At 51.1% G+C, this 132,429-nt stretch overlaps 38 protein-coding genes across 38 annotated transcripts; 22 read left to right on the forward strand and 16 right to left on the reverse strand.

The window, feature by feature from the left end:
• Positions 1-5,854: 5,854 nt before the first annotated feature.
• On the reverse strand, positions 5,855-6,712 carry VC83_09039 (uncharacterized protein; the record flags this gene model as incomplete). Its single annotated transcript, XM_024472577.1, has 1 exon — positions 5,855-6,712. One exon carries the CDS (start codon positions 6,710-6,712, stop codon positions 5,855-5,857), a length of 858 nt encoding a protein of 285 aa, XP_024319896.1.
• A 175-nt stretch (positions 6,713-6,887) lies between these two features.
• On the forward strand, positions 6,888-8,457 carry VC83_09040 (uncharacterized protein; the record flags this gene model as incomplete). The annotated part of the gene is made up of 2 exons (XM_024472578.1): positions 6,888-7,253; positions 7,594-8,457. Exons 1-2 carry the CDS (start codon positions 7,125-7,127, stop codon positions 8,455-8,457), a joined length of 993 nt encoding a protein of 330 aa, XP_024319890.1. The 5' UTR covers positions 6,888-7,124.
• Positions 8,458-12,398: 3,941 nt separating this feature from the next.
• VC83_09041 (uncharacterized protein) lies at positions 12,399-15,136 on the forward strand (the record flags this gene model as incomplete). Its single annotated transcript, XM_024472579.1, has 2 exons — positions 12,399-13,998; positions 14,050-15,136. Exons 1-2 carry the CDS (start codon positions 12,878-12,880, stop codon positions 15,134-15,136), a joined length of 2,208 nt encoding a protein of 735 aa, XP_024319920.1. The 5' UTR covers positions 12,399-12,877.
• Positions 15,137-15,577: 441 nt separating this feature from the next.
• VC83_09042 (uncharacterized protein) lies at positions 15,578-17,627 on the forward strand. Its single transcript, XM_024472580.1, has one exon. The coding sequence runs from the start codon at positions 15,928-15,930 to the stop codon at positions 16,849-16,851; it is 924 nt and encodes a 307-aa protein (XP_024319888.1). The 5' UTR covers positions 15,578-15,927; the 3' UTR covers positions 16,852-17,627.
• A 135-nt stretch (positions 17,628-17,762) lies between these two features.
• Positions 17,763-18,134, forward strand: VC83_09043 (uncharacterized protein; the record flags this gene model as incomplete). The annotated part of the gene is made up of 2 exons (XM_024472581.1): positions 17,763-17,894; positions 18,006-18,134. 2 exons carry the CDS (start codon positions 17,763-17,765, stop codon positions 18,132-18,134), a joined length of 261 nt encoding a protein of 86 aa, XP_024319889.1.
• A 542-nt stretch (positions 18,135-18,676) lies between these two features.
• VC83_09044 (uncharacterized protein) lies at positions 18,677-21,684 on the reverse strand. Its single transcript, XM_024472582.1, has 3 exons — positions 21,332-21,684; positions 20,635-21,231; positions 18,677-20,577 (listed from the first exon to the last, which is right to left on the reverse strand). Exons 1-3 carry the CDS (start codon positions 21,677-21,679, stop codon positions 18,856-18,858), a joined length of 2,667 nt encoding a protein of 888 aa, XP_024319886.1. The 5' UTR covers positions 21,680-21,684; the 3' UTR covers positions 18,677-18,855.
• Positions 21,685-24,551: 2,867 nt separating this feature from the next.
• On the reverse strand, positions 24,552-26,014 carry MRL1 (Cation-independent mannose-6-phosphate receptor CI-MPR). The gene is made up of 3 exons (XM_024472583.1): positions 25,498-26,014; positions 24,904-25,444; positions 24,552-24,838 (listed from the first exon to the last, which is right to left on the reverse strand). The coding sequence occupies exons 1-3, from the start codon at positions 25,857-25,859 to the stop codon at positions 24,674-24,676; spliced, it is 1,068 nt and encodes a 355-aa protein (XP_024319887.1). The 5' UTR covers positions 25,860-26,014; the 3' UTR covers positions 24,552-24,673.
• A 626-nt stretch (positions 26,015-26,640) lies between these two features.
• ERG24 (erg24, C-14 sterol reductase) lies at positions 26,641-28,835 on the forward strand. The gene is made up of 3 exons (XM_024472584.1): positions 26,641-27,158; positions 27,214-27,512; positions 27,569-28,835. Exons 1-3 carry the CDS (start codon positions 27,088-27,090, stop codon positions 28,660-28,662), a joined length of 1,464 nt encoding a protein of 487 aa, XP_024319884.1. The 5' UTR covers positions 26,641-27,087; the 3' UTR covers positions 28,663-28,835.
• A 174-nt stretch (positions 28,836-29,009) lies between these two features.
• VC83_09047 (uncharacterized protein) lies at positions 29,010-32,546 on the reverse strand. The gene is made up of 2 exons (XM_024472585.1): positions 30,608-32,546; positions 29,010-30,553 (listed from the first exon to the last, which is right to left on the reverse strand). Exons 1-2 carry the CDS (start codon positions 32,212-32,214, stop codon positions 29,956-29,958), a joined length of 2,205 nt encoding a protein of 734 aa, XP_024319885.1. The 5' UTR covers positions 32,215-32,546; the 3' UTR covers positions 29,010-29,955.
• Positions 32,547-32,823: 277 nt separating this feature from the next.
• Positions 32,824-34,972, reverse strand: VC83_09049 (uncharacterized protein). Its single transcript, XM_024472587.1, has 3 exons — positions 34,702-34,972; positions 34,547-34,645; positions 32,824-34,485 (listed from the first exon to the last, which is right to left on the reverse strand). Exons 1-3 carry the CDS (start codon positions 34,946-34,948, stop codon positions 34,328-34,330), a joined length of 504 nt encoding a protein of 167 aa, XP_024319883.1. The 5' UTR covers positions 34,949-34,972; the 3' UTR covers positions 32,824-34,327.
• On the forward strand, positions 32,959-34,152 carry AIM18 (Altered inheritance of mitochondria protein 18 mitochondrial; the record flags this gene model as incomplete). Its single annotated transcript, XM_024472586.1, has 1 exon — positions 32,959-34,152. One exon carries the CDS (start codon positions 32,959-32,961, stop codon positions 34,150-34,152), a length of 1,194 nt encoding a protein of 397 aa, XP_024319882.1.
• A 1,268-nt stretch (positions 34,973-36,240) lies between the features above and the next one.
• RPL16B (ribosomal 60S subunit protein L16B) lies at positions 36,241-37,571 on the forward strand. Its single transcript, XM_024472588.1, has 4 exons — positions 36,241-36,449; positions 36,560-36,695; positions 36,815-37,127; positions 37,206-37,571. The coding sequence occupies exons 1-4, from the start codon at positions 36,429-36,431 to the stop codon at positions 37,342-37,344; spliced, it is 609 nt and encodes a 202-aa protein (XP_024319900.1). The 5' UTR covers positions 36,241-36,428; the 3' UTR covers positions 37,345-37,571.
• Positions 37,572-39,843, forward strand: VC83_09051 (uncharacterized protein). Its single transcript, XM_024472589.1, has one exon. It carries the CDS (start codon positions 37,947-37,949, stop codon positions 39,366-39,368), a length of 1,422 nt encoding a protein of 473 aa, XP_024319894.1. The 5' UTR covers positions 37,572-37,946; the 3' UTR covers positions 39,369-39,843.
• Positions 39,844-39,963: 120 nt separating this feature from the next.
• On the forward strand, positions 39,964-42,903 carry GRR1 (SCF ubiquitin ligase complex subunit). The gene is made up of 4 exons (XM_024472590.1): positions 39,964-41,085; positions 41,136-41,870; positions 41,919-42,030; positions 42,101-42,903. Exons 1-4 carry the CDS (start codon positions 40,312-40,314, stop codon positions 42,448-42,450), a joined length of 1,971 nt encoding a protein of 656 aa, XP_024319895.1. The 5' UTR covers positions 39,964-40,311; the 3' UTR covers positions 42,451-42,903.
• Positions 42,904-43,371: 468 nt separating this feature from the next.
• RDH54 (helicase) lies at positions 43,372-46,562 on the reverse strand (the record flags this gene model as incomplete). Its single annotated transcript, XM_024472591.1, has 2 exons — positions 46,077-46,562; positions 43,372-46,024 (listed from the first exon to the last, which is right to left on the reverse strand). The coding sequence occupies exons 1-2, from the start codon at positions 46,436-46,438 to the stop codon at positions 43,372-43,374; spliced, it is 3,015 nt and encodes a 1,004-aa protein (XP_024319901.1). The 5' UTR covers positions 46,439-46,562.
• Positions 46,563-51,055: 4,493 nt separating this feature from the next.
• On the forward strand, positions 51,056-53,027 carry VC83_09054 (uncharacterized protein; the record flags this gene model as incomplete). Its single annotated transcript, XM_024472592.1, has 4 exons — positions 51,056-51,396; positions 51,466-51,509; positions 51,577-52,571; positions 52,617-53,027. Exons 1-4 carry the CDS (start codon positions 51,329-51,331, stop codon positions 53,025-53,027), a joined length of 1,518 nt encoding a protein of 505 aa, XP_024319892.1. The 5' UTR covers positions 51,056-51,328.
• A 391-nt stretch (positions 53,028-53,418) lies between these two features.
• Positions 53,419-56,103, forward strand: VC83_09055 (uncharacterized protein). Its single transcript, XM_024472593.1, has one exon. It carries the CDS (start codon positions 53,657-53,659, stop codon positions 55,793-55,795), a length of 2,139 nt encoding a protein of 712 aa, XP_024319891.1. The 5' UTR covers positions 53,419-53,656; the 3' UTR covers positions 55,796-56,103.
• A 1,898-nt stretch (positions 56,104-58,001) lies between these two features.
• On the reverse strand, positions 58,002-58,520 carry VC83_09056 (uncharacterized protein; the record flags this gene model as incomplete). The annotated part of the gene is made up of 1 exon (XM_024472594.1): positions 58,002-58,520. One exon carries the CDS (start codon positions 58,518-58,520, stop codon positions 58,002-58,004), a length of 519 nt encoding a protein of 172 aa, XP_024319899.1.
• A 226-nt stretch (positions 58,521-58,746) lies between these two features.
• On the reverse strand, positions 58,747-59,052 carry VC83_09057 (uncharacterized protein; the record flags this gene model as incomplete). The annotated part of the gene is made up of 1 exon (XM_024472595.1): positions 58,747-59,052. The coding sequence occupies one exon, from the start codon at positions 59,050-59,052 to the stop codon at positions 58,747-58,749; it is 306 nt and encodes a 101-aa protein (XP_024319893.1).
• Positions 59,053-59,181: 129 nt separating this feature from the next.
• Positions 59,182-59,747, forward strand: VC83_09058 (uncharacterized protein; the record flags this gene model as incomplete). The annotated part of the gene is made up of 2 exons (XM_024472596.1): positions 59,182-59,660; positions 59,731-59,747. Exons 1-2 carry the CDS (start codon positions 59,507-59,509, stop codon positions 59,745-59,747), a joined length of 171 nt encoding a protein of 56 aa, XP_024319898.1. The 5' UTR covers positions 59,182-59,506.
• Positions 59,748-60,661: 914 nt separating this feature from the next.
• On the forward strand, positions 60,662-62,726 carry VC83_09059 (uncharacterized protein; the record flags this gene model as incomplete). Its single annotated transcript, XM_024472597.1, has 2 exons — positions 60,662-61,701; positions 62,510-62,726. The coding sequence occupies 2 exons, from the start codon at positions 60,662-60,664 to the stop codon at positions 62,724-62,726; spliced, it is 1,257 nt and encodes a 418-aa protein (XP_024319897.1).
• An 870-nt stretch (positions 62,727-63,596) lies between these two features.
• Positions 63,597-64,197, forward strand: VC83_09060 (uncharacterized protein; the record flags this gene model as incomplete). Its single annotated transcript, XM_024472598.1, has 2 exons — positions 63,597-63,797; positions 63,853-64,197. The coding sequence occupies 2 exons, from the start codon at positions 63,597-63,599 to the stop codon at positions 63,955-63,957; spliced, it is 306 nt and encodes a 101-aa protein (XP_024319902.1). The 3' UTR covers positions 63,958-64,197.
• Positions 64,198-64,229: 32 nt separating this feature from the next.
• On the reverse strand, positions 64,230-70,464 carry MOT1 (TATA-binding protein-associated factor mot1; the record flags this gene model as incomplete). The annotated part of the gene is made up of 5 exons (XM_024472599.1): positions 70,328-70,464; positions 70,088-70,247; positions 70,018-70,035; positions 64,599-69,950; positions 64,230-64,533 (listed from the first exon to the last, which is right to left on the reverse strand). The coding sequence occupies exons 2-5, from the start codon at positions 70,096-70,098 to the stop codon at positions 64,230-64,232; spliced, it is 5,685 nt and encodes a 1,894-aa protein (XP_024319903.1). The 5' UTR covers positions 70,099-70,247; positions 70,328-70,464.
• A 950-nt stretch (positions 70,465-71,414) lies between these two features.
• Positions 71,415-74,805, forward strand: VC83_09062 (uncharacterized protein; the record flags this gene model as incomplete). Its single annotated transcript, XM_024472600.1, has 3 exons — positions 71,415-72,547; positions 72,596-72,693; positions 72,739-74,805. Exons 1-3 carry the CDS (start codon positions 71,650-71,652, stop codon positions 74,803-74,805), a joined length of 3,063 nt encoding a protein of 1,020 aa, XP_024319904.1. The 5' UTR covers positions 71,415-71,649.
• On the reverse strand, positions 74,600-77,096 carry GAS1_2 (1,3-beta-glucanosyltransferase gas1). Its single transcript, XM_024472601.1, has 3 exons — positions 76,605-77,096; positions 76,432-76,540; positions 74,600-76,360 (listed from the first exon to the last, which is right to left on the reverse strand). Exons 1-3 carry the CDS (start codon positions 76,704-76,706, stop codon positions 74,949-74,951), a joined length of 1,623 nt encoding a protein of 540 aa, XP_024319913.1. The 5' UTR covers positions 76,707-77,096; the 3' UTR covers positions 74,600-74,948.
• Positions 77,097-77,294: 198 nt separating this feature from the next.
• Positions 77,295-78,837, forward strand: VC83_09064 (uncharacterized protein). The gene has a single exon (XM_024472602.1). It carries the CDS (start codon positions 77,384-77,386, stop codon positions 78,770-78,772), a length of 1,389 nt encoding a protein of 462 aa, XP_024319905.1. The 5' UTR covers positions 77,295-77,383; the 3' UTR covers positions 78,773-78,837.
• A 770-nt stretch (positions 78,838-79,607) lies between these two features.
• On the reverse strand, positions 79,608-81,026 carry VC83_09065 (uncharacterized protein). The gene is made up of 3 exons (XM_024472603.1): positions 80,606-81,026; positions 80,445-80,554; positions 79,608-80,395 (listed from the first exon to the last, which is right to left on the reverse strand). The coding sequence occupies exons 1-3, from the start codon at positions 80,932-80,934 to the stop codon at positions 80,343-80,345; spliced, it is 492 nt and encodes a 163-aa protein (XP_024319906.1). The 5' UTR covers positions 80,935-81,026; the 3' UTR covers positions 79,608-80,342.
• Positions 81,027-86,124: 5,098 nt separating this feature from the next.
• On the reverse strand, positions 86,125-86,798 carry VC83_09066 (uncharacterized protein). The gene is made up of 4 exons (XM_024472604.1): positions 86,722-86,798; positions 86,617-86,649; positions 86,385-86,500; positions 86,125-86,252 (listed from the first exon to the last, which is right to left on the reverse strand). The coding sequence occupies exons 1-4, from the start codon at positions 86,735-86,737 to the stop codon at positions 86,199-86,201; spliced, it is 219 nt and encodes a 72-aa protein (XP_024319907.1). The 5' UTR covers positions 86,738-86,798; the 3' UTR covers positions 86,125-86,198.
• VC83_09067 (uncharacterized protein) lies at positions 86,799-88,265 on the forward strand. The gene is made up of 3 exons (XM_024472605.1): positions 86,799-87,367; positions 87,425-87,810; positions 87,872-88,265. Exons 1-3 carry the CDS (start codon positions 87,294-87,296, stop codon positions 88,222-88,224), a joined length of 813 nt encoding a protein of 270 aa, XP_024319914.1. The 5' UTR covers positions 86,799-87,293; the 3' UTR covers positions 88,225-88,265.
• Positions 88,266-94,246, reverse strand: UTP10 (snoRNA-binding rRNA-processing protein utp10). The gene is made up of 3 exons (XM_024472606.1): positions 93,691-94,246; positions 89,512-93,628; positions 88,266-89,464 (listed from the first exon to the last, which is right to left on the reverse strand). Exons 1-3 carry the CDS (start codon positions 94,065-94,067, stop codon positions 88,565-88,567), a joined length of 5,394 nt encoding a protein of 1,797 aa, XP_024319915.1. The 5' UTR covers positions 94,068-94,246; the 3' UTR covers positions 88,266-88,564.
• A 648-nt stretch (positions 94,247-94,894) lies between these two features.
• On the forward strand, positions 94,895-96,227 carry VC83_09069 (uncharacterized protein; the record flags this gene model as incomplete). The annotated part of the gene is made up of 2 exons (XM_024472607.1): positions 94,895-95,376; positions 95,646-96,227. The coding sequence occupies exons 1-2, from the start codon at positions 95,068-95,070 to the stop codon at positions 96,225-96,227; spliced, it is 891 nt and encodes a 296-aa protein (XP_024319916.1). The 5' UTR covers positions 94,895-95,067.
• Positions 96,228-97,539: 1,312 nt separating this feature from the next.
• VC83_09070 (uncharacterized protein) lies at positions 97,540-97,834 on the forward strand (the record flags this gene model as incomplete). Its single annotated transcript, XM_024472608.1, has 2 exons — positions 97,540-97,563; positions 97,673-97,834. The coding sequence occupies 2 exons, from the start codon at positions 97,540-97,542 to the stop codon at positions 97,832-97,834; spliced, it is 186 nt and encodes a 61-aa protein (XP_024319911.1).
• A 211-nt stretch (positions 97,835-98,045) lies between these two features.
• On the reverse strand, positions 98,046-98,707 carry MXR1 (Peptide-methionine (S)-S-oxide reductase; the record flags this gene model as incomplete). Its single annotated transcript, XM_024472609.1, has 2 exons — positions 98,046-98,395; positions 98,449-98,707. The coding sequence occupies 2 exons, from the start codon at positions 98,705-98,707 to the stop codon at positions 98,046-98,048; spliced, it is 609 nt and encodes a 202-aa protein (XP_024319910.1).
• A 2,094-nt stretch (positions 98,708-100,801) lies between these two features.
• Positions 100,802-101,768, forward strand: VC83_09072 (uncharacterized protein; the record flags this gene model as incomplete). The annotated part of the gene is made up of 3 exons (XM_024472610.1): positions 100,802-100,983; positions 101,063-101,189; positions 101,241-101,768. The coding sequence occupies exons 1-3, from the start codon at positions 100,934-100,936 to the stop codon at positions 101,766-101,768; spliced, it is 705 nt and encodes a 234-aa protein (XP_024319880.1). The 5' UTR covers positions 100,802-100,933.
• A 306-nt stretch (positions 101,769-102,074) lies between these two features.
• Positions 102,075-102,853, reverse strand: VC83_09073 (uncharacterized protein; the record flags this gene model as incomplete). The annotated part of the gene is made up of 2 exons (XM_024472611.1): positions 102,075-102,783; positions 102,837-102,853. 2 exons carry the CDS (start codon positions 102,851-102,853, stop codon positions 102,075-102,077), a joined length of 726 nt encoding a protein of 241 aa, XP_024319909.1.
• Positions 102,854-103,922: 1,069 nt separating this feature from the next.
• On the forward strand, positions 103,923-105,376 carry SP3 (Subtilisin-like protease 3; the record flags this gene model as incomplete). Its single annotated transcript, XM_024472612.1, has 3 exons — positions 103,923-103,969; positions 104,406-104,600; positions 104,660-105,376. The coding sequence occupies exons 1-3, from the start codon at positions 103,961-103,963 to the stop codon at positions 105,374-105,376; spliced, it is 921 nt and encodes a 306-aa protein (XP_024319908.1). The 5' UTR covers positions 103,923-103,960.
• Positions 105,377-118,006: 12,630 nt separating this feature from the next.
• On the forward strand, positions 118,007-118,440 carry VC83_09075 (uncharacterized protein; the record flags this gene model as incomplete). Its single annotated transcript, XM_024472613.1, has 2 exons — positions 118,007-118,079; positions 118,151-118,440. 2 exons carry the CDS (start codon positions 118,007-118,009, stop codon positions 118,438-118,440), a joined length of 363 nt encoding a protein of 120 aa, XP_024319879.1.
• A 77-nt stretch (positions 118,441-118,517) lies between these two features.
• Positions 118,518-122,123, reverse strand: VC83_09076 (uncharacterized protein). The gene is made up of 3 exons (XM_024472614.1): positions 121,906-122,123; positions 119,454-121,839; positions 118,518-119,251 (listed from the first exon to the last, which is right to left on the reverse strand). The coding sequence occupies exons 2-3, from the start codon at positions 121,779-121,781 to the stop codon at positions 119,249-119,251; spliced, it is 2,331 nt and encodes a 776-aa protein (XP_024319878.1). The 5' UTR covers positions 121,782-121,839; positions 121,906-122,123; the 3' UTR covers positions 118,518-119,248.
• Positions 122,124-132,429: the final 10,306 nt, after the last annotated feature.

Consider the following 132,429-nt stretch of genomic DNA (forward strand, 5'->3'; position numbering starts at 1 on the left):
CAATCTACGCGTTCATCAGTCAGGTGTGAAGGGGTTCTTTGTCCCAGCGTTCGACATGAAGGCAGTGCTTGCCCCTACACTTGGCCCGCTTGTTTTACATAGCGAGCATGCCATGGAGCGGTATTCAAGAGCTTATACGTGTATTCGCTACCTACTTTATCATACTACAACGTCGAAGTTTGCTACGATCAAAGGCAAACTTACAAAGGGCACCTATTTCGAATCTGGAAGTGTACTTCAAGACAGGCTCCCATCTTGGATGGGCAGTGATACTGTGGTTGAGATTCCTGGAGCGACTTCCATCATTGGTCTTATGAACCAAGACAAGCACATCCCACTCCAGGTTACCCTCCAGTTTGTCCATGAGGAGGGAACAGATGATAATGAGGATCTTCTGCGTCATATGAATTCATACCTGAAGCGAAAGAAGATCCGATTGTTGAAGGACAGCGTTGACTACAAGCATGAGATTCGAGACTTCGAGATCGCACCCCAGTGGCGTGATCACCTACGCCATGAGCTTCTGCTCCCGCGGCTCAGATGCGACTTCAGCACCCTTACCTTGGTCTCAACTACTCTTCCTGATACAGACTGCGGCCCTGTACATGTTCCAGAGGAGGGCTCATGGATCATCTACGACAATGACAATCCTGATGTTGTTATACCATGGACTGATGTGCTCGACATCCTTCAATCTGGTACCTATTTCCGCATCGACTATTCCCTCAAAGTTGTTGATGCAGATGAGGATGGGCCGTATCCTTATGAGTTCGATGGGGGCCCTATCCAGGTTTGTAGCATCAACGAGAGCACAATAGCTACAGTCAATAACGCATCTACTGGAGAGACTACTACCGGAGAAGATTTTACAGCCGTTGTAGGCCCTTCGCCTCCACTCCCTCCCACTCAACATGACATAAAGGGGAAAGGCCCTGAGGTCCCAACAGGTCCACACACAGCGAAGATGATGCGCGATAAACCTGCACTATCATACTTGGAAGGGGTCCTTTCAGGATCAAACCATCACGGGATCCGTGGCATGGTAACTCCTACGAAATTGTTTGGTGATTGCAACTCTGCAGAATCGCAAGCATGGCACCTTGGTGTCGACGTATCAACCCCAGCTGGCATTGAGGCATTTATCCGAAAGGTTATCGGTACTCTACGTGTTGCTAATGTTGCGCCAAAGAAGGCCCTAAACTTGGCTGGCCTGCCTTCAATTGTTCAGCAAGAGATTCAGAGTGGAATGGCTGCTGCCACTTCTACAACTCTAAATGCAGACGTAAGCATCCAACTCTGTACATGTACAGAGACACCACTAACGCTAATTGCGATATAGCTTCCAGTAACAAGCGAGGATGCAACAAGTATGGAAGACTTTTATAAGATGCAAAAGCTCTTCACGGGGGATGAGTCCCAGACAGGCCCTCCTCTCGATGCCTGCCTTATAATCGCAGACGCTCATTTCGACACATGGCATGATAAGGAGCACACTCTTGCCAAATATGTTCTACGGTCACTCCCAACAGTACAAATCCGGCCTCTTGGCCACCAGGTTACCGGGTTCTTGTGGATGATCCTCAAAGCTTACGGTTATACACACGCTCCAACAAAGGAAGGGCAACTTCAAGCCGACGAACTTCAAACAGCTCGCACATATGGCGGGGTACTTGTCAATAATATGGGCTTGGGGAAAACCTACACCTCATGTTTGTATCTCGAGTGGGTCATCCAGTTCTTTACACCAGAGACGCCAGGTAATTACAGACCGCATTTGATATTGGCGCCAGCTGGGCCGGTGATAGAGCAATGGAGGCTCGACATAACAAAGAACTTCAAGGGAATCAACCTGATCCTTGCATACGGGGACTCGCCACCAGACGGAGCTTCCTCATTACGGTGGATTTCATCCAAGGCAATGCGAAGCCACCCCCATAGTCCGAAGAAGTTTCCGGCCGGTCTCCGTTTTATATTTGACCAAAACAACCGAATGGCTGCCAAGACAGTAATCCTTACGTCTTATGACACGCTTGCCGCTCGAACACTTCAGAAACCGCGTCGACAGCCTGGCGATACTACCCAGTTTAAGCCGTCAGAATGGATTGGAAGATGGAAGGGTGTCTTTCACACCGTTATTATGGATGAAGGCCACAAAGTGCGAAATCCTCTAACTAACATCCATGTGGCAGTTGCAAGGTTGAACGCGTGGCATCATTGGTTTATTACTGGTACACCAATTCAGAATCAGAGCTCTGTAAGTCAGACCACTCCTGTACATGTACAGAGCTAGGCTAATTGATAAAAGGATATTCTTGGACCTCTCAACATTCTATGGCCTCAGATATCAAAGTCCCTCTCTTCGACAGAGGAGAGATCTACATGGGTAGATTCACTCAACGGCAATTCCAAGGACTTCGAGCTCCTACTTCTGCCAGATGTACTGCACACGTCGTGGAAGAACCTCATCGCTACAGACCCTTATCGTGTCCGAACACTTATCAACAGTAAGGACAAGACAACTATAAACAAGTTGTACAGATGCTTGGAGCAATTGCTTCTCCTTCATCAGTCAACTGCAACATCAATCCCTACGGACTGCCACGGAGGACGTTTGTCGCTGAAGAATCTGATGCCGCCGTACGAAATTACCACTGTCCAGCTCCGAATGAACTCAGCTGAAGCTGCTGAGTACCAGATGTTTCATCAGTCCTTTGTAAAGGATTACGAAGAAGGTCTTGCGCTGTGGACAGAACAGAAACAGAGCCGTATTGATCCATCGTCAGAGATCAAGAGCTTTCCTTGTGTGACTGGCCCATTGAGGAAGATGACAGTTAATGCAGTTTCGACTATGCTAAGTCGATTTCACGACACCCTGGAGAATACAACGGTACGAAAGAAGCGACTCGATGATACAGTGGCAACCATCAATATACTTCGTACACAGGGCTTTACAGGTTTACAACTGGCGCACGCTACTCTGCGAGCTGGCGATCGGTTAATCAAGGACGCTACTGACCTTCTTCGCCACCTTACCTTTGGTAGTCCGAAGCTGCGCTGGATTTTGAAGGATGTGACAGATCATTGTCTCAAACAGAAACCAGACGGAGGACGGAGCAAACTGTTGTGTTCCGAGGGCATCCCAGTGTCAGCATGGTTTATCGAGACAGTTCTGAAGTCAGTATACATTCGGGCAGAGGTTCTGCATGCTGGCCTTACCGATGCCCAGCGCATTGCGCTTATTCAGGAGTTCAACAACCCCCACTCCAACCTTACGGTCTTGATTATGATGTACCAGGTCTCCTCGCAAGGCGCTAACCTGGATGGAGCATGTCATCGTGTGTGCTCGATTACCACAGCTATCAACCTGCCATCAGAGTTGCAGGTACACTATCGACCTATCAGAGTAAGTGCCCCCCTCTTACCTGGAACATGTACAGAGAAGAGGTCTAATCGTTATATAGGTGTCTCAAAAGGAAAAGGTTACAATTGTGAGGCTCTCGGTTGTGAATTCTCATGATGCCTGGCGCGAAACCAAACAGATCGACAAGAGCATTATAGATGTATTGACCAAGCTCCAATCACCTATGTCATTCCAGGCTATTGCAGACGCATTGATTAGCAGTCGGGATGAAGTGTTGGCTGCACACAATTCCAAAGAGGGCCGAAAGGCGTTGTGTGGCCGAAAGATCCTACCATTGAAGCTTCGCGCTTGGGGCGAGGTTTCTATTCCTAAGGATCCTAATTTGGTTTCACCAGAAGAGGAAGCCTTGCCAGCGGGTCGGAACATGCGAAAGCGGAAGCGTGTCCTACAAGAGCTTGAGAATACCGATGATGAAGTTGACGACCTATCTCATCAACTTGAATCTGCTGATCCAACCTATTCTCCTGCGAAATACGACACTGATAACGATTCCAACCACAGTAATGCGGTCTCTGACAACAGCGACGAGGGGGAGGGTATTACACCAGACGAATACATTTCGGACTTCAGGAAGGCCTGGGTAAAGTTGTCGCCAGAGGATAAAGCCCTTTATGATCAAGACGAACTTGACTTCCTTGTTCTCCTAAGCATGGATCCAGATCATCTATATACGGGTCAAGAGATTCAAGAGTCTCTTGACTCCGCCATCACTGAATGAGGCCTGCGACTCGTTATTGCCCACCGTTCTGGACAAACTAGGACTGGCATGAAGGTGTCACCCCACATCAAGTACAATGCTCTACTCAATCGCAACGAAGAGGATGACGGGCCGTTTTCTGCCCCAGTGTACTGCACTGCTACCGACAAGGATCGGAGTGCTGCACTCCGTCGGTTTGTAAGGGGCGAAGCTGCTACAGCAACTCCTATTACAGCGTTGGTAGAGGAGGTTGCTGCTGCAACCATTGGTGACCCTGCAGCCAGCTCTGAACATGTACAAGAGCTTGCTCTACCAGAACTGATTCTTCCGTTGGACCCTCCGGTTGTCCATACCGAAGGAAAAGTCAGTGGGGATACCATGGATATTGATACCCATCTTTCCTCTAACAGCCCTTTGAGCGCTTGCCAAACCCCTTCAGGGTCAGGATAAAGCAAACAGCAGCAGAGTACTATTGTTGTTTGGTATATGGCCATTAGTGGAGGATCAAACGGTTACGTCTGGAATTACTTCCGACAGTGTATATTAGAATACAGTAAATAGAGAAAATGGATCCGATTCTCTCCTAGAACCTCCCGAAACTGCTTCCACTGTAAACTCTATATTGTAATGATATTATAACCCTGTATTATAGCCCTAACATACGCTCATACACGCTTCTGACTATGACGAAACTATTGTGTTACAATGTCAGATCTATTTTGTTATTATATCCCCAAGTATACTGTAATTTGATTCGCTCATATATACCATTTGGTATATATGAGCTTATCTAAGATACCAATAATAGTGCTGGAATAGCTCATTGTGGAGAGGTTGTGTGGGGCAACTAGTCCTGGAATTGTGCAGGCTCTATCACTCGGCCCACATATGCCCCATACAAGATTTACTCAGCATCCTATTGGACTCTGCTAGCAGGGTCAAAAAAAAACCGGCGGAGGTGTTGTTCATAGGTATGAACAACACCTCCGTAATGATATAATGTTTAATCTGCTTCGGAGATGAATCCCTGTTGTCGTCCCAAGCTACGCCGTTTGCACCCAAAGTAATCTATTATCTGCAGCCAGTCTTCTTTCCCATAGTACATATCGCTATATTATAGTGACGCTTCTCGCAAGTTGTGCCACCGAGATTGAAGACAATGTCGACCAAGAGGGGAGGGGATCTTCCCCGCATGATGCCCTTTAAGAATAAAACAGGCCCGTCAGCATCGATGAGCCTCGCACCTGGCGTAGGGACCTGACTACGCAGTGCTGAGACATCATGTGGATTTCTAAGTCGTGGGCTGTTTCATTGTGTTGCTTGAGTAGCTGTGAGAATTGAGCCCCGCGATGCCTGGGGGGCGGGTCTTCAAAGCGGAGAATAGGAATACGAATCTCCACCCAAACCAGGGGATATATACCCCGAGATGGAGAAAATCACTGATTGTGGAAGAAATCGTCGAGTTGAGGCATTGAAGATTGACGGTAATCTCCATCGTCGCAGATCGTGTTTGAACTTCTCACTATGTGGTGGACGCCGGTAAGTGCTTGCAAAGGCTTCGTCTGTTTATGTTTGCTCTATCTCTATCGCCCGATCGTAAATGAATCGTAAATGAAACTCCGCTCGATATCGCCAATCGCACATAAGAAACCCAGAATTCGCCACCAGTCCTAACCGCATCGTCGTCGCTCAGTATCTACACTCGCAGGCACGGCAACATCTGCACCGAGTCTCCTTCACTGCTTTCCAAAACTCGACTTCCACGCGCTCTCCACGATGCCCCAATACCGCTTGCTATCCTTGGGCATATGGCTCACATGCTGGGTGCCCTCAAACAGCTCCCCGCACGCCTCATAACCCAGCGCCCTCGCCTTAGCCATATGGTCCTCTACATCCCCCCACTGCACCATATCGTCCTCGCGGCTGTAGATATACGCCCTTGGCACCTTCTTCGAGAAAAGCTCGTGGCGATTCATCATTTTGGAGTACGTTATGATCGGATTCTCTATTCCCTTCACCCACCATACAGCTTTGTACAAGACGTACGCCGCACCCAGCACGGCTGTCGCGAGAGTGCGGATGATGAAGTTCTTGGGCAGCCCGGCCGTGACGGCTCGGAGGTCTGGCCAGAAGCGCGGGTAGCCGGGGCCGCTGTCGAAGATCTGGGCTTGGATCGGGAGGGGGTCGCCGGTGCGTCGGTTGTATTCTTCTGTGGTGAGGGCGGTGTTTTTTAGGCCGCCGTTGGAGAAGCTGTGGAGGAGGATCCTGGTGTTTGATGGGAGGGCTTGTAGTTTAGCGGCGACGGGCGAATAAACTTTGGTCTCGCTGGCCTTGGAGCGCAAAACGACATCTTTGGCCCAGGCGGTGACGAGAATAATGCTGGCGTTGGGGAAGAGCGTCTTGTAGTATTCGGTGTATTTCGCGATGTGTTTGGGTTGGGCGTCGAGCCAAGACATGAACAGGATCACATCGGGGTGAGGAGGTGACACTTGGTCCCTCAAAGGGTCCCCAGATTTTGGAGCTTCGTAGATGTATGAATTTGGACCAAGAGACCTGAAGCCTTCAAGGGCCTTGGGGACAGGTGCTGGCGCCATCGAGAGATGTCTGGGCCGAGAGATAGTTTCGATTGGAGGGTTGCAAAGAGGAAGCAAGAATAAATGCGCAATGGAAAGAGATGTAGTCCTACCTAAATCAACATGCCTTGTTGAATAGTGCCGCTGATTCAAAGCTCATTCAGAGTTACCTTGATGAGTATTTACCAAATTATCCCACCGTCGGAGAATTTGTGGATGCCTCGGCCCCATCTGTCGCGTCGTCGCGTCGCGGTCATCCAGTACCTGGTTGGCTCAACGTAAGGCTATTTTTCAGCCTTGCAGGTTTAAGGGCCTCCATCAAAGTGACGTACGCGGGGCTCCAACATCAAACTCATGTAATGCCCAGCTTTGACTTACTTCAACGACATAATAACTCCAACTCAATCCTTTAAATTCATACTTTTAAGCCATTATGAGCTCCATTAAAATTCCAGATGGGTTACCCATTATTGTCGCAGCCAGGTTCCAAGAAGCCAAGGAATCGGGCGACCTTCTCGCCTTCGACAGCACAGCGGCAGTGTTGGATGTGAATGGCATTCCTGTAACTATCCCTCGTGTCTCGTTCTTTCCTATATAACCTCCATCGTTCTTTCCCTCATATTGTTTCTTGCCCCTTCCTATATTGTCCCTCGTTCCTTCCTTCATATTACCCTCGTTCCTTCCTATATTCCCCTCGTGCTTACAAATATATTCTCCCTCGTTCGTTCCTTCCTTTTATTCCTTCCTACATTCTCCCTCGCTCCTTCCTATGGCCATCTCTCATTCTTTCCGGTATCTCCCCTTCGTTCCTTCCTCCAACCCTCCCCTTTGCTCCTTCCCATATCCCCCATCGTTCCTTCCCCCAAAAAAACAAAGACCCCAGCTAACCTTTACCCCCCCAGTTCCAACTCCGCTACTGCCCAACACTAAAATCCAAACCCAAATCCAACAGCCCCACCACCTCCTCCTCCACCCCCTTCAACCCCTTCCTCAACCCCCCCGCCCCCCTCTTCATCACCCCCATCGGCCCCTCCCACCACCTCGTCCTCAACAAGTTCGCCCTAACCCCCAACCACACCATCCTCGCCACTTCGACCTTCGCCTCCCAAACCGACCCCCTCGCCGCTGACGATCTAGAAGCCGTCTACGCCCTCCTCTCTGCCTATCGCTCTGCAGGGCAGCGGCTCTTCGGGTTTTTCAATAGCGGACCTCACTCGGGGGCTAGCCAGCCGCATCGACATGTTCAGTTTTTGCCTGTGGATTCGATGAGGAAGGGGTTGGGAGAGGGGGAGTGGGAGTTACTCGCCGATAGATTAGGGGAGGCGCAAGCGAAGATCCCGTTTACGTATTTTGCTGCGCCGATAAAGGGAAGCCCCTCGCCGGAGAAGTTGCACGAGACGTATTTGGCCTTGCATAAGATGGCGAGGTATGCGATGGATACTTTTGAGAAGAGGGCAGGGAAGGAGGGGGGGGGGGAGATGAGTTATAACCTCGCCTTCACGGATTCGTCGATGGTGATTTTGCCGCGGAGGGCGGAGGGCATGGCGTTCCCTACTGGGCTAGAGGATCCGAAGGAAACGGGTGTGGTGGCGCTGAATGGCACGGTGCTGGGGGGTACGCTGCTGGTTAAGGATGAGTTAGAGTGGAAGGCGCTAAGGGAAGATGGAGGGAAGTTGAAGGAGGTGTTGGAGAGGATTGGGATTCCGTTTTCGGCGTTTGCGGGGGACATTTTGGGGTGGAAGGGGGCGCCGAGTGGTGCGTTATAGGATTTGCTAGTCAACGAGCACGTCTCTCAAGTTCCAGGTTTTGCGCATATTCGTCAAACAAGGAGTTGATTCTGCGCAAATCTGGCACAATCGCCCGAGGCGATTCGGGTGCTTTTGCGCATATTCATTAACAAGGGAATGGGTTTTGCGCAAATCTATCTCCTTCCTCACTTCTTCACCTTCCCCCCAACCTTCCCCCCAACCTTCTCCCCAACCTTCCCCCCAACCTTCCCCGGCAACCCCACCCCCATCAAAAACGCCACCCTCAAAGCAGCCGCCACATACACAAACCCCAAATTCCCCCAATCCATCGCATTCCACCGCGCCACATTCCAATACCCCTCCCACCCCACCGCCTCCCTCACACTCCACACATGCCCTACATCCGCTACCAACAAGCCAAATAGGAAGACGCGCCACACGGCGAGGTCGTTCGTGGTGCGCAGGAGCGTCGCTTCGGTGAGGGAGAGGAGGAGGTAGAGGTTTGCTAGCTGTTGGAGGACGATTGCGGTGGAGGGGGGGAGGAGAGCAGGAGGGGGGACGGAGGGGGTGGTGAGGGTGAGGTAGTGGTGGGGTTGGAAGTAGGCGAAGTAGGCGCCGAGGAGGGTGGAGAGGGGCTCGATTGTTAGGAAGAAGGTTGTGTAGAGGAGGGGGAGGCGGAAGGAGGTGGGGGTGGTGGGTTTGGGTGGCATCGTGGTGGTAGTGTGGTGGTGGTGTGAGGATCTGTGTTGAGGTTAGTCTTCGGGTGTGCGGGTGTAGTAGGTAGATGGGATTGATCTTACCGTGATAGTTTGCTCAATTGAGACGATGTGGACGATGAGGGACGGTGTAAGCCTTACAGCAGGGTTAGAAAATCAATTATAATCATGATTATTAGGTCGTAATCATAATCATGATTATTTACAAAGCGCAACGTACTTCACAAGCGAGCGCGCCACCCAAGTGAGCGCGCCACTTCCCGACGAGATGAGGCCTTCTTTCAGTGTACGCCTAATTACTCAACAACGGAACATGTCTTCACCTTCATATGAAGCAAGGGTCATTCTTGCTATCGAAGCCCTTAAAAGCAACCCAAATGCAAGCGTTAGGTCAATAGCACATGTATATAACGTGGACCGTAAGACGTTAACTCAGCGACGCGACCGACGGACTGCACGACGCGACACAAACCTAAATCACAGAAGCTTACAGTCCTAGAAGAGGAGGCCATTGTGAAGAGAGTCCTTGAGCTAGATGCGCGATCTTTTCCACCTAGGGTGTGTATAGTGCAAGATATGGCTAATCGACTACTCCACGCACGCAATATGCAACCTGTTGGATATTGATAATCGACAATAAGCGGAGCACCCCCCCGGTTCTGCTTATTGCTTTTACCCTCCTGGCGTAAAAGCAATAAGCAGAACCGGGGGGGTGCAGCACTCACTTAGGAGGTTGCACTCTGTATACTAATGTGCAAGATGGTATTGGCCTGCGAGGATGATAAATGGTAGGATTGCTTTCTGCGTCCCTATACCCTGTATAACTGTTGCCTACTCACGGTTACTGGGTTGAGATAGTGTCATACTGACATTTGTTGCACTCAGCTTGCTATCAAACTCAAGAGCAAACTTAGAAATCTCCTCCTCAAACCTACAAGTCACTATTTTGGCTTGTTGTAATGGTGGGTGCACCAGATGTGAGAATCTAGCCACCCAAGGAAGGGATGATTTTACTAAGACAACACACTGTCTTAGGAAAAAGAGCCAAAGGGTGTAGCTTAGACTATTCCACAATGCAGCAATCAGGTGTATGATGTAGTGGAGTGGTTTAGACAAGTTTGTAATGGTGGGTGCACCAGATGTGAGAATCTAGCCACCCAAGGAAGGGATGATTTTACTAAGACAACACACTGTCTTAGGAAACAGAGCCAAAGGGTTGTAGCTTAGACTATTCCACAACGCAGCAATCAGGTGTGTGATGTAGTGAAGTGGTTCAGACAAGTTGCAACAAATGTTGAGTCTGGGAACTCAGGGGTAAGTCAGAGGTTAACACCTCACTGACTTTTCAGAAACAAGGAGTAACAAGATCAATGCTTGGAAGCTTGTAAAAGACGTGGAAGTATGTGATAGTCGATTTACTGTATTGCCTGCTTGCCCTTTCTTAAGGAAAGGGCAATCCTGTAATGTTGGGTGCACCAGATATGAGAATCTAGCCACCCAAGGAAGGGATGAATTTACTAAGACAACACACTGTCTTAGGAAACAGAGCCAAAGGGTTGTAGCTTAGACTATTCCACAACGCAGCAATCAGGTGTATGATGTGGTGAAGTGGTTTAGACAAGTTGCAACAAATGTTGAGTCTGAGAACTCAGGGGTAAGTCAGAGGTTAGCACCTCACTGACTTTTCAAAAACAGAGAATAACAAGATCAATGCTTGGAAGCTTGGAAAAGACGTAGAAGTATGTGCTAGTCGATTTACTGTATTGCCTGCTTGCCCTTTCTTAAGGAAAGGGCAATCCTATTTATGCCAAAGGAGTGTAGTTCTCTCATTTTCCATGACTTTCCATGACTAACCAGGCTTGGTAAATGTATTAGAAATCAAGTGCAACCCACAACTAGCTTGCTAATCATGTAGTGAACGTAAGAGAATTCCATAGAACCATCTCTTGGGTTCCTAGCCTATAGGAAGTGAAAAGGAGGTCCAAGGTCAGAGTACCTATAGATAAATTATGTCATAACTTAACCAATCTTGTGGGTAACTAAGGAGCGATGACGTGTAATGAATCATAGAGGGTTGTAGAAGCTTCTAGAGCTATCGTTCATGTTCCTAGGCCTCTAGTTGGTAGAGATATGCCATGTGGTAGTATTGGCCCACCCCCTTAAGGAGGAGATTTTCTTAATAACTTGTTCAATGAGTGTCCAAATGATATGCCGTGATGTATGTAGCATAAACAGATGTAGTAGAAGAGTTTGCAGCAATCGTTGAGTAGTATTGCTTCTGTTGTTGGTGTGATAAGCCAAGATATGTATGGTGACTTGTAGGTTTGAGGAGGAGATTTCTAAGTTTGCTCTTGAGTTTGATAGCAAACTGAGTGCAACGAATGTCAGTATGACAGGTCAGAGTACCCACATAGACAAATTATGTCATAACTTAACCAATCTTGTGGGTAACTAAGGAGCGATGGCATGTAATGAATCATAGAGGGTTGTAGAAGCTTTTGGAGCTATTGTTCATTAGGCCTCTAGTTGATAGAGATATGTCATGTGTAGTAGTAGCTTATTTAAATGGCATTAGGGTTAGCAAAATTAGTTAACATATTCAAGAATATTTAGATATTCAAGAATTACGTAAGCTTTGAATATTCAAATTCATGAATTTAAATAGTAATTTTCTATAGTTCTCTAGAAACATTTCAGCTTTTCTAATAACGAAGCCTAATAAGGTATAGGGTTATAATTATGATTATAATCAATTTTCTCCGTAACGTCTTATGATGCATGTACTCCAGATGACGTGACCAACCCATCTACGAATTCTGGTACTGTACCTGGACCTGAGATCCAGATATTTCAAAAGATTTCCTCACTATCGATGTAAATGATATGTGAGATTTGATACATCTTCCAACTGTGTCCTGCGAATACCCCCCTGTGAACCAATCTATGTCGCCCGCCACCAGCCTCGTCGGCATCTCCTGTAAAGGACTTCTTGGCGAGTAGGGCAGTGGGAAGTCACGGGAAGGAATATACGTAGAATCCTGGTCTATTGATACGAAGACTGAACGCTGACCTCCCTCCGAAGGTCCGCGTTCCTACTATATAGTTCTACGTGTCCTGTCCGGACCGACATGCCTCCGTCTTGGCACTGAAGGGCACGTGAGTATTGCCCGCACGTGATTCGGTTCGTGACATCTCCCTAGATTGAAACGAAACTGCCAATCATCAGATTTAATTCCCGAGCCAACCAGGCGAATCACCTGCGAAAAAACTACGAAAATCCTTGGAAATTTAATTTTTTAGTCTCTCGCCATGAGAGAAATACTTGTATAAACAATTCCCATTTCTGACCGCCCCTACTTCTGAAGTCGTATCTATCCTCTACATGATAATATCACTCCGTGGCAAACTTTTGATGCCCAGTGTTTATTTACACTGTGATTCTTAGGCTCTACCTACTTTGTTATCTGTCGCTTCTATCTGTTATCCACAACTACTCCAAATAGACGACTGTCCTTAAAGCCAGCACTGGCCAGCGAGGGCCCATCTTCCCCATATTTCGTCAAAGAAGAAAGCAGAGCCTCGATCCCCTAATCTGCGACGGCGACTTTCGAACTTGCGCCCTGGAGAATCTTCGCGAGAGCGTCGACCGCGTCGCACCTTCCTCCTCCGTTCCTCCCCACGACCCACCCCCTGTGGATTCCCTCCGCGCGACATCACCAACAATGGAGAAGTCGCAATCCACCCTCTACGTCGATGACGTCGACCAGACCACAGCATCCTTCTACATCCCCTCCCATACCGACTCGGGTACCAGCGCGTGCCCTCATGCATACCCACCCGCCATCCGCCGCCAACGCCTGCGCTCCCTCCCCCTCGGCATCGGAGACGATGTAGCCGACCTCTTCCGCCGCTCCATGCACCTCGGCTCCTCCTCCCAAGACACCTTTATCGAGAGAGAGGACAAGGGCAAGTCCTCTTCCTCCTCCACCACCGTCGCCGCGTCAACCGCAACCCCCAAACTCCCAAAGCCAGAAACCCGCATACGTGGCCTCATCCGCCGCGCCTCCGTCTCACTTCTCAACCACGCGAAGCCGCGTCGCGCCTCACACTCGCACGCCGACATGCCGTTCGATCCCGCAGGCGCGCGCCCCACGACCTCCGCGGGCGCGGCGTGGCATAAGCTGAAGAGTGCGGCGAGCTTTAGGCATACGAGGGCGGAGACGGTGGGGTATGGGTATAGGGGACATCATGAGGCGCTGCGGGCGTTTGATGATGTCGATGAGCCTATTCCTGGGAAGGGGAATGCGCCGCCTATTATACCGAGGAGGGGCGGGGGGGAGGCGGCTAGGGCGACGGCGGCGGCGCAGAATGAGATGCTGAGACGCAGGCAGATTGAGAAGGAGGTGTATTTGGATTATGAGAGTGCGGTTGAGCTGGCGCTGCCGCAGTATAGTTTGGCGCAGCGCGATGAGAAGGAAGATGCTATTGTGCGGGTTGATTTCGTGAGCAGTCTGCCTGAGGAGCTGGCGGTGCACATTCTTTCGATGCTGGATCATAGGGTACTGGCTCAGGCGTCGGAGGTGTCGAAGAGATGGTATCAGGTGGCTAATACCAACTATGTGTGGAAGGAGTCATTCTATCGCGACAAATCGACTACGTTTGCTATGGGCCATCCAGTGAAACCTGGCACTGGCCTTGGACTCCCGCCGACACTGCCAGATAAGGAATGGAAGCAGGTGTACAAGGCGCGACAGCAGCTGGAACGAAACTGGCGCGAGGGCGAGGCCTTAGCTGTCTACCTCCACGGGCACATGGACAGCATCTACTGCGTCCAGTTCGACGAGTAAGTTTTCCCTACACTCATACATTTGCCCACAATCTAACGAATCCGCAGACACAAAATCATCACCGGCTCCCGCGACAAAACCTTCCGCGTCTGGGACATCCACACCTACAAATGCCTCCTCGTCGTCGGCCCCCCCTCCCTCATCTCCTCCCCCACCCTCCTCACCACCGCCACCGGCACCCCAACCCACTACGCCGAAGTCTCCGTCCCCCAACCCTCCACCGGCGTGCAAAGCCTCGAACCCGACATAACCGGCCACAGCACCCCCCCCACCCTCTCCTACGCCACCCACCACGATGCCTCAATCCTCTGCCTCCAATACGACGCCTTCACCCTCATCACCGGCTCCTCGGACGGGACTTGCATCATCCACTCCATCGCTGACTCCTACCGCCCCATCCGCCGCCTGCAGCACCACACTGCCGCGGTACTGAACTTGGCGTTCGATGATAAATACATCGTCACCTGCTCCAAGGACTGCACCATCGCCGTGTTCCACCGCGACACCGGGGCTCTGCATCGGCATCTGCACGGACACACGGGACCGGTTAATGCGGTGCAGTTGCGCGATAATGTGGTGGTGAGCTGTAGTGGCGATTTCAGCGTTAGGCTGTGGAATATTGAGACTGGACGCTGTATTCGCGAGTTTGCGGGTCATACGAAGGGGTTGGCGTGTTCCCAGCTTAGTGATGATGGGAGGCTCATCGCTTCAGCTGGTAATGACCAGGTCATCCGCATCTGGGACGCCCATACCGGCGACTGTGTCCGGACCATCGACGCGCATGAACTCCTCGTGCGATCCCTACACATCGACTCCGTCTCCGGCCGTCTGATAAGCGGGAGCTACGACCACGGTATCAAGGTATTTGATCTCGCGACGGGGGGGCTGCTGCTGGATTTCCAGAAGTGGCATGCGAGTTGGGTCCTAGGGGCGAGGGGGGATTATAGGAGGATTGTTAGTACGGGGCAGATTCCGAGGGTGTTGATTATGGATTTTGGGGGTGGTGTTGACGGTATCGACGCTTTGGAATCGGGACCACAGTTGGCGCCGCAGGAGGTGGGACGTGTGGAGGTGGATGCGTGGGTTAGGAGGGATAAGGTTGAGAGGGGGGGGTGGAGGGTGGCGTGTTCTTAAGACGTGCTGTGTTTTGTTCTCGGTGTGTTGAGTTGTGTGTTCTCGGTATGGTGTTGTTGGTGATTTTGGGAAGGGGGGGATGGGGGATAGGTGTGTCTTTTTTTGGGAGGGGGAGCAAGAGGCGTTTGGCGGGGTGATTTAGTATATGGGTGATCAGGTTAGCGGGCGTTTTTACTTTTATTTTTGTGTTCTTTCTTATCCTTTTTTTCTATCTACCCTCGAGACCTGATGGCCTGGTATTATGGCTCAGGGAGGGGGGTATCAAGATAGCGGTCTTGCATTGCGTGGCTTAGCATAAGAGCACAGAAAGACAGAAAGTCAGACAGACAGCATATAGCGCGAGGCGTGGGTTATAGACAAAACAGACACAAGACAGATACAGATAAACAGACAAAATAAAGAGACGGACAGAAAGACAGAGAGCCTAGACAATACAAAAGACACTGGCACTGTGACGTAAATTGTGCTCTTGTTAGTAATATCCAGGTGCATGAATTATCGTGATGTGCGGAGATCCCCTCCGAACCCCTTTCTATGGAAGTCCCAAAACCCGTTCCTATGATCTTAGACATATCTACCTCCCCTGTTCCCGGAAGCACTCGCATCCTCACGCATCTTCATCCCATCTCTGTAGCTCTGTCCGGATCATGCCGACTCTGCATCCCGGATCCTGAGACGCGGATCCACGCGCCATCGTCGCATGGACCAGTACTTTGTGATTCCGGCAGCTATGCATCCCCCAATTTTGAAACACCGCGCAACCCGGAGTCGTTCGAGGCTGAACGTGGAGGATGGGAAAGGTCGCCTACTACATTTCTGCATTATCATCGTTGGCGATCCGAGCGTTGTTGGATCTGAGACTCGATTGCGCTGTGTTGTCGTCACACCCGTGCTCTGCCAACCGTGACGCGGTCCCGGCGCCGCGAGGTATCACTTTCATGGGAGGCTCAATATGGGAATTTCACATTTGCGGATTGACGCATCGTGCGTCGGGTTTGAGCAAAGCTTTACCTTGGGCGAAATGTAAGGAGGTGGTCACCGGCTCAGTTCCAGGGGTATATAGGCTCTCCCTTGCTCGTCTCACAGCTCACTTCCTCAGACAAGAAAAAAATCGAGTTTTGCGCTTAACTCGATGCCACCTCCGCCGCCAGTACCCAAGCGCGCCCCTTTCCGGCCTCGCCAATTCTGCCGATCGCCAACCCAGCACCTCCAAAAACCAACGTCAACCGAACACCCTCAAAACCACCACCACGACACCACCCACGCCGCAACCCCCTCCAAAACAACCCCTCTCGCTCTTCCCCCACCCAGCTCCTCACCCACCCCTCGCAACGGCATCACTGGCCCCTTCCCACCCCGGCCCCCCACCCCGCGCGCCCGCCGGACCACCCTCGTGTCCGCCGCCCATCCCAGCCGTGGACGAACCCGCGCCTCCGCCCGCCTCGTGGCCCATCTCCCACTTCTCCTCCTCGCCGACCTCCCCCTTTAACCCACCACCAACGACCGCAAACCCGCGCCTCCCCGCGCCCTCCTCCCAGCCGCCCTACCCGACCCCCCCCCGGCGCCGCGCGCCGTCGCTGGTCCCTCTACAACGCTTTCGCGCCTGCGCTCCTGCCCCAGCTACCGGACCCGCGCACGCAGCGGCTTGCTCGAAGCGCAGCGGGCTACGCGGCTGTGGAATCCGAGTAATAGCACGCCGCGCATGCGTCGGCTGACGACGACGACCACTACAACGGAGAGAAGGGCGCGTGGGAGAGCGCGGTCAGGAGCGAGTGTTGCGCAGCCAGCGATTCCGCGCGGCATCCGCAGCTGACGAAGGGGGAGATTGAAGGAGAGATTCAGGGTGCGGGGGATATTGAGTTTATTGGCGGGAAGGATAAGGGTGGTGCTGGTGATTATCCGCTGCTGAGTTTGAGGGAGCAGAGGTTTAGTCGGGATTCGAGCGGACGGAGTAATCGCGTTAGTCTGCCGAGGAGCGTGACATGGATTGATATACGGCGCAGTTTTAGCCTTGTGGCTGAGGATTTTGCGGCAGGTGCGACGGTAGAGCACGGCGATAAGGGAAAGGGAAAAGATATCGAAGGAAACAGACGAGTATATATTAAGCGACGATCAACGGGCTACCGCAAACGGGGACAGTTAATTGCCTCGTTGCAAACACCCGTCGAGCTATCACCGACGTTTAAAGCAGGACATCGGACCACCTCTCGCGCACACCACAAGAAACTACACAATGGCCGATCTCGAAAGCGGTCCACCCCCCTCGCAATCCCAATCCCAAAACCCCTACCACGACCACGACACCACCGACAATCTCGCCTCCTTAACTTCCACACACACCTCCATCCACGGCTCCGACCGCCCCATCGCCCCCGGCGCCGACGACGCCTGGGATGCTTCCCTCACTTAAACCCCTACGTCCCCACCGACTCCGTCGCCTACGCAAACACGCGCATCATCCGCATCCCACGCGACTGGATGATCGCCGGCGACCTCGCTCCGACCTTCAGCGCCACATACCCCGAGCTACTCGGCGAGGCGGGACTAGGGGAGGCCGAGTTCCGTTAATACACGGCTCATCGAGGCGTTCAATCCGTTTGGTGTGCGTAATCTGGTGGATGCGGTGATGGGGCTTTGTACGGGGTGGTTCTGGGATGATGCGGGGCTGACGTATACGAAGAGGTGTTTGGCGGCGGCGGAGAAGGCGATTGGAGATGGGGAGCTCGCAGGCGAGGTTTATTTCTCTGAAGAAGAGCGCGTATATGAGTGTAAGTCGACTTCACCCCTTCCAAGTCCTATGATGTGATTTCTAGGTCGGTGGCTGACAGGTTCATAGCTTGATGTGGACATCAAGCTATGAACCTGTCAGATCCCGACACCACAGATCGGGTTTATCGAGTCCGAGATGGGCGAGGATGACGACGAAGTCTCAGATGCAGGTACGGAGCGACCGATTGGTGAGAGAGCGGAGACCCGAGACGGCGAGGTGGTGTACTAGTTACCTGGTGAGAGGAACAAAAGTGGCAGCTGTGTACAGCTTACTGGATATACCCCCCATTTCCCTTAACACAACTCCGGATGTGCATTCGCATATTCGGAATTCTCCTTATTCTTTTTTTTTGTCTCCCTGCCCGCGCGGCGTCTGGGTTTTGGGGGCATATTTCTCTACCAAGAGGCTGCGTTTATTTCGACTGTGGCTTTCTTTAGGATGGGATGGGGATGGATTCTGTTACGTGGGTTTAGAGAAGCGGTTTTTCTCTTTGTAATGAGTAGTGATTAATATTTTGGTGTTACGATTGGTACTGTCCGTTTGCGTGCGTATATGTTGTCGTTGCAAAGTTCAACATGCCCTCCACTGTTGACTTCACAAGCATCGTACAGTATCACGTCTAGACGTCATATTCTGGATTTATAAACCCCCTCACGGTTAGCACAAATAATCATAATAATCATGACTATTCGAATAGTCAAATATTACGTAAGCATGACTAGTCATAAAGTTAACGGGGCCAATTGTCGGAATCCGGCTCAATTTTCTGTGCGTGTAGATACAGCGTTGTAGATACAAGAACTATGTTATTATGAGCATACAGTGTCTCTTCCCTCCCATCCCATCCTATCCATTTCCCAGACTCCCTTCCTAAACTCCTCTTCCGAACTCCCCATTTCTTCACTTTTCATACACACCGCCAACGAACGATGGCGGCACCAGTTAGTCTTCACATCGCCATCCCCACCCTCCTCCCACCACCATGGTTCCCAGGAAAATCCTCAATCTCGAAAAACACCCTCTCCTCTACTACTCCATCTAATAGCGCCCCCAACGCCCCAACACCCAGCCCAACCGCCCTCACTCTCCCACCCTGTCGATGGGGTTCGGCGCGGGTAGTGCACTCAGGTGCTACATCCTCGTGCTCGTGCTCGTGGGCTGTGCTTCCGCTCCAGCGTCTTTCCATTTCTGGCCTAGAGTTGGAGGTGCTGGTGGAGGTGGAGATTTTGTAGTCTGAGAAATCGTAGGGTGTGTGAGACTGGGAGAGGGGGGAGGGGGGCGTAGTGTCTGAGAAATCGTAGGCGGAGAGGGAGCGTGAGAGTGGTGAGGGTGGTGTGGTGGGGTTCTCGGAGGAGGAGGAGGAGGGGGAGGAGTGGGAGCGGGAGTGGGAATGGGAGGGTCTGGAGGGAGAGGGAGTGATCTGGTTCAACTCGACTTGTTTCTTCCAGCACCCCATCTCCATCCCCCCATCCTCCTCATCATCCTCTTCATCTTCTTCTGCAGCGCTGGTGAAGCTATTTTCCATACTCGTCGACGGCGTCCGACTCGGTGCCGGCGCAGAACTCCTCCTCGGATTCCTCCCAATAACGCTGATGGCGCGACCGAGCGATGCGGCCGAGCTCAGCGAGCGCGCGAGGGTGGGAAGGGAGGCGCGGCGAGGGCGGGGTGATGGAGGGGAGGAGGAGGCGGGACGGGTTAGGAGGGTGTGGTCGATGTCTGGCTCGATTGGCGAGGCCGGGGTGTGTGGGGTTGTTGGGGAAGAGGGGATAGAGGAGGAGGAGAGGGAGAGGTGCAGGGTGTATGTGCTTGATGGCGTGAGACTCGTGCGCGGTGAGTTAGCCCAGGGCAAACGTGGTAAAGTGGCGCTGAGGTGATACGGCACAGTGAGTGGTGTGCGGACAGCGGGTAGGATATCCGTCGCTGAGCGGAGGGTTTGAAGGGTTGCGTAGATGAGAATCCAGCGGACTTTTCTGGCAGCTGCTGCGGAGACGCGGGTCCGTTTATCCTCCTTAGTAGACAGTATACACTCCGTCTCAAACTCCCTATACGCCTTCACCAGCGGCGCCTCCAGCAGCGCCGGTTTATGGTGATTACTCGCCTTCGCCACGATGGAGAGCGCAAGCAGCCTCGAATCCTTCTTCGGGGACGCCGGCCGGCTCCAGCTGAATGTGCGCGCCAGGGTGGGGGAGCGGAGGGAGTGCGTCCGCGAGTTCACCTGGCGCGAGGCGTCGGAGGGGGAGGTGGGGAGGAGGGGGAGGGGGTGCAGGAAACTTTCGTAGCCCAGGCGGGCGTCGAATGCTTGGACGGATTGGAGGACGCAGACGCCGCCTTGGGCGGCGGCCGGACTGCAGTCTGCGGCTGTGAAGGACTCGTCGACGAGGTAGGCGTAGAGGTCTTTGAACTCGGTGCGCAGACGCAGGAGGACCTGGTTGGAGAAGATGGGGCTGCTGTGGGAGGGCGGTGGGTAGGAGCCGAGGGCGGAGATCCAGTAGGTGGTGAGGAAGGAGCGGAAGCGGTCGAGGTGGGTGCGGGAGGCGGCGGTGAGGCCGAGGTGTGTGGGGGAGAGCTCGTCGGCGAGGAAGGTGGAGAGGCTGGCGCTGGTGCGGGTGAGGCGGGAGAGGAGCTCGGTGTGGGCGTGGGTAAGGATGGAGCGGGTGGTGTCGGAGATGGACTGGGTGGTGTTAGTATGTGTTTGTCTGATTTGGTTATGACTGTATGTGCTACGAACCTTGTATTCTGGGCTCTGGATGATCTCATCGTGCATCCCCACCGCATGGGCGAAGGCGTCGATGTAGAGATGCTCGAATTGGAAGTGCTCTGCGAAATGGAGGGTGGCGAGGGTATGGACTGGGCGGCCGCCGAAGTCTGCATACCCTCCCTCCTCCATGTAATCGAGGATATCCTCCACATTATCCACGTTCAGCCCTCGGTACTCACTCATGCTATTGAGTAGCCCCACCAATGCCTGTCCCAGACTCTCTCCAACAAGAGGCTTCCCGCATATCCACGCGAAGAAGTTCCGTGTAGCAGTACGGCACAGCAATTTCTGTTCTCCCTCCACCGTCGGCGGCGGCGGAATGTATAAATCATATCTCGCCGATGTATATTCCTTGCTTGGGCGCCCCTTGACAAACTGTCTGTTCGACGACGGGAGGTAAGAACCCGTGCGGCCAGCCAAAAAGCGTTCCAGCAAAGGAATGCAGTCTAAGCCGACTAGAAACTCGAGCGGAATGAGGAATGCCGGACCCCACATCGACGACGCCGTGGGGTCACGGGCATACAGATGGACGAGGCAGTTTCCGTCCGGGTACCACATCTCGGGATCCTGTGTTATGTTAGAATATTGAGCTTATCAACCGCGTGTCTCCGTCTCCCTTCCCATTCCACGCTCAATTGCAACCAAAAAAAAAGAGCAGTGGACGAACCATGCTTAATCCATCCCAGTTGGTCACCTCCTTGACGGTAGCCTCGAGCCTCTCCATGTTCCCCTTCGGGCCCGGCCCAGAAATCCTCACTCTCATAGCTGCGCGTCTTGATTTCCAGCGAGAAGGCCTGCTCGTGAAGCGGCTGTAAATAGGAAGCCCGGGGCGGTTTGCGGAGCGTGGGCTTGAAGCCGAATATAACTGCGGGCGGGCAGAAGAAGAGACGGGGCTACCCAGGGCGAGCTGAGGTTTTGTCCTCCCCGCCGACTCATGATCACCATCAGGCGGCGACGTAATTAGGGGTGCTTCTGCGAGAGGAACCCCGACCTTCCGGGGGAGGGGTAGTGTCATGGGGGAGGGGTGGGGAGGGGAGGTTGGAATGAATGCGGGCGGTGGATGGCTGCGGTGTAGCACACGCTGATGGCCGCGAGCGATTGATATGTCTTACAGGATGCGAATCAAAGCACAGGGCGGGCCATGCAATACGCAGGAGCAAAGAAAAAAGATTGAACGATTGACTTTGAAAGGAAAGCCGGGTAAGTAACAGGAAAAGAAGGATGAAGGAAGGGTCTGTTGACTTTGAAAGGAAGCCGGGTAAGTAACAGGAAAAGAAGGATGAAGGAAGGGTCTGTTGTTGTTCTCTTCAAGAAGATTGAAGGATAGAAAGAGCAATTGTGCATGAGGAGACTAAGTGTCGCTTGCTTGCTTCTCTCATGTTGTCACATCACACAGAGGAGCTTACATCATAGGTTTTTTTGGCCTGTGAAGCTATCACCAACCTTAAGTGGTACCTGAGTTGTCTCTATGTGGGACTCCCGATGTAATTTCCCCAGGGATTGCCAGATATGCCAGCGCAGTAGGGTGCAGATTGAAGATCGCGTGAGGTATCACGGTGGCATGCAAAAGGCGGTTCGTCATTGGAAGTAGAAAGCGAATATGAGTATACAAGAATTGTTGTAGCTGTGGGTTTCAGCTGTTGGCAGCGAGTTGTCTCTGTCGAACGCGGATATATGGCACTGCTAGCAGTCGTCGCCGGACGGTGGTTGGTTGATGTCCGGAGACGGCCACTGGAGACGGCCACCAGGAACCTGGCAGGTGGCGCTGTGTAGCGTAGAAACACACTGGTAGTAACTGGTTTTCTCATGGAGACGAATCGGGAGCGCGCCACGTCGATTTCCAGTATGTATCTAGTAAAGAAAGTAGTCGGGGTACAATGTATTAGATAAGTACTGTTATTGCCAGTATTGGGTAGAAATGGTATAGTAAAGTCGAGGGCAGGTAACCAAAATATGCCCCCTTATGGGCCAACGTATTTCCCAAACGAAGGGATCACGATCACGAAAACATCAAAATCCGACTATTACTACTATTACAAATGACATAATGCTTCTGTCGGCCCTTGGACCCTACCCGCCGACTACTCTTACTTTAACCTTAGCACTCCAAGGGATATCCTCTCCCTCTCGTACAGAGAGGGAGAGGCGTATAATGTAAGGGGGTACCCTTACATTATATACGCCTCTTACGCCTCCTTTCCCACCTCTTTTTCTGTACATTTACTACTTGTAGAGCCTTAACTTCTGCCTTGAGTAGAATAGCAGAATGCATTATAACCTAGGCTCCTTTAGCAAGCTAGCGTAGTACATCATTAATTAAGGTAGGAGAGCTATTCCAATGTCGTATGATATGTTTCTTAACGTGCTCTGTTTAAAAGTTAAGCTATCTTATAGTTTAAGGAGTCTTTAAAGTCTAATTGTTACTAACGTAAGTGACAGTGTAACGTAGTGGATTTACCCTACCAACTTTAGTAAATTGTAAATAACTTAACAATGGATATCGTGAATGCCTAGGTATTGCTGAACATGAAACTTTAATAGCCTAAGCAGTATTAGACGTCCAATCTGAAAGTACAAGAGCCCATATCACGCTAAGAAAGTGCTGGGGTTACCTAAGAGCTCTATGACACGTTAACTGACGGAGGTTTGACACGCTCTTAAGCCCGTTAGCAATAGCAGAGTTTGTTAGACGCACAAGAGACGATACTTCTGAAGTGGATTAAGAACCTAGCAATTAGTGGTTATTCTCTAGGGCATTAGTTGTTGAAGGAAATAGCTAAAGAAATATAGGGCTGCTACAAAATGGAGCAGCGTTACAGCAAATCTAAATTGCTCTATTACAGGGAGAGAAGACGACGTGGCAACGGTATGAGTGAGAGTTTTAAGATTTGATATGCAGCTTTTAGTTCTGACTGACTGACTGACTGGCTGTACAGTTGTAGGGCACACCCTAGTGCTTGCAGTATGGATGATTATCGACGACAACCTACCTACCTCTGCCTCTGTATGCTCCCCGTGACCTTCTCAGGCCTCAAAGACCGAGTACAGAAGAGTACAATCTCACAATGCAGAGAACAACAGGGAACAACAGAAAACAACAGAGTACACTGCGAGTACAACATCTCGTTGGTTGCCGGGTACACCGATGATTCAAGGTACCAACCACCTCACAAACTATCGACGGCGACAGTAAACGATGACGACAGTCCGGCCGTTCACACATCCCCCACCACAAAAATATTGGTGGCGATGTAACCAACACAGTTAGCATCCCCAAGCTACTCCAAGTCAATCCCACAAGTTACCACATTCAAACCCACGCGCTACACTACATCCCATCCCTCCTCCAACCTCGCCTTCACATGAACCATCCTCCTTCGAGAACCTACCTCCGTCCTCCCGCTTCGAGGCACCAACGCCGCCAGATAAGCTCACCGCCATGCATGCAAATCCTGTCCACGCACTGGAAATCTTGCTAGCCCATCCCTTGGTTGGGTAGGAATAGGTCTGGACGCGTTCAGTCGCGACCAGTGGCGGCATTGGTATGTATGATGGCACGATTTGAATGTGCTGGATGTGCTTCTGCTTTCGACAAATAAACGGATTCCAGCCCAGCCAGCCGGGCCGTGATGTGGTATCTAAAAATCTAACATAACATAACATGCTGGAGAACTAAAGCACACTGCTCGGCCACTGGCACGTAAACTGTGTCGGGCATCTTGACTCGGAGATATTGACTCGACTCCTAAAAGAAGGGTTAATCGCTCGAAAAGAAAGGTCTTGATATATATACATCCCCACATGAGAAAGATCCATGGGGAAATAGATAAAAGAAGATGTCCCATGCATGCCCCGCAATAGACAAGACAGCTTATGAGCACCCCCTCACATCCCCCCCCCCATCATTCAACGCCAAGATATTCAGAACATATCAAAACATATCCCCCGTGACTTCAACCGGCCCGCGATCGTACTGTCCATACTGTACATGCCCACCCCGCCCCCTCCTCTAGTCATCCCACTCCTCATCCAGCTGGTCAATGAGTCTATTCTCATCATCCGGCCTCCCCATTCCGCGCGCTACACTCCCATTCCCCAACCCAGGCAGAGAATTATACCCCCTCCTGCCTGGCAAACACCTCGCACAACTACTCGTCAAAATCGTAAAGAAATCCTACCACACAGTCAGCTTCTCTCCCCCTAAACCCTCCCCTTCCCCCCAAAATAGCGTGGACGAACCATAAAGAACCCCCCAATCCCCGCCCACATAGCATAATTAGGCAACTGCTTCCACCCCCTCGAGTGCTCCACACTGCGGTTATACATCACACCCCCAATAAAATACACCAGCACCGCGATGATAGCGATGATCCCAAACACCCCCGCGGGCCCTAATCCGGCTTGCACGGGCCCGAGACCGGGACAGGCGGCTTCGGAGCGCATCTCGAAGAAGTAGGCGCATTCGTCCGGGTCGGTGCCGATGAAGGAGACGACGGCGCCGGATTTGAGGGGGTCTTTTTCGCAGTAAAAGGAGATGAGGGTGGATTTGCGGCGTTTGGTGGAGAGGGGTTTCTTGGGTTTTTGGGGCTTGTCTTCGTCTTTGTCGGAGGAGTAGTTGGAGCCGACTACTTTGCCGTTGAGTGTCCGCGCAGGATATCCGTCGTCATCGAGCTCCTCGAGCTCTTCGGATCGAGATTCCACGGCGGATCCGCACGGCGAGCCGCCGGTGTATTGAAGCACCAACTTACGTCCCCTAAACATAATACCCGAAGATTGTTCTCTATCCATCATTAGCACACCCCTCCCATCCCCATCTCCCAACCCCAAACATACCCAATAGAAAACACCTTCCCATCCGCCTCATAAAACGCACTAACATTCCTCCACCTCGCCTCCTCCACCCCCACCACATCCTCAATCTCCTCCACGACCGGCGCACAGATATTGATCGAGAAATTCCCCTTATAATCGTGACCCCGGCTCTGCCAACTATCCGTCTTCTGCTTCCCCAGCTTCTTCTTCGGGTCGTGCAGCTGCACCGCTAGGGGGCGCAGGTCGTAGAACCCGTTCGTGTTTGGCGATTTCGCGGTGCAGGGGATTACATCGGGCTTCTTCTCGTCAGATGCGGCTTGAGCAAATGGTGCTCGGAGCGCCAGCACGGCAAGCAGGATGCTGGTGAGGGAGGGAGGAAGCATGGTGCCGTTCGTCGATCGGGCGCGGGACAGGCCTCTAGTAAAGCGCCTTGGCGCAAAGGGGAAGAAAGGTCGTTCGTATGATAGAATTGATTTCGTGAAAAAGAGTTAAGTTGATGAACATGCAGTCGTTGGCGATGATGAATACGACGGTAGAGGTGAATGCGACGGCTTCGTTCGGGACAGTTAATAGATTCCAACATCTCCCCGCATTCCTGATCCGGTTTAGCACCAGGTACAAGCCTTTCGTACTCGTAATTGAGTCACGTGATTTGGACTACAGAGGAGCATGCTCTAGCCAATCAGAAGCTTGAGCTAAAGGAGAATCTAGACTTAATTAGGTCTAGATTCTATAAAATTGAGGCAGATCTAGTAGGATGCAGGCAGTTGGGTAATGCGCTTCAAATGGAAGATTAATTTTTTCGATTTTTTTTAGGTACCTCATTTTATATACAATTTACATACAAATTTAAGTACCTTTGGAATTTTACAGTAAGGAAGGTGCATTTTGCGACTGCTACACTCTTCGGGTTGACGCCCCCTAATTGACGATTTTGATTTTCCATGTAGTACTTCTGTACGCTCCTAATTTGGGTGCGTACAGAAGTCACTTCTGTCGCAATATTCAAAAATTGCCGGTAGGTGTTTGACGGGTAACTAAGCTACCTACAGTAGCAAACACATCTACCTGGCAATTTTTTAAAATATTGCGACAGAAGTGACTTCTGTACGCACCCAAATTAGGAGCGTACAGAAGTTACTACTTCGCTCGCCCTGTTCGAAGCACTGAACCACTTTACTGGAGTAAAAAATTAATTAAAGGCCAGTATTCTACAGAGGGAACAAAGGGCGGCTCTACGTCACGTGGGGGATTACAAAGGAACGCCGTGGGGGGTATGGCCGGATGGGGAGAATTACATACAATTTACTAGTAATTTCCCTTGTCGGGTCATAGCTGAACTCCGGTTTCCGCAGCTCTCCCATTTCTCGCCAAAATGGCCAAGTCCAGCATGGCAGAATGGGAACGATTCAAACGGGTCCGAAGGAGCACACTTGAGTGAATCCGAAACACAGCGGAAACACTTGTATCCGGGGGCGAAGCTATCTCAAAAACCTTCTTTTAGATCGGACGACTTGCAGATACTCTCGCTTTCACTTCTTTTACTTATGTTTATATAAGGAGGCTCATATACCTGGGTTGAACCACAATCTGCGACTACAAGCTGCAACAATGGCCGGTTCGAAATCTAAAGCCCCCGCCGTGAAGGCGCAACAGAAACATGGATATGAGTTCGCTGGACCGTAAGTAGCTGACTCCTCTCCAACTTCAGCCGCGTCGCATGACTGATTCGATTAGGCCCGGTGCATTCGCCATCTCGTTCCTCCTTCCGATCGTCGTCTACATCACCAATTTCGTCTGCAACGACATTTACGGATGCCCGATCCCCTCGGTGCTGGACCCCAAGACGTTGACATGGGACAAGATCAAGACTGAGACTGGATGGCCAGGATGGAATGGCATTGTGAGCTTCGAGGCTACTGGCTGGGTGTTGGCATACTATTTCCTGAGTTTGGTGCTGCACAGATTCCTTCCGGGACAAATCGTTGAAGGAACTGAACTGGCTATTGGAGGACGCTTGAAGTATAAGTTCAATAGTGAGTATATTCCTGACATAACCCTGTAACCACCCATCATTGCTAACTCACTCCAGCTCTTTCCTCCTCCATCTTTACCGTCGTTCTCCTCCTCGCCGGTACTATCGCGCAGGGCGCCGACTTCCCAGTCTGGACCTACATCTGGGACAACTACACCCAGATCGTCACCGCCAACATGCTCATCGCCTTCACCCTCGCAACATTCGTCTACATCCGCAGCTTCAGCGTCAAGCCCGGCAACAAAGACATGCGCGAGCTCGCCGCCGGTGGCCACTCCGGCAACATGCTCTACGACTGGTTCATCGGCCGCGAACTCAACCCGCGCGTCACCCTCCCCATCTTCGGCGAGATCGACATCAAAGTCTTCTGCGAGCTGCGCCCAGGTCTCTTTGGCTGGATCCTCCTCGATGTCGCCTTCATCGCGCACCAATACAAGACATACGGCCACGTCACCGACTCCATCATCCTCGTCACCCTCTTCCAGGCCCTCTACGTCTTCGACTCCTTCTACATGGAACCCTCCATGCTGACCACCATGGACATCACCACCGACGGCTTCGGGTTCATGCTCTCCTTCGGTGACCTCGCTTGGGTCCCCTTCATCTACAGTCTGCAAGCGCGCTACCTCGCCGTCTACCCCCTCACCCTCGGCCTCTCCGGCAACGCCGGCGTCCTCGCCATCCTCAGTCTGGGGTACTACATATTCCGGAGCGCCAACAACCAAAAGAACCGCTTCCGCACCGATCCGTCTGACCCGCGCATCGCGCATCTCAAGTACATGGAGACGGCCTCGGGGTCAAAACTCATCATCTCCGGATGGTGGGGGACGGCGCGCCACATCAACTACCTTGGCGACTGGATCATGTCGTGGGCGTTCTGTCTGCCTACCGGGATAGCGGGGTACCTTGTGCAGCAGGGCCCGGCGCTGTTGGATGGCGAGACGGGATTCTCGCGCGGGGAGGATAGGGTGGTGCAGGGGGGTGCGAGGGGGTGGGGAATGGTGATTTCGTATTTTTACGTTATTTACTTTGCGATTCTGTTGATTCATCGCGAGAGGAGAGATGAGACGAAGTGTAAGAGGAAGTATGGGAAGGATTGGGAGGAGTATAAGAAGATTGTGCCGTGGAGGATTATTCCAGGGATTTATTAGGGCACTTTTACGGGTGTCTGGGGGACGAGGAGGGGTGATAATACGGACAATACGGAGATGTGTATATAGTAATTGACATGGTATATTGCATTTGCAGGTTAATAATGGGGTCAGCATAAAACGGGTAGGTCAAGAGACGTATCAAAAACAATAATAAATTATTACCACAGACATTACATCTCGGAATTCTCACGGAAATCTCGGTATCTACTCACTTAAACACCCCCCACACCCCCCACACCCCCACACCCCCACACCCCCGACACCCCCCACACCCACCAACCCCAAACCTACACATTAAAAGCCTTACTTCCCTCCACCAACCCATCACTCATCTTACTAACCCCCACCCACCCCGGCACAAACGCCACCACCTCATCCAGCGCCGGTATCACTCCCCTCTCATTAAAATCAGCCCACAAACACACAACCCTCCCCTCCATCCCCTCCTCCCCCACCTTCTTCCCCTCACTAACACCCCACTCAACCTCAACCTCCCACTCCCCCTCCCACTCCCTCTGCCAGAGTTTCACTTCTCCGCTGCCTACCTCCTGGGGTACGGCGTCGAAACGGGTATCTGTCCCTGCGCCGGTGACTTTTACGGCTTTGATGGGGCGAGCGAAGCGGATGGCGCAGGAGCGGGTGTTGGTGCCTGAGACGCGGAAGGTGGCTTTGTTGGTCCCGCGCTCCCTCGTCGCAGTGTAAGACAGCCAATCGCCGTATGATTTCTCCGGCGGCACGCCAGGAACGCCGGGGACGACGGAGGGGGGGGGGGCGTTGTATGAGCAGAACTTCACGCCTGCGCGGAGGGGGCGGGTGGTGCATTCTATATGCTGCCCGGACGCGGATGGGATATCCGCGATGAGTTTCCTGACGAATGTTTCGAGGCCGGAGATGGTGACGAGGTTCGACCCGGTGTCCAGATCGATGGTTTGTTGGAAATAGGCTTTATACCTATTCTCTGCCGAGAACGGGAACGCAGTGAGGGTATAGATTAACGTCCCCGTGAAGAGGAGGAAGAGGAAAGTAGGCAAGTGGTGCGTAAATCGGTGCAACGTCGGAGTCAGCGGGAGGAGAATAAGCGTGGAGAAGGTAGTAAGAAGCACGTAGGGAACTACCAGCGCGGAGCCATCAGGTCCTGTTTGGCCGGTGGCGGTGACGACGAGGAGGCCGATTTGCCCGAGGAGGATTAAGGTGAGGGGGGCGATGAGGAGGAGTTGGATGGCCCATGTCCAGCGGGGGAGTTTGCCGGACCAGGATTGTTCGTGGCCGTAGCGTTCGGACTGGGTGGTGTTAGAATGTTTCGTGAGGGGAGGTTTTTTTTTTGGGAGGGGGGAGGCTGCTTACCTCTACGGTGATACTATCGCTAGACCCGTCGTGAGCTCTGACGCGAGGGAATGAGCGGCGGGCGTAGTTGGCGAAAGTGGTGGTGCGAGAGCGCCTTGTGCCGTCGCCGCCAAAGAGGGGTGTTGATTCAGTTGCTTCTGCTTCTTCGGGCTCATCAGCTGCTTCAACTGCTTCAGATTCTGGGTGCTCATCATCGGTGGGAGCGATAAGGGCATCGGAGTCTGGTAACGCATTGATGCTCTCTACAGCCTCATCTTGGGCGTGCACGTTCGCCGCGTACTGTGTTTTGGTGGGTAGAGCTAATAACTCGAGAAGACTGATGGCGAGGGCGAAGAAGATTGCGATTTCGTAGAATACGAAATAGTATCCTGAGGCGATTTTGAAGCGGTCTTCTAGGACTGTTACGGCGACGAGGATGATCCAGCCGAGGATGAACATCCAGAAGTAGGCGTAGGTTCGGTGTAAGGCGGATGGTCGGACGAAATCGGCACCTCGCATTATGAACCAGAAGACGCAGAAGTTTAGTGTTAGAGCCATAGTCCATCTAGAAAAATCAGTAATGTATATTTTTGTTTCAAAAACGGCAAAGGGTACTCACACTGAGTATTGGCTGCTGTATATAATCAATGGATTGACCTTCACAATGAGCATCCCAGATCCAACAGTCAGCGCCGTAGCAGCGATGAAAGTCAGCGGCCAGCGGAATGCGCCCCTCCAGCCATTCAGAGGAACATCCGCCTCATTGTCACCCTGTGACGAAACCGAGGACGAAAACAAGTAAAACTTATCCTCTCGAACAAGAAGGTAAATAATCAGTATGATAGCCAGCGGGCAGGCAATGAGGAAGGTCAGCGACCAAGCGAACAGAGTGCGTAGACCAAAGACCGCAAATCCCTTGCCGAATAAATCGAACCAGACTCCATCGCTACCCTTCCCATTCTTGACTTTACCCCAAGCATTGTCGCCTCGTGGGCTGTTGAAAGTGCCACTAGTATCCGAAGTCAACGCCTCGACAGTGCTAACAGAAGTCGACAACATGTGCCAAATACTGTCGCGGCTGGTATGCCTGGCATCATCCTGGTTTGTATGGTAACGAGCTCGGGGAGTCCAGAATGACACATCAAGACCTCGGAGACCGAGAATATCTTCAAAGACGACATAATCAGTTTGGCTGCGAATCATCCCCTGCTTGAACCCATCGCCACCAACAACACTTCCAAACGGATGCGAGCTCTTCGCATACGCCCTCGTGACCTCTGTATCCGTGCTACGGAACAAAACTGCTCGACCGCCAGCACCGGCGCCCTCAAGATTCAAAAACGTATGGGTGAAGAGAGACATCGGGTGCTGGGTATACGCTCTAGCACCATTGAGGAAATCCTCCTCGCCATTATTGAACAGCGCCACGATCCCCTTCTTCGGCTGTCTTCCAGTAGAGGTAAAGTAGCGGATCAGTTGGAGAATAGTGACGACTCCGACTCCATCATCAGTTGCGCCGAAACCGGTCGACACACTGTCGTAATGGGCGTTGACGAGGATTCCTCCCTGGCCGTGGGTGTTCCTCAAGTGAAGGCTTGATTTCCACCATTCACCTTCTTCGTCTTCTGTGCCGCGGATGTAGACAATGATGTTTGTGCCCTCAAAGTAGACAGTCTGTCCTGGTAATCTGCCTTTGCCATCTGCGCCAATAGCTCCAAGGCCAGAGCATGTGATATTGGACTGCAAGTCATTGAAGATCGTAACCAGCGGCGAGGCATCTCGCTTCCTGAGCTCGTCCTCTTCCTTCGTCTCCCCAGTCGTCTCAACCCCAATAAACCCAGGAAACGGCGCCGCCTCGACCTTCCCAACCTTTTGTTCCCCTCCACCCACCTGCCCAACCTCCTGCGGCGAAATCGGAATATGCCCATTCTCACTAGACCACCTCACCCCATTACTTCCCAATATCCCCTCCACCCTCCTCAACAACCACTCATGCACCTCATCATTCCGTCGACTCGCATACGGATGGTACGCCTTCGTCAACTCCGCTAGGTCCAGCCACGCCTCGCTGATGTTCAGGCCGCTGGGTAGGGCGTCGTCTGATGGCGCGGGCGGGACGACTTCGTGGATTACGAGGAGGGGTATCGCAATTGAGAGGTAGACGATGGCTGTGATGAGCATCACGGACATGGGGCTGGAGCTCAGCTGCCGCAGTAGGTGCGCCATGGTCGCGGGTTTGGGCGACTGGTTGGCGCGGCTCTAGGCTTTGGCGGGGCGATTCATAGACGGTGAGTCGGTGTTTCCGGCCAGATAGAATGGGATCGTGTAAATATGTAAGGCGCCCTCTTGGATATGTATGTTGGGCGGCAGTTGGTAGAGCTCTTCGTCGTCGTCGTTTGTCGGGGTGTTGACGTTAAGCCAGATGGACTTTCGTATAGCTCTGGAGCTTGGACTATCTGAGGCTGCCATGAGGGGTTACAGAAGGTGGCTAGCTGAGGTCAGACATGTTTGCTAGTAACACAATTTCATAACAATTGTACAGATGCGTCTTATCCAATTCTTTATTACTAGTTAGGAATAGAAATGCTTTGTGAACTTGCTAGTTGTACGGAAGCAATAGTTGCTTGAAGCAGCTTGATGTACCACTCAATTCAATTGACACCATTGGTTTCTCCATAGTTAAACGCCATCGTAATTACATAAACTGAGAAGGGCAATTCAAAATCCTATAACCAGCTAATTTATTAGATCTATAGCTAAAGAATGCTTTTCTAACATGAGGATGTCGCGTCCTGGATATATCTCGATACACATGCCATCAAGGTGCATAACTTACCTCAGTGGCGTTCAACGATGACGCCCATCCATGCTCCCACGTTCTCCAAGCGAGCACTGACCTCCTCTAGAAACCAAAGCTTCTCGTCTCCTTACCTATCGCCCATACGGCTTCACAACCCAAACCACGCAACCATGAGCCTCCTAAACCGCACCGCGCGCTGTGCGCGCACACTCCCAAACCTCTCCACGTCCCCCTCCCGCCTCCAATGCCTCCTCCGCGCCCCCGCCGCACACCCGCCATCGCGTCATCTCCAGCGCCGCGCCATCAACTCCTCTCCCTCCCCCAGCTCCAACGAGCCCTCCACCGAAGAGCACAAGCGCCTCCGCGAGGCCGCTGAGGAGCGGAGACAGTACTACAAGCGCCGCAGCATCTATAACGGCATTGGCTTCGTAACAGGCATGATCGCGATCTGGGTGATCGCGACGTCCGTCGACCTGCCGACGAAGCTCGATTCGAAGCCGGGATATGACGCGAGGCTGCAGGATCCGCTGGTCGTGGTGGGTAAGGAGCGCAAGGTTGTGGTGCAGAAACTAGGGGAGGAGGCGGAGGAGAACACGGATACGGTTGAGACGGGGACGAGTACGGTGCCGACGTTTCCGAGGCTGATGCAGTTTGACGATGAGGAGATTAGTGAGAATGCGCAGGGGGATATGGCGAGTCCGACGGAGTACCAGCTTATGGGGTTGGGGATACGGAAGGTCTCGTTCTTGAGCATTCAGGTGTATGTGGTGGGGATGTACGTGGCGACGGATGATATTGCTCAGCTGCAGCGCACCCTGGTAAAGAAGATCGACCCTATTGCGACAACGCTCGTTGCGGGGGAGAAGGATACCCTGAAGGAGAGACTGATGGATCCGGAGGGGGGAGAGGAGGTGTGGAATCACATCTTGTCTTCCACGAATGTTCGAACGCTATTCCGGATTGTGCCGGTTAGAGACACGGATTTTGGACACATGAGAGATGCGTACGTACGAGCCGTGACGGCGCAGGCGAGGAAGCACCCTGAAGAGTTTGGCGACGACAAGTTCGGGCAGTCGGTTGCTGACTTGAAGGCTATGTTTGGACACGGCAGTGTGCCGAAGGGAAGGGAGCTGGTGCTCGCAAGGAACGGGAAGGGTTCCTTGGCGGCGTGGTTCGATGCTGGCAAGGCTGGACCGCAGCGATTGGGCGAGGTAGATGACGAGAGGATATCCAGGGCGCTTTGGTTACATTACCTTGCTGGCGCCCATGTAGCCAGCGAGGCGGCAAGGAAGAGCATCGTGGAGGGGATTATGGAGTTTGTAGAGAGGCCGGTTGGAACCGTTGCCGCCCAGGTTCATGTCTAGATATATGTATAACAGATAGCTGTAGATGCTGCATATTCTCTTGGATTGGCAGTTGTAATTCTATCCCCCACTCTCTATAACCAATATCCCTAAGTTTTGTGGATGCACCTGTGCTGCGTGAGCACTGCATCCTCTCGGACTGTCATGTGCCAATATCTGAGCCTTCCAAATACGCTCAGAGAGCTCCAGCCTCCTTCAGGAGGTTTGTCAGCTGTGGCTTCTTCTCTTGCAGGTCGCTGTTTCCTCCGATGTGCTTCTTGTTGATGAAGATGTTTGGAACCGAGGTCTGGCCAGTCATCTCACGGAGGGCAGCCTGGATAGCAGCGCCATCCTCTGTACGCCGGTGTGTCAGCTGTGTATCTTTATCGATTATATAGTAGTTTTGTCGACTTACCGACTTGGTCAAGCTCAATCGAGTAGAACTTGGCGCCCTTCTCGTTTAAGAGAGACTTGGTAGCCTTGCAGTATGGGCAGTATGTCTTGCTGAAGACGGCTGGTTGACTGTCAGAAAGATGCAGGGCGGGTTTAGTGCTGACGGTGTCAACTCACCCACAGGGTTCTCGTCGATGATGGCCTGCGCCTTGGTCTTTGCTGCCGCAGCCATTTCTAGTTGAGCTGGGCTCGATGAAAACAGTCTACGTATGAACGCCAGGTTAGGCGAATAGATGGGAGTTGTTGAAGTAGTGAAGGTGTGTGGTTTATAAGTGTAAGGGCGACGATGGTGATGTTGGGTATAGGATACGACGCGGAGAAGGACTCTATTTATCGTAAGTCGTCGACTTGGGGTTTGTACCATTGATAGTAGTACGGGGGCTCTTGGTAACGCCATGAGGAGGGGAAATAGGGACATAGAACGGATGGCCCCTGCCAAATCAGTGGACCGCTAGACGGTCAGGGTTACATAATAATCATGACTAACGTAGTTCACAAGCGACCGTCATCCCAAGCAACCCGTCATATTTTTCTTGGCATCGTACGAAATTATAAAATATCTTAACAATTAATTAATTAAATTATTCTAACTCTTCGGCATTTAAATCATCAGATGTATCTACAATATTTAGACAAGTTCGTACGTTGTGACCAGTTTGTCTACAACATCTACAACAACGTTTTTGCGGCTTAGTTTGCTTTGTACAACCCCTACTTTCTTGCAAATCAGCTTGTAATTGTATATTAGCCTCTCTTTAAGCCTCTAAGACTTAGACAGCTTCGATAGTAATTGCTCCTCCTTCTTGTAATTGACGTTTTTTTATACAACGACGTCAACTAAGCAAATCATTTGCTTTGCGAAGTGTAGCGTTTTCTTCTCGCAGTAACGTCAGTGTATTGCACCTACTGCACCTTTTGCAACCTAATTAATGCTTTGTAAAGCGAAGTTGGCGAACTATTCTAATGTCATACAATCTGGTCCTTAAGGTATGTTGATTAAGATTGTTTCTAGGTTCCTAGATCATAGGTAGAGGCTCTTGAGTTTGATAGCAAACTGAGTGCAACGAATGTCAGTATGACACTACATACGATACACTACTGATTTACTAGCTAGAAATGGCTCTGTTACAGTGCGACAGAGTTCTGTCATAGTGTGACAGTCCCCTTTCCTATTTGGCATGTAGGCCAAAAGTAGGCACCTTGGCATTAGGTACGCCTTGCCAAATATATTACTATTACATGCTAAAAGTGTGACAGTAACAGTTGCTACGTAAATTGCTCTATTGTCTAACGATCTATTCTAAGGGCCCGCCATAAGTAGGCCGCCTCCACATGATACTCCTAATGACTAATCTATTTCCTATACAATGGTGCTAATCCACCGGACTTTCTGGTTCCATTACTGTACAGTATAAACAGTTCACAGTGGTACGGATTACGGTAGCAGCACAGGAGTGTACTACGGTAGACTACAATAAACGGAATCTATCGGCAATTGAATCTCAAAGTTGCCGCCGATGCATTCTTGGATTTTGTGGTTCTTTATGCTTAGTCATTAGTTAGTCATATTTTGTTGTGACTAAATGCTTAGTCATCTTTCTGGTGGTTTGCCCGCTTCCTGCCAAAATCTGCGTTCCTTTGATTTTTGATTTTAGCGGGGTTGAAGCCCTATGCGGCTCTGCGCGTAATTTGTGCGCTAGCATTATTCGAACACTCTGAGTGCCTCACGATTGATTCTGGGACCGAGCCGACAACCACGACAAATCGCCATTTCCTCCACCAACACCACGGTAGAGGATTCCGACAATTCCGACGTAGTCTTCTTTACCTAAAGGCAGGACAAGATGTCGACTTTCGAGCAAGTCGTGAGTCAACACCTCGCCGTTCCAGCCTCGCGATCTATTCAAAGATGCGACTTCACAACATGGCTGGACACACATCTGAAGAGAGACGGGAGCTGACGGGAATATCACAGATCACCATTGATGGCAAGGGCCACCTCCTCGGTCGCCTGGCCTCGACCGTTGCTAAGCAGCTCCTCGAGGGACAGAAGATCGTTGTTGTGCGCTGCGAGGCCCTCAACATCTCTGGAGAGTTCTTCCGTGCGAAGCGTACGTACCACCCTGAATCTAGGAATGCAGACCTTCCTTGAAATGAGAGGAGTGGGAACGATTGGCAGACGGACTCGTTGGGATCACAGAACCGAATGCTGACGAATCTCTATTTATAGTAAAGTACCACGCCTACCTCCGCAAGATGACCCGTTACAACCCAACCCGTGGTGGTCCGTTCCATTTCCGCGCCCCATCCCGCATCTTCTACAAGACCGTCCGTGGTATGATTCCACACAAGACTGCCCGTGGTGCCGCCGCCATGGAGAGACTTAAGGTCTTTGAGGGTGTCCCAGCCCCATACGACAAGGTCAAGCGCATGGTTGTCCCCCAGGCCCTCCGTGTCCTCAGACTTAAGCCCGGACGCAAGTACTGCACTGTCGGCCGCCTGTCCCACGAGGTCGGTTGGAAGTACCAGGATGTTGTTGCCAGGTATGTGAAACTCTTGGTCTTGAGCAGAAGCTCAAGTCCAACTAAATACGACTGAACAAATACTAACAAAATGCATAGGCTCGAGGAGAGACGTAAGGTTAAGGGATCGGCATACTACGAGCGCAAGAAGGCTGCAAGGAGACAACTCGCCGAGGCCCAGAAGAGCGCAAAGGTCGACACCAAGACCCAGGAGCAACTTGCGTCGTTCGGATACTAAACGTCAAACTCAAATCGATTCGCGATATAATGGGTATTGAGGTTGGGTCTGGGCTGTTCTTGTTTCTTTTTCACTGGCAATACCTTGTCGGCCCTATTACTGGGTAGACCCAAGGCTGATTCAATATCATACAATGCACGGACTGGGATTGCCGCATCGGAAAAGAGCGCTGATGAAGGAGGGAACTCACGGGTGTACAGTCTATGAATACTGGCATGCTGCTCCATCGAGAAATGGAAAAATCTCAAAGATGCTGCGAAGTCCTATTATGTTGTTCCTTGTGCTATTGTAAAACTTACTGTTTCTTATCCGATTTAACGGTCCTTCCATTACCCCGATACCGACATCGGTGGATTTCCCCACGGCACAACACCATACTCGAGTAACGTGAATCGGATCAGCCGCCTTGCCACCGACGGTACCCCCATACCCGAGGCAAGGCTGTCCCACCAACCCCACGTTTTACCCTGGTCTACGGCTTATAAGAGGCTTTCCATTGCCGTTTCTCATGGATCCTATAGCTTACATTATTATTTGAAACGTACGCCTCTTGCCATGATATCTACGTTATAAGTAACGGCCTTCTGATCACACCACTCGCAATGTCTGGCGCCCCATCCCGACTCCAGAAGCTGGCAGCACATTTCCTCCCTTCAAGCACCCAAGAAACCTTCACACACCGTCTCAACAACCATGAGCTCTCACCCACATTCTTCCTCGAGCGTGCTGCACAGATCGAGCCGGATGCCGAAGCCATCCACCACACCACCGCCAACAACGTCGTCCTAAGGCGGACGTACCAAGAATTCGCCGACCGCTCTCGCGGCTTCGCATACTACCTCGTCAAGAAGCAGTACAAGCGGGTTGGTATCCTCTGCCCCAATACGCCCGCCTTCCTCGAGAGTATTTTTGGGATTGGCGCCGCGGGCGCAGTCAACGTCGGCGTCAATTATAGGCTTAAGAGCGAAGACATTGCGTACATCTTCAACCACGCGGAGGTTGAGGTTATCATCGTGGATGCGGAGTACTTGCACCTGCTGGATAGGTTCAAGGAGCTATACCCACAAATACCGTTTATTATCGACACAGACACAGATGCAGTGGAGGAGATAAGTGGGCCATTCGATGCTGCGGTCTTGGAAGGTTTGAGTTATGACAAGGAAACCGGTGGCAATGGCTGGGCGGGCCTGAAGTCGCAGTGTGACGATGAGCAAGCCACCATTGCATTGGCTTATACCTCTGGAACGACGGCCAAGCCAAAGGGTGTGGTTTACAACCACCGTGGAGCATACCTAGCTGCCTTGGCCAATGTCGTCGAGTCGGGCCTCAACTACCATACTGGGCGCTGCGGGTATCTCTGGACGCTCCCGATGTTTCACGCTATGGGGTGGACGTTTCCCTGGGCCGTGACGGCTGTGAGAGGGACGCACTATTGCATGCGTAAGATTGACTACCCGGCGATTTGGCACCTGCTGAAGACAGAGAATGTGACGCATTTCAATGCGGCCCCGACGGTGAACACGCTTCTCTGTGCGTCTCCGGAGGCTGAGAGGTTAGAGAAGCCGGTGAGAGTCACAGTGGCTGCGAGCCCGCCGACGGCGCATCTGTTCAAGACGATGGAATCGTTGAACCTGATGCCAGTCCATGTGTACGGCTTGACGGAAACGTACGGCCCAATCACTAAGGGGTACCGCATGCCGGCGTGGGAAAACTTGCCTGAAAATGAGAAGTACGATAAGATGGCGAGACAGGGTCACGGTGCTATTACCACGCTGCCGTGCCGTGTTATCAAGACTGAACAGGCACCGGGAATTATCGTTGATGTGAAGAAGGATGGAAAAGAGATTGGTGAGATTGTGTTCCTTGGCAATATCTGCGCAAAGGAGTATTACAAGGACCCAGAGGCTACGAGGAAGATCTTTGATGGCGGTGTATTGCACTCGGGGGATTTGGCTGTTTGGCATGCAGATGGGGCTATTCAGATTTTGGATAGGGCGAAGGATATTATCATTAGTGGTGAGTAACCCCCCTCTGTCACGAAGCCAAAGCTATTACTAACAGAACTCAGGTGGCGAGAATATCTCGTCCGTCTCTCTTGAGGGTATGCTAGTTCAACATCCGGATGTCCTTGAAGCTGGTGTGGTGGCGGTCCCTGATTCGCACTGGGGAGAGCGGCCAAAGGCCTTTGTCACGGTACAGCAAGGGAAGACACTCAAGGGAGATGATGTTATCCAGTGGGCAAAGCATAAGAGCGATATCAGCAAGTTCATGGTCCCTAGGGAAGTAGAAATCGTAGCAGAGCTGCCAAAGACGAGCACAGGTAAAGTGAAGAAGAATGTGCTCAGGATCTGGGCAAAGGGTACAGATAGGAGTACTGATTTATAAAAAATAAAGAAAATAAAGAGATTACAAAAGCCATCCTATAAATTCCTGTAAGAACGAAAGAATAATGAGATTATAAAGCCGTTCGCTCCAGTCCTCTCTCCTTGAACAGCTGACGCTATTTTTGGCTTTAGTGTTGGGCTTGCCCATGCTATCGTCACGTGGGTCGGTCCTGACGTGGGGCTGACCTAACCGAAACTCTGATTCCCTCAAGCTCACAGTTATTGACGATGACAACCAAGTCGTACGACTCTCCTCTCATTAAACCCTGAAGCTATCTCCAGCCAACAGCGACCGACTACACAGTAGATGCACGAAGGATTTAACCAATACACAGCTTTGTCCGGCGATAAACCAACATCGGCAACATCACCAACAAACAGCCAAGCACCACAAGGCTGAGCCCAACGTAATCGCGCCTTGATTACTCCCACTGTCGCCAACCTTGGCCCTGTCTTTATCAGCAACGTCTGTTTTACCAGAACGCGAACAGAGCAATCTGGAAACACAGAATACCCTCGAGTCTATCGTGACGACCGATCTTGTTTAATGTCATCTCTGAAGCGAGCCTGAAGCTCATTTACAATGCATGGTTGTGAATCTTCAAGAGTCCCGCCCGTCGGGGTGGGGACGTCACTGTTCACCACAACACAAACGGCGACAGACCAGGAAGAAGACTCACACTCTTCGTCAAGCAACTCCCCGACAAGGGTGGATTATGAGGAATTTGATTTCTTCATGAACATGAACGATTCGCAGTCCTCCATCGGCGTACCAACGTCGGATCCCGCGGCTGTACAAGACGAATACAGTTGCCAGCCACCAATCCAGAGACTGCCCGCCGAAATCCTCATTAATATGTTCTCGAAACTCGGAGCGGCGACGGACTTGCTAAACTGCATGCTCACCTGCAAAGCATGGGCGAGAAACGCGGTGGACCTGCTGTGGCTGCGACCAGCTTGCTCGACATGGCCGAAACACAGCGTCATATGCAGGACGCTCAACCTGCCGAACCCATACTTTGCATACCGGGATTTCGTTAAGAGGTTGAATTTGGCCACTCTGGCAGACAGCGTCAATGATGGAAGCGTGACGCCACTCCAGGTCTGCACTCAGGTTGAGAGGCTCACGCTTACAAACTGCCATGGTTTGACAGATCAAGGTTTGATCAGCCTCGTCACAGATAACAGGCGGCTACTGGCATTGGATATATCGGGAGATTCAAACATAACGGAGGCTTCTATCAATCTGCTGGCCAAAAACTGCCGGCTACTGCAAGGGTTGAATATCTCCGGTTGCACAAAAATCTCGAACGAATCGTTAATAAACGTAGCGGAACGCTGCAAGAAGATCAAGAGAGTGAGTTAAACGGTTTTCTGGCTCTGTAGATGGAAACTAACAACATGTAGCTTAAATTTAACGACTGCCACCAGATTGAAGATTCTTCCATCATGGCGTTCGCGAAGAACTGCCCGAATATCCTAGAAATCGACTTGCACCACTGCAAAAATGTTGGCAGCGAGCCCGTAACCGCCCTCCTACAATACGGTAGGAGCCTTCGCGAGTTCCGTCTGGCGAGCTGCGAGTTGATTACCGATTCTGCCTTCCTCAACCTGCCACCAACCCAAATGTTCCACCATCTCCGGATCTTGGACTTTACAAGCTGTGTTAGACTCACGGATAGCGCAGTCGAGAAGATCATCGAAGTCGCACCACGCCTGAGAAATGTTGTGTTTGCTAAGTGCCGTAACCTCACAGATGTGGCTGTCAACGCCATCAGCAAACTTGGCAAGAACCTGCATTATGTTCATCTGGGACACTGCAATCAGATTACAGATGACGCCGTGAAGAACCTGGTTCACTGCTGTGCTAGGATCCGATACATCGATCTCGGCTGCTGCAATCGACTGACAGACGCGTCTGTTACTAAGCTTGCTACACTTCCAAAGTTGAGGCGTATTGGGCTGGTTAAGTGCCAAGCGATAACTGACGAGAGTGTCTACGCTTTATCCCATGCTTCACGGAGAGTATCGAATCCGTCCGGTCCTGCGGATCTTATGTATCCGGAATTCCATGGCGCAAATAACCATGTGAGTAGCTTGGAGAGAGTGCATCTCAGCTACTGCGTCAACCTCACCCTTAGGGTAAGTTTACACAACACCACACCAAAAAAAAAACTGACGAGATCACAGAGTGTCATCATCCTATTGAACAATTGCCCCAAACTAACCCACTTGAGCTTGACGGGCGTTCAGGCTTTCCTGAGAACCGATCTCGAGAAGTTTTGCCGGGACGCACCACCAGGTCAGTTGAATCCATCTCATCATTAGTATCATTTACTTTTCGCGCATTGAGCTAACTCATTTCCCTATAGACTTCAATCAGCACCAACGAGACGCCTTCTGCGTCTTCTCCGGCGCCGGCGTCACTGGGCTCGGACGATACCTGAACGCAGAGAACAGAACGAGGCTAACACTGGCCCGGATGGAGGAGGCCGAGGAGGCCGAGGAGCGCGCGTTGCGAGAGGCATCGACACGGGCGACTGACGGCGGCGGCGGCGATGACGACCAAGTCATGACGGGGTTGATGAGCGCAGCCACGCTTGGAGGTGGCCTAGTCATGCCTGAAGGCATAATCGAAGTTCCAGATGAGGAGGAGCTAGAAGACAGCGTGATGACAGCCACGAACACTCCCACGCCCGCGGATTCGATCCAGCCAAACTGAGATATGAGTTTTAGCGGCGCATTTTTACAGTTATGCTGACAGACGCATGGGGAACATGCATGCAGAGCGAGCACACGTAGGCGTAGTGTTGAAGCGAGGCATTTTAGATTGCTACAACGATACGAAGGTAGTAGCGTACTGGCGTTTATGGGAAGACCATCGAGATACCCGATTACGACGACATTATTAGCATAGCCAGCTATCAACGAACACATTATAACAGCTGCCAGCGCCTACCAACAGCCCATGCGAAGGTTACGCGGAGATGGGAGAGCGTCCTGAGAGCGACGGAGGCGGTGCTATATATCAGCAGATTATAAGCACCAGGGAGACGCGGGAAAGGCGGGCTTCAATTTTATTGTACTTGCTGCATTGTTTTCATGTAGAACAGACTTACTACACAGGATACACGGGCCATGGGCCACGCTCCACGGCGTTTTTTTAACGGGGCTGGGAGGAGAGGGGATTGGGGTGGGGATGATGCATGCGGTGCTTGAGGGTGCGCGGTCGGGGGGGTTATGATTAGATGCGTATGAGGCTGAATATCGAAGCTATTTCTCGCAGAGTCACGTTCTTTGACAGATGTGTCTTGTGTGATGCCTTTCCTTGTAACTTGAGGCTAATGGGCGTGGGTGAGCAGAGAAAGGGGGATATCATTTAATCAGTCTGTTTGGTATCGGCTCTATTGTATATTTTTCTCTTATCAGTCCACCTCATCAGAGCATCTAGAACTGTATATCTCCAGCGAGCTTTCAGACTCCCAGCAAATCAATCCCGTGGCCAGCAAATATCAAAGCCTCCCAATGCAATCCCATTGTAATGCCCACTCAACTCCTCATCCAGTCTAAAGTTTACTCTCCTCCCGCTATGCACCCCACCCAACGCCCAGCACAAAACAAAAACCCTCTTCCCCTCCCTCTACTACTCATCCTTCTCCCCACTCCTCTTCACAAAAACAAAACTCACCCCCCTCCCCCCCTCCCCCAGCACCCCACAAAGCACCTCATCCCCAACCCTCCCCTCCACCTCCTCAACCCCCTCCCTCTTAACCCCAAACACATCCAGCGGCTCCCTCAGCGCCGCCGTATCGATATGCTCGTATTCTAGCAGGCTCGCCATGTTACCCGCGGCATGCAGACGTCGACGCTCGGCTGCTGAGGCGGCTTCGCGGGCGGCTTCAGCTTGCCAGTCGTATTGTGAGGCGGGGATGAGGGTTGGGCGGGGTTGGCGACGGCGGCGGGAGTCGCAGGGGTTGAGGGGGAGGTCGTCGTCGGAGTCTGAGGCGGAGGCGTCCGAGGCCGGGGCGGGAGCGGGAGCGGGAGAGGGGTCCTCGACGGGTGCCTCGGTCGGCTCGTCAACGACAGGGTCCGCTGCGCGACCGCCGCAGTTGCAGCCAAGAAGGTCGTGGGTCTTGCAATCTGAAGTGGTATCGAGTGTGAAGAGATCTCTTAATTCATCAGCCGAGAACACAGCCCCGTTCTTCTTATTATCTACAATACTATCCGCAAGTCCCTTCTTCGTAAGCTGGCGCTGGTAGATCTTCTCATCCATACCGCCCGCCATGAGAAGGCGGTAGATGAAAGTCGGCTTCTCCTGGCCGGGCCGGTGGACGCGCGCCATGGCTTGCAGGTCCGTCGCGGGGTTCCAGTCGACATCGAAGAGGATGAGACGCGAGGCGCCGACGAGGTTTAGGCCCACGCCGCCAGCTTTAGCGGAGAGGAGCAGCGCAAAGTTCTTCCTGGCAGATGTCTTGTTGAATTCGTTGACGATGTCCTGGCGCCGGTTGGTGGGCGTGTCGCCGTCGAGGCGGAGGAGGGGAAGGCTGAGCTGCGCAAGGTGTTTTTGGAGGAGGTCAAGCGTGGCGGTGAAGTTGGAGACTATGACGACTTTCTCTTTGGTGTTGTGCGGGTCTTCGGCGATGGCTTTGAGGAGGCCGTCGAGGACGCGCATCTTCGTGCTTGTGGCGAGGAGGGGCGCCTTTAGTCTTTCTTCTGAGATACCCTCCACGGCGTCTTCTGCATCCTCGCCTACACGCTTCGCTGCCGACTTCTTGCTCGATGGGAGAAGCAGTTGAGGAGAGTTGCATACTTTTCTCAGAATATTGATTAGCCCCAAAGCCTGTGCTTGAGCCGCCTTGTACCCATTACGGGCACCCATAAACGCAGGAGACTCCAGTATCTCCTCATATATCTGCGCCTGTGCCGTGGTTGGCTTGCAGAAGACCACGAATTCAGTTTTCTGTGGGAGGAAATGCGCCTGGACCTCGGCCGTCCTTCGAAGAATGAACTGCTGGGTCATTTCGGAGAGTTCAGCTTGCCTCGCCTCACCCAACTCCCTTTCCCTTTCACTCGCATTAGGTTGTCTACTCCTTAGAATTGGCGTTTCGAAATTCTTCTTGAAGGAGCTGGCCGACTTGAAAAGATCTGGGTTGAGAAAATCAACCATAACGAAGAACTCCGTGAGATCATTCTGCAAGGGAGTCCCAGACAGGATGATTTTTTTGAGCGTTGAGAGACCTTTGATAGCCTGGGCGGCCTTGTTGGTTTCCTTCTTGAGCCGATGACCCTCATCGACAATAACAAGATCAACCCCCGCTCCCTGGCCCAACTCTTCAGCAATACCCCTCATCCTCTCATACCCCACAATCAACACGCTATAACTCGCACCATGCGTAAAGTCCGTGATCTTCATCTTGCCATCCGCAACCATAACGCCGATATTAATACTGCCCAGCCAGCTCCTAAACTCCTTCTTCCAGTTGTCAATGAGCGTCACCGGGCACACCACCAGCACCTTCTTGATCACACCCCCACCCCCATACGGATTCTGCTTCAGCAACGTCCAGATAAGAGCAATGCTCTGCAGCGTCTTACCCAGGCCCATCTCATCGGCTAGCAACGCCCCCTCCCCGCCATAATCGCGAAGCCCCATCACACACTCGTAAAGGAACTTCACGCCCTCCCGCTGATGCGGCCGGAGCTTCTTCGCGAGCAGAGGGTCAACGACAACATCGACTATCTGCTTTCCTTTTGGACAATCCTTGGGTCGCTTCATAACCAACGCCCCCGGCGCGCGCGGATCATGGCGCGGAGTAGGCACCCCCTTCTTCCCCTGCGGCACGACCGTCGACGCAACCACAGGACTCTTAAACTCCTGCTTGAGCGACGACTGGCCATAAAAGTTCTTCGCCGGCGCCGCGCCAGGAGAGTCTCCATCCTCCACCTTAATCGCCTTATTCCTACTCGAGCCTTCGATATCGCCCGACTTGCGCTTCAACGGCTGGAAACTCGGTACCTGTTTCGGTGTCGGCCCTTCCACCGTAGTCGGCCGCGCAGATACTTGCGCCGTATTTGTGAACGGCTTGCCAGCGTAATAATCTTCTCGTGGGATGAGCGACACAATCTCCACCTCCCTCCCTCCAATATTCAGCGTACTCTCCGGCAGGAACGTCTCATAACACCTCGTCTCAGCCAGCTGTCTCGCCTCGAGGTCCACCAACCTCGCCTTCCCATTCCACACGAGCAGCACCCCATCCCCATCCCACGTCTTGTGTTTCTTCGTACTATACTTGCGCCTGTATGACCCATTAGCACCACCACATAGACTCGACCAAGACATCTACTCACCACATAACATTATAATACCCCTTCGGCGCATCCTCATCAAATCCCCCCTTCTTTCCCCCCCCCCCATATCCCTGCTTAACCACCAACGGTTTCCTCGGCACATTCACCGCCGCCGACGCCTGCGACAACGGTCTCCCGGCCCCCGCTGCAGGATGCTCCCACACCTTAATCCCCTTCTTCCCTCCCACAGGACTCCCCGGCGGCGACGGCGTAGCCTCCACGCGTTCCACCCCGTCGTCTCGAGACCGCGGCTTCTTCGCCTCCACCGGCCGTGGCCGCATCGACGGCGGCTTGAAGGGCTTGTTCCACATGTCGTAGAAGCGGTTGCGTGGGATCTGGCGACGCCAGTGGTAGATGTCCATCGTAAATACGTGAGCGCAGTTTACGCGACGCGAGGGACGCGATAGCACGTGACTTGGGTTTGCAGGGGTTGTTCGAGATGGAACTGGAGCCTTGGTATGGAAGAGTTTGGAGTATCAGACGAAGAGGTGTTGTTTGAATGGAAGTGTTTGGATAAAAAAAAGGGGGGGGGTTTTATTTGGAAAAGTTTTGGGATTCTTATTTTTGGTGTTGTTGTTGGAAGAATTTGGTGGTTTTATTTCGTTTGTTTTCACTTTTGGAGTATATAAAAGTGAATTTATCTTTTGAGGAAGGAGCAGTCTTTGTTCCCATTGTTCGGCCCAACCACCCCAATAAATGGCCTTTTAAGAGTCACGAGGTCTCAATATTTATAGCCTATTTTCTATAGCCTATTTTCTACAGACAAATATCAAGATAGAACCTCTATAGAGAGGTACGTATTTGGATGCCTCACTTATAAGAATTAGCCGTCGGGCCACAAACCCCTCAGATGAGCCGATGTGATACCTTGATATATTCATCTACAGGTCTTAGTAATATTCTTATATCAAAATTCTACTGTTGCAATCTTTGTCCAATCTGTATTTTTCTCATATTTACTTATGACCACCCTTCATTCGTATACACCAACCGACGACAAGCACTACCAGTACCGAAACTCAAACTTTGACCCCCAAAAACTCCCTCGCTATGAACCCTATCCCCCACGCTGATGTATCAATATGCCAAGATAGCGAAACCCCTCTGCGAACTGTACTTCCACAAGTCCACCTATCTACAAAACTCCTCGCACCCCCCCTTCTCGTCATCGCCTCCTCACCCCCACCCCAAATTATCCAGCGTCAACTTCGCATCATTCCCACTCATCCCACTCACCCCCAGCTGCCTAACCTGCGTCCCCTTCCTCAACCTCTGCAACCCCACCGCCACCTTCCAGCTCTCCTCCTCCCCAATAACAAAAACATACTTCCTCCCCTCCTGATCCCTAATACTCGCCCTCAACACATGCAACTTCCCCCCCCTAAACTGCCCAGTCTGCGACGAAGCATTAGACTCTCTCTCCGCAAGCGGCGACGACTTCTTCGGCGACGACCCGCCACCCCCCTCCCCCAGCAGCCCCAGACGGCACTGTGCCTTGCACGATGCGAGCAGTTCGAGGAGCAGGGCATCTGCCGCCTCGTTCGTAACCGCGTTGTCCTTGGGCTTGCTAGACGAATTGCCCCAGAGCTTGCGCGCTGGGTTGGAGGCGGCGGTGGAGGCCGGCGCGGGGGAGCTGAACGCGGGACACCATACCTCTACGAGTTTCATGGTCCAGGCCTTGACGTCCCACTCGCGCTGGGGGACGCCGCGCACGTCGTCGTCGATGAAGAGGCCCTCGGTTGTGATGCGCAGGATTAGGCCGTCGGTGACGGAGCCGGTGCCGGAGACGAGCATGGAGGTGGGGGTTTTCATGAAGGCGTTGTTGAAGGCGTAGACGGCTTTGAGGACGATCTTATCGGGGTCTTTGGTAGAGTATGCGCCGCGCATTGAGGGTGGTGGTGTTGTGCGCGCGGTGGACTGGGAGGCGGCGTAGGAGGAGGCCGAGTAGACCGAGGATGCGGCTTTCTTGTGTGCGGGTTTGTCGTAGGGGCGATAGGAGTAGTCGTCCTCGTTGCCTAAATATGTGCGCGCTGTTGCAGCGGGCGGCCGCTTGGTCGGGGGCGCCTGTGGTGGAGTTGGTCGTGGAGATGCCGATGCTGGAGAGGGAGGTTGTCCTCTTGGCCAGGGGTTGGTTTTCTCACCTACAGCAGAGTATGCATATGTGCTAGCCTTCGGCTTTGCCCTCTCAGCGGCAGCCCTCTCAGCGGCAGCCCTCTCAGCGGCAGCCCTCTCAGCGGCAGCCCTCTCAGCGGCAGCCCTCTCAGCGGCAGCACTCTCAGCGGCAGCCCTCTCAGCGGCAGCCCTCTCAGCAGCAGCCCTCTCAGCAGCAGCCCTCTCAGCAGCAGCCCTCTCAGCAGCAACCCTCTCAGCAGCCCTCTCAACAACCTTCTCAGCCTCCGCCTTATTCGCTTGCTCGTCCTTCTCTCTCTTCTCCCTAGCTTCCCGCTGCGCGCGAGCCTCTCTCGCGATACGCTCCCTCGCTACCCGCTCTCGGGCCTCCTTCTCCCGCGCCTCCTTCAACCGCTTCTCATCCTCCTCTTTCTTCTGACGCAGAGCCTCGGCGACCTTACGCTCCTCTTCTCGCTTGCGAGTTTCCTCGCGCGCCTTTTCCCACCCAGATTTTGCATTTGCATTTGCATTCGCATTAGAATTTGTGTTCGCCCCTGAGTTTGGATTTTGATATCCTCCTGTACTCGGTCCAGTTTTTGGATAGCCCCCTGTATTCGGTCCTGTGTTTGTATAGCCCCCTGTATTCGGTCCTGTGTTTGTATAGCCCCCTGTATTCGGTCCTGTGTTCGCATAGCCCCCTGTATTCGGTCCTGTGTTCGCATAGCCACCTGTATTCGCATTCGTACCCCCGGGAGGCACATTTGATCGCTGCCAGCTTGATTTCGGCGGTGGTTGGTTCTGTTGTGGTCCTGGATTGTAGCCCGGCTGTGGCCCAGGATTTGGTGGTGGCGCATGGCCGCTAGGTTGGGGGGGAGGCCCTCCTGGTGCGTAGCCATTCTGGTGACCTTGGTGACCTTGGTGGGGTGGAGGGCCTCCAGGGGGTGCACCGCCGCCGCCACCACCACCACCACCGTTGTTTCCTCCATTTGATCCAGTCCTTCCATCAGATTGCATGCGACCCAAGGCCCATGCCCCTATAGCCAGTCCGATCGACACCATAAACATCCCGTTCCCGCCCGTATTCTTGACGCTGTACCACCATAATTGAAGTGTTGGCATCAACGCTGATACTATTGCGACGAGTATGAGAGCTGATGCAAAGCCCGCGGCGAAGCTGTTGACGTTGGGTTTTAGCGACGGCAGATACAGGAAGCCCGAGCCCGAGGAGTGTGGTGGAATGATAAAGATGTCGTATTTCCCCGGAGGAAGCCCCGATGATTTGGGGGCCTCCCCATGGGGGGGAGGAGGCGGTGGGTTCATCGCCTGTCGTACGTGGTGTGTTCCAGAAGGAACTGAGGACTGTGTCCAGCGAGGACTTCGGGTAGGACCAGACTGCGGGGAGAATCTTCGTCAATAACCAAGTTTCTTTTGCGCTGCGCGGGGTATCTCAAAGTCGTTACATACGTCGTCGAATCGTTACAACTGCTGCATTGGGGTTCGTCAGCGTCCAGTTGCCAGGTAGCCATATTTCGTTTGTCAACAAACCATGTCAAGGCTAACCGCTCGAATCAAATAAACGCTGCAAAAGGAGCACAAGGCAAGATAATCTATGTAAATAAAATATGGCCCTGTACATCGAGTTATCGAAGGCATACAGGAGAGGTATTCGAGGATTTATTTTGGGGGGGGGGGGGGGGAGGTTGTTGAAAAAGTCTTGCTGGAATGAGTTTACAAGCCGAAATTGGAGGTTTAGGCGAGGAATTTGGGGTGGTAGGTGGTGGCCTAGTCGAGTATGGGGGCGGCCCGTCTCGTCAGTTGAGCGTGGGGGGGAAAAGGGAAGGGGAGGGATGATGTTTGAGCTGCAGGGCGATTATGCAATTGGATAAGGGATTTGGGTACAGTAGGTGGAAGTAGAATTAAAAGGGTCTTTCACAATAATAGTTCGGCGCTTATTCTCAGAGTCCTCGAAACAGAATGAGGGTTCTTCGTCTTGGTCCTTGGTCTTGGTCCTTGGTTCTTGGTCTTGGTCTTGGTCCTTGGTCTTGGTCCTTGGTCCTTGGCCCTTATTGTTTATGAGTCCTTAAGAAGAGACCTCTCAACACCTTCACCGCCCAATACGAAGGAAGCATTAGCACCTCCTCATCTCGTCTCAGACGCCGCACTGTGAACTGGCATCTCCACTGTGCCAGCGAATGGATGTCTCGCGGTGCAACCACACTGTGCGTCGTCCGCAGAAAAGCATCATTCTAGCGGAGTCGCATTGGATCTTGCCACGTTCCATTGGCGTCTTCGAGATGTCGAGTAGTGGGAGTGGTCATCCGGAAAGGTCGCCTATATGCAATGCATCGTCACGAGTCACAGGGTGAGGGGAAAGATGGGAGTGGGAGTGGGATGATGAGAGGATCCGCGCGCATTGCGCAGATGTTCGCTTTGTTTACATCCCGCAGTGAGACAACAACAACAACAACAACAACAACAACAACAGCCGAGCCGTCCCTGACACAGCAGGAGCCGTCGTCACAATGAGCCATGGTGAACCGAAAATACCCATAACGTGTAGAATACGGTATTCCTTCTATAGAACAGATTAGAGTATGTACCGAAGGACTGGGATCAGAATGAGGCCCTGGCCTGAGATGTCGAACCTCGAAATAGAGAAGGAGAGGCTGTTATGGCGCGTTACCTAGCAACGGCGGGTGCACCCGACCTGCAGCATCCGCCGCCCCAGGGTCCGACGGTGGAACATCCGTTAATATACCAATTAATGCCAATTGATGTGTTTTCGATATGGGCGATGGCGATGATGAGCGAGAATGGCCGAGAAATAGAGAGGGAGAAGGAGGGAAAGAGAAGATAGCTACTCATTAGACAAAATATGAATTAGCTTATGTTTCTTGGCTTGCTTTGCTATTCCATCCAGTGTGCTGCACAGGTATCTGGTCAGTGTCTGGTCGCCCTAGTCGCACGGCCGGCATCGCTATCCTATCCGTCGTCGAGTTGACGGTATTCCCAACGTCGACGACGAGGTCGACGACATCCATCAACGACCCCACGAGCAGTCCTGCCTCCAACAACATCAATAGCACAGTAGCCAACACTTATTAGCAATCTTCATAGGCACTGGCAGAGAGGGAGGGAGCACTATGGCCGTTGAGTCGCTGCCGTTTCAGCTGCGTGCTAATAGCTTTGATTTCGCCGAGCTCGACTCCATGTACGACCCATCAAGATCACGGCGCCATCGTGACCATCAGAAATAGGACCTGTACTAATGAAAGACCAGTCACATTTCTCTAGAAGCCCCCGGGCAGTTCGTAAAATACACTGGTGCGTATCCTCTCGATGCGAATGCACTTCCCTCCTCGCGTGCCCACCAGGTGCTGACCAGGCATAGCCAGAGAACATGCTCTCAAGGTAGCAAAGCACCTCGGCGTGCAAAAGGGCCTCATCTACCTCCTCGGGACCCAGTCTGCATCCGCCGAGGACTCAGATCGCGAACTGCCCTTCCGGCAACGCCGCTACTTCTACTACCTCAGCGGCGTCGACTTCCCCGACTGCTCACTGACCTACGACATCGACACCACCAAGCTAACCCTCTACATCCCCGCCCCTGAACCCTCCAAAATCATCTGGCTGGGCCCGACGCCAAGTATCCAGGAATGCCTAGATAAGTACGAGGTAGACCAGGTGACCTACACGTGCGAACTGAGCAACCACATCTTCAAATGGGCTGCCAGCAACTCACACCAGAAGATCTTCCTTCTGCACCCCACCCACACCCCTCCCAGCCTAGCAACCATGACCATAAACCTCGACGCGGCCGCCCTCCAACCCGCCATGGACGAAGCCCGCGTCACCAAATCTGCATACGAGGTCTCCCTCCTCCGCCGCGCCAACGCCATCTCCTCCTCCGCGCATCGCCGCGTCCTTGCCAGCCTGCACTCCGCAACCAACGAGACGCACCTCGAGGCTACCTTCCTCCAAACCTGCATCGCGAAGCACGCCAAGAAGCAAGCCTACGCGCCTATCGTTGCGTCGGGTGAGAACGCAAGCACCCTGCATTACGAGGCCAATAACGAGAACCTCGCGGGCCGGGAACTCGTTTGCCTCGATGCTAGTTGTGAGTGGGAATGCTACGCCGCGGACATCACGCGTACCTTTCCTATTAGCGGGACATTCAGCCCCGAGGCGGCGGCTATCTACGAGATAGTCACTGAGATGCAGACGCGCTGTATTGAAGCACTGCAGCCGGGTGTCATCTTCCGGGACCTCCACGATATGGCGATGGAGAGTGCGATTCGCGGCTTGTTGCGCTTAGGAATTCTGAAGGATGGGACGTATGAGGAGATCCGGGATGCGGGGACTGGACGCCTGTTCTTCCCACATGGAGTAAGTCGTCTGTATGAATGTGAGGTACGGTGCTAACAACAACAGCTCGGCCACCACCTCGGCCTCGAAACGCACGACGTCGAAGGCGCCCATCGTCTCCTCGCAGCCGCCACCCCCTGTGCCGCCTCACTTGCCGTCCCCCGTCCGCCCCCGCCACCGTACACGCATCGCCGCAAGGTTGAAGTGGGGATGGTGCTCACCGTCGAGCCTGGGGTGTACATCTCGCGATACGCGGTGTCAGTGTACGGCGCGGACCCAAAGCACGCGAAGTTCCTCGATTTTGGTGTGATCGAGCGGTATTATAAGGTTGGTGGGGTGAGGATCGAAGACGATTTACTAGTTACGGAGGGTGGGTGTGAGAATTTGACGACGGCGCCGAAGGGGGAGGAGATGTTGGCGATTATTAGGAGGGGGAGAGGGGAGGGGGAGTGTGATGGGAATGAGGGGGTTTATTAGGTTGTTCTACGGTGTATGGGGAGTGAGGTTTATGACGAGCTTGGTTTGAAGTTGGTGTTTTTTGTTAAAGCGAAGCTGCAGTCTCTAGTCTTTCTAGGGTAGATTGAAGCCATATACCAATTGGGTTTATAATGCCAGTTTCTTGGCCAGTTTATATGAACGTCGGCGTGCTGACTCGAACGTAATTATGTCAGTTTTCAAAAGGTCGTCGGACTCTGCTGACAATTACTCCGCATGAAAGTTTCAAAGTCGGGATCCACGGCTCATCGGATTGTGGTTGGTCCCCGATCAGCAATTGACCAGCACCCTCCTGCCAGATGACGATATAGAACCCTACAAACCTGTCCACCCCTACGCTTCGGCGGCTAGAATTTTATATATCCCAGATTGTTTACAAAAGTTGAGCGCGCTGGAATTGGCGGAGTTGAATGAATGAACTGAGTAGACCGCCCGGACGCTGCACCAAGAAGGGCAGTCGGAGCATACATCGACGTCATATACACGAACGGAACCTATGGCGTCTCCAAACGGCCAGCCAACGATTCCTCTCCGCGACATAAGACACAGGAATCCAAATTGAATCCACGACCGCGCACACAGGCACTCACCAGAGCGTGCCAATCGTCGGTATGGCAGCTCTACAAAATGCCCTCCAGACACTCTCCCCCATCGACGCCATCACCGTCCCCCAATCCCCCACCGACCTCGAGACATTCCTAAACACCACATTCGACACCTCACAACTCCTCATCGACTCCGTCCCCCTCCCCGCTCCCGCCTCCCTACCCACCCGGCCGCGATCCTCAACAACAACATCCATCGCCAGCTCCGCTTCCGAAATTACACTCTCCTCCGCGCGCCCCGACTCCCCGCCCCCGGATGTCTCAAAACTCCAAAAAGCATGGGGTAAACCACTCCGCCTCGCCGCAAAAGACAATCCCCTCGGAATGTCCGTCTACAAGCTCGCCGGCACCGACGGGAAGGGCGCATGGTTTGCGCGCCGTAGCGTGCACTGTGGACTCGGCTTCGAGCGCTGGAAACGCGCATTACAACAGGAGTTCCCGGAGACGATGAAGATAGACGGCGGACCCGGCGTAAGCAACATCCGCGGGATTGGCGGGGAGCGTTGCGTTGAGTGTCGAGAGGTGGGAGGGGGGAAGATGGAGGTGTATCATCTCAGTGCGCAGTTTCCTGGGCCAACGACACCGAGGGACTTTGTGACGATGCTGATGACTACCGAGAGGAGGGAGGAGCGCGGGCCAAGACAGTTCATGATTGTCAGTAAGCCATGCATACACCCGCAGACGCCGGTGCGGGACGGCTTTATCAGAGGACAATACCAGAGCGTAGAGCTCATCCGCGAAGTCCCCGTGCTTCCCCCTCCTACCAAATCCGCCTCCATGAACGACCTCGCCGCAACCGGTCAACCGGCCAAACCCCCAAACGAGCGCAAGAGAGCAGAATCCCAAGCCTCAAGCCTCAACCGCTCCGCCGTCGTCCGCAACGCAAACTCCTCCCACCCATCCCGCACCCCCAGCGAAGACCGCCGTCAGCGCGGGCACACCATCTCCTTCGCCGGCTCGCGCGGCGTAGATGGCAAGGGGGAGTACCACGACATCCCCGCCGACGACCCGGAACGCAACCCCGTCGAATGGATAATGCTCACGCGCTCCGACCCCGGCGGTTCCGTCCCGCGCTTCATGGTCGAGCGCGGCACACCGGGGAGTATTGTCGCTGATGCTGCGAAATTCTTGAATTGGGCGTGCTCGGCTGCCCTCGATGTTGTAGGCGATGAAGTCCCTCCTCGAGTTGATGGCGCTGCGGAGAGCGCTAGCGAGAGAGAAGCTGAAATTGAACATCCTGTCGTGCCGGGCGAGGAACCGCGACCCGGCCCTCCCCACGCGCCGCGCGCTCATCCCCCACCCCGCGCATCAACTGAAATCTCCCTCCGCGAATTCCAGACAAACGGCCACCTCGCCAGTCTAGACGGCATTCGCGACCCCCCGCCAAACGAACACTACACCCCCCACATCACAACCGCCTCGCTCTGCCCCCCCGAGCAGAATAATAGGGGCGTCCTGAGCATGGTCACCAATGCCGCGTCAGCAATTTCGAATTTCCTCCCCTCAGCCGGGTACGCAGCTGCGCTGCCGCACGCGCAGTTGAGGGAGAGGAGGTATAGCACTTCTTCTAGCTCTTCCTCGGAGGAGGAGGAGGGGGAGGGGGAGACGGATTTAGGGAGTTCGTCGGGGGGGTCTTTTATGTCTTTTGCGAGTGCGAGGGAGAGGGGGAGTTTTGATGATGCAGATGAGAGCGCGGATGCGGCGTCCGTGGATGCGGCGTCTGTGCCGCCGGTGTATGGAGTGCCTGCACCAATGGGGCCGTCGAGCAGCGAGGAGTCTACTGTGTTACCTGATGCGGCGATTCGGACGGAACCGCTGCGACCGAGCTCGTCGTCGTCGTTGGTGGTGGAGGATGCAGGGGTTTTACGGGCAAGGCGGCGCGCAGCAGCGGCGATAGAGAAGGAAGAAGGCAAGTTCCGGGAGAGGAAGAGGAGGTTGGTGGAGAAAATCGGGAAGGTTCGAAGAAAAGAAGGGGGGGGAGAGAAACTGCGAAAAGCGGAGGAGAGGTATGTGCGTGATCTTGCGCGGGAGGAGGGCAGGCTAGAGAGGGAGGCAGAGAGGGTTGAGCGGCGCAGGGCGAGGGAGGAGGCGAAGGTTGTTAAGGGATGGGGGAGGGGTGGGCGGAGAGGGAGGTCCAGGTGTTGAGGGTGGAGAGGGAGTTGCTGAGGCGCCAGGTGGGGGAGTTGCAGAGGGAGAATACGGTGTTGGCTATGGGGATTGGGAGGATGGAGGGGGGGGAGAAGGTGTTGAGTGAGCTGAGGGGGGGGAGGGCGGAGAGTTTAGGGTTGGTGACGGCGCCGCTGGGGGGGAAGGAGAATGTGAAGGTGTGAGGGGGATGAGGAGAGGGGTTTAGGAGTGAGGAGATGGAGGGGATAGATAGACGCATAGATACTTCAAATCGGTTGCTACTCAATTTCTACTGTGATGGACATCTTACCTTTTCTCAATCCCCTATCTTCCTCAACCACCACTATGACAACTTTAACCCCTGAACCCCTCCTTCCCCCCTTACCTCCAACTCCAACCCCCACCACCATCCTCCGACCTACCCCACGCCCATCTCCCTCCAACCCCCCAACCCATCTTCCTCCAACTCACCCCCAACCCACCCACAACCCAACGCTATCACCTCCCCTAACCTAACCCCTCGGACCGACCGACCCTTAACCACCCCACCTACGCCCCGGCCCGACCCCCCTACCTCACCGCCCACCCGACAGTACCCGCACGCACGTCATCCCCCTCGCACATCCCAACCCACCGCCGCGCCCCCTTCCCAGCTGAGCCGCGCCAGCAGCGCGCGCACATGACCGAGCCAACTCACGCACGCGCGATCATGTGTGCCGGGCGCGTGATGCGTCAGACTTGCCCGTTGGGTTGGGCGTGTAGGGGTCAGTTAGGCCGAGGGAGGGAGGAACAGGAATGCCGGGCGCTCGCTGGTAGGAGTAGTACGATTTTGACTTTTTGGTTTTGGGTTGCACGTGGTGGTGGAATGTTTTTGGAAAGAGGAGGAAGTCACGTGTTGTGGCTGTGCTAGTGCTGCGCCTCGGTGTATACGACTGCTGTGCTCCGTACTCGGTACTTTGCTAGCAAATTTACATCACGTGACTAGTATTAAAACCCTTTAATAACTGTTTAAGTAGGCTAGTTATGTAAAGTATAATGCTTTTGTATTTGGAAACTTTATATACACATACATTCGACTTAAAAAATTTAGCTTGTAAGCTAGCTATATAAGGAAGTTATCAACAACTATAGATTTGCTATACTAATATTTTGTATGGCAAAAACTTAATCGTTTAATAACTTGGGCAAAACAACGCTAATACTGCGATAACTTTCACATGTAATAGAGTACTGTATATAGGTCCTATATGTAAAAGAGGAGTATGCTTTGGTAATTTTATTAATGGAGTTATTTAGGTTTGAAGTTTTTCGTTTTAAGTACCATTGCTAACAAGTTTAGCTGCAAAGGTACATACCCTCGTTACGCCATTCCACTCGTTACGCCACGACTTACGTTACTTACATATGCACGCGCTACAGGGGTTCTTGGAAGAAAGGTGAGGCGTGTGGCGAGCTGTGGCGAGTGCGTTGTATGTCTAGTCCAAGTTGTGCTGGTGCTAAGTGGGTTGTCTTGTTCTCTACTGTATGGCAATAACGAGGTACGGGACGGGGCGTTGGTGACGGGTAGAGTAGTTTGCTGGGTTGGTGTTTGGGTCTTGTCTTGGTTTTGACGACGGGTTGGGAGGGATTGGATCAAGCTCATCGTCACTTCGAACACCCCTCCTTCCCATTGACCACCAACTGATCCCACAATATCGGTCCATCTGCCAGACCCCCTGTTTCCCATCAACGACACGACAGTTCTCCCACAGCCCCCCTTCCAGTCGCGGCGGCAAACCATCACAAGCCCCCTCCATCAACCTTCATATACGCGCTCCTCGATCTCGACCCCCTCAAACGGGCCATAACGAGCTATAGACCCCCCTCCCCGCACCACGGGCACCACGGCTCCCCTCCGCGCTCAGCACTCGCATCACATCTGGCGTTTCGCCTGCAGGCGCGGGGATCGAGTCGTGCCTCTGCAATACTTGCTGGTAGTTCTAGCCGATATGCCACTTGTCCAATTCGTTCTAGAATCTTAAATGGACCAACTTGCTTATGAGCATGATGCTACCGCCCTGGAAGGGGGTGGGTAACCTCCTGGGTGGTCGCTGCAGGACAGACCAGAGATGGGAGCGCCGACATGACGCGCAGGCAGCTTGGTCCATGCCATTCCCTATCTCCCATCCTCCAAGCTCATCTCAACTCAGCTCAGCTTCCTCCCAGCCATCGTCGTCGGCCGCATCTAGAAGCCCCTGCATATCCCCCATCCAATATCCCATTTCCCGCGCCTGTCGCGCCTTTTCCTCGCACCATCAGCGGACCGTCTCGAGCCCTTCGAGACCGCTAGTGGAGAGAGATATCCCGGCTGGTGGTTCGGCGGTGATCGTGCAACGAGAGGAGGAGGGGTGTTGGGGAGGAAAAGGTGGACGGAGTAGGCCGGCGTCAGCTGAGTGGTGTGGTTGAGCGGGAGGCGTCTACGGGCGCTGATTCGCTGGGTGTCGGGCCAGTTGGGACCGTGGAATTCTGCGATTTGCGGCTTTAGGGCTGTGATTCGTCGGCAGCGGGGGATGGTGGAGAAGGTGGTGGGGGGATTGTGGAAGGGAGGAGGATGGGAAAGGTGATATTGGTGTAGTTCATATAGGATGATCCATCCGGAGGGTTTCGCTCGTTTTGGCCACTCTGGTCCTTCTCCTGGTGGGAGGAACGGGGAAGGGGAGACGACCGAGGGTCCGCGGGTGTTGGGATGAGAGATATCTGCCATTTGCTTGTAGCGCGCCTATCAGACCCTGGGAGTTCGTACGTACGTACAGTACAGTACTGTACTTCGGGGTCTACTTTCACGACGATACGGTATGGAGGGGCTTGCGCGGATGTCAGAAGCCAGGAGGTAGGAGGCAGCGGGAGAGAGTGAGTGGTCTGCACTGGAGTTTTCAGCTGCAGTGAGGAAATGACGGGGTGCCTTCTTAAGCCTGGGATAGCCGATCAGCTCAACGAGGGACGGCAGTGGGGCGCATAAACTGCATCTGTTCGTAACTCTCTGTGTCCAGGGTTGAGTCGGGCGTCGTCGTTTGTCGTGGTGAGTGGCGGCGATGACGAGGCGGCCTGGTCTGCAAGCATTCCTCGTGCCTTGTTGGTTTGGGGTTGCGATGGCGGCCTTCCTCTGGGTCGGTGACATGTGTCGGTGGCATGTAATATGCATCATGGGTGCGTGTGTGCGTGCGTGTGCGGGCATTGCGCGGATTTCGGGTGCGGCAGTGGGAGTGGAGAGCTGCTTGCATGGGTGGTTGCTGCATGCATGCACAGCCCTGGAGATGGGGATGGAGATGGAGATGGAGATGGAGATGGGGATGGAGATGGAGATGGAGATGGAGATGGAGATGGAGATGGGGATGGAGATGGAGATGGAGTCGCCGGTTCCCGGTGGTTGTTTAAGTGTTTAGTGGAGTGGTGATGGCCGTTGAAGGGGAGTGTGATCTGTGGGTTGTAGTTCAGCCTGAAGCTGTGAGAGCCCGGTGAGAGAGCGGTGAGAGCGCGGCGAAGTGCGCCGTGAGCAGCGATAGTGGCTAGGCAGTTATAATATGATGCGGTGTAGTATAGATGCTTGATGCTTTCAGACGCAGGCAGACTGGCCGTTCTCGGCGACGGCGACGGCGACGGCGATGATGTTAGCCACCAACACAACGCACAACAGGTACTTACCATGTCGTTGGTAAGTTGGTGTGTTGGTAGGTACCAACCGTGACTGTCATGCTCGCCATCATGCTCGCCATCATGCTCGCCGCCATGGAAGTTGCAGGAAGCCCTGGAAGCCCTGGAAGCCCTGGAAGCCCTGGAAGCCTGGGAAGCCTGGAAGCCTGGAAGCCCTGGAAGCCTGGAAGCCCTGGAAGCCCTACCTTTCTAGGTACAGATTCCGCTAATCGACTTGTACCGATGCACTGACATGCACTGACATGCACTGACATTTCTCGGAGGTACCGAAAGTTACTAAATGTACTACAATCGCCACTGTTTAGTGTGTTCTCGGTACTTCCGATGCATGCTTGCGGCCTTCCCCCCCCTCCCTTCCCACTCTTTCTGACCACAACAACTACGCAATTCAACCGCCTCTTTTACTCTCTTTGGCCGCCTCTTCACTCTCTTTGGCCGCCTCTTCACTCTCTTTGGCCACCTCTTCTGATGCTCTATAGTCAGTCTGTCCGTATATGCCGTGTATACCTTGCATGTCTTCCTTGTCATTTCATGTATGCCATATGCAACGTATGCCATCTATAGAAACCCATAGGGCAAGTATGACTGTGTGTGAGCCGATGTGTGAGTGCTGACCCGTCTCCTCCTCCTCCTCCTCCTCCTCCTCCTCCTCCTCCTCCTCCTCCTCTCTCCCTTCCTCCCTTTCTTCTTCTCTCTCTTTCGCCCTTCTCTTCTTCTCTTCTCTCACTCACTCACTCCCTTGTCATCCTCCCCTCTTTCTCCTCCTCTTTCTCCTCCTCTTTCTCCTCCTCTTTCTCCTCCTCTTCCCCCTCCTACCTCACTACCTCTCTCTTCTTCTGGTCACCTCTCTCTTCCCCTCTCGGCCACCTTCCCCGTCCTCCTTCGCCTCCCTTTGAAATACTCCGCCTTCTCCCTCCCTCTTTTCTTGCCCTCATTGGTGTGCTCGTCATATACGCCCGCTTTCCTCAGCTCTCAACGTCGTCCAACATCGTCCCTCCAACGTCGCTGTGCGGGTCGGCCCAACTAATTCCCAACTATCCGGAGAGTCCGCCACACTGCTCGCCCCCCCCCCGCTTCGTATATCTTGACCTCACTGTCTTAATACCGTCCCACACCCATCGACAAGATCCTGGTTCCCCCCTCAACAGAAACTCAAAGCCTTATCCACGCCACGCCTCATCGTCACTGTCTCAGATGCCTCCTCAGCTCCTACCCGCCTCGGCGGCTGCCTTTGCGCCGCGGGCCTCATCAGTGAATGTGGTTTTAGGATCGAAAGTAGAGCCGTGGTTAACACAAACCCTCAAGAGGATAAACCGGATCAAGCGCCCGCTCAACAGCGTCCCTCAGCACCAGAGATGTTTAACGGAAACACTGTCGTCGACGAATGCGATATGGACTCTGACCTCAATCATGCTGCCCAAGGCGCCCGACTCGGAGTTGTGCAAGGACTCTAACCCGTTGATAGAAGCCCTCTTCAACTTCCAGCTCGTCCACATCGAGGCCTACATCGTGCACGTCGACATGGTGCTCCGGAATGAGGTCGCCTTCAAGTTAACACCCGAGTCGATAGAGGCCCTGATCGAGTACCACAAGGAAATCCACTGCGTCGACATCGCAGCCAGGACGTACAACTGGCTAGAGAAGGAACTTCAGGTCAAGAAGCTGCACGAGGAATTCATCCAAGCCATCAACAAGTTCGTATATAGGACGAATGCGACTGCGCTGGAAGGTCTGGAAGAGGAAGGTGCCGGTGAGCTGCTGTGCGGAAAGAGCGAAGAGGCCAAGAACAACATCATGAACTTGTTCCTTCCTCTCCTTCCTCCTCCACCGAGGGTCGTGGACGTCATCAGGCCTCAGACGCTCTTTCCAAGTTCGGTGTCCGGAGGTGGCTGGTGGACACAGTCGCAACCGATGCTTCAAAACCCGGTGCCCGCGCCATCGGATGTCTGGAGGTTGCTACCATCTAGCCCAAGCACAACCTCATCCGTCGACAGCAATACGCTGTGGGCGAGCATGAGCATGGGAGATAACTTCCAGCTGCCGTCGCCCGCGCCTTCCTTCAGTCAGCCCTACACGACGACGCCAGGGATGTACTTTCCTCAACCGCCCGTCAGCTCGCCCATCCCGCACCTGCCGCTACCAAGTATGCTTGCGCCGCAACCCTGCGGCGTCAGTGTCGGCTTCAATAGCTTCGGAAACGGATGGGATCGATACCAGGAGCACGCCATGTCGATGTGACAACCAAAGCCCGACATGTACGCGAACACACATGCTACCCCTTTGCTGCGTCACTACTACTATTAGTTAGACAGTTGCAAACCGGGCACCCACGAGATTCACGACAGTCGAACGAGCTTTAGCGTCATTTTCGTTATTGATATACGAACACCTGGCGGCATTTTTTAAACTTCTTTCTACGTTGCGAGAGCGGACTACAGCACACCACTCAGCAAACGACAGACCATCTTTTAATAGCCTTTGTTTTTTTCCTACACGTTTTCCCTTAACAATCTCGGCCATATTTAGCGCAGCGGGTTTACATTTCGGATTTCGGCGTCGGAGCAGCGAACACAGCTGCGTCCTTTCCCCATCCGAGGGGTTCCTTCAAACACAACAACCGCGAGCTCGGCCTCACCACTATAGTTCCCTTGGACCATTCATCACATGCATCTACCGGCAGGACACTGGGAGGATTGTTATACTCGTCGATTGTTATCTGTTTATTTTTTGGGGGGGGGCTTTTTTTTTGGATATCATGTCGAAGCGATGCATTATAAGAGAGGAGGTACAACGCAGCAATGCGCAGGAACAATTTTTTTTACAACTACAACAATGGCCGGAACAACAGCACACGTTTCTGGGAAACAGACTTTCATTTCTTCTTCTGGCTTTCCCCCCGGTTTCTCGTTCGCGAAAAACGACCCGCTCCAGGCTTTCCACAACCGCGAAGGAATACAAACTCCTACGACCCGGCCTGTCTTTCGCACAAACATACACACACAAAGGGAGGGATCCCCACCAACCCACAAAACAAAAAGGTAGAGATCGACTACCGCGCCGCCCCGCGACGCAACAAGCCACGGCCCCTGTCCCTGTCCCAGTTCTCCAGCAGACGGGACATACAGCCCCGTGGCGCGTTGCGGATAGCGGCGCGAATCGATTCCTGCGATGGTATCCGCGCGCCCTCCTCTCCCTCACTTCCCCCTCACCGCAACCAGCGCCGCTCGCTCTATTCTGCGTGCAGATAGACGGGCCGTAATGGGAGCGTGAGCGAGGGAGAAAAAGAGGACGCGTGGTTGCTGGCAGCCTGGCGCTGCTTGGACTATCGGACCTACCTTATCCCCCCTGGCTCTGTGGTACTCGCGTGAGGAGCTCACGTCTGCTTTGCACTGCATCGTTCTCTCGGGGCTCTTCCGCGCCATGCGCAGAGGGGCAATTGGGGAGTGCGAGATGGAGCGAAACGGAACGGAATGAAGGGAGTAAACGGAACAGAAAGAGCATGGGACGCTGGTCGTCGCCGGGAAGCCCCTGGGACGCGGCGCTTGCGCCGCGGGTTTTTCGTGGATGCGCGGGGAGGTTTTACGTTATGGATATGGGCTCGCTGCTGTGCAGCGGGGGGGATCATTGGGTGGTTAGGAGGGTGGAAATGATGCCTGGGCGGTTGGATGGCCTGCGGCTACTGGGGGTTGTGTTTGGGTAGTTCGTGGGAGGAGGTGGATGTGCCGGTGGATGTAGGTTATGGTTTTGGTATTGATAATTCAATTGAGAAACCCTTCAAATATGAAACTTGGTGTCCTGAGTTTGTATATGAGTGACTTATATATCAAATAGTGGACCTATTTAACGTAAGGTGTTGGCGATGCTAAAGTGCTATATGGTATAAATAGATATCGACCCCACGTCCCCGCGTCCTAGACTGTCTGTGTTGCACAAGGCTGCGCACGATGAGGGGTACTATGGAGCATGGATGGGCCACCAACAAGGCTATGCCGTAGGATGATAAGTCTTGGACCCGAAAGACCACATAAATACGCGCAACGTGCGAGATTTTAAATATTTTCGACTTCCACGACCCCTTCCCCCTCGCCGCCGCGCGAATGCACCCCTTCGTCACCACCGCCGCGTCGATATGCACGCGCGAACCCGCCGGCGACGGCGCGACCTGGCATCCGCTGTCCGAAAACCACGCGCTGCTCCTGCTCGAAATCGTCCCGGGGCTGCTGATCGTGACCCGCACGTCATGTGGAGCTGTCAGCGGACGACGAGGGATCTGAAATGCACGCTTATGGGCTCGCTGTTTGGCTGGGACGGGGAGAGCGGTGTTGGCGAGGTATGGGATGGCGGGGTCGGGGTTTAGGGCGGATATGGTGTTTGATATTTTGAAGGGGGGGGTTGAGTTTGAGTTGGGGATTGTGGTGCAGGCTTTTGCGAGGTTGGAGTCGGATAAGAGGAAGCTTGTGGAGGAGGGGAAGGGGAAGAAGGGGAGGTAGGGGGGGGGGTACGCTTGTCACGCAGATGTTGGGAGAGGGACTGGATACGGTGTAGAGTGGCTGAGGCTTCATAAATGCGGGCGCTCTCGCGGGCCATCTTCTTTTCCCTCTTGATTATCAGGGCTTCCGTCTCGTAAGTAAAGTACAAATACAGGTCGAACTATAAATACATTCATCCCCATCCTTTTCCCCCATCTCAACCCCCTCCCTCCATACGCCACGAAAAAGCACATCCCAAACGCCCACACTGACCCCCCACCTCCACCCATAGACTACCCCTTCATCCTCCCCAAAAACCCATCCAGACTAAATTCCTCCTCATACAGTCCCTCCTCCCACAACTCCCCAATCTCATCCAGATACCCCTTCTTCCCCTTCTCTCTAACCTCACCCGTCACATCCACCGCATCCTCTTCGCCTTCCTTGGCGGCGCCCGCAGCGCTCGGAGGCGCAAGTCCAGGCAGCTCGTCGGAGAGCTGGAAGAGGTCGAGGATCTGATCTGTTTCCATGGTAGCCAGGCCGGCGTTCTGCTGATTGACGACCGTGGAGGCGACGTCGATTTTGAAGCGTTGGAGACTGCAGACAAACAGTTAGTTTTCGTACTATACCGAGAGATAGGCGAGGGGAAATGGGGCACATACGACATAATCTTCTCCTCAAGCGTCCCACGCGTAATCAACCGATACACATTAACCACCTTCTTCTGCCCAATTCTATGCGCACGATCCATAGCCTGCAAATCCTTCTGCGGATTCCAATCATGCTCCACGAAAATAACCGTATCAGCACCCGTCAAATTCAGCCCCAGACCACCAACCGACGTTGTCAGCAGGAGCACATCGATCGATGGGTCACTGTTGAATTGGTTCACGATATCCTGGCGCTTGTTGGCCTCCACCCCACCGTCAAGACGGAGGGATGTCACGCCCGGAAGCATCTTCCGCAGTACCTCGCTCTGCACCATCTCGAGCATCTCCTTCATCTGACAGAAGATCAGCGCGCGATGCGGTGACACAGCCGCCGCACCGGCAAGTTCTCCCGCAGCGGGTTCGCGTCCAATACCGCAATCGACGAGAAGATCTCGGAGGGCAGTGAGTTTAGGCGCATGTACAGGATCCGACAGCGACGTATTGTTCTTAGCGAGGTAAGCCTGAGTATCCGCATACTGCTTATGCCCCTCCTTCATAACAAGCGCCGGCGAATTGCACAATTTGCGCATATACTGCAAGGCCTGGAAAATATGCTGTTTCGAGTCCTTATCCCCCGCAGACGCCTTCTCCGCGAGCGTCTTCCCATTCTTCTTAGTGAAGTCCTCGAACAACTTCTTCTGAAGGGGGGAGAGATCGCAGTAGTAGTTCTGCAGGATCTTGGGGGGGAGGTCGTCGAGGACTTCTTCCTTCAGGCGGCGCAGGAGGAAGGGGAGAACTTGCTTGTGCAGCGCTTCGATGGCGAGGGCCCCGGCTTCTTGCTCTTTGGAGGAGGGCTTGCCGAAGCGCGAGGCGGCGATGGGTCTGGCGAAGCGGTCGAGGAAGACTTTTTCGGCGCCGAGGAAGCCGGGCATGAGGAAGTCGAAGAGTGACCACAGCTCTAGCACGTTGTTCTGGATCGGCGTACCGGAGAGGATGAGACGGTGGTTGGATAGCAGGCGCTTAACAGCTATGGTAACCTTGGCGCGCGGGTTCTTGATCAAGTGACCCTCGTCCAGTACGAGGTAGTTCCAGTTGATGGGCGCGAGGACTTCGGCGTCGTTACGGCAGATATCGTACGAAGTGATCACTACATCCGTCTTGTCAAGTTGGTCGCGCACTTTGCTGCGCTCATTGGGCGGGCCAACATAGGCGGTGCAAGTCAGGAATGGCGCATACGTCCTAATCTCTTGCTGCCAATGGCCGGAGAGAGTGGGTGGACAGACAATAAGCGTGGGCATCTTGCGAAGCTCCAACGCACCCGTCTTCTTGAACTCTTCTGCGCGTAGATGATGGTCACTAGCAACAATACACAGCGTCTGCAGCGTCTTTCCGAGACCCATGTCGTCGCAAAGAATGCCATGCAAGTGGTACTTATTGAGGAAGTTGAGCCAGTTGACACCTTCTTGCTGGTAAGAGCGGAGCTCGGCCTTGATGGCGACCGGGATAGTGAAGGGCTCGACCTTGTGTGGGTCGAGGAGCTGTGCGATGAATGTACGCTCGCGGTCACGGCCCTTGAGGAGTTCCTCTGATAATCCTGGGGGATCGGGGATACCGGCCTCGAGCGGCACGAGCTTGACGAGGGTGGCGAACGTGGTGGTTGCGATTAGACGGACATCATTATCGGAGTCGCTCATACGACCCAGAACAGGGACGATCAGGAAAATAACGTAAGGTAGGATATTATCGCCCATGACGTGGATAAGATGGTAAATGCACTCCGTAGCACCCTGTCTGAAGTTCAGGTCTAGAGGATTACTGATCGAGGGCAGTACCTTCTCAACCAACATCGTCATGGCATGAACAGTGATAACACTGCAAACCGTAGCAAGGCACTTGGCAGCCATATACCGGAAGACAGACAGCTCAGAATGGAGCGCCTTGACAACCATAGGGAGTAGACCCATGACGAACGGATGCAGGTCTTTGTGCAACGTCGGCGTAAGTGCGCGCAGCACCGACATCCCATCAATAACATCCTGGCCCAGCGGCTTCTCAGGATCCTTCGCCTCCTCAGGCAAATCGCCCACGAAGACTTGCGTCAGAGCATCATTCATAACACCCTTGAGCGTCGGAACTTGCTCCAGCAACTCGGCGCCGAATATATCAGACAGTTGCTCCAGCGCCTCCTTGGCGCCGCGACGCATAATACGCGCCTCCTTTGCCTCGCGTGCAAACTTGGCCGCATCGACGTGGTCCTTTCTATCCTCCTCTTTACGTAGCGACAAGATGGCCGTGCGCAGCTCTGCATTGGGCGTGAACTCGGGCGTCTCGGCTGTGTCGATACAGCAGTACTTGGCGAGGTTGGAGACGATCTTGTCCGCGGGACCACGGCGGCCCGATAGAGCGAATAGCTGGACGAGCTGCGCAACGGACAGCGCGGAGCGACGCTGGAGTTCGAGGTTGTCCTCCTTCTTGATGCTATCCATGAGAGCCTTAATCGTATTAGAAGGTTTCTTAGGCGCCGCGCCCATCGACACTAGCGCCCCCGCCGCCGCAGACTTGACGCGAATATCGCGATGCAGTTTAACCGCCTTCGCGTTCTCAATAGCCGTCATAGCGCTCTCCCTAGCCTCATTGAGCGCATCCTTAGCGATCAACTTCTGCGCTCCAGAGAGCGACTTCTTCAGCCTCTCGAAATCCTCATTGACGCACTTATCCGCGTTGATGATGGAGAAGGCATCTGGTCCCGCCTCGGCCTCGCCCTGGCACACCACGGCGAGCGTGGGGAGTCTGCTTTGGGAGGCTTTGCCGATGTCGCGAAAGGTGTTAAGCAGGGCGGCGCATTGCGCGCGGACGAGCTGGATGAAGCTGACCAGGTCGCGGTAGTGGGCGGGCCTGTCGCTTTCGGTGATTGTTTGGAGGGGCTCCTTGAAGCGGGACACGGTGTCTTTGGACTCGGAGTTCTTGGCGTATTCATCTATGATTGCTGCGGATGCGAGTTGTGTTGAGGCAAACGCGGACGAGAGACCTTGGAGGATTGCGGTATCGTAGGCGCCCAAGTCGCTGACAGGGAGGAGAGACAGTAGAAGACCCATTGCCTTGGCTGCTGAGACCCTTGAGCGGATCAAGATGTCCATGCCAACGAGATCGACATCGCCTTGCATCATGTGTCCATCCACATCGTGAGATGACGAAGGGGCTGCCTCAATTTGCTTTGTAGATTTCCTGCGGCGCTTAGCAGAGGGCTCTTGATTGCTCAAAGTAGGCGATAGTTGCCGTGCGAGGTGAGCAGGGATGCTGTAGCTCGATCCTGACGGGCGCATAAACAACGTCGGGTTCATGGGCAGCGGATGCCTCGAGACGCCGATGGGGTGGAGCGACAGTTGTAACAGAGGCTCGACGTGTGGAGCGAACTCGGCAGCGAGGGCGAACACGTCTTGTTTCGACATGTAGGTGACTAGTGCCGTCCATACCTGCAGAGAGAGTCGGAGAGTATCTTCGTTGCGCTCGACTAGGATGTTTTGATAGACGAGACGAAGGGTCCTGCCGTTGAGCCACCCGCGTGTGCCTTCGCCTTCAATGTGAACAAAGGTGAGCAAGGCTCTAAGAACAGCCGAGCGAACTGATGTAATGGTGTGTCGGAGGAATGGGTACAACCTAGGCACAAGCTCGGCGAAAGACTGGTCCGGGTCTTCCAAGGCATTGACCTTCATCGCTTCCAGGACCTCTGGGTAACTGCAAAGCTTGGCCAAAAGGTCCATGATTTGGCCCGTGCTAGCACTCAGATCATCTCCCAAGTCCATCAAACACATCCAAACGATCTCGATCAGATCCTTCAGCTTCTCGGGGCGGAGGTTGACGAAATCCTGCGCGATTGGGATGAGAGTTGCCGCGCTAACGGATCGTACATCATCGTCGGCATCGCCGAGGCCTTTCATAACAGCCCGGATGACTCCGTCGATGAGCCCCCCGTCTTTGAGGAGTAGATCGTTGCGGACCGCGACGAGGTAGCGGAGACCGATCATACCGCCGTGGCACACAGCCCAGGCAGGGCGTTCCAACCCGAGCTCATCCTGCATCACCATCTGCAGGAGAATGCGGAATACAGCGTAAACACTCAGCGACGGGAGATGTGAGAGGAGCGCACCGAGAGTCTGGCCGATCGACTCGCGAATGGGCGCTACAACATTGTCCGACACGTAATCTCCGAACCTATCGAGCGTGAGCACGCAGCATAGTCTGCACGCCAAATCGTCAAGCCATTGCCTGTTCAGTCGGTCGTTTTGGGTGCGCGACTTGCCACGAGCTCGGCCAGCGCCGTGTCCGTGGACGCGGATGATTTCACGGAGACCAAGAGATGCTCCATGGCGTACCTCCCAACAGGAGTCGAACAGGTTGACCATGAGCAGCTCGCACAGTCTTTCAAAAGGCCACTCTGCACCTGCAGACTCCTCGTCTTCTTGGATCTCGGATTTGACTGGGACGATCGGGCCCTTGAACTCTGAGACGACCTTGGTGTCTTCCTCCACCTCGGCAGGCCTGTCGAGCGAGAAGTAGTCCTTGACTTTGCCGTTTGACTCTTCCTCCCCGGTGGATTCGCCTGGCATGGCGGCATCCTCGGTGGAAATACTCGGCTTCTTTCCTGACAGATCCACGAGACGGTTCTTGCTCCCTGCTTGGAGCGCCTCGCGCTTGCGCTTTCGTTTCAGCACATTGAGTTGGCGTGCGCTGAGACCACTGTCGCCATTGGCGTTCGAACTGGCCTCGAAGCACTTAGAATCATCATGTGACCCCGAATTGCCGTTCGCCTGGTCGCTGGGCGGGGGCGAGGTGGTAGTCGGGACGGGAATGATATCGATGTCCATACAGAGGTCATCCTCGTGGAATTTACCCCTCAGACCAAGCCGAGTTGGCAGAGTCTTCTTCTTGTGGGCCAGGCGTTCCGAGGGATCCAGACGAGCCAGGGCAAACTCGTACTCCCTGCCTGTTCCTCGGGCGAGCTCCTTGCCATATTTCAGCACTTGAGAAATGTCAAGGTTCTCGAGGGCCAAGCGGAATCCGTCGACATTTGCGAGGCTGTTCTCGCTCTTATCCTCGGTTTTGACTAGGGATGAGGACTCCTCCTCGATGGCCATGGGATCCTCCTTGGCCTCATCCTCGTTAGGGTCATACTTCTCGGCATTTTCAACGATGCCGCCTAGAGCTTTGGCAGCGGCGACTCGGGTCTCCCATGTCCTGTGGTGCAGGTATGGGACGACTCTGGATAGTAAGCTGAAGAGATCATCGGGGTGAGCCTTTTGAACATCTGCGAGCTGTTGGGCTGCAGTGTTTCTGATTAATGGGGTGCTTCCTGTTTCCAGTAGCCTACATGGAATTAGTATACACAGAGGGAAGTGTAGGGCCGCCTTCATCAGCAACTGAGTGAACTTACGTGACCAATCGATCCAATCTGTAGATATTATTAGTATATGAGACTTGGGTGGCGGGACGATGAAACTCACCTAGACGCCATTTTCAGGTCAACGTCTCAGGTCGACTCCGGCCTTGCGGTCAGAGAGGGCCTGCAGTGTTATTTGGAAGACAGAAGCCTCTTTACAATAATTGCGCCATTTAATATTCTTTTGGTGGTGATGTTGATGAAGATTGAGCTTAGAGGTGAGACTGGGTGACAAGCGCACGTGATCAGCAGGGTTCTTTGATCGAGTCTTCTTAGATAGAATAGATAGAACAGTGGTAAATACCCTTTTTATTATTTATTGGTCGACGAAGGGTAGTATTAATATAATATCGTAACTCTCTCTCCAATCAATGGTAGGTAGTGTGAGAGTGGTGTTGTGTGATAAGAAGGAAGGATGGAAGGAAGGAAGGAAGGAAGGAAGGAAGGAAGGGAAGGAAGGTGATCGTATATCACGTGCTGTTTATACACGTGATTGGTCTGTGTCGCTTCGTTGAAAATTGGCGGGCGGTCGGCGGGATTAAAGGGATCTCCTACCATGATTATATACCTGATCACCGCAGATTTCGCAAAAATTTCCGCAAATTTCACCTGCGTGCTCGCTTATTTAGCGTGCAGCCACACCCCTGTCGTCACAGCCGCCTCAACTTTTTTTTTGGTATAGAGACAGTCTGATCAGTGGCTTTCTTTAACCTTTCTTACACGCGATTATACGCGTTCGAAGGTGTTCATAGGCGTAAATACGCGATCAACCGCGATCATACGAGCAACATTTGCTCGTAATCTGCGGGAAATTACCTTGCTCTGCTTATTATCACTTTGAGGATTTACGGTACAGTAATTATGAATGGAATATGGGTCCTTGATACTCTCCTTGATCACCTATCTATCACACCGCGACGATCACACCGCGACTATCACGCCGCGACTGCCCGATGAGAGACACAATCGTGCATGCAGCAACTCACTGTACTCACTCACTGATCTCACTCACTTACGTTTAACCTTCTGAGTCAGTAGGGACAAGGTCAGGAAGCACAAAGCCAGGAAGCACAAAGCCAGGAGGAGCGGCCAACGTCCCAAATTTCCCCATAAACACGCGTCGCAATGTTGTTTGTCTGCAATGTATTCGTTCGCAGGCCCCCAAAGACAGATAGATATATGATATTCTATTTACAGACGGACACCCCCTGCGGATAAAGTTTTGGCCCAACACGGCAAATAAAACCTAGCATAATGAAATTTGGATATTCTAATTATTCTCATTGGTCGCCACTGACGATGGGGGTCGATGGAGAAGTAGCTGGGGTGGCAGAACCCTTCACCGCCCAACCTGCACCGCCGCGATCCAAGGCAGTCGAGGAGCACGGGCGAGAACAACACCAAGCTTCTGTTCGAAACTCTGCCTCCAATCCTCCCAGAGCATTCAATTCATTCATAAATACTCTCTTCTTTCCCCCATTGTGTATATAAGGTATAGCCACGCATGGTTGTTGGATCATACCAACCCCTCTACGAACCCAGCGACACTCAATGCCGTTACCTGAGCCTACAGCTGTCCTTACCTAGCGCTGCACCCACGATCCGACTTATCTCGACCGCGACAACATGTCATACACCCCTTCGATACCAATGGCCGCTGGGGCAAGACCAGCCCCTTATGGAGCTCACCCACCACATGCGCCGGCCATTCCGCAAGGGACCTTCTCTCCGGGCACCAAGATCACTGTGGGGGGGCACAAGGTCGTCATCCAGAAATACTTCTCCGAGGGTGGCTTTGCCCATGTCTACCTGGTCAAGATGCCGGAGCCCAAGGATGGCACCCATATTGCGGTGCTCAAACGCGTTGCCGTGCCCGACAAGGACTCCCTGGGGAACATGCGGACGGAGGTCGAGACGATGAAGAAGCTCAAGGGTCACCGCCCCATCGTAAAATACTACGACTCACACGCCTCGCAACTCAAGGGCGGCGGATACGAGGTCTTCCTGCTGATGGAGTTCTGCAGCGGCGGCGGGCTGATCGACTTTATGAACACACGACTACAGAATCGGCTTACGGAGCCGGAGATATTGAAGATATTCTCAGACGTCACGGAGGGCGTGGCCTGCATGCACTACCTCAAGCCGCCGCTATTGCATCGCGATCTCAAGGTTGAGAATGTTCTCATAACGAAAACCTCAAGCGGGGAAAGACGCTACAAGCTCTGCGACTTTGGCTCTACGGCGCCGCCGAGGGCGGCTGCGACCACAGCCGCGGAATGCCGACTTATCGAAGAAGATGTACAAAAACATACCACTTTACAGTACAGGAGTCCGGAGATGGTTGATGTATATCGCAAACTGCCCATTGACGAGAAGTCCGATATTTGGGCTCTTGGCGTGTTATTATATAAGCTGTGCTACTACACTACTCCTTTCGAAGAGAAAGGGCAACTTTCAATTCTTAATGCTAGCTTCAAGTTCCCTGCGTTCCCTGTCTTTTCAGACAGGCTAAAGTTGATGATTGGTAAGTCTTATTGCAAAAGTTATATCCAGAGATGCTAAAAAAGTGTAGCGACAATGCTCCGTGAGAACCCAGATGAGCGGCCAAATGTATATCAGGTACTCCGCGAAGCATGCCATTTGCAAGGTATCGAAGTACCTATTAAAAATGTGAGCTATACTATCCATTCTCGAGACCACTACTAACCTATGCAGATATACGCTGGGGGAAACGACTTACATATGAAACGAAACCAGTCATTACCCAACCCCCACACACATGCGTCTCCTGCCGTAGGCGCTGCGTTCTCACCACCAACCCAGCAAAAGGCTGCGATTCCAGATGTGATACCCATGCGCCGAGGCCGGCCAACTACGACACCCCAGGCCCCAGCTCCAAAGCCAACGCCGTCTCCTATGCGCGTGACGAGCGACGACCCATTTGCAGCATTGGATGCAAAGTCCGCTCCCCCGACCGACGAGCTTTCCTCGAAGTTCCCCAGCATAGACCAATTTTCTCTTTTGCACGAGAAGGGCTCAAAGTTCGAATTTGATAGTACTTCGCCAACGACATCCTCAAAACCAAAGGACTTGAACCAGAGAGTGACAGAGAAGCTGGCTGATAATGCGTTTGCCGCTTCTGCGCCACGCACTGGAGCGGGACCATCCTCCCAAGCTAGGCCATCGACCAGCTCGATGAGCAAAGCGCAGCAGATCATATTCAACACGCCTGAGTTACAAGCAACTATATCCCCGCCGTCAGAGGAAAAAGTGCCAACCACGTACAAACCCAAGTCGTCATACGTGTCGGAAGGCACCATGACATCCCCCAGCCAGCCAACAGATTTCCAATATAAACCAGCGCCTATACACCGCTTCCCGCCATCCGATCAGCATAGATCAGTAAGCCTCCCACGCAACCGTGCTTCTATAGAATTGGAGGCACCCAATCGGGGACTCCTATCAGAGTCTCCTCAACCAACAGCAGCATCGAGAAGCTGGTCTTCTCAACTAAAGGCTGCCGAGAACAAGCGGCCTGTCTCCTCCAGGCCCTCCCTCGAAACAGTTCGCACCAGCAACGATGACCTGGAGCCAGTCCCGAGAAATCTCCCCAAAGATGCCCGTCCTCGACCATCCAGCGCATACCTAGAATCGCACATGGAATTCCTCCGTGACCGCGAACAATCCCAGCCCAAGACAAACTTCCTCGGCAAGGCGCTTCCCCACGCCAAAACCACGGACGCGCCACCCCCACGCACCTCCCCCCCCGAACCAGCCTTCCTAGATGAAGACCCCAACATCGAGTCCAACGTCGAGTTCCTCCGCCAAATGGAAGACCAAGACTCCTCCTCGCGCGGCCACAAATCCCGCAGCAGCATCTCCGGGAACAAACCCAAGCGCGCCTCCCTCCCCTCCATGACCCTCGCCGGCACCAAGAACCTCTTCGCCGGCAAGTTCGGCGACGCATTCAAGCGCTTCGAGAGCAACGCCGCCACCCCCCCGCGCTCCCGCTCCCCATCCCCCGACCACGACCTCGACGCCCGCTTCCTCACCCCCATCGCTGGCTCCGAAGCCACAGACGACCGCAGCGACGACGGCCGCCCTGACGACGCCGCCCTGTCGGGCGAACAGCGCCGCGAAGCCGAGCGTCTCCGTCTCGCTGCCGAAGAGCGCCGCGTCGCACAAGCAGCTGCGGAGTACCGCCAGCGCGTCGCCCACCGCGATCCCTCCTCCGCCACTGGACCTCCGCCCCGAAGCATCGGGGGGGTGTTGAGAGCGGCGACGATCCAGAACAAGGTGAAGACCCTGCTCGATGAGAATGCGCGCCCTGAACCGGCGCGCACGGCACATGGGTATGGTCACTTTACTGATGATGACGCTGCGCAGCAGGGCGAGGCGTCCTCATCTTCATCCTCCCAGCAGCAGCGCGAGCGCGAGAGGCCTGGCGCGACGCAGCAGCAGCAGCAGCAGCAGAAACAGCAGCCGATTGCGTGGAGGCCTGTAGGCAGCGCCGCGCCAGCGGCGAGGGGGGGCCGGCCGAACGCCCCGCCGAAACCGGTGCATTTGCACACGGGGCGGGGTGGGAAGGGGGGGTATGCGGCGCCGCCGGAGGAGAGGGGAGCGCCGCAGATGCCGCTAGGGATGGGGGAGATGAAGGTTGATATGAGTCAGAGGGAGAAGGATGAGTATATTAGGGATTTTAGTCGGAGGTATCCGAGTTTGAGTGGGATTGAGATGGTGGAGACGGTTGTGGGGGAAGGGGGGAGGAGTAGGGAGGTTTAGATGGGTGAGGGTGTGTGTGGTAGACATGCCTAGATGGTTAGTTATTGGGTGTTAGGGTAGATGGGTTATGGTAACGAATAGATGCTACCACTGATTATCTCAAATTCGCTGACCTCCCTGCGAAAGGACTATATTAACAGAATCTACAACACCACCAGCCCCGCAACCGAAACAACCACAGCAGTCATCCAAGAAGCAACTCCCCATCCCCCAAACACACGCACCGAGCTCGCCGCGCTCTTATTACTACTGCCAGTCCCACTACCAGAGCTTCCAGTAGCACTTCCCGCCGGGGCCGCGTTCTTGGCAGAAGCAATAATGCTCTCACACGACGACGCTGGGGTCGGGTTTGCCACAACCGTCGCGCTACCGCCAAAATCGCAAGCATCGGCCTTGCTATTCTGCTGAAGGTAGTACGCATTGAAAGCGTTGGAGAGCTTATCATGATCGCTGCAGCCGAGATAGACACCATAAGCCCCCTTAGCAGTATCGGCCACGAAACCCGAGCAAGCGGTAGCGGAGAGACCGCACACGGAGTTGAAGAGCTTGGAGAGGTCGTCCAGGGGGAGGTTGGGCTTAGCGACGCACTTGAGGGCGGAAGTCATGCAGCTGCACACCGCGGCGTTGGGGGTGGGCGGGAGGCCGGTGGGAGCGACTTGCCACTGGTCGTTGACGGTTGGGCAGGCTTGTCCGGCGGTGTTTGTAGGGGAGTAACTCGCGGAGTTGACGGAGGATGGGGAGACGGCGTGGATCTTGGTGGAGAAGTTATCGTAGTCCTTGAGCTTTGTGACGGTATTCCCGGTGAGGGAGACGAGACCGTAATCATTCACTTCTTGGAAATACTCGTAAACAATCCCCCCCGAGAAGACCTTCGACATATCCGTCCCATAAAGCGCAGCGACCTCATTGAAGACGCGCGGCGCGGTGCCGCTGGCCGTGCCCTCGTTGCAGCCGTACTCGGCGAAGAAGACGGGGACGTTGTAGGACGAGAAGGTCTCGGTGTGGTTCTGGTACCCCGAGGTCACGTAGGTGGACGGGTCGCACCAGGAGTAGATGTTGTAGCCCCAGAAGTCGATGGTGTCGGCGACATCACCGCAGTTGAAGTAGGCAGCTACTCTGGCGCGGGTGGTGGCATCGTCATCGGCGGCATAGCCGACGCCCGTGGTGTGGCCAGCGGCCTTGATGTAGGCCTTTGTGTCGCGGATGGCGGCCTTGACGAAGGCCGAGGCGGGGGTGTAGGAGGCATTGTTGGTCACCTCGTTACCGGCGAAGAAGCCAATGACATTGGGGTATTTGGCGAGGGAGTCGACGACGGAGGTGTAGCGGTTGTAGAGATCGAGGTTCCATTCTGGGGTCTCTCGGTTGATGGATAGGTTGGGCTGGCCGAGATCGCTGATCACGTAGATGCCGGCGGCGTCGAGGAGCTTCATGCATGCTGAGTGATCGGCTGTGGGGTCGATGGCGTAGGTTCGGATGACATTGGCGCCAAGGGCTTGGAGGAGTGGGACATCACGCTGGCAGGCAGCTGAGTTTGCGAGTGGATCGCTGTACTTGGCTGTTGATAAATCAGTATTGGGTTGTTTGATCACTGTTCCCGTTGCACAATGAAGAGAGAATGTATAGTACCAGTACTGCTGCTTCCGCTAGATTCTCCAGCGGCGCCCACTCCTTCCTGGTAGGCGACGCCTTTGATGAAGAATTGGGTGCCGTTGGTCTTGTAGAAGAATTTTGAACCCTGGAGAGGTGAGAGGAACGGTTAGTTGAGATGGCTGAAGAACAGAATCTGGGATCGATCTCACCTTGATAATTACCGGATCGACGGTAGCACTGACAGCGCCGAAGAAGCCCGCTGCAGCAAAGAGCACAGACACGGAACGGATAGCGGAGCCCTTCATCTTCATGGCTGCTAAATGGAAACTGCTCGCAGTAAATGAAGAACGATAAAAAGAGTGTGTTTTGACCAGAGGAAGGAGAAATGGGAGGGATGTAGATGGATGGGGGAGATGAACGCTTATGAGGGGGTACGCGTTTGCTAGATATCAGCCGCCTGCAATTGGGTTGGGGGAAGAGAATTGGGAACCTAGCCGCGGAGATTCACATTTACATCACGGGAGATGTAGAATCGCCGTGCATCACTTATTGTCTGCTCAGCCACAATTTCGGGTTTCGCTTGAATTGAAGGGATTCGTGGCTATTGGGAAATGTACCAATTTAGGATGTTGTTGTTCTAATTTGGTAACTGGTTAAATGTGGTTAGGTTGGTATAAAAATATCGAAGAAACCCTTTCGGATAAACCCTTTTTCTTCCGGTTCGCTCCACAAGGCAACAGCCAAGCTTTTCCACAAGACGCTAATAGAACCTTATGCAAACCACACGTGATTCTAAAATTATACGGTTCTAATTATGTAAATTATGACAAATCCGACGTCACTGAAAATAAACACAACATTTCATTTTCTCCACCCCCACCACTAGCGCCAAATTATGAGATAGATACCTGCCCTCCTTCATCTCCAACTCAACTATCCCCCCAGTCAACCAACCAGAGCACGATCCCCGTGCACATCACCATCCACCATGAGCAAATACGTCCGCCAACAAAAATCCCTCCCCAAACACCCCAAAACCCCCTCCTCCGCCGACTCCCCCTTCGCACCCACCCCCATCCCCGTGGCCCCCCGCCAACGCCCCGGCTGGTCCGGCCCCGGCTACACCAAGAAGGGCGGGAAACACATTCCGCGGCCTCCGCCGGCACCGAAGCCCGTCGTGATACCCCCAGGAGACGAGCACCAAGCGCTCGGGCAGCCGGATCAGCAGCTCCTGCTTGATGCGGTCAGGAAGGCGTTTCCGCGGTGCGAGGACTATGAGGCGCTGAAGGTAGTGCTGGCGGGTGTGGAGGAGAAGGTGAGGGAGGGGGATTGGAACGCGGCGTTTGGGAGTGCGGAGGCGAGAGAGGCGTGGGTTGTTAAATGGGGGGCGGAGAGGGCGGTTTGGTTTGCGAATTTGTTGGTGAGGGTTGTGGAGACGCTTGATGATGACCCTTTATTTGCGATGCTACGGGGTAGGACGGAGGATGAGGAGGAGGACGATGAGGAGGAAGAGAAGGAGGAGGAAAAGAAGGAGGAAAAGAAGGAGGAAAGGGAGGAGGAAAAGAAGGAGGAAAAGGAGGAGGAAAAGAAGGAGGAGAATGACGACGACGAAGATGAGGAGGAAAAGAAGGAGGAGAATGATGACGACGAAGACGAGGAGGAAGTGCTGCGAGTTGTCAGTTTTGGCGGCGGCCCAGCAGAGGTCCTGGCACTGGGCGCAGTAATCCGACATCTCCGCCCCGACGCATACGGCAAATCGAAAGCAGACCTCGAATCCTCAGACTCCGACTCCAATGCAGGCCAAATCATTGATCTCAACCTAACTAACACCGTGAACTGGACGCCCGAGATCTCCACCTCCCACGAAGCGCTCTTATCCCCTCCTACGCTCTCAAAATACGCCTCCGCATCCGCGATCGCTAACAGCTCGCCATTCTTGGCGAAATCGGCGTTGGAGCTGGAGATGAAGAAGTTTAGCGCTTTAGAGGCGAGCCAGGAGGAGGTGGAAGACCTCGTGGGCGAGGAGGCCGCGCTGATTACGCTGTTCTACACCGTCGCTGATCTGGCTGCGACGAGCGTGGCGAAGACGGTGGCGCTGCTGCTGAAGCTGACGATTGCGGCGCCGAAGGGGAGTCTGGTGGTTGTGTTTGATCATGCGGAGGAGGAGGGGAAGAAGGGGTATCCGCTGAGATATTTGTTGGATATGGCGTTTTTGGGGAAGAAGCCGTTGGGAGAGGATGAGGAGGAGGGGGTCAGGCCGGCGTGGAAGATGTTGTTGGCGGATGAGGAGAGGGTGGTTAAGGCGTGTGATGGGGTGAGGTATGCGTTGGCGTTGGAGACGGCGAAGGCACAGGTTTATGTGTTTAGGCGGCTGTAGGATATCTGGGGGATATGAGAGAAGAAGTGATATATGCAGTTACTGGGTGCTTGAGAAAGGAAAGTAAAATTTATATATTCTTGATGACCACTTGGCCTTCTCAACACACACTGAAGCTTCTTATATGCAATCCTATGCACTAAAAGCTCCCAAGTCCTGCATGACAATCTTCACGAGGACGCTAGAGATAGCTCTGAGGATCATTCTACCGAGTAATAGGGGGTTGACACTGGATTTGGCAGCGAGAATCTGGTGGTGAGAAGCTGTCAGCAAGAATCTGTCGGTGAGAACTTATCGGTAAGAAGCTGTCGTCATCCACATCTTCCTGCCATCTCGGAGTTAAAGACTCCGATTATATCCAGATGGACGTGCGCCTCTCTGGGACGGCCAAGGGCTGTGTTTTAAGCCCTTATATCGCCTTGGCGAACAATTCGGTGTATCTAACGAGATACCATGCTCTACCTCGACTACTGGATCTTCTGCCGCTGGTGTGACTTTTCCTCCTTCGCCCCTTCCCTATCCGTACCTTTCCTCTTCGCTCCTTCCCTCTTTACCCCTCTCCCCTTCGCTTTTTCTCCATCCCCCCTTCGCCGTTTTCCCCTTTCCTTCACCGTCTCCTTTGCTATTTCCCTCGTTGCACTCTCATTGGCACTTTCCCTCGTTGAAGTGTCATTGGAACCTTCCTTCTTGCGCTATTAATCATCGCTCCTTCCTCTTAGTTCCGTCCTCTTCGTCTCTTCATCTTCGTCGCATCCTCTTCGTCGCATCCTCTTCGTCGCATCCTCTTTGTCGCATCCTCTTAGTTGCATCCTCTTCGTCGCATCCTCTTCGTCGCATCCTCTTCGTCGCATCCTCTTCGCGCCTCTCTCTATTCCTCTCGTCTCTAGACCAGCCACCGTCCTTTTATTGATCTCTCTTTGCCCTTATCCTCACTTAGTAGCTACGCGTCCCCGTCAGAATTACCCTGGGGAATTTTCTCGCCTTTGTGGTCTGTGCTTGCCCCTATATTAGAATAAAATAGTAGAGAGCAACTCCAGTGTGGCGAGGGTAGATTACACCCGAGACCCATTGCCCTCCAAATCGCGCGAAGCGCCCCGAACAGAGTGCAACATGTCTACGATGTACTCGATACATTCAACTTCGACGGCCAGAGGAGCAAGGAAAAGCGGTATAATTGTGCAAGGCTCTATTTATTCCATGGCGCTCAAATGGCCCGCAATTGAAAACCTTGCCCCCGTTTTACTCTCAATCTCTTCAACACCCACTCCTGGGGCCAGCTCCGTCAAAGCGAGGCCACCGTTGGCGCGGTCGACCTGGAAGACGCACTGTATTACCTGTTAGCTATCTTCACTGTCTTACTGCCCCATGATAATCCATTCTTACCAAGTCTGTGATGATTGTGCTAACACAGTTTGCTCCTGTTAATGGTAAACTGTACTTTTGCACGGTTTTAGGGGAACCATCCTTGGCGACATGTGTTGTAGTCACAACAATTCTAGTCTTGTCAGGATTGGACACTAGGTCCATAGCTCCTCCCATTCCCTTGAAAGCCTTTCCAGGAATCATATAATTAGTCAGATCGCCATTGGCACTGACTTGCAAAGCCTAGACATTTGTCAAAGCCTAGACATTTATCAATTTCGACTCAAACTCGAAACAAAAGGGTACGAACACCTAAAATTGACACGTCCATGTATTATCATTCTAAAGGACTCGCTGCTATCGAAGGTAGAGGCACCCGGGAGTAAAGTAGCTGTCTCTTTTCCAGCATTTACAATGTCTCTATACACTGGTTAGAACACGGACAGTTGGGGTTAGGGAGCCTCAGCTTACGGGTCGATTTCTTCAGTAGTGGGATATTTTCTACCTGCAACACCACAGAGACCAAACCCGGAGCTAAGAAGAGTAGTGCCACTCTTTAGGTCGGCTACAGCCTCGTCTGCATCCTTGAATAATTTGGAACCCGCGCGTTCAATCCTTGAGGCAAGTTTAACATCTTGCTGAAAGGCGACAGTGGGGCTATTTTTCACAGAGAAAGTCCTGGAAGTATTTGAACGCACACTCGCCAGGCGGCAAGCGTCTACTTGTTGCCTCTGCTTCGATATATTTATCATGCTCCTCGACAACCGTATCGCTGATACACGGCAAGTCGTCATTTTCATCAGTAAATCGGAAGAAGGGGCAATAGAACAAAGATATCGAGTAATATTAGATCTGAGTTGAGCATGCAACGGTTTCAGGGTACAGATGGATTCAATATTTGACTGATTATATCATATTATACTGGTACGCAGTGACCTCGGCAGTGGCATGGAGAGACCGAGTAGAATTTCCGGTGACGGCCCAGCGGCCTCCTATATTACCCGAATAGATCCCTTTGGATCTATGCCCGAGTTAAGCTTGCGATATTGCTTTGGATATATTGCTCGTCAAATTTATTGGGTGGAGAGTATGGTGGTAGAGCTGATTTCGGCGTGAGAGTGGCAGTAGAAATGTAACAAATGGCACTTCTTCTTGGGATATGACGAGATAAACCTGATCTGATGTCTGTAGAAGATATGGCTCAACATATAAAGTGTTGAGAAGAATAATGGAAACTATTTTACAAACTCGTTTGTCTAAATTGACACATCGATTACGGGTATCCTCGTGGTCTCTTAAAAATCACATACACTGAGAAGAATAATCACTTCAGACTGTAGTTCATCACACATTAACAAAACAATGGTTTAGAAGAGAATTATATTAAAGAAATATACGGAGATGTTGATGCGCAGAGAAATACTAATCGTCGGGACCGCCTGTTCGCTTCGCTCACAGTCGGAGGAAGCGAGTGTCCCCCCCGGTAAGCAAGTGTCCCTCTCAAAATCCACCACATACCAACCACCAACCACGTACCACCCACCACCCACCACTCCAAAGATTTGGATATGCCGTCCGTTGAGCAGGCTCTATCCACCAACCTCTAGCATCACATTCGGGGGTAACTGGCAATTGACAGTATTTGAGATACTCGTCTTGAAGAAGAGGCTGATAACGCTGCTGCTTTGCCTTTGTCCAACGCTCAAATCCAGACTTTGCATCGCTAGGATCTAAGTCTGATAAACTTATAGGCACAATTGCTGGCTTATACGATCCGTCCCATAATGATTGAACTGATGCTCTCGCAGCTTCTATCCAAGATTTTGACCAATTATCATAGATATAAGTCCATTTCTGGCTTGGAATAAGCACTAATGCAGCAACATATGTAGACGAGCTATATGTTATTAGCTATAACGTAACGTATTTCCCAATTGAACCGTGCACCCGGTCGAACCGTGCAAAATAGCCACCAAAATACAACTTCGTAGGTATATTATAACAACAACCCTTTAAAACACTCTAGCTATCTACAGTAATTGAATCTAATACCTCTTTGCACGTACGAGCATTATGTCCAACTTGATCGTATGTGCCACATCGTCGTGGTTTCCCTTTCCAGCGCTGACCCTGTGTGGCATCACCACCCTCCTCCTCCTGAGTTTGAGTACTCCGTACGAGCTCATCACCTTCCTCAATTGTCAAGCTTCCACCTAATTGAATACGCTTCCTTCGCTTGTTTGCCCTTCGATTTTTGAGCGCATTCGCCTGCTGTAGCGCCTTGACTTCAGCTTTAAGGAGTGTAGATGAATGGGCCATTATTTGAGCTCCTTTAGCAAGCTGGTCAAATGCCTCATTTATTGAACTTGGAGAGCTATTCTGATGTCGTACGATTCGATTCTTAAGGTGTGTTGTTTGGAATTCAACTTCAGTCGCATTCTGGGGTGTCTTTGAGGTCCAAGTCTCCTTTTCAACAGGTGGTGGGGTTGGTGTTTTTAGTCGGAGATCAAGGTGCGAAAGGACAGTATTTGGATTGTACGGAACTAACCCTATAACTAAGTTAGTAGTATTTGTAATGGTGGGTGCACCAGATGTGAGAATCTAGCCACCCAAGGAAAGGGATGATTTTACCAAGACAACACACTGTCTTAGGAAACAGAGCCAAAGGGTCGTAGCTTAGACTATTCCACAACGCAGCAATCAGGTGTATGATGTAGTGGAGTGGTTTAGACAAGTTGTAACAAATGTTGAGTCTGAGAACTCAGGGATAAGTCAGAGGTTAGCACCTCACTGACTTTTCAGAAACAAGGAGTAACAAGATCAATGCTTGGAAGCTTGGAAAAGATGTGGAAGTATGTGATAGTCGATTTTCTGTATTGTCTGCTTGCCCTTTCTTAAGGAAAGGGCAATCCTATTTATGCTAAAGGAGTGTAGTTCTCTCATTTTCCAAGACTTTCCATGGCTAACCAGGCTTGGTAACTGTAGTCGACGTAAGAGAATCCCATAGAACCATCTCTTAGGTTTGTAGCCTATAGGAAGTAAAAGGAGGTCCAAGGTCAGAGTACCCCTATAGACAAATTATGTCATAGACAAATTATGTCATAGACAAATTATGTCATAGACAAATTATGTCATAACTTAACCAATATTGTGGGTAACTAAAGAGCGATGACATGTAATGAATCATAGAGGTTCGTAGGAGCTTTTAGAGCTATCGTTCATGCTCCTAGGCCTCTAGTTGGTAGAGATATGTGTAGTGTGGTAGTATGAGCGATGTCATGTAATGAATCATAGAGGGTTGTAGAGATATGCTATGTGGTAATATCGGCCCAGTAACTAAGGAGCGATGACGTGTAATGAATCATAGATGGTTGTAGCAATCGTTGAGTAGTATTGCTCTTGTTGTTGGTGTGATAAGCCAAAATATGTATAGTGACTTGTAGGTTTGAGAAGGAGATTTCCAAGTTTGCTCTTGAGTTTGATAGCAAACTGAGTGCAACGAATGTCAGTATGACACCTACGCGTTACAAGTTTCTCTTGCGAAAATCTAGAAATACTCAAAGCTATTGCAAGAGGATGAAACACAACCTTTACTACCTACGTTAAAGAATTCAGAGAAGCATATTCAAGTATAGAAAGATTAGTTTACTCTATTGTTAAGTAGCCCGTCAAAACAGCAATTTCATACTTCATTGCAAGGGATAGAGGGAGTATTAGCAGATGCTTAAACGAGAGTTTGATTATTCTATGCTATAAGGACAAGTTTAAGGGAGTCAAAATCGCAAAAGCAGAAGCCGTCGTACACTTCAATTTAGGGGTGCTTTAACTGCAGCTCATGCACATGCTAGGATTCATCAAAAGGCACAAAAGGAGGTTGACAAGCAAGAGAAGCAAGTTGCTAGAATAGCAAAGGCAGAAGCATTACAAGCAAAGAAGGCTTTATACCAAGCTGATTAAAGCACAGGAGAGAGAGCAAGAGCGAAAGAAGGAGGTTGCACGGCTTCTTCAAGTACTCCTTCATCTGCCAATCCTATCAACTCCTATACCACACATTCGACCAAGCTACTATGGCTCTAACAAACACGCAACTAAAACAAACAATACTCCTTACGGGCCAACTGATATTTCCTGTCGCTATCCCTCCGAGATCTTCTCGCACCCCGTCCTCTAGCCCAGTCTGTGACTTATCCCAAGGCTCAATTCGAGTGTCGTTGAGATTCTCAATGCGGGATGATCTAGGAGTTAACGATGCAATACACTCCGTTGCCTCCTAGTAGTTAACAAGCTGATCTCTCAGAGCATAAGATTGCTCTTTGCGTAGTCTTGTTGATTCTGAAGCTGTCTCCAACTATCTTTAAATCCATAAGAAGAGTTTGTCAAAAAGCACGATCCAATGGGATACTGGTGATATTTGAGCTTCCCATCATCCCCTCGGGCCGCATAACTTAGTGTGCCAAGAACTCGATGGTCTTGCCGTCTGTAGCGAAAGTTTCTACTAGAATCCACAGTCCAAACTTCAACAACGAAGATGAAGTCTACCTCGACAGCTATGTCCGGTTTTGCCAATACAGCCTACAAAAACGCCATTCTACCTCCCTTTAACTCTAAGCCACCAACGAATCTGAACGAGGCACAAACGGGCCTCGTTCCCGCGGAACGGCTTCGCCTACAGTGTACGACGACGATGAAAGCTACCAACCAGCCTTCAACCATGCCAAAGTCACAACTTTCGCTACAGACGGCAAGACCATTGAGTTCTTCGCACACTAAGTTATGCGGGCCCGAGAGGATGATGGGAAGCTCAAATATCACCAGTATCCCCATTGGATCGTGCTTTTTGACAAACTCTTCTTATGGATTTAAAGATAGTTGGAGACAGCTTCAGAATCAACAAGACTACGAAAAAGAGCAATCTTATGCTCTGAGAGATCAGCTTGTTAACTACTAGGAGGCAACGGAGTGTATTGCATCGTTAACTCCTAGATTATCCCACATTGAGAATCTCAACGACATGACGACTGAAGGGGGAGCAGGAGATTCCAATGCATCTCCTGCTCCCACTTCAGTCGTCATTTTGTTGAACAGAGCTAAGTTCGTCCGTGTCAACTGCGCTTGATCTTGTTGGATTTTGTTGGTGTTATCGTTTACGTCGCTGTCGGCCTCCACATTGCGGTTCCCGTCGCTATTGAAATGCCGTTGCCAGAGTAGTAAAGCTGGCGATATTTGTTCTGCTACACGTGTTCTCTTCGCAAGTAACAAATCTCCTGTATTCGAGTTGCCTCTTTCTTGCTTGCGACGGTGTGGTGCCTTCTACGGAATGTCGTTCTACAGAGGAGCGGTCTCTATAGTCAGTTGGAAGACCTGATCCTGAGGGGTTAGTATATCTCACGGTTTTCCAAAACGAAGACACTGTTGGTATGCATGCCCACACTTTTACTTTCAATATTGGCTGCTTGATCTCCTTGCGAAGTGTTGAGGATTTCAAGGTGGGAATGGCAGGCCCCTGGCTTATGAACTCTGCCTTCCATAACGATGAAGCTGCAACTGTTTGAGAGGTGAAATAGGTCTGTAATAAAGTGATTTGAAAGTTAGTTTCTTGTGTGAAAGACAGGTGTGAATACATGGGGCCGTCAAGACTGTGCTCTAGCTTTATTGAGGAAATATGCAAATATCATGTTTCTTTGATGCGTTCGTCTGGAATGGGACGTTTTAGATACTAAAGGGTTTGAGGCAAGTCTTTGATAAGGCAACACGTACGACGATTCGCGCCCCGTATTGGGTATGTAACGCAATATAAATAATCTTTGTCTCCTCTGGCTTAGTCTCAAGCCTGGGTTTTCCTTGTTCGGAATCGGCAACCTCGGCCCAGCCAAACTATTTAAAAGCACCACTCCGCGAATGGCGTTAACATGCGCGATCGTCGTATCCCCTGCTCCCCGTGCTACACCCGCGGAGGAAGTCAGTTTTCACCCAACAAGCCCGATTATAGCCAATAGATCTTTAAAATATCTCCATTTTCAATTCCGCTGATATGTACACTCCCACCTCCCATCTCTTCCCTGCTCTAAAACTCAACAATCGTATCCCCCTTCCTCTTCCCCCTGAATTCCAACTTTCCCTACGAACCAGTCAGCTCCATCACCACCACCACCATTATATCCGCACGCGCGTCCCAAACACCCATCCATCCGGTCCAACGACAAGAGGCCGAAAATACGAACGTAGAGGGTAAGGGGATGGGTAAACTCACATCCGTCACGAAAGCCCAGTATCCAACAAATGCCGGGACGGCAACCACGTACGCGAACGAGAGGAATGCGGTGCGCTTCGTCCAGCGGAAGTACTTGTGCCGGTTCACAATCATGTCTGCGGGGGTCAGCACCACTCAATCATCCTTCTCACATCCATTATTCCATCAACGGTATGCTATCGCGGGACCTTCGGCGTTGTGGGCGGGAAGAGAGGGCTGTGGGGGGACGCACTGTTGTACTTGATGTACGCCGGGTCGATGGACGCTGAGGCAGTGTTAGCAATTGGTCACCACAATGCGGGGGAAAGCTAAGGAGCAGATAGAGGAGGGGACGCACCATGAGGGCCTGCCATTTTGAAGGTTGTTGGCGCTGGCCGGGACTTGTTTATGGTGGGATGTTTCGATTGACGATGCTTGAAGTCGTCGATGTTGCGATACGGCTCGTTGAAGCTAATATATCACGTGATCTTTAAAAGTGGCGTACCGGAATTATTGTCGGGCCGGTACATAAGCGCTAGGCCTAAAGTGGTCGCGACCATAATCTTAATTTTATTGACGGCGAGATTTGAGAACAATTTGGATTTTTTAGGTGAGGATCGGAATATTTGATTAAGTTGAAAGCGCATAAGTCTATTGCCAAAATATAATCTTTGTCATCTTCGAATTCTAGAGCACGACTATACCAGCGATCCCCAACTCATGGTAGGGCTAGTACGTCACCGCCGGAACCGATCCCGACGCTCTTAGCTTGTGGGACCACACATCAGGCGCGGCCAAAAAGATATCTCCCCATATATACCCCATATATACCCCCCTTCCAAACAATCATAATCACCCTGCGCGCATCAAACCTGAGATACCCAAACCTTAACCTTACTCCAAACATCCCATATACCTCCAGCGCCCATCATGGCCGACGAATCCACCGCCCCCGCCACCACGGCGCCACCACCCTCCTCCACCCCCGAAATAACACTCTACTGGTAGCCCCTTCCCTCTCCATCCCCTCCATCTTCGACCCCCCCACTAACCCCCCCCAGGCTCGAGCAATCCCGCTCCCAACGCATCCTCTGGCTGCTCACCGAGCTCTCCCTCCCCTACAACCTAACCGTCTTCCACCGGGACCCCAAAACGCACTTCGCCCCCCCCGAACTAAAAGCCATCCACCCCCTCGGCAAGTCCCCTGTGATCTCCATCAAGCCCGTCCACGGCGGCGCAGACGTCGTGGTCGCGGAGAGCGGTCTCATCGCCGAGTACCTGACTGAGCATTTTGGGGCGGGGACGACGATGGCGCCGGTGCGGTGGCAGGAGGGGAGGGAGGGGGTGGTTGGGGGGGAGACGGAGGCGTGGATGAGGTATAAGTACCTGCTGCATTATTGTGAGGGGAGCTTGATGCCGTTGCTTAATGTTTTGTTGGTTTCTATGAGTATGTTATCACCCCACCCTGTGACTTGCTGAAAGATGACGCAAGGCTAATGGGAAAATAGACATCAAAAACGCCCCCGTCCCCTTCTTCATCCGCCCCATCACCACCCGCGTCGCCAGCGGAATCAGGACGAACTACCTCGACCCCAACTTCGCGACGCACTTCGCCTATCTCGAGGAGCAGCTCAAGACCTCTCCAGGAGGCGGAAAATACCTGTGTGGCTCGCACCTGACCGCAGCGGATATATTGATTAGTTTCCCCCTGATCGCGGCGAAGGGACGGGGAGGGTTGATTCCGGAGAAGAAGTACCCGCTGTTGAGGAAGTATGTGGATATGTTGGAGGAGGAGGAGGGGTATAAGAAGTCGATTGCTAAGGTGGAGGAGGTGGATGGGAAGTTTAGCGCTATGATTTAAGGGTGAGGGGAAAGGGATGTATTAGTAATTGGATTGGTGGGTTGATAGGTAATCCCAGCTCGATATTCTACATGTAGCCTCTATAATTCTACTACTATTTTATACCCTGTTGTTTTTGGACAGTCTGCAGGTGAGAACAGCATAAGTAAAATCACTGTTCACATAAAACAATGTAGCAGAACACAGCTAGTAAACTTTCGCACAAAATCTTCTCATTGCAAATATATCACCCCAACAACCTAAACACACACACACTAAAAAAAACGCCTCACACACCCACCCAACGCCCTCAATGCGCTCCCCCACTTAAACACATCCCCCCCAGCCAAACATCTCAAGCTTACTGCAACATCGCATCCAAACTCTCCCCCAACACCCCCTCAATCTTCACAATCCATCTATGCGTCTCCCTCTCCACCTCCTCATCCTCATCCTCCTGCAACTCACTAATAAACGGCAACATCTCCGGCAACAGCGCCAACCACTCCTCACCCAGTCTCTCCGTAAGCGCCTCCTCAGCCTTCACAGCCGCCAATCTAACAGCCGGCGACGTGTCGCGAAGGGACTTCATAATCGCCGCATTGAGCGCCTTGTGGTGGTCTGCTGAGTCCGCGACGGCGGCGAGCTCAACGAGCGCGGGCACGAGGTCATCTGACAGCGGTAATGTGGCGGCGTGCGCGAGCTGCGATGTCAGGGCCGGGGCGAGGACGTCAAAGTGCGAAGGGGCCTGGAAGAAGTCGTCCTGGTCGTGCGCAGCGGCCGCAGCGAGGGTGTGGAGGGCGTGGGACCACAGGGCGCGGGAGGCCGGGTTGGATGGGTCGACGGATTCAAGCGCCGACAGCGCGGATGGTAGGAGGTAGGTGGTGTAAGATGTGACGATGGACTTGAGGTGCGTGAAGAAGAGGGTAGTAAAGGTAAAGATAGAGCGGAGGCGGAGGAGGCGGCCTTCGGTGTCCTTCTTTGGGAGGCCGGTGGAGGCCCACTCGAGGAGGTTGGCGAAGATGGGACGGAAGGTCGAGTCGTTGAATTTGTAGATCATCTTGATGGCTACGGAGTTGACGAGGTTCTCGATCTCGGTGATTTCGTCCTCGGAGATGTCGGCGTTCGATAGGGTCCATTGGAGGCGCAGGTCGAAGGCGGAGAGGAAGATGGTGGAGAGGATGGGGGAGTGCTTGGTCACGGTGAACTTGGTGTGCTTGTCGATTGCGGTGCTCAGAATGTCGAGGTACTCGCGAAGTGCCTGTGGGTGTTAGTTAGGATTCAGAATATGAGTGGAAGACAACTTACAATAGTACCGGATTCCGCAGCAATCGGCCAGTTCTTCTGCAGGGCAGTGAACATGTTCTTAGCCTCAATCTGCTTCGCAGCCAGGTCAAGGCAAGCAATTCGGCTCTCGTCAGCCTCAGCCTCGAGATCCGCCTCGGCGGACTTATTAGAAATGACCAGGAGAGTATCGAGATACGATCCCGAGATCATGTAAGGCAGATGCTCAACAAGAGCATTGATAAATGCATAACCAGCATTGTGCAACTTATCGTTTTGACCACCCTCCTCCACCGTCTTCGCCATGTACTTTAGAGCAGCGGGGATAGCGATAGGAAGCACCGAAACGATTCCTTCCTTGAGGATATCCACAAGCGACGCCAAACACAGCAGCGACATAACCTGAAGGCGCTCATCATCCTGTCCGAGGCACTTCTCACCCGCAATAGTCTCCGCGGCAACTGTAACAGCGTCCAGATCCTTCTTACCATACTTCTCTGCGATCTTATCCAAGCAAGAGACTGCGGTATGCTTGTACAGGATATCGCCCGACTCGCGGATGATGGCCGTGAGCTGCGGTAGGAAGGCTAACATGGCTTGTCTCGCTGCGACGTTGGATTGCTTCTCTTGGTCGACGCGGACCTCGAGGGAGCGAAGGATTTTGCGGCGCAGTTCCTCGTTTGGCCTGTCGAGGAGGCTCTCAACCGATTTTACGAATTCGCTGGTCGAGAGGAGGCCAAGGACGCGCTCGAGAACGTTGCCACATGCATTGTGCAGCTTCTTGTCCGCCTTGACTTGGTCGGCAAGGGAGAGAAGGTTCTCCAGCAGAGCGGAGTAGAGCTCACGGACTCTGGATGCATCCATGTCGTCACGCTGAAGAAGTCTGGCGGTCTGATCAATCAACTTCTTCTCGGAGAGAAGGTGGGGAAGCAGAGTAAGCTGCGTCAGAGCCGAGCGGTTTCCATCCGTAGTGCTCGACTCGGATGAGCCCAGGAGCATGGCGGAGATTGTCGGTCTTGGCTTCAGAAGGTCCGCAGCGAGATCAAGGTACTTGACGGCAGTCTGGAGCTGCACATCCGCGCTGAACGAGGAGGCAAGATCGACGCTGAATGTCTTGATGCTCTCAGTAGCGCCATACTTATCAGCAAGCATACCCAGGACGGCGAACAAGAAGTCCTCAGGTCCCAAAGTCTGCACAAGCGAAGTATAAAGTCCCTTTCTCCTGTGAGCAGGCACGTGCTCATAAGCAGCGACGAAGCTCAACAAGAGCTCCGCAGCACCAGTGACAGGGCCTTCCTTCTCCTTGCGCAGCGAAGAGATAAGTGGCGGGATAACCTCCGCAATAGTCTGCTTGATGACATGAGCAGAGTACTCATCGTTCTGGCGAAGGACCGAGCTGCCCATGAACGTGAAGATTGGCATGACACTGTGCAGGACAAGTTCTGGCGCCGTGCTAGCAAGGTTGGCAATCAGAAGGAGAGCTGCGTTTTGGACTTGTGGGCTGGCAGTCTTCTGCACGCAGTCCACGAGCAAGTCGGCTCTGACGGCAGATCGGTCCAACTTGAGACACGGATCCGCCTTGTGCGCCTTCATGATCGACAGTAAGCTGCTAAGCACAAGACCTTGCAGGTATCCCAGCTCAGATCCAACTTGAGACTTGAAGTGCTGCAGTTCAGATAAGGCGTTAAAAAGCCCTGGCAGTAGCGCCACGTGCTTCTTGGGGTTCGAGTTATCGACCATCTGGAGAACGAAGGAGACCTTGTGAACAGCGTCGGTGAGCGACTTCATATCCTGAACAGGGGTCTTTGCAATCTCGCCATGGCTAACACGGCGACGCTTCGTGGCTGGAGGCATATCTGCAAGTTGTGCGGCCGTTGGCAATTGGTTGAGGAACGACAGGAGGATGTCCGTCGTAAGGTTAACGCTTCTCAAAAGCTCCATCGCCTCTGCCTGTGCGAACTCGCTATGTCTCGCATCGTCAGAAGGTGGCTGCGATAGGTCCATAAGGAGCTGAGCGGTGTTGAGTCTTGAGTCTCCCTTCAACGATGGCCACATGTTGCGAATTCTTCTGAAGACGGCGGCACACAGTGTCTCCCCTCCCGGCCCGACCTCGCCCTGGGCAATAGAAGCCAAGACCTGGAACCCCTCTTCATCGTTGGGGATTACTACTGCAACAGCCTCGTCATTGTACGCCGATACATCAACGTGCTCCGCCTCGCAATTCTCCTTAGCGGCCTGGAAAGATATATAAGCCAAATTTTGTAGCACCGGTAGTAGAAGTTTGGTCCTGGTGGTGGTAGTAACTCCTCGGACCTCGTTCAACGCAAGGAGCAGCTTGTACTTGGCGGCATACAGCGGCGTGTAGACGACATGGCTGGCCAAGTTAGTCAAGACCGCCAAACGCAGAGCCTGCGAGATTTTTGCGGGCTGCTTCATTGGAGAATCTGTCGACTCCTTTGAACCATTTAGGCTCTTCTCGATGATTGACACAATGTGCTTCTTGTCGATAACACATTCCTCCAGGCCGGGGCAAATGATGTCCCGGAGCAGTCGCGCTGCATTCTCAACGGTCATCCACGAAACACTCGCTGCATTCTTTCCTTTTCCATAAATAGACTTTTCGGCCCATATCTTGAGACCCTTGGTCTTCTTCAACTCTGCATCTGCTGGGTATCTTTGGGCTAATCCAAGGGCCATCGCAGAAGCTGCTCTCCTGACCTTCAGTGCTTGATCGCCGAGTGCAATGATGACATATGGAATGAGACCCTGTAGGTCGACAGACTCGCTCATAGCATTGTCCAAGCTATGGGTAGCGCGCTCCAGCGCAGCCGTGCGCGCCAGAACAGGATATGGACCGGACCAAACGGTACTATAGAAGCTGAAGTACCTAACTGTGTGGTTTTTGTCTGTTTTTAATGCTTGATCAAAGTCGTCCAGGTTCTCTTTCGTCGCCAATGCCGCCACGAATAAATGGAAAAACTTGTGGAATGGCGGCGCATCCGAGAGTGACAGGAATGAGTTGTCATCGTCTGGGAGTTGCTTAAGGAGAGCATGCAAGTCTTCGGATGGAACCTCGCTGGCCTCATCCGCATCTCCCATCTCAACATCTCCATCTGGCGCCGATTGGATGAGCTTTGGGCGAATGGATGCTTGAAGCTTCAGTTCCAATTCGTCAATATCAACGCTGGCATCATCCATAGCTTTCCTTGCAATGACACCCGGTTGGCCGGGGTACTCTGCTAATGTAGTCAGTGCCCTTGCGAGATCCTGGCGAACATGTCCCTTGGGGTCGATATCCTCATCTATTCTGTAGGCAACTAAGAGCAGTGACTTAACGACCACAGTTCCCTGAGCCCCGCTTAACAGCTGATTCTGAACAATATGTCCGATCAATGGCAGGACAGTGGCGTCTCCGGACTTGCCCAGCCTGTCGACCAGCGCAAGGACAATGCCGTTGGCGAGTTTGTCGATCCGGCGGGACTTGGAGATCTCGAGGAGTAGCTCGGGAAGGCCGTCCACTTTCAGAAGCTCTTTTGTGACACGCTTGGTCATCTGCTTCGCCCCTCTCTGCTGCGCCAGAATCGATAGGCATACGAGCCCGGGAATAAAGGTTTCCGTGGTCCATCCGAGGACAACTGCCTCCATCATAGCAGTTAGAAGCTTGTCATTCAAGCCACCCTTTGATGCCATTATGGAGAGTAGCATGTAGCACCCAATCCTCAATCCAGGGACCTTCTTCATAGCCAATCCCTCATTCAGAGTTGGGCCTAGACGAAGGATGATCTCCTCCTGGTTTTGGGCTTGCACGGCCTCTCGGCCAGAGCGCGCCTTGTCCAGCATTCCGCTCACAGCCTCGGTCATAACTCCCGCCCAGAAGGAGATGAGAGCCGGGTAGTTCTGGCGAGCATTGCATATCCTCACCACGTAGGAGTTTAGCAGTGTTGAGAGGGTAGGGTCATTAGTCGCTGCGAATACGATCGCGTGGCGCGGTGGGTGAGTTAACGATCGAACATAAGGATGTAGGAATCTGTATTGCGCAGGCAGATTTGTGGGTAGGATTGATAGAAGTGTTGTAAATGCTGGTAGGGTATGGTACGGTAAGAACGTCGTAAGTAAAAATGCAGTATTGTACTCGTGTATCCTATTAGACGCGGTCAGTACCTCTGGTCGATTTTGCAATTATCCTATGCGGAATCCCCGTACCTAAATCTTCGAACAAGCCACTCAACGGCTTTTATAGCTGGATTTAATCGTAACCTCGCTCCGACCAAGCCAAGGAATGCCTCCAGCCTCTTATCCAGCTCCGCATTCTCAGCGGCGGTCATCTGCGTCCTATCCTGCTGCAGGCTCTGCTCGCCAAAGATGCTGCGCTGGAAATCCATAAACCTGCCATCGAGCAGACACAGCTCCTGGAAGCCCTCATGGCATAGTGTATACAGCGAATCGAAGCTCTGGGAGGCGGCGATGCGCGGCTCGAAGATCAGAGACTTGGAGTGGGCGGCCTTTTGCGCTTTGAGGTCGAGCGACTTGGTGGAGGTAGCGGCTATCTGCGACAGCTGGGCCGCAAGGGAGGTCGCCATGGTTGTATTGGAATCGCGCCCGTGGAGGCCTCTAAGATTGTTGAATGGCGGGCATCACAGCGTCGTTGGGGCAGGAATTGACCTTGGGACTTCTTTCGCAGCAGTTCTTTCTCAGTATCACCAAAACTTTTTTGGGGGTGCTATCTCGAATTGCCGGCAGTGACCGCCTATACAAACTGGGTCTAGCGTAATCGATTCTGTTAGGTTACTTAGAGAGCATAATGTGATCACGTGATTTGATGATGGTGCCTTAGTCATCAATTTTCATCTTGATTTATTTTAGGTTTTGTTGTCACGTGCATCTGAGACTTTCCGATAAAGCCGATGAGTTAAAGATTACAGCACAATTACGTAGGGACGTACTATTCCGAGATTCTGACAGCTGCAGGACAACAGCCTCACTATGAAGTCACACTCTATAAAAAAGGTTTCAAAAAAAACGAATAAAAATCAGTAAAAAAGATGGTACCCTGCATTTCCCAGGCCGCATCGGGATTACGCCTGTTTCTCTACCCTGTCGTGTGGCTGTGTCACTGGATGATAAACTCCGTATGACTATCTCATTCTCTCCATATGTGAGTCAAAACTGCCAACCACCTACACCCAGTTACACCCACACCAACCAATCACGCCTCAACCCACACCCATCTCATCATCCTCACTTTACTACGCCGCCTATTAGCATCACCGACTCACACCTTCATACACCATAAAGTTGGAAGTACTCGTGACTCCAGTGGGGCAGGAAGGAAGCCTGGCCTGGAAGGTTACGCCTCGGGAGGAACGGGAGGGGGTCATCGTCATCTCTATAAAGGTTTGCTACTTCTCCTTGGCTTCATATTCTCTCGTCTCACTTCCTTCTCTACACTTTCTACTCTTGCCACTGGCAAAGTGATAGTTTTTCCTTTTCTCGTGGTTAATCCCCGTCCATTTTCCCCATCTCCTGGTCGAAAGAAAATCATCTCTATTTCCTATAACCTCGATTTCCGCTCTCGCAAACATGGTCATACCGGGCACCACACTAGTCACCATACCGGTCCCCTCCTTCCCCCAAAACCGTCGCCGCATGCGTCGCGGGGCACGCAAACGCCACGCCCTCTCCCGCAAAGTCGATCCGCGCGACGAGTACCGTGAGGGCGCCTTCTTGGCACACGACACGGCGTTCTTGCCCCTCTCACCCCCCTTCCCACGCGGCGGCGCACAGCCACAGTCGCTCGATCGCAGCTGGCTGGCATGGATGGCGCACGAGGTGCGGCGCGAGGAGGAGGACGAGCAGTGCCGCCTCTTCGGGGGCGATGCAGACGATGACGTAAGTCTCTGTGCCAGTATGCTCGCCGTCGTGTATGCTCTGTGGGGGGACATCGATTATACCGATCCCTAGTTCTGCAGACTGCAGATACATGCGCACGTCTACACCCATCACTTCTTTCAGTCCTTTAAACCACTTATCAACCCACTCCACTCACTCCACTACACCACCTCACCTCTCTATCCACCATCTCACCTTATCTCCACTCCACCACCATGTCAGTCTCAATGGGGACTCAAGACAAAGGAGACGAGCTTATACAAGCACAGGCGTTGCGCGCTCTTGGCATCTTGTACGATTCCATCCGCGATGACGGCGAGAAGAAGAGCGAGGCACCCCCACCGGCGTCTGGAGTTTCCACTGCTGGCATCAACAACGAGAACAACGACAAGGACAACGACAAGGACAACGACAAGGACGAGGGCAACGACAAGGACGAAGACGAGGACAAGGATATTAACTTCCCCCCTCTCCCCTACGGCCTCCACAACGTCCTTTCCAAACCAGCAAAACTCACAAAAACAATGAGACGACACAACTCCCGGCGCACACCCCTGACCATCCCCACGCCCCCCCTCTTGTCCTCCTACCTCCTGGACGACTCTGAGATCCTGCGCCTCACCGCTATGCAATCCCCCTCGCCAGCGAAGCAGCCAAACCAACACCAGTCATTACCAACACACGCGTCGTTCCCCACGCAATTCCCCGTCCCCCTCCACACCCCCGGAGCGACGACAGACCGCACAGACAAGCCCACAGCAACTATCATCACCACCACCAAGCTCGCCGACCCATCATGGACCCTCATCCCCCAAGACCCAGACTGGGTCCTCCTAGACGATGACTCGTAGCAGGTCCCGTGACGTTGCTCCATCCGCGGATGGGGCGCTAGGGCTGGTCCTCGTGATTCTAGACCCCGGTTTGTGGAATTCGGGGGACGATGGCTTTATCCCGATGGATGGCTCCTAGAGACCCGAAGGTCCTGGTGGCCAGTAACCCAGCACACACACCACAGAATTGAGAGAGATAAACGGGGAAGATAGCTCGAAGTACGAGTTTATCTTGTTTCAGGCGGATGAGGCATGCTCGAAGTACGAGTGTGGAAAATATTTAAAATGGTGCCTGGGAATTAGGAAGGTAGTTGTGTGCTCGTGGACACTGAGCTCGCTGCCTATGCTGGGTTTGTGTATGATGGATGGATGTTGATGTCGCTGGTTCGACAGGGGGTGGGTGGGGGGTATATAATATCCTTCTTGCTTACCTACCTGCTTTTAGTAGTTTGAGTTAATTATTAATGATATTTTGGAACATAATTTTTGTCTGGTTCGCTGTGATTGTGATGATTGTGATGTGAGAATATGGTAGGCAACAGTCAAGTCAGATAATCTGGGGATATATACACGACATCGTCGATCACGAGGCCCCAAGGCCGTCTCCGCGAGGCTTATATCCAGGGTGATATAAGTGAACCCCTCGTCGGACAAAATGTGCATATAAAGGTACAAGGGCTATGGGAGAGAATGAGAGTTGTTCGGTATCCAAGAGGTCTTGGTGGATTGAGAGAGAGACTGGATAAGATGCGGGCTGACGAGTGCAACGTGTACTCATGACAGCAATGTGGACAAACGACAGCAACATAGGCGAGCGACAGCAACATGCACAAACGACAACAAACCATGTACCAACAACAATTTCTCGCCGACAGCAATATAAACCCAGATCGCCCATCCACTCCGTGTATCGAGCTTCCTATTCTTTGATTCGGTGCGTCGCCGGGCCCGGCCCGCCCATATGTCGAGTTTTCGGTTTGTTCATCCGGCCCGCAGGGGGTGAAGAGAGAGAGAGAGGAGAAGGAGATGTAAGAGAGAGACGAGAAGGAGACATAGGAGGAGTGGCAAGATGTAGAGTTGAGGTGAGGTATAAAGGTGAGGTAAGAGAAATGAGGTGGAGGTGTTGAGAGGAGAATGAGATGTAAGAGAGAGACGAGAAGGAGACATAGGAGGAGTGGCAAGATGTAGAGTTGAGGTGAGGTATAAAGGTGAGGTAAGAGAAATGAGGTGGAGGTGTTGAGAGGAGAGAAAGACGTGATGTGAGAATGTGAGAATACTGTGGGTTCTAGTTGGCGGTATATATAAGTTACTGCATAGTCTGGCGGGGTTGATCATGAGGCCTCCGTACCTCAAAAAGGTAGCCAGTACTACCGATAGCAATGGACTGGCAACGTGAAATGGCAGCAACCAATCCACGCGGCGACATAACGAACTGCCTAGAATTGGAGATGTGGTAATTGGACCAGGAGTTAGAGTCGAGGGCTCACTGGACCATGGATTTGAGTCGAATGGTGCACTACGGCACCGTCGAGCAACAACAGCATCGACTGGCGACAGCAGGATGGAGAAATGACAGCAGCATTGGCAACAACGACTTCTTTCTCCTGACAGAAGTTCAAGCCCGCTAACGCGTTTTACTACGGTGATGGCGATGGTGCTAGTAATCACAGAGCACATCGAGTAGCACAATAGCATACGCCATAATCCCAATCATTGACAACGACGACGCTTAGAACCCAAAAGAATCAATTACATGGCAAACAAAGTGCTACCTATCTCTCTATAGAACTCCCCCACCCAACCTAAACGCCATACAACCCCCTGTCCACATACCACCCCCTACTGCAGCTTCGGAAAGTCCCTTAAAAAGTGACTCGGGCACTCATACCCTCCCTTGTTAACATCCAAGTACCGCTGATGGTAGTCTTCAGCATCCCACCACTCCCCTGCCGGCAGAATCTGCGTCACCACCTTCCCGCCCCACCACTGCTTGCTCGCCTTCTCGGTCACCTTGCACGCATCCTCTTTTTGTCCCGCGGAGTGGAAGTAGATCCCGCTGCGGTATTGCGAGCCTCTGTCCGGCCCCTGCGAGTCGCGCGTCGTGGGATCGTGCATTCGGTAGAAGAAGTCGAGAAGGGTCGTGTATGAGAGGGTGGCGGGGTCGAAGGTGAGTTGCACGGCTTCGGCGTCTGGGTTTTGTTAGCAATGCGCCATCACGTCCAAGGGCGCGGGGGGGGCTCACGGCCGGTAGACCCGGAACACACGCTGCGGTAACTGGGGCTCGTAGTGTCACCGCCGATATAACCCACGCGCGCGTCATAGAGGCCATTGTCGGCGAATTGCTTGCGGAACATGTGCTCGACGCCCCAAAAGCAGCCGGCGGCGAGGGTGGCTTTCTCCGCGCCGGCGGGGATGGGGCCAGGGGGTGTGATGGAGAGGGAGGCGCTGGAGGTGAAGGGGCGGAGGAGGCGGGAGATGAAGGTGGGCATGGTGGGTGACATTTGGGGTGTGCGCGAATGTGTTTGGTGGGTAGATGATTGGGATGTAGATATTGGGAGGTGGCGCGGAGGGTTTTATTTATGAGGTTTGTGGTTGAGTGCCCTGCGGATGACGGCGGGGTGGAGACCCACGCGGGCAAAATTGAGGAAACCCCGCAGTGACGCTAAAATATCACGATCGCGTCATCAAGCTCTCCCATCCTTGTATGATAATACAAATCATCGCTCCAGCAACTTCTCACCTCCGTAGTTTTTTATATGAAATTTAACAATTATACTCGAGTACCTCGTTCATAGATTTATCATAAAATGTGCATAAATACTTGTGAAACTATGTATGTGTTACTGTGGAAACGAAATTCAAATTGACGACCACCTTCTCCAGAACCCCAATTTATTATAAGTCCCAGCTATGGATTTTGACGATCTCGTACTGTCTCGACATGACAACGACCGCCTAGCATGGAACGAAGCTTAGTCAAGTCGGCCCTGTGGTATGCTAACTGGCGTCTAAATTGCGCGATAACCGCTAATGTTACGTCGCTGATCTAAAATGCGGCTCATTCAATTTCTGCATCAAGGTGCAGTTTGAAGATGACGGAGAAGAGTGGATGTTGCGCTTCCCTATTCCTGGAAAGGTCATGTTTCCAGAGCAAAAGGTGCGAGCTGATGTGCGACTATGAGGTACATTAGGGAAAAGACAGATATTGCAGTCCCGACTGTGATTGCTTACAGTATGGCGGATGATAACCCAAGCGGCCTTGGTCCTTTCCTTATCACGACCTTTGTTCAAGGCACACTACTGCCTTGAGCAGATTCTATAGACGAGCAGGGGATAAGGTCCTACTCAGCGTATCCCCGACTCGATACTAGAAGTTGTATATCGGCAAATTGCAGACATCATTCTAGAACTTTCAGATGATTTCGACCAGATAGGCTCATTATCTCCAATGATGATGATGCTTGGTCGATAGGCTTGGGGCTTCTAACACTCAATTCAAACGAAGGTGTGCAAGTTGAGCCGCGGGTTTATTCAACTACTTCCGGCTATCTACTTGACATTGCAGAGCAAGACATCCTCCATTTCGAAAAGCAGAGAAATAGTATTAGCAGTTCATCTGACGCCCGGCGGAAATACACTGCTCGCCATCTGTTCCGGGCCGCCACCCCTAGTTTCGTGTCACGAAGATACAACCAGGGCCCCTTTAAACTTTTCTGTGACGATTTCCGGCCGGGGAACATCCTTGTCGATGATTCCTTCAAGATTACTAGCATCATCGACTAGGAATGGTGTTATACTACACCCTTTCAATTTACATACTCCCCGCCCCTGGCTATATTAAAGGAGCCGGCCTATTGGAACTCTAATTCAGACGATGACCTTCTTGGCACCTACCTCTCGAAGCTTGAGATATTTATACGCATCTTGGAATAGCAGGAGTACCATCGACATATTGTGGCTGGCCAGAACGCAAACCCGAGCCTGTCGAGTCTGATTCACAGGTCTATAGCTGACAACACTTTTTGATTCCACGAGGCCGCTAGAGACAGCTTTGCATTAGATCGAATATACTGGTCGCGGCTTGATTCATTTTGCTATATCCTTTACGCGATCAGGACGAGAGATCCGACAGTGTTTGCCAGCAGGTGCCCACAAAGGCCTGAACGCATTCATTGATCGAAAGATGGAACATCTCCGTCAGTATGAGTTGAAGTTGGGCGTCGAAGAGGAATGTGAGGTGGGGAATGATACATGCGATAATAGCAACGGGTCGGATCAAGCTGGCTTTCTGACGGATGATCCTCTATATTCCCGAAATATCTCCCTGTTACATTTATGCTAGCTTAGCGTATACTATTATACGGCGGCAGCGATAGTCGATTTTGTGAATGCTTCAAGTCAGACAAATTGATAAGTAGGCGAGATGTCAATTTAGGGGTGGATTTTGAGGTAGTTGTTATAAAAGCCGTTTGAGGAATACAAAATGTAAGTGCTTTGAAACAGAGCAATCAATTTCTTTCAAGCCTATAAGGCAAAAACTCTACTCGTGAATCCAAACAAACAAAGAAAGAAACAAAACTACATTCCTGCAAGTACCCCAATATATTCACCTCCACCCCTCACAACTTTCTTCTCCTACACCTTTCTACACCAGGTGGACTATCCACCAAGTAACAAGAGTTGGCCACACCGAATTCATTTGCAGCACTTGGCTGAATCGTCGAAGAATGGCTCCAAAGCGTTCTACCAAGAATGTTAAACTCACAACCATGTACAAGTAAGTTGTATCACCGCAATTTCCTCGTGGTCTATTTCTGTTTGTACGCACATGGTATTGCTTTACTGACAAGATGAAGCTGCTTGATCACAGGAGCCTTCTCCGACCTGAAAATTACCTGCGGTGAAAAGACCTGGAATGCCCACCGAGTGGTAGTATGTCCCAAATCGTCGTTTTTCAGAGCAGCCTGTGCTGGAAACTTCAAAGTATTGATCAGTTGATCCTCTTGATGGAGTATAGCAACTAACCATCTATAGGAAGCTACCACTGAGGTTATAAACCTTGAAGACGACAATCCATTGATGGTGCGATTTATGATGGACTACTTGTACACGGATGACTACGACCTCGACCAAATACTTCCCGCAGGGAGCCCCAGCGAACTAAGCATTCATATACAGATGTATTGCCTTGGGGATAAATATGATATTGAGGGTCTACGCCACGTATCCGCCTGCAAATATCGAGACTCTTTGGAAGGCCAAGAAGCGACTTTCGAAGAATATTTAGCATCTATCCCCAAAGTCTATCTGCCACCAGTATCAAAGGATTTACAGAAAGCAGCAATCGATCACGCAAGGCTGAAGTTGGGCAAGAGCAATTGTTCGGACGAGTCAAGGTCTATGCTCAAGCGTGTCATGCAAGGGATCCCAGAATTTGGCTCTGACCTAATTGATGCCGTTCTCGCTGCGCCGGTTCCACGCATGTGCGAGGACTGCAGAGACGATGATATGCATGTGGAAAGGCTAGCCATATGTCACGTTTGTGGCGTCATCATAGAGTAAACATCACAAGAGTATTCAAATACGCGTCGGAACTGGTAGTAATTATGCCGTGACATTGTTCTTGTTGGCTCTAATGCCTCTTTTAATGGGAGACCCCACCAAACTTTTGATGCTCCGGATCGTGATAACTCCAATGTTATCTGCTCCATCGCCAGAAGGGTCAAAAGATGCCACAGTAAGTGACAGAGGACGCGTCCGCTGCACAATAGCATAGCATCATAGCATCCAAGAAGATCCTCCTCAAACAAGCCGCCTGGCACAGAAAACTGGTTCGCCTTGCCAAGTGAGATGTCCAAAGCATCAACATCAAAATGCAGCATTGTCAGGCCCCAGATCCTTTTTCTCCAGGAAGCCACGTAGACGCCCCGCAAACTCCATTCTGCCGCCATTCTCATCTCCCCATACGACGTCGAACCCGGCGTTCAGAACCCGCTGTCGCTCAACCTCGTTCACATCCCGCAAGCCAACGTGCACAAGTTTCCCCCGAATATCCATCACCTCATGTCCCTGTACCGACCCTAGTATCCCCTTCCAGCACTCCCCAGCCAGCATAGCAATAGGTTGCGAGTCAAAGTAGCCGCTCACGACAGTATTGGGAGTGTTATAGTCGTCATGTGCATCAAACCATACGCAACCTAGCTTCTCTCCCGTCTCACGGGCTCTCAGAGACCGATTATACCCAGCTGCCACGCCAACGGCAGCACTGCAGTTTCCCGAGAGAATAATGGGAAATGAATTGCTGTTGTGCGCTTCGGAAACGAGAGTTGAGGTGCGACGGAACAGCTCGAAGCTGCGCCTCTCTTCTCCTTCAAACTCGTCAACTGGTTCAATCTCAATCTCGTTGACGGGTACGCCGAGGTCCTTCAACGCCTGTACAACACCCAGCGATCGGATGAAGTCTGGTCCTGCTCCGACGCCACGGTTGTAGAACCCGACGTGGTACGGTGAGGATATGATGGTGATTGATTTAAGTATCGTTTGCGCTATGATTGGATGGAAAATCTGTCTCAGCTGCCTTCAAATACCCCTCGTATTTATATTTACCTTTAGATGATGATGGTCACTGACTCATTTTCTGGAAGCATCTCGGAGGAATCATTCCAATGCTTATTCCGCCAAGCGATGGACACCTGCAAGGCGCCGAGCACGTGCAGTAAACTATGTGGGGTAGAGTCAGACCAGTTAGCCCGAAGAAGGTGAAGATAACTTAACCGTTGATAAATCTATGTTAAGGTTAGCGACGACGGGGGTGTGTTGCGGCGTTGGAGATATCGGATACAAAACGACCATTCGGGCCGTGGCGGTGAGCTCAGTGTTGATTGTATGTGAACTATTTACAACATTACAACATTGTAAATAGTTCATCGAGCGAACTATTTACAACGTCGAGAATCCACATCCACTAGCGCGTCCGTACTGAGACATGCGCCATACCGTCCCGACGGGTTGGCTCCCCCAGAGCGAAGACCCGATGTAGCTGATGGGCAGCAAACAAGGACGTGAGACGGATGGCCGTTTCGGGCAAAAGACAAGCATGAAGGGTAACTGGACTAAAACCGGACATTCCGAATGGTTGGGGTGGACTCGCGGCTGCGTCTGTTTGTGTTGTGTGCCACGGTGGTTGGCGTAGCATTGCTGTATGTGTTGTACAGGAGCAGCTGTTCAGAGACATAGGTCTCAGATATCCCGAGGTGAGGATGGGATTTGTATTCTTCAAGTCTACCTGTCAGTAATAGTTCTATCAACTTATTGGCAGGCAACTTGGCCAGCTGGTGCGCGCCGGTTCCTGGCGGCCTGCATTGGCTGATCTTGCTTTACCTAGTCATATTTTCAGGGGCAGTTATTATCCCGAAATCACGATTTTCTCTTTTTCGTCCTCGATTCATGGTTCTACTACCGTTCGACATGCCACTGCATCTACTTTCGACGTTGGATGCGATGTGTGTTATTAAGAAACTACTACATCAGTGTGAAATATTTCACTCACTTTCGAAAGCCGCGGAATAGGACGCTGTACGTTGAGTTGTACAGCACTTTCGTGTCTGAGACACTAAACAGAAAACCCATCCTCATCGTTACTTATCATCCATACAAACGCACATATCTATATGCTGGTGGTCAGAAGCTGTGGCTAAGACATTGTCCCATCGTTGCCATGAGTTCAATCTCTGTTGATTAAACATTGCTTAGCCATGTATAAAGTAAGATATATTATCTTCTAGAAACCGTCTTGCTCCTCCATACCGGTCTATAATCACCTCACTTCCCCACTACCACCCACCATGCTGTTTTCCAAGAGCCTCGTTGCCCTCGTGGCATGCTTCCTGCCCCTTATTGTCAGTGCTACTGAGCTGAAGCTCCGCAATGCCGCCGCCACAAATGTCGCTGCAGACAGCTATATTGTCGTCTACAAGGACATTGACGACTCAACCTTCGAGTCTGAGATGTTCAATGTTCATTCATTCCTGAGCAAGCGTGACTCGACCTTTAGGGGGCTGGGTCACAAATATAAGATGCCGAAGTTCAAGGGCTACCAGATCGAAAGTGATATGGACACCGTCAACAGGATATCACAATCGCCCCATGTTAGTTGGCAATAGAATTCAAAGGGACGCTCATAATACTAACTCGGAATAGGTGGCTTATGTCGACAAGGATGTGAAAGTCTCCGCCTACGACCTGTCTGTTCGCATCGGCGCGCCATGGGGACTTGACCGTATTTCTCATCGCAACGGGACTTCTCCAGGGCTCGAAGAATATACTTATGATTCCAGCGCAGGAGGAGGAACCACCATCTATATTATTGACACTGGTGTCTACATCGAACACGTCGTATGTTCTCAACCTCACCCAACGCAATAGTCCCCAGTCATCCATTAACCGTTTTCTAGGAATTTGAAGGCCGCGCCACATTTGGCGCTAACTTCATCCCCGGTTCGCCCGATACTGATGAGGATGGACATGGCACTCATGTTGCCGGTATCGCCGCTGGAGCCAACTTTGGTGTTGCCAGCAAGGCCAAGATTATCGCCGTCAGAGTCCTCGATGCCAATGGAGACGGTAAGGGCTCCAACGTCCTCGCAGGTATGCAATGGGCCGCAGATGACGCCGGAAAGAAGAACCAGACTGCGAAGTCAGTCATCAACATGTCCCTAGGTGCGGATTACTCGGAAGCCTTCAACAAGGCCACCGAGGCCATCATCGCCAAGGGCATTGTTGTCGTCGCCGCCGCCGGAAATGAAGACGCCAATGCCTCTGGCGTATCCCCTGCGTCTACTGTGGACGCCATCACCGTCGGCGCGACAGACAGAAATGACAGCCGCGCCGCGTTTTCGAACTGGGGAGTAGCTCTTGACGTCTTCGCCCCGGGTGTTGACATTCTCTCCGCCTGGATCGGCGGGAAAGATGCCAACAAAACCATCTCGGGTACTAGCATGGCCTGCCCTCACGTCGCGGGGCTTGCAGCTTATTTCATTGGTCTGGAGAAGAACGGAACCAGCACACCGTCCAAGATCGCTACCAAGATCAAGGGGGTCGCTACGAAGAACGTTGTGCTTCATCCGAAGAACAGCCGCGACAACCTTGCTTATAACGATGATGGTTACTGAGCTGGTTGTTGGCGAGGAGAGGAGTATAGCCTAGGTATGAGGCATAATAGGTTTGGGTTGGCATTCAACTCTTTCTGTAATTAGATACATAGCCTCCTTGCCTCATTTGCTATATAGTTTCAAGATACCAATGATATGCTCATTGCCAGTGTTCGGCGGATATATATCCGGGTAGTATCCGTGATGCCCACGGGTAGAGCTTGTATCCGGCCAATATCTCACAGGTAGAGTAGGTATATATCCGGATATATGAGGCTAAATTCCGTGGATAGAGCATATAAAGATGAAGCTTTAGATAATACTAATAAACTATAACCTAACCTAACCCTACACCTGTAGCTTGAAATATTAGACTTATTCGTGTGCCTCATCATCAGCATCATCGCCTCACTATCAGCCTTATCCGACACCAATTCCGTAAGCAAAGTAAATATCTAATCGTTAGTGGTGATAACCTATTCCGCTTCTTTGTAATAATATCACTACTATTACTAAATGCCCGTTCTGATTCTGCAGATGTTGCTGGAATTGCTAAATGGTCACGAGCAATAACTAGATATGGTATTGCTTTGCGCACTAATATTTGAGCATATCCGATGCTCACTAGGCCGTGGTTCAAGCATCTACCGCCCCCATTCTAGCCCTTGAAATGCTAAGCCCTCTGATGCAAATAGGTCTTCGTCAGAATCAGGTTCTTGCTCTGTTGTATTTGTAGCACCTATTGCTTCTGCAAGAGCTGTTTCACGGTTGATACACTCTGCATTAAGGTGATACTCTCGCTTTTGGTATGTTCTACAAACGTTTTCAAATTGCGCCCTTGCTCGTGCTCTTCGTGTATCGTCTATAGTATTTGGATAAACTTTTTAAATACTATATGACTCATTTGTAGGTCACAAATTGTAGCGACAGCTAAGTGCTTACATTACTGATTTATTATAAGAGTATAATACTCATTAAGCTTTTGAAGCGCAGCTCTAAAGTCTAATTGTAGAGCTTACCAAGATCTTCTTGCATTGTCTTAACCTTATTTATCATCTTTAATTAAAGAGGGATAGTAAAGTTAAGGGTTAGATATGAATCGCTTTGTAACCGTCTTAATGGCTTTAGAATACTAATATCAAGCTTTTGTATTATACACACTACTGTAACGTAAGTCGTGGCGTAACGCAACGGGTGTCGCAACGCAACGGGTGTCGTAACGCAACGGATATCAGAGGAGAACGACGTAGAAAATTAAATAGCTAAACATCAACAATAATACATGACCCAGTATCGCTCTTAGAATCCTCGTGAAGTACTTCTTCATCATCGCAATCACTATCAGAAATGTACACAACTGCCTTTTCCTTTCCCTTTCGTGTTTTCCTACCTTGACTTTTTGTAGCATTCTCAGCCTCCACCACTGCATCGCATAATTCTTGCGTAGAGATATGGAAATGGCCCTTTAAAACCACCCTCTTTCCCTTCGTACGGGTCGCACGCTTCTTTATGATAGACTGTAAGTTGTTGGAATCATGTTGGTGGACGATACTTTGCGCATGAATTTGCTCAGTCCCGGTTGTCAGTTTTTGGATATATCTGCGGACTGGTGTTGCAACAGTCGTATGGTCCTTAATTGTTGAATTAAGTAGCTTATTCGCATCCCACAGTATCGCTGGATCAGGTGGTGAGCTATTTACAAAGACTTGATTAAAAATATCAAACTGGGTTGGTGTTCTTGGTCTTTCTTGCTCGGGTGTTGCATCGCGGGCCATCGTACGAAGTGCTCTTTGTGGGTTGAATGGGATTAAACCAGCACCGCGCCAGGCAGATTCGATGTTCTGACGATTGCATACATCTGATCGTGCTCGAATATATGCTTCCATCCACTCGTACTTCTGTATTCGTACGAGTTGTGCTTGGTTCAAGTGCGATAGTGCTGCTGTCAGCCGTTTTTTGAGAGGGCCAAAAATCGCAACATCAAGCGGCTGTAGCAAGTGTGATGTATGAGGCAGTAGGATAAGAAGCGCAATTCGATTTTGAAGACAGTGTGCTATAACGCTTATATGTGAATCGTGGCCATCACAAATAAGAAGTCGGTGTTGTCTGCCTGCTTTTGCTCGGGTTATCGGTTCAAAAACACGCCTCAACCACTCTAAACTGTGAACGTTACTCGTCCAACCCTTTGTATTTGCTGAAAAGAACCATTCATTATGTACGCTATTCGGTATCCAGTTCTGTAAGACGTTCGACCCTTTGAATATCCCGAGCAGTGGTAGAATTGTTCCATCTGCGCAAATACAGTCCACCATCGAAACCCATTCTTGACGGCCAGGATGAGCCTGGTGCTTTGTACGAAGTGATGAATCGAGTATTATACGCGTTAACTCCATTGTCCCAATCGAAAATCCAGACTCGTCCATGTTATATATGTCTTTTTGGTCGATTCCGTGTTCTTGAACCACTTTCTGATACGCGTCAAACCACGCGTCAAGCACTGGTTTTGTTGCCCCGTCCATTCGTACAGACTCAATTCGATGTCCAATAGCAACTTTGAGATGTGGGTGTCGTATAATGAATCGGGGAACCCAGTCCTCACCAAGCGTATCATGTGGTTGGAGTTCAAGCACGTCGGGTGTCGCATTGTCCAAATCATATGTTTTACGCAGTTCCTCTGCTATTTCTTTTAATAAGCGATGCCCAGGAGAGTACCCACTGATTGTTAAGTCTTTGATCCACTTCAGAAGTACGTTTTCCTGAGCGTATGAGAGTTTCTGCTGTTGTTGGCGGGCTTGACGGCGAGATAACCCCCCATTGACACGTCGCGTCAATGTGCTCCGCGTCAACCCCAAGTCCTGGGCAGCCTTATACAAGCTTTTATATTCACCATTTTGAATGCAGTTACCGCCTGAGTAATACGAGACTCTAAATCCGCCGTCGCTACGCTTTTCCTATGCACCATTGTTGAGTTATTCAAGTTACAAGTTGGTAGTCCTCGGTTATCAGTTGCGTTACGACACCCGTTGCGTTACGCCACGACTTACGTTAATTAGTATTCTAAGCTTTATAGAAATTTTAAGCATATAATATGTTGAATTCTAGCGTATAACGTACATGTATAGCGAAAGCGCCAAACAAGCGAAAGCGCCAAAATTATCTACCCTCACGACAAACATTGCGATAAATCTACCACAACATTAGAAATCAATTGAAACTACTCGGAGTCCTCTTCCTCAGAGGTGTCTATTACAATCTGACACGTGCGCGCATTGTGCCCAGTCTCACCACACTTGCCACAGCGACGGGCACGGGTTTCTTCCCTTGGCTTCCGACCACGGCTTGCCCTTATTTCCTGCTCTACCTGCTGCACAACATCCCTCTCATCCTGTAGCTCTTGCGCCCCTTGTTGACTAAGTGATCCTCCTTGCTGTAGTCGTGTTTTCCTAGCTCTCCGGCGCTTGCTTAGTACTTCATTTGCCTGTCGTAGGTTTTGGTTCTCTGCCTTTAGCAGTGCTAATTGATGCATTATTTGCGATGCACCCTTTGTAAACTGGTCAACAGCTGCATAGATTGAGGTTGGAGAGCTATTTTGATGGCGTGAAATCCGAGTTTTAATAAATGTAGACTGTGACATAGCTTCAATTGGGTTGTTTGGTGTCTGAGAAACCCAAGGTTGAGCAGTACCTGGGCGGGAGCTTGGAGGCGTTGGTGTCCTTAACTTAAGATCAAGTGTAGATATCACTCTCTCAGGGTCAAATGGAAGAAGCCCTGCCCCTCGGAACCCGCCTCGAATGTTACTTTCCGTCATTGTAGTGTTAAATGCAGCGTGGAAGGCAGGAAAGAAGTCATCCTTTGTAATATGAGAAATATGAGCCTGCATCATATCTTCAATTTGCCGACCATAGGCCTGCTTTAACGGGCCGAAACAGCCAACATCAAGTGGCTGGAGTAGATGAGAAGAGTGAGCAGGCATACAAAGCGTAATAATGTTGTGTTCCTTGCAGTACTCCTCAAACTCATCTGAGTGGTGGCTCTCATGACCATCAAGGACTAACAAGCGATAACCACCAACACTCCGGGCCTTTGTATGCTTCTCAAAGTGCTGAATCCAATCCATGCCTCTCTCGTTTGTAGTCCAGCCATTTTCAGTAACAGAAATCACCCAATCGCTTGAAAATCCACTATTCTCATACCAAGATGTAAGGTGGTTTTTGCCTGCAACAATGATAAATGGTGGTACTGCCCAACCTTGAGAACTAACGCCTTGGATTACTGTAACCCATTCCCGATTACCAGGCTGTACCTTCTTTGCTTTTGCCCGCCCGTCTGAGCTTGTTACAACCATAGCAGTTGAGATAACGCCCATCATAAACCCAGTCTCATCAAAGTTGTAGATATCTGCTTCATCGATACCATATTTCGCAATTGTGTTATGCACAAGCTCAAACCAGCCATTAATAACTTCTGGATCTTCGCACTTAGCCCTCTGGTAGTCGTATTTGCGCTGAAAGCGTGTCTGGAGCTCTACATGCCGCTTAACAAAGTTTGAAGCCCAACGCGACCCAACGCGTGACGCGTCACGTGTTGCAAGTAGTCGACTTGCCATATCTTCAACAACAGACAGCCGAGGAGGAAACCCTTTGGCAGCTAGGTCGAGTATATACTGAACAAGGACGGACTCCTCTAGGTTAGTTAATTTCCATGAGTTGGCTTGGATATCGCGTCGTGAAGGTACACCTTCTAGACGACGACCTAGCTTGCGGTGGTCCACAGAATAGATCCTAGCAGCAACTCGAAGGCGTAACTTTGGGTCGCTTTGCATAGCCTGGATAGCTAGCACTAATTGGCTTTCATCGTTTTTATGGGGCATGTTTTGTTGTTGAGGAATTTAACATTTAGTTGGGGGGTTTGGTCACCGCATCATTTTGGCGCTTTCGCTTGTTTGGCGCTTTCGCTATACATGTACGTTAGGCATATTAAGTGATAATTAGTGTGGCTTTTAGCCTATAGCCTTTATCTGCTTCTATAACGCATCCTTCTATGCTTGTCAGTTCCGAAACACATAAATGTGTCTTTATAGCTTTTTAATTAGTTGCTAATACTTTAGTAGAGGAGCTATCTATATGCTATGGAATCTGAGCAAGACCTTGCTCTAACTAGTATGCTTCTGTTTCTGCATCTGGGCTAGCTTTTAAGCTCTTAAGAGCAGCTTAAACTACAAGATTGATGATATGTGCAGTGTATTAAATAGTATTAGCGATATGGGCCGTATACGGCAATACTGAGTCAGTGTGTATTTCAAATTCTAATACGGATCCAGTGCGTATTCAGTTCTCAATACTGGCCATATACGGGCCGTATACGGGCTGTATACTAGCTGTATATGGCTAGTATTTAAGCCTCAATACTAGCTGTATATAGCTAATATTGAGACTTAAAATTCAAAACAAGGGGTTCGAATAACCTCGATTAATAATTAGTTATTGCTATATATTACTACAATGACTTCAAAAAGCTACTGCCCTGCCTTTACCAAGCCATGATTTAAGACACTCAATTGCCTCAATACTCTTAATACCAAGACATTTCTACAGTCTGTAATAGTAATTTTTGTACCCGAAAATAGATGCTCTGGCTCTGCTGACATTGCAGGAATTCATAATATATCCAGGGCCATAATACTAAGGTTTGGGTAGGTCTTGCACTGTGTAGGTTCAAGCCACCAGGCCCGTGGTGTCATACTGACATTCGTTGCACTCAGTTTGCTATCAAACTCAAGAGCAAACTTAGAAATCTCCTCCTCAAACCTACAAGTCACCATACAGTAATGCCCTAAATTCCAATAGTGTTGCATATGGAAAGGGACTCCACAAGTTGTAATCCATCGTACATATAGCTGCTCAACAACAGTAGGGTCCAAGGCTTGAGTTAATAGTATAGAGACAGCTGTAAGGATGCCTGTCCCTCAGTGACGGAAAGGATCTGAGTCGGGCAGGTTACGGTCACATGATAAGAGTTAAGGCAGGTTAGCCGAGTCGGACCCGTTTCAGGTACTTAAGGGGATTGACCCAACGGGGTCCCTCTCCCTCAGTGACGGAAGGTATCTGAGTCAGACAAGTTACGGTCACGTGGTGAGAGTGAAGGCAGGTTAGCCGAGTCGGACCCGCTTCGGGTACTTAAGGAGATTGGCCCAATGGGGGTTCCTCTCTTCATCTTTTTTGTATCCTTCGTAGTAGACCTATAGGATAGCATTCGTTTAGCCTCCGACTCGCACTCTCATATGCTATTACTGTGAGCTGGGTGCCCTGTATCCTTACAACAGCGACGTTTATATTCACCTCCTTAGCTTTATCGAAAGCATCAGCAATGCTACTTTGACTTGAGGTAGTTCGAGATTCCTGAGTAGAGGATATATTGATGTCATGTTCTTTTAGGTGCCTTGTAATATCATGTTCTTTTAGGTGCCTTGTAATAATCTTCGTTCCGCCAGACTCAAGATACTCCTTTAGACAGTATCTACAATGCCATATTAACCTGCCCTGGTGGTTACGAATGATATCGCAGCAGCTAACAGGTGTACGGTCCCAGACCTTTGAAAATCGTTTGCTTGTAGTTGTTCTTACAGAGATAGAGTGAGAGGATAGTGTACGTTTAAGTACAAGTGAACTCGGGGTTTCAAATTGTTCACTATCAAATTGCTCACTGTCGTGCTGTGACAGCGCATCAGATAGTTTTACAGACGACGCTGTGGATATGAGGCAATTAGATACAGATACAGATATTCCACAGAGTTAAGGCTGTGATTTAAAGCTAGAGTTAGTGTGTGTTATAGGGAACTGGTAGTATGGGACTGCTGGTCTGAGGGTTTTCATTGAAGTTCTACTATCTATATACTTCTGGCTCATTTGCTGACCTTCTCTCAAACATTGTTGCCTGGAAAACTGAAGCCAGTCATATGGAGACACATGGCTTGCACAAGTTTCATATCCTTCTGCTGGATTGTGACATGCTTTGCTTGAATAGCAGCAAGTTGGGTCACTATATTAATTACTATAATGATTACTATAAAGTTGTAGGGCCACTTACTTTCAAATTCCTTAATGAGAGTTGTCTCTGCTACTTCTTGGAGTACACTCACAGCAGATGATTAAAGTCGCATATTTTTGCCCAAATCGAGAAGAATCTCATGGAGAAGTCACACAAAAGGCGCACGGGGGATGAGAGGATCTGTAGTCTTTTGGTATCGTTTGGTCTTGCGAAGAGCCTTGACTGTTTTGAATCAGCAACAGCTTTATAGTAATAATTATAGTAATCAACTTACCTCCAGGCTTTGGATGATAGTGTAAGGATGCCTCCTTACCTAGATACTCGAAGAACCCGTCTCAGAGCTGTTACGGTCACCACAGGCATGAAATCTGACTCGGTGTGGTTTCGAACCAGTAGAGGAGCACATAGCGAGTTACACTATAGTGGGGGATGGTAAGGGTGTAGGGTTCAGGGTCGATGCGGACCTGTTTCGGTGGAAGGTTCAGGGCTAGGGTTGGGATAACCGAGTTGGGCCCATTTCGGGTACTTAAGGAAACAGACTTAACGGGGTTCCCCCTTTATCTTTTTTGTATCCTTCATAGTAGACCTATAGGATAGCATCCGTTTAGCCTCCGACTTGCACTCTCATATGCTATTACTGTGAGCTGGGTGCCCTGTGTCCTTACAGATAGTGACGTCTTGGTGGCTTCTTGACAGCGACTCCCTTTTTGGGACAGTCTTTCTTGGTGCCTTGCTGGCTCTCTTCTGGACAGGCATCTTGAGTACTTTCAGTCCAAACTTCTAGCTAGGAAAAAAGGAAGGTAGGGCTTGGTTCTGGGGTGATTTGGTGTGGTAAAGTACTAGTGTTGTCTGAATCTGAATTGGGGCTGAAATCTGAACCAGACTTTTTAACCATTACTATTGAGAGGTTAATATAAATATTACTACAAAATTGGGGAGCTTACCAAATAGCCAGTAGCGAATTACATATTTGTGTTGAGCCAGTTGAGTAAGAGGAAGAAGGTGTAGGTGTAAATTGAAGCAAAGTGAGGTTGTTGTTATTTGGTGTTGCTAACGCCAGTTCGCTTAGGCGAGATATCTTGAGATTTACTTTTTATATGGCAATAGTGTAAGGACAGTTAGAACTGAGGCTGACCTTCAAGTCTGCAGAAGTATCCGAAGTATAATGTGAAGACTTCGATACTCGAAGCAGTAGGACAAGGTATAGTAGTTCAGGCTCCAAAGCATATACTTTATACCACAGGGGTCAAGTGGTGAGACTAACAGGTTGGCCAAGTGGTTCGACTCGAAGTAAGGGAATGCAAAGTAAGTCGAAGCAGGAGGAATTGCAAGAAGGCCAAGTAGTATATAATTTGCTAGCTAAAGATCAATAAGAGACATGAGCAATAAGTGCTTATATAACAGTAAAAATCCCTAGTGCCAAATAAGCGAAGGCACTAATTAACCGAACCCTAGCTAAGCGAGCCCTAGTGCAGCAAGCCAATAACAGAGAGCCTAAGCCAGTAGTCAACATTTGGGCTGATCTAGGTCAGCAAGTGAAGCAAAGTGAGCAAAGCAGGTGAAGTGAATGACATAGTGAAATAAGTACTAGATGTAATGGTGGGTGCACCAGATGTGAGAATCTAGCCACCCAAGGAAGGGATGATTTTACTAAGACAACACACTGTCTTAGGAAACAGAGCCAAAGGGTTGTAGCTTAGACTATTTCACAACGCAGCAATCAGGTGTGTGATGTAGTGAAGTGGTTCAGACAAGTTGCAACAAATGTTGAGTCTGGGAACTCAGGGGTAAGTCAGAGGTTAACACCTCACTGACTTTTCAGAAACAAGGAGTAACAAGATGAATGCTTGGAAGCTTGTAAAAGACGTGGAAGTATGTGATAGTCGATTTACTGTATTGTCTGCTTGCCCTTTCTTAAGGAAAGGGCAATCCTATTTATGCCAAAGGAGTGTAGTTCTCTCATTTTCCATGACTTTCCATGACTAACCAGGCTTGGTAAATGTATTAGAAATCAAGTGCGACCCACAACTAGCTTGCTAATCATGTAGCGAATGTAAGAGAATCCCATAGAACCATCTCTTGGGTTTCTAGCCTATAGGAAGTGAAGTGAAAAGGAGGTCCAAGGTCAGAGTACCTATAGATAAATTATGTCATAACTTAACCAATCTTGTGGGTAACTAAGGAGCGATGACGTGTGATGAATCATAGAGGGTTGTAGAAGCTTCTAGAGCTATCGTTCATGTTCCTACCACCCCCTTAAGGAGGAGATTTTCTTAATAACTTGTTCAATGAGTGTCCAAATGATATGCCGTGATGTATGTAGCATAAACAGATGTAGTAGAAGAGTTTGCAGCAATCGTTGAGTAGTATTGCTTCTGTTGTTGGTGTGATAAGCCAAGATATGTATGGTGACTTGTAGGTTTGAGGAGGTGATTTCTAAGTTTGCTCTTGAGTTTGATAGCAAACTGAGTGCAACGAATGTCAGTATGACATAGACGTCAACTCGGTGGCGTACCGAAACCAACTCAGGCCTCCATTTTCCAAAGGCTTTCACAATTGCGAATAGTTCCTTGTCGTGGATCTCCCAGTTGATCTCATGTCTGGATAGGACGTGACTGTAGAAGCTTACGGGGTACCATCGCTTGTCAGGGTGTTCCTGGGACAGGACACCAGCTACCACTCCATCAGAGGAGTCGGTCTCCAGCTTCGTAGGCAATTCGGGGTTGAAGTGGTGAAGTGCCTGGACCGCTAAAAGTTGTCGTCGCAATTCCTCGAACGCATCCTCACATTCGTCTGTCCACCGGAACGGCTCCGAGGGACTAGTAATAGTTGTGAGGGGCTTTGCTATTTTGCCGAAATCTCGAATGAATTGGCAGTAGAAGCCACAAAAGCCTAGGTAGGACACCTGTAATGGTAGTCGGTCGGATCCAGTTGCGAAGGGGCTCAAAAAAAATGTAATTCATTCAATGGAAGAGTCTCCTCTATCAAATGCCTGTGAATGGCTAGCAGCAAACCCCTCTGAATCTGCAGGTGTTGCTAGTCAGATTTTGAAGGTCCCTAGGTCGACTATACAGTCAAGAATCGCCCGAGTAGCCCAGCAGATGAAGCGGCCTTATGGGGGTCAGAATAAGGTGCTTTCTACTGCTCAGACAGAGAGGCCCTTAAGAAGTGGATTTTAGAGCAGTATTACCTAGGGCTTGGAGCGAATAGGAGTATGGTGTTTACTGCAGTATGCCAGCTCCGGAGCCCACAGCCTCCACCATCACAGAGCTGGCTTACATAAGGAATGAGCTTCAGGATTCCACTTCATTACTACAAAGCCAATTGCTCTCCAGCGTACAAGGGCTCAGGACGAACTGAAGGTTATTGAGTTTGAGAAATACTTCCGATTTATAGGGGATCGTAATATACAGCCGGAGTCAATTTGGAATATGGACGAAACTGGCTTTCGAATTGGAATTCCTGGAGGTGAGAGAGTTATAGTACTCGGTGTTCCACCCACTCGCTTCGCTCGTAGGTGGCGACAGCAAGTTGTGCGTGCGACAGCAAGATGTGCGACACATAAAACGAAGAAAAAGACGCCTTATATATCAACTATATAACTATATAATTAAAACATAAAATCAATAGAACTACTATCACTATCGCTACTGCCACTATTGCTACTATCACTTTGATCCTTACTATACCGTAAAATGATCACTTTTGATTTCAACCCTTCCTTCTTCCGCTCTGCTACCCGCTTCCTCTCAACCTTACGCTCTTCAATTTCGATTTTACGTGCTTGCGCTTGTAGCTGCTTTACTACTTGGTCCGATTCCCTTGCTGCTCTTGCGTCTGCTTTTGCTTGCAACTTTGCTTTCTTCTCTTCCCGCATTTTCCGTGCATCTGATGCATATAACTGCCCTCCTTTCTGTAGTGATTTCCGTGCCCTTGCCTTTGCTGCCTTCTGCTCTACTGCACGTAGAGTCATAATATCTAGCTCGGTCTTATAGAGCTCTGCCCGGTGTAGAACAACTGTAGTTCCACGTGCAAATGATTGAAACCCTTCTCTTGAAGGCGATGAGAAAGCTTCCTCTGCTCTCTTCTGCCAATGTTCAACCGCTTGCACACTTTGCATAGTTGTTTTCGGTGTTGAGATAATATTATATGAAGCAAATGGCTCATAATCAGGTGTTTGATTCCGAGTCTCTTGTATCTTGTCAATTACAAGTGGAGGATTATATGGATATAGTCCTGTATTTCTCCAACCAGATTGAATTGTACGGACAGTTAGAGATTGCCGTCGGATTTGCGGGAGGTCTGAAAGGAACGTACGTAGCTTATACTCATAGTCGTAGCTACGTACTGCTTGATCAAGTGCCTTTTGATGAAAGTGTTTGCACTGCTTAAAAACCGCTACATCAAGAGGTTGTAATAGATGTGTTGTATGAGCAGGAAGGCAGCAAATAACAATGTTATGCTCTTCTGCTAATGTAAGAAAGCGCTCTGTTTTATGAGAGTCATGGCCGTCAAGTAATAAGAGGCGAGTATCATCTGGTGCCATATGCTCTGCAGATAGTTGGATAAAATGCATAAGGTATTGGATTGCAATGTCGTCGTTTGAATACCCGCTCTCATTTACAATAATGAGAGCATTTGGCTCAAGGTCATCATTGTACCATGAATCCATATGAAGTTTGCCAGGGATAATGATAGCTTCTGCAAGTGCAGCACCACTTGCATTTACTGCCTCAATTACAGTAACAGAGAGCCGATTCTCAGGATTATCAACAGTCCACTGCTTTACACCGATTGGTACAATAACAGCCGTAGACTTATAACACCCAATCATATAGCCTGTCTCATCAACATTCCATAAATTATATGGCTTAATGTTATGTTTTGTAATAAGGGCGTTATATGTGAGAAAGAATTCCTCAAACACCTCTTTCTTTTGTGCTTGCTTCCGATGTGTATTTAACGTCTTCGTGTGAATTGTATGAAATTCGGGGTGTGCTTTTAGAAAGCGTTGTAGCCACCGTTGTGATGGTATCGTACGATTAGGTCGTAAGTCTGCAACTGCCCGTAGTATCATAGATCGGTTGGCAGGGACCCCGCGCTCAAGTTGGTCATATATGAATTGACAGACCGCGGTCTCTTGCGATTGAGATAAGACTCGATTGCTACCTCCGTGGGGTAATTGAGGAGACGTAGTACTCGTAATACGACGTCGGAGTGTCTCACGGTTGACATTGAATTTATTTGCAACCCAAGCAATTGTATATGTACTTGGTTGTTTTAAGAAGAACTGTTGGGCCTCATTAAGGCGAGCAATCATAGTAGGATCGTTATTTTGAGGCATTGTAGATACTACGTTATGAAGAATACTATTATTTTTTCTATATATCAAAATAGCGGTGTACGCACATCTTGCTGTCGCACGCACAACTTGCTGTCGCCACCTACGAGCGAAGCGAGTGGGTGGAACACCGAGTACCACGAGCAGCAAAGGAGCTATATACTCCAAGCCCTGAGAATCGTACGTCTATTACAGTAATAGAGACAGTACCTGCAGCTGGAAAAGTGATTCCACCTGTACTTATCATTCCGGGCAAAGTTCATATGGATTCGTGGTACCCTGAGAATCTCAAGAGTAGTGAGCTGATACTACTCTCCGAAACTGGCTATTCGAACAGTGAGCTTGCGGAGTAGAACCTTGGGATTCCCACTCCCATCATCGTACTGAGCAGTATGCTCTGCAAAAAGTTGAGGAGCCAATTCGGGACCCAGAAGCCCCCGAAAGCGAGTGCGAAAGCGAGTATGAAAGCTTGAGAGCGAGGGTGGGAGTGGGAGTGGGAGTGGGAGTGGGAGTGGGAGTGGGAGGTGGGAGTGGGAGTGGGAGTGGGAGTGGGAGTGGGAGTGGGAGTGGGAGTGGGAGTGGGAGTGGGAGTGGGAGTGGGAGTGGGAGTGGGAGTGGGAGTGGGAGTGGGAGTGGGAGTGGGAGTGGGAGTGGGAGTGGGAATGAGGAAGAATTTTCCGTAAAATGGAATATTTAGGTAGCTTTACATACAAATTACTATGGTGGGGTACTTACGGTCGCAAATTTTTGCCTTGAGCGAAGCTCAAGGTTGGTCACGACGATTACAAGGAGACAGGGAAGTAAGCGAAGGCCTTTTGATTTATAACTCACCAATCCCATCGGCCTAATTAATTTAATGATACGGCTCTAGAAACAGAAAGGCATTTGATTACTAAGCCACTGCTCTGACTTGCCACGCTCTACAGTAGCACCCCCCATAAGCATAGAAGAACGTCACGTATTCACCAACATCGCCTCAAAAACTCATTTTCAAAAATCCATAAAGTCAACAGATATTGCATTTGCCGACCTCCGCGCTCCTCCCCGCCAGGAGGCCCCATATATATACTTTTTCGAATCTACACCTAGATCCTCCCAGCGATCCCCACTGCTACAATCACACCACCATCCAAAAAGTGTCTCCCCGGCATTCCCATGATCCCGCACGGTCCACCGCAACCAACAATCACCAATCTAAAGCTATGTGCAAAAAAGAAGAAGGTACAAAGAAGAGTAAGTAAACAAAAAGAAAAAAGTCGTAGTAGTAGGAGGGGGGGTATCAACTCAAGCCTCGCCTTCGCGCTCAGTAGTAAGCCGCATCAAAAAGAATAAAGTCCCAACACACACACACACACGGTATCCAAATCAAGGACTAACACCCGGCGTGAACCCCGGGACAACACCAGGCGTAAACCCGGGAACGACACCCGGGACAGACGGCAGCGGCGCCGTAGCGGTGCTGGTGGAGGCGGTAGAAACTGAGAGCGTGGTGTCTACAGCAGTGTTTACTGTGGTGGTAGTGGTTAGCGGATGACCGTGGACGGTAGTAGTAGTGATAGAAGTGAGAGTGGTGAGAGGGAAGGGAGGAGCAGTCGTCGTGTCCGAGGACAGGCGACTTGTAGGAGGGCTGGAAGGAGAGTGTGAGGAGGAGGACGGGGGAGCCGACGATCGCGTCGTGGTAGTAGGTAGAGACCCGGGAGAGGAGCTTACGGCCAGAGCGAAGACGGCGATGGCAGCGCAGAAGTTATTGCGGTTGTCCTTGTCGAGCGCGGCAGACTGGCCCTCGACGGTGACCATGTTGACAGCGGCCTTTGTGCTGAGGGCGAGCAGCTGCACGTTGCTCGAGGACTCGATGGAGACCATGTTGTCCTGGCAGCTGGCGGTGGCGAGGCAGTCCTGGTTGTAGTTGTCGAAGAACGAGTACAGGCCTGCGCCGTAGATGTAGACGTCCTTTGAGCCGCGGACGCGCACGCCCCATGCCTTCTTGGTCAGCGAGGAGCCCTGGGTCAGGTCGGGGTCGCTGAAGGTGGGGTTGGCGGTGAAGGGGACGGAGGCGTCGGGGTTGGATTGGTAGTAGGGCGTCTCGGTCTGGATCAGGCCCATAAAGACGTTGGCGGCGGCGTTGACCTGGTAGTTGTACAGGACGTTGTGCTCGCTGCTTGTGCCCCATAGCCAGACTGGGCCGGGGTTCGACTCGATGAGAACGCCGCGGCCGTTGTGGAGGTTGATCTGGTTGTGGTTTGCGAGGTCGAGCTCATGATCGGCAACCCAGAACCAGCAGTTCTCGACGTACACGGCGCCCTTGGCGGTGACGTGGAGGAGGAGGAATGCGGCGACGCACTCATCCTTGACGGGGGTGGTCTGCTGGGGGGTCTTGGAGCAGGTGTTAGACTGGAGCTTGGTGCCGGCGGAGCCACCGATGCGGAAGTGCACGTCCCAAAGACCGGATGAGCCCTGGGAAGTCTGTCCGAGGTTCCACTCCATCAGGATCGCGCCTGGCTGGGGGCCGAGAGTCTGGAAGATGAGGTCGGAGATCTCAACGGCGCCAGATTCACCAGCGTTTCCAACCTTGAAGACTGGCTTGGGGTTGGCTTGGTCCTTGAAGAACGAGTCGCCACCAGCCATGATGAGAGGCCAGATTTCACCAGTGATGCGGATGTTTTTTGGGACGTTGACAGTCTTGGTGATGACATAGGCGCCGTGGTCGAAGTAGACGACAGAATTCGCGGTAGCGGAGTCGAAAACAGCTTGGATGGCAGCAGTGTCATCGGTGACACCATCACCCTTGGCTCCCTTATCCTTGACGGAGATGAACGAAGAGCTTGGGACATCGGCGTATTGCGGCTTGGACTTGGCGAAGACTCTGCCGTCAGCACCGAGAAGGCTGGCGGGCTTGGTGGTGGTGAAGGTGGAACCCTGGACATCCTTTCCGGCGTTCACGGCCTTGTACTCGCGGCCCTGGACCCAGGAATCGATCTTTGCGTTTCCGGCAAGGAGGGTGGCCTGGGTGCCAGCGTTTTTAACGGCAACTGGGACGTTGGAAGACATATCGACGTTCTCAATGATCAGGGTGCCGTTGGTGGCGCCCTCAGTAATCTGGTAGACGGTTGCAATTCCGACAGGGGTGTTGCTGATCTTGGAGTCCATGACCAACACGGAGCCAACAGTCTGGGAAGAAGCACCACCGTTGGCCATATCAATACCAATCTTGCAGTTGTTAATCTCAAGTCCGTGGAAGGTCCATGCCCAGTTCCAGTTCATGAAGATGGCGGTCTGGCAGTTGTTGAACTTGAGGTTGCGGCTGGTGAACTGCTGGGATCCGAGGAAGGCACCGTATTTGCCACCGTTGAAGGTGAGGTCGGTCATGAAGCCACCGGAGCCGTTGTCCATGAAGATTCCGACCTGGGCGAGGGCATCACCGCCATCTGTTCTCATGTTGAAAACGATGTTCTGGAGACTGGTGGCCTGGGCAACCTGCCAGTGGATACCAGCACCGGCAGTGGGGGGCATCAAAGTCAAGTCGATGACGAAGTTGCGGATCTGGCGAAAGAAGTTGTTCTGGTTGGTGAACCAGTTGATGCCTCCATCAGCATATGGGTCTGCGTCAATGACGGCCATGCCAACAAAGCCAGCGGTGGCCTTCAAGGTTGGTGGCGTGGAAAGGTCTCCAATCATTTGCGTGTAGTAGTACTGGTTCAATGGCTTGCTGACCATGTAGGTTCCGGGGGGGAAGTAGATGAGAGCTGGGGTGACAGTCGACGAGTCACAGCCTTGGCCACAGCGGTTGCCAGTCGAGATAGCCTCGTTGATAGCAGCGGTGTCATCGGTGGTTCCGTCACCCTTGGCGCCGAAGTCCTTGACATTGCGGAAGATCTTGAAAGTGGAATCGCCATATGCGACTGTGCCTTGGCGCTTGATATCTGACTGCCAGTATGAGGTGGCTCGCTTGGAAGGAGCGGCGGAAGTAGCTGGGAATGCTGTGACCATGAGCAATAGCAAGCTCATGACCGCCAGCAGGCGATGCATGGTGAACACCATGATGGGCGTTTGGGAAAGCAAATTTGTAAGTAGCGATGTGGGGTAAAGTGTATGTTTTCTGAGAGAATAGTAAGTATGATGCTCGATATATAATTTTGAGAGGGGCGCAAACAAAAGATCTTACAGTAGATTCTTCTAGGAAGGGCGGAGGCAGACCTGAGGTCTAAGAAAGTGAACAATGGGCGAGTGACCAGCGCTTGCTTACATTGTGAAAAAAGATGCGGATATACTCAGGTACTTATAGAGGAGGAAGAATGGAAGAATGGATGAAGGGAGGTGCCTGCGCACACCTACCCACCTTTCCGCGCCAGCCAGCCCATTGACATACTCATACTTTGGGCCAATAATTGTTAACAGGGGACCCATGTACGTAGTTCCACCTCGACGCTGTTTTCAAAAAGTTTGCGAGAAATAATAATTAATAATATATATAACAGCGTCACATACGTGCGAGTGGCTAACATTACTCGGGGTTTTATTGGACTCGTCTACTACGGGGGTAGCGAAGATCATCACCCTAGATACATTTATTAATCCAAAGTACGAGTACATTCACAGCCATTCATGAATGGCCGACACTTGACCAGTCTGGGCCAGACCAGGTGTTGTCGATGTCTTGGGTTCGGAGTTGGATAGAGTGTGGCATGGAGTGGCATGGGAGTAGACGCTATGGTGCGTGATCTAGGAAGGCGCGAATGGCAGGACGAGGATCATCAGCAGCACACTTCGGCGTCGATCCGTAGCTTCGGAGGATAAGACCACTTGGCAGCGGACGCATTATTCAAGACATTTGGAGCCATCCTGAAGTTCCACCCTGTCGCACGGGCTGACGGTGGCGGCTTGGATGTACGGCACGGGGTGAGCAGTGGCGGCTTGGATGTAGCGCACGGGGTGAGCAGTGGCGGCTTGGATGTACCGCACGGGGTGAGCAGTGGCGGCTTGGATGTACCGCACGGGGTGATGAGTGGCGGCTACCCAGAAACAAACGAAACCGAAACAAATCCCCTCGCAATCGGAGGAGTTGGTTCGATTGGGGGTTGGTTTCTCTGCATCCCCGGTCGAGATTAAGGAGGCGTGCTCTTGCTTCAGAAGTAGGAGCTACCCGGCCCAACCTGAGATCCCTGGTGAAGAAGAGCCGGGAGTGGTGTCAATATGTCAAGTGCCAGTTCAAGTGGTTGGTGGAGAATGGACGAGCCGACGCGCTGTAGTGGAGTGTAATCGTGGTGGTTAGGTGACCCGAGCATCCCCCCAACCTAGGCTGACCCACTCCACTTCCGGCAAAACCTCGGCTGACCCCCATAAATAAATCTTCAACTTCCGACCTTCGACCTTCCGCCGTCAACAACAGCACCAACTCCACCACCTCCGCCACCACGATGGCGCCCATCAAGCTATGAATACATTACCAATGGATTGATAATTCTACTAACAACCACAACAGGCGGCCTATAAGGCCTACAAACTCCTTACTGAACGCCCACTCGGAATGAAGCCTTTTCCCCAAGATGTAAGTTCAATTCCAGTTCAACTTCACTTTCAACTTCACGCTGAGATTAATACATTACTAATACATTATTAATGCATTAGGACGACGACCTCCTTATTGTTGGAAGCGTTATACCTGTGCAAATATAAGTCATCCTTTTACAATAAGCATTGTTAAGAACACTGCAGTGCGTTGGCTTTGGTGGCTGAAGTCGTTCATGGCAATATTGGACCTATAACGTACATGTATAGCGAAAGCGCCAAACAAGCGAAAGCGCCAAAATTATCTACCCTCACGACAAACATTGCGATAAATCTACCACAACATTAGAAATCAATTGAAACTACTCGGAGTCCTCTTCCTCAGAGGTGTCTATTACAATCTGACACGTGCGCGCATTGTGCCCAGTCTCACCACACTTGCCACAGCGACGGGCACGGGTTTCTTCCCTTGGCTTCCGACCACGGCTTGCCCTTATTTCCTGCTCTACCTGCTGCACAACATCCCTCTCATCCTGTAGCTCTTGCGCCCCTTGTTGACTAAGTGATCCTCCTTGCTGTAGTCGTGTTTTCCTAGCTCTCCGGCGCTTGCTTAGTACTTCATTTGCCTGTCGTAGGTTTTGGTTCTCTCCCTTTAGCAGTGCTAATTGATGCATTATTTGCGATGCACCCTTTGTAAACTGGTCAACAGCTGCATAGATTGAGGTTGGAGAGCTATTTTGATGGCGTGAAATCCGAGTTTTAATAAATGTAGACTGTGACATAGCTTCAATTGGGTTGTTTGGTGTCTGAGAAACCCAAGGTTGAGCAGTACCTGGGCGGGAGCTTGGAGGCGTTGGTGTCCTTAACTTAAGATCAAGTGTAGATATCACTCTCTCAGGGTCAAATGGAAGAAGCCCTGCCCCTCGGAACCCGCCTCGAATGTTACTTTCCGTCATTGTAGTGTTAAATGCAGCGTGGAAGGCAGGAAAGAAGTCATCCTTTGTAATATGAGAAATATGAGCCTGCATCATATCTTCAATTTGCCGACCATAGGCCTGCTTTAACGGGCCGAAACAGCCAACATCAAGTGGCTGGAGTAGATGAGAAGAGTGAGCAGGCATACAAAGCGTAATAATGTTGTGTTCCTTGCAGTACTCCTCAAACTCATCTGAGTGGTGGCTCTCATGACCATCAAGGACTAACAAGCGATAACCACCAACACTCCGGGCCTTTGTATGCTTCTCAAAGTGCTGAATCCAATCCATGCCTCTCTCGTTTGTAGTCCAGCCATTTTCAGTAACAGAAATCACCCAATCGCTTGAAAATCCACTATTCTCATACCAAGATGTAAGGTGGTTTTTGCCTGCAACAATGATAAATGGTGGTACTGCCCAACCTTGAGAACTAACGCCTTGGATTACTGTAACCCATTCCCGATTACCAGGCTGTACCTTCTTTGCTTTTGCCCGCCCGTCTGAGCTTGTTACAACCATAGCAGTTGAGATAACGCCCATCATAAACCCAGTCTCATCAAAGTTGTAGATATCTGCTTCATCGATACCATATTTCGCAATTGTGTTACGCACAAGCTCAAACCAGCCATTAATAACTTCTGGATCTTCGCACTTAGCCCTCTGGTAGTCGTATTTGCGCTGAAAGCGTGTCTGGAGCTCTACACGCCGCTTAACAAAGTTTGAAGCCCAACGCGACCCAACGCGTGACGCGTCGCGTGTTGCAAGTAGTCGACTTGCCATATCTTCAACAACAGACAGCCGAGGAGGAAACCCTTTGGCAGCTAGGTCGAGTATATACTGAACAAGGACGGACTCCTCTAGGTTAGTTAATTTCCATGAGTTGGCTTGGATATCGCGTCGTGAAGGTACACCTTCTAGACGACGACCTAGCTTGCGGTGGTCCACAGAATAGATCCTAGCAGCAACTCGAAGGCGTAACTTTGGGTCGCTTTGCATAGCCTGGATAGCTAGCACTAATTGGCTTTCATCGTTTTTATGGGGCATGTTTTGTTGTTGAGGAATTTAACATTTAGTTGGGGGGTTTGGTCACCGCATCATTTTGGCGCTTTCGCTTGTTTGGCGCTTTCGCTATACATGTACGTTAATGCATTAATAATGCATTAAGAACACATTACCGAAGAACTACACATACTCGTGCGGCCCAAAAGTTTCCACAGGGTCTGTGCACAACAGCCAATTAGATTGTAGGAATCTACCAAGCACCATGTACTTGTACCCGAGTACACGCGTAGAAAATGTACATGCGTAGAATATGAGAGTGAATGAAGCAATGAAGTAATGCTCAACAATGGCTGAAATCTCAATACCACTACGTGCTGCAATTATTACCTTGCGTGTATACATGAACGCATCATATGGAGAGATTGAAAAGAAGCTTGGAATCTCAGCTGACTCTATTGCATATATATGGCACCAAACTGTTAAAAGGGCAGGGAATACTGAAATTCACAACATTCTCCAACACCTCGAATCAAAGCCACGAAGCGGAAGACCACAGACAATTCAAAAGGATTCTGAAGAGTCACTACGCATATGATCTTTGCTACTTGCAAATCCATTTGACACTTTTCAACAAGTTATTAATAAGGAAAATCTACCCTATGCACGATCAATTGTCGAACGAGTTGCAAAGAATCACTCAAGTGTTGAAATTCCACAACCTATTGTACGGAAAAACATCTGCCTCAAGCCCTACTTGGATAATATCATTCCTTCAGTACGATGGAAATTCTGCAAATGGGCACTATCCGAACTTGAAGCTGGATCAATTTTTATTTTCTCAGATGAATCATATATCAATTTCGGAGGGAATCCACATAAGAAACGACAGATAACAGTTCAACGGGGTCAAACAGCAGAGAGCATGGCAATTCAACAGAAGAAATCTTTATTTCAAGTTATGTTTTGGGGAGCAATGAGTTCAGAAACCTCTATCTTACGCCCTTCTCGTTCATGGATTCCTGAAAGTATAGAAGAGAAGCAGATACATGTGCAGAAACTACGAGAGATAAATGCATATTGGAAATCAAAAGCAGAGAATGAACTTGTTAGAGCAACAACAGTTGGAACTCTTGAGTACGGATATATGGAAACTCTAAATGCAGATATTTGGAATGGCAAAAGCAAATGGAAAAAGGCACGAGTTGCTTCACAAGAGTTTGGAGATATAGAGACATGGATTAGAGGACGGCAATCAGAAGGGCAAGAAGTTTCAAAGGGCGGGTGTAACACTGACTTCTAAACGATAGAAGGCACAGAGGTTCTCTTGCGTAAAGGTTTACTTATCAGAGGAGGCAGGGGATCAGACACAAAGGCTTCAAGTAACACGTTACTAGTATATAACAAATACTGTATTGAGTTGAGCACGAAGCTCCTATCTAAGGAAATACTATCTACTTATATAGTGGCGTCGTGCCTAGTGGACTCTTGGGAACTCACTCGAGTCCTCGGAGTCCTGGACTCTTAGGATTCTTCTCATCATCCTGCGAGTCCGTCACGTGCCTAGTGGACTCCTGGGAACTCACTCGAGTCCTCGGAGTCCTGGACTCTTAGGACTCTTCTCATCATCCTGCGAGTCCGTCACGTGATACTTTTGGAACTACTATTCCCCGCTGCCCCTCCAGGTACCAGGGCCGGTCTCATGCGACCTCCCTCCTTCCTGTCCTGTAGTTGGCCAGCCTTCTTGTTCCGTCGTAACAGTGGGATTGATTGGTTTCTATATCGAGAGATGGTTCTTATTCCTCTTCTCTTCCCCTACTTTCGAAAAGTAAAGGCTTTACATCCTACAAAACGAGTATGGTTTGTGGATGATAATGTAAGTCTTTATTTGAAAGCTCACCGATCATTGGAAGATTATATGAAGAAGGAGGGAATCTATAGAGTGAAATTTTGGCCTCCAAACTCTCCCGATTTGCACCCTATTGAAAATGCCTTTGATTATCTCAAGGATCAGGTTGACGGCTATACACCATTAAACAGAGGGAAGTTTGAGAGAGCTCATGCACAGGTATTTCTTGAGGAAGAATGGGGGAAAAAAATGGATGGGAAATCTACACAATTATGTGCTTCGTTTAAGGACAAGTTGGAGCGGTGTATTGCAGTCAATGGGGGAACAACTTTCGTGGGTAGATCAGTAATCGTTGGTTCTCAAACCACCGCCTGGAGGCAGTTGGCGAAAGCGAACTGGGACGCGAAAGCGATTGTGGGACACTTCGGGAGCGGACTCGCGACGCGACATGACCGACCATGAACACGACTGACAACGTAACAATGCTGTAAATATATATAAGTTATAGAATTAAATAATTAAAAAAGATTTGGATCAATATTGTCAGGCAGTGATTGATCATCACAGCCACCGTCACTTGCATCGTGAATCATGTCGTAGTCCAAGCCTGCAAAGTTCACGTACCCACTCTCCTCAATGGCTAACAGTCAGTCCGCCTCCTCCTCCTCCTCACGTTTCTTCTGTGTAACGTCCGGGTCAATGATTTCTGTACGTAAGCCAATTGGTGGCTCCGTGTCTGGGTTACTTTTTTGAAATTCATGTAGGTCCTTTTTCCGTGTACGTTCTGCCTTCCGTGCATCGATGCCAGCACGGAGCTGCATCTTACGCTCAACGTTCACCATGCGTGTTCTCTCTCTTTTCTCCCGTGCTTCTTCTAAAAGTTGCTCCTTTACCTTCTTCTCATAAATCCTTTGCCGTGCATGTTCAACTGTAATAGCACCGCCTTTTTGAATAGATTTCCGACTTCTAACCTTCCGCTGTCGTTGCTCAGTCATAATAGTAGTAATTTGTACAAGCTCTGACTGGAACAGCTCAGCCTCTGTTAACTGAGTTTGGATTTCAGTATAAGAAGATGCCCACTTTTGCCGTGACGGTGAACTAAGGATCTTATCAAATGTTTGACTCCATGTTGAAAGATCATAACTTGCTTGAAATGCGCGTTGTGGTGTTTCTAAAACTTCTGGTTTTGCATATATAGCAACCTTCTCTTGAATCTTTTCATAGTTAGGTGGCCAAATACCTGCATCTCTAAAAGACTTGATACAGTTACCCTTTGTAAATGTCTGCTTACGGATAGTAGACAAGTCTCTAAAGAAAGATATAACATTATAATCTGTATCAAAATTCCGGATTGCTTGTTGAATTGCACGTCGGTGCCAATGTTTATATTGTGCAAACACAGTAACATCTAGCGGTTGTAGAATATGCGTAAGATGAGACGGAAACACATGTAAGTGTATATTGTGTTGATGTGCAAGTATTATAAACTCTGGAACTTCATGTGAGACATGAGAGTCCATTATTAACAATTTCGTTCTTATAGACGGTGTATGTTGAATAAAATGCTGTAGATATTCCATTGCAAGCTCAGAGTTTGTATATCCGGAATCGGATACTGCAACTTTCTCATCACCGTGTAGATTGTCATGGTACCAACTTTCCATGTGTAATTTTCCTTGTATAATAAGGAACGGTGGAAGTGCAATGCCAGCAGCTGAAATTGTCTCTATAACTGTAAGACTTTGTCTGTTCTCTGGAGCTTGTATATAAAGCTATAAATATTAGAATAATATAAAGTAAGATAAGTAGAAACAACTTACCTCCTTTACTGCAGATGGTACCAACACATGTTCACTGGTGCTCATTCCTACACGGAATCCAACTTCATCAAAGTTGTAGATATCACCTGCAGTAATATCTAGTTGATTACACACATCTTTAAATTCATAAAACCATTCTTTAATAGCTGATACTTCATGAGATGCAACCCGTGCTGCTTCAATTGGCCGGGTTTTTATTGTATGGAAGTTGTGTTGTTGTGTCTTAATCCATGTCTGGAACCACCGTTGTGATGGTGGTGCACGTGTTGGAGTTTCTGCTGCACGTAGTTGGCAGATGGCACTGAACACCATAGGCTTAGTTGCACCGTACCCATTTTCGTACGAGCGTTGGATGTATCTTTGTATAGCTGTAACTTGTACATCAGACAGTACTCTGTTCTGGCCTCCGCGTGGCACAGCGGTGCGTTGTGGTGATGCGCGTCGTTGTCGTAGTCGTATAGTCCGGAGCGTACTTGGGTTTACTCTGTACATCCGTGCTACTGTAGCACTCTTCTCTGTTGGGTTTTCATTTAAAAATTCAATGGCATTTAAAAGAGCTTCATTTTTATTTACTTCAACTACCGGCATAGTTGTGGTTGTAGTTGTGCTCGTTGTCGGTCATGTTCATGGTCGGTCGTGTCGCGTCGTGAGTCCGCTCCCGAAGTGTCCCACAATCGCTTTCGCGTCCCAGTTCGCTTTCGCCAACCGCCTCCAGGCGGTGGTTTGAGAACCAACGATTATGAGTAGAGTATGTACATGCATTTTCTCCAAGTACTTACATGCCCCACTTATTACGCACAGACCCTGTGGAAACTTTTGGGCTGCACGAGTAGCATCAACTGCTTCTGGTGTCATTGAGGAAGTATTGATGATATAGGCGACCCCATTTTCGGATGTTTCGGGGTATTCTGGTAAATCTGTTGTATATTTTACCTTCATTACCCGCATCGCTTGAAATAACTGTGGTTGTTTCGATATTAATGCATTAGTAACGCATTAGTAATGCATTAAGTATATATTAGGCGGCTCTTACCTTCTCCTCCTCCTCTTCTTCTTCTTCAGTAACAAGTTCCCAATATCTTTCATCCTCAAATTGAAGACTACTATCAATACTAACAGTATCAGACCATGGGTCTAGTTGAGGTAGTGAAATTATCTCATCCATTGTGAATAATGCATTAGCAATGAATTACTACTGTTGTTGTTGCCATGCCCTACAGGTTTTACGTTGGTTGTAAGGAGACAGGGCACCCAGCTCACAGTAATAGCATATGAGAGTGCGAGTCGGAGGTGTAACACTGACTTCTAAACGATAGAAGACACAGAGGTTTCTTGCGTAAGGTTGACTTGACAGAGGAGGCAGGGGATTAGACACAAAGGCTTTCCAAGTAACACATTACAGTATTGTAAAGAATACTATATTGAGTTGAGCATGAAGCTCCTATCTAAGGAAATACTATCTACTTATATAGTGGCGTCGTACCTCATGGGTAATCTGGATAGTTGGCGGATAGCTAGATATTCAGGATAGTTCGTGGATAGCTCAACTATCCAATATCCACTAGTTTCTGCAACTATCCATTAGCCCCATCACATGGCAGCCTACCCCGCTTGCCTCCTGTGACTCACATGTCATGTTACTAGGCCCTGGTCCTGTAATGACATCACGTTACCGTAGCCGTAACAGGAGGCTAAATGGATGCTATCCTATAGGTCTACTACGAAGGATACAAAAAAGATGAAGAGAGGAACCCCCATTGGGCCAATCTCCTTAAGTACCCGAAGCGGGTCCGACTCGGCTAACCTGCCTTCACTCTCACCACGTGACCGTACCTTGTCTGACTCAGATACCTTCCGTCACTGAGGGAGAGGGACCCCGTTGGGTCAATCCCCTTAAGTACCCGAAACGGGTCCGACTCGGCTAACCTGCCTTAACTCTTATCATGTGACTGTAACCTGTCTGACTCAGATCCTTTCCGTCACTGAGGGACAGGCATCCTTACATTGATAGGAAATTAGGGCCCTATTATATACCATTTTTCGCCCTACCTGACCATATCATGTGATGCTATGCGAGCTTAGCTGACCAACATGCAAGGTTTAGTCATAAAAGTGGAGCATTTTCGGGTCAGCTGAGCTAACCCCTGATGGTCTGCTCACCTGTGTACTTGTCAGTGTTTGCACCGAGCACCTTACAGGTGGTCGGCAAAAGCGAAGTGCATCCGGAAAGCGAAATTGCATCCCGCCAGCCAGATATCATTAGTATGTAGAATCTAATATAACCACTATCTAACCAACTAAGTTATACAACCAATTAAGTGATTAAATTATTAAATAAAATTGACGCTATTCTTACTTTAAAACAACCCTGAATCCAAATTCTCTTCTGTCCTGTCTGTAAATAATCGTGGGGGGAAGCGAGTGCGTCCACTCGCTTACGAGAGGAAGCAAGTGCGTCCTCTCAACTTGCATATGTTCACCGCCACTCTTTACCAAAACCTCGAACATTCCTACACATAGTAATTTATATAGTAATCAAATATAATTCATATAATGGAAGGGACATGTCATACTGACATTCGTTGCACTCAGTTTGCTATCAAACTCAAGAGCAAACTTAGAAATCTCCTCCTCAAACCTACAAGTCAACATACATATCTTGGCTTATCACACCAACAACAGAAGCAATACTACTCAACGATTGCTGCAAACTCTTCTACTACATCTGTTTATGCTACATACATCACGGCATATCATTTGGACACTCATTGAACAAGTTATTAAGAAAATCTCCTCCTTAAGGGGGTGGGCCAATACTACCACATGGCATATCTCTACCAACTAGAGGCCTAGAAACATGAACAATAGCTCTAGAAGCTTCTACAACCCTCTATGATTCATTACACGTCATCGCTCCTTAGTTACCCACAAGATTGGTTAAGTTATGACATAATTTATCTATAGGTACTCTGACCTTGGACCTCCTTTTCACTTCCTATAGGCTAGGAACCCAAGAGATGGTTCTATGGGATTCTCTTACGTTCACTACATGATTAGCAAGCTAGTTGTGGGTCGCACTTGATTTCTAATACATTTACCAAGCCTGGTTAGTCATGGAAAGTCATGGAAAATGAGAGAACTACACTCCTTTGGCATAAATAGGATTGCCCTTTCCTTAAGAAAGGGCAAGCAGGCAATACAGTAAATCGACTAGCACATACTTCTACGTCTTTTCCAAGCTTCCAAGCATTGATCTTGTTATTCTCTGTTTTTGAAAAGTCAGTGAGGTGCTAACCTCTGACTTACCCCTGAGTTCCCAGACTCAACATTTGTTGCAACTTGTCTAAACCACTTCACCACATCATACACCTGATTGCTGCGTTGTGGAATAGTCTAAGCTACAACCCTTTGGCTCTGTTTCTTAAAACAGTGTGTTGTCTTAGTAAATTCATCCCTTCCTTGGGTGGCTAGATTCTCATATCTGGTGCACCCAACATTACAGGACACCTCTATCAAATGCCTGTGAATGGCTGGCAGCA

The sequence above is a fragment of the Pseudogymnoascus destructans genome, assembly GCF_001641265.1.
Source record: "Pseudogymnoascus destructans isolate 20631-21 unplaced genomic scaffold scaffold_33, whole genome shotgun sequence".
Lineage (NCBI taxonomy): Eukaryota > Fungi > Ascomycota > Leotiomycetes > Thelebolales > Thelebolaceae > Pseudogymnoascus > Pseudogymnoascus destructans.

Excerpts from the sequence above, each read along its gene's own strand:
- VC83_09042 (XM_024472580.1), top strand. The coding sequence starts at position 15,928 with ATGGGAAAGGTCGCCTACTACATTTCTGCATTATCATCGTTGGCGATC.
- VC83_09044 (XM_024472582.1), bottom strand. The coding sequence starts at position 21,679 with ATGACACTACCCCTCCCCCGGAAGGTCGGGGTTCCTCTCGCAGAAGCA. Across the intron at positions 21,232-21,331 it reads ACTGGGATGGATTAAGCATG|GATCCCGAGATGTGGTACCC; the intron begins GTTCGTCCACTG and ends AACATAACACAG. Across the intron at positions 20,578-20,634 it reads TCCAGAGCCCAGAATACAAG|TCCATCTCCGACACCACCCG; the intron begins GTTCGTAGCACA and ends AACACCACCCAG.
- MRL1 (XM_024472583.1), bottom strand. The coding sequence starts at position 25,859 with ATGCTTCCTCCCTCCCTCACCAGCATCCTGCTTGCCGTGCTGGCGCTC. Across the intron at positions 25,445-25,497 it reads GGGAAGGTGTTTTCTATTGG|AGAACAATCTTCGGGTATTA; the intron begins GTATGTTTGGGG and ends AATGATGGATAG. Across the intron at positions 24,839-24,903 it reads GGATTGGGGGGTTCTTTATG|GATTTCTTTACGATTTTGAC; the intron begins GTTCGTCCACGC and ends ACTGTGTGGTAG.
- ERG24 (XM_024472584.1), top strand. The coding sequence starts at position 27,088 with ATGGCCGGTTCGAAATCTAAAGCCCCCGCCGTGAAGGCGCAACAGAAA. Across the intron at positions 27,159-27,213 it reads GGATATGAGTTCGCTGGACC|GCCCGGTGCATTCGCCATCT; the intron begins GTAAGTAGCTGA and ends TGATTCGATTAG. Across the intron at positions 27,513-27,568 it reads CTTGAAGTATAAGTTCAATA|CTCTTTCCTCCTCCATCTTT; the intron begins GTGAGTATATTC and ends AACTCACTCCAG.
- VC83_09047 (XM_024472585.1), bottom strand. The coding sequence starts at position 32,214 with ATGGCGCACCTACTGCGGCAGCTGAGCTCCAGCCCCATGTCCGTGATG. Across the intron at positions 30,554-30,607 it reads TACAGCAGCCAATACTCAGT|ATGGACTATGGCTCTAACAC; the intron begins GTGAGTACCCTT and ends TGATTTTTCTAG.
- VC83_09049 (XM_024472587.1), bottom strand. The coding sequence starts at position 34,948 with ATGGTACAAACCCCAAGTCGACGACTTACGATAAATAGAGTCCTTCTC. Across the intron at positions 34,646-34,701 it reads CATCGACGAGAACCCTGTGG|CCGTCTTCAGCAAGACATAC; the intron begins GTGAGTTGACAC and ends ACAGTCAACCAG. Across the intron at positions 34,486-34,546 it reads GATTGAGCTTGACCAAGTCG|AGGATGGCGCTGCTATCCAG; the intron begins GTAAGTCGACAA and ends ACCGGCGTACAG.
- RPL16B (XM_024472588.1), top strand. The coding sequence starts at position 36,429 with ATGTCGACTTTCGAGCAAGTC. Across the intron at positions 36,696-36,814 it reads AGAGTTCTTCCGTGCGAAGC|TAAAGTACCACGCCTACCTC; the intron begins GTACGTACCACC and ends CTCTATTTATAG. Across the intron at positions 37,128-37,205 it reads TACCAGGATGTTGTTGCCAG|GCTCGAGGAGAGACGTAAGG; the intron begins GTATGTGAAACT and ends CAAAATGCATAG.
- VC83_09051 (XM_024472589.1), top strand. The coding sequence starts at position 37,947 with ATGTCTGGCGCCCCATCCCGACTCCAGAAGCTGGCAGCACATTTCCTC.
- GRR1 (XM_024472590.1), top strand. The coding sequence starts at position 40,312 with ATGCATGGTTGTGAATCTTCAAGAGTCCCGCCCGTCGGGGTGGGGACG. Across the intron at positions 41,871-41,918 it reads GCGTCAACCTCACCCTTAGG|AGTGTCATCATCCTATTGAA; the intron begins GTAAGTTTACAC and ends ACGAGATCACAG. Across the intron at positions 42,031-42,100 it reads TTGCCGGGACGCACCACCAG|ACTTCAATCAGCACCAACGA; the intron begins GTCAGTTGAATC and ends ATTTCCCTATAG.
- VC83_09055 (XM_024472593.1), top strand. The coding sequence starts at position 53,657 with ATGGCAGCTCTACAAAATGCCCTCCAGACACTCTCCCCCATCGACGCC.
- GAS1_2 (XM_024472601.1), bottom strand. The coding sequence starts at position 76,706 with ATGAAGATGAAGGGCTCCGCTATCCGTTCCGTGTCTGTGCTCTTTGCT. Across the intron at positions 76,541-76,604 it reads TCGATCCGGTAATTATCAAG|GGTTCAAAATTCTTCTACAA; the intron begins GTGAGATCGATC and ends TCACCTCTCCAG. Across the intron at positions 76,361-76,431 it reads TAGCGGAAGCAGCAGTACTG|CCAAGTACAGCGATCCACTC; the intron begins GTACTATACATT and ends ATTTATCAACAG.
- VC83_09064 (XM_024472602.1), top strand. The coding sequence starts at position 77,384 with ATGAGCAAATACGTCCGCCAACAAAAATCCCTCCCCAAACACCCCAAA.
- VC83_09065 (XM_024472603.1), bottom strand. The coding sequence starts at position 80,934 with ATGAAAATGACGACTTGCCGTGTATCAGCGATACGGTTGTCGAGGAGC. Across the intron at positions 80,555-80,605 it reads ACTACTGAAGAAATCGACCC|AGACATTGTAAATGCTGGAA; the intron begins GTAAGCTGAGGC and ends ACCAGTGTATAG. Across the intron at positions 80,396-80,444 it reads TGGACGTGTCAATTTTAGGT|GCTTTGACAAATGTCTAGGC; the intron begins GTTCGTACCCTT and ends ATAAATGTCTAG.
- VC83_09066 (XM_024472604.1), bottom strand. Across the intron at positions 86,501-86,616 it reads GGCGTACATCAAGTACAACA|ACATGATTGTGAACCGGCAC; the intron begins GTGCGTCCCCCC and ends TGACCCCCGCAG. Across the intron at positions 86,253-86,384 it reads ACTGGGCTTTCGTGACGGAT|GGAAAGTTGGAATTCAGGGG; the intron begins GTGAGTTTACCC and ends ACTGGTTCGTAG.
- VC83_09067 (XM_024472605.1), top strand. The coding sequence starts at position 87,294 with ATGGCCGACGAATCCACCGCCCCCGCCACCACGGCGCCACCACCCTCC. Across the intron at positions 87,368-87,424 it reads CCCGAAATAACACTCTACTG|GCTCGAGCAATCCCGCTCCC; the intron begins GTAGCCCCTTCC and ends AACCCCCCCCAG. Across the intron at positions 87,811-87,871 it reads TGTTTTGTTGGTTTCTATGA|ACATCAAAAACGCCCCCGTC; the intron begins GTATGTTATCAC and ends ATGGGAAAATAG.
- UTP10 (XM_024472606.1), bottom strand. The coding sequence starts at position 94,067 with ATGGCGACCTCCCTTGCGGCCCAGCTGTCGCAGATAGCCGCTACCTCC. Across the intron at positions 93,629-93,690 it reads TGGCTTGTTCGAAGATTTAG|GATACACGAGTACAATACTG; the intron begins GTACGGGGATTC and ends CGCGTCTAATAG. Across the intron at positions 89,465-89,511 it reads CTGCGGAATCCGGTACTATT|GCACTTCGCGAGTACCTCGA; the intron begins GTAAGTTGTCTT and ends TAACACCCACAG.
- VC83_09076 (XM_024472614.1), bottom strand. The coding sequence starts at position 121,781 with ATGGTGTTCACCATGCATCGCCTGCTGGCGGTCATGAGCTTGCTATTG.